Raw genomic sequence first — 144179 nt, 5'->3', positions numbered from 1 at the left:
AATATTGAGAGGGTTATCTGTAAGGGCAAGGTTTTTATGACTTTTGATTCTTTCTGTCACTACTCTTATTTCTTCTCCATTGAGTTTTGCCTAGAGGATCTCATTGATTAGTGCGTCTATCTCTTGCTTTTCCTTTTCCCAGAATCCTGTTTGGGTTTGTGCCCAAATTCCCTCAACTGAGGCAGTGCTTGGAGATAGGAGGCACTCTTCAGTCTGGCTGCTGAGTGTCTCAGATGAAGATATTGCTTATTTTAGGGAGGGTCTATTTTGCTTGTCTGTCCAGCAAACTTCCTGATTTCATACCCGAAGATAGAGCTGGACTCTGCAGCACTCTTGAAGGGAAGATCTGGGCTAGTCCTGTTGCTGCTTTCCTGGGGCTAGGGATTGTTTTACTCCGGCATCTCAGGGGCAGGAAAGGGGCCTGTGCTGAAAGGGGTCTGATCCTGGGCCTGCTGTTGTGAGCTCTGTGAATTTCTGACCTGGATATGAGTGTGTAGCTATGGCTTTGTTTTTGTTTTCCAGGTTGGGTTGGGTTTTCCTGTGGGCAAGTGAGAGATTCTTTCCATTGGATTTTCATTTTCTCTGTACAGAAATGAGCAGACTTCTCTTTGACCATTTCCTTTAGGATGGTGTCCATTTTTTTAAACCAGTGTTCATTCCATAAGACCTCCCATCATTAGCTGGTCTATGTTCAAGCTGTGATTGCCATCAATACACTTGCCTTCAGCAAGAGCAGATGTTTTTTGACTGTTAATTGTCGTTTACTTCATTTCCTCTGGGCTGTCCTTCACTTTTGTATATTTCTATTCCCTGTCTATTCTCTCTTTTGTTTCTTTGGGAAGAGTTACCATGGGCAGAATTCAGTATTCTATTCCTGCATCTTGGCAATGATTTAAAAAAATCCAGAGGTCGAAGAAATATGGAAAGAGCTCTGTAGTGGGAAGGAGCCTCTTGATTCAGGGATCTGTGGAGAGCCCAGTTAGAAAAGTCCCAAAGGAGGAGAGCCAGTGAATAATGAGGAGATAGCTGGGCTTTCCCCTCAAGAACAGGTTTGGAGTGCATTAGCCCCTTTCATCTTGGTAAAGGGGGGCTATGGGAGAGGAAAAGGAAGGAAAGATTTGCAATATCTTCTCTTGGGTGTGAATTGAGGAATCACTCAGAGATGAATTGTCCATCAGTAAAAGAACTGCCTGCTTTTACTGAGATCCTGTCTTATGGAGGAAGAAGGAACCAAGGGACCCAAGAGAAAAGGAAAGATTTAGTAATCCATGGGAATCTCAAAAAGTGTAAAAGAGCAAGAAATTCCTCAGTTGTTCAGAAGTGAAAAAAAAATAGAACAGAGAAAAGCAAAGTTGAAATGTGCATTACACAAAGACCTTGAGGAGGTCAGGGTGGCATGTGAATGTGGCATGTGAACATGTCACAAGTTCACAAAGGCCATTCTCTTTGCCAAAAGGTAGGTTTATTTAGGAGAAGAGATTATAGAGAAAATGAAGAGATAAAATGAGAACCAGCAGGGGGAAGTAGGAAATAGAGTTGAAAGAGCAATAGGATTAATCTGGAGAAGAATTTGGAAGGCTCCATTAAAGGAACATAAAAGATTGTTACATTGATTGGCAGCCTAGAAGCATAAAGTAGTTTAGCAAACTAACCCAAGTTAGTTATAGTTGGCTATACTATATATTTATACTATTTATAACTATATAGGGTTAACTGTCTTAAGGACAAAGTCACCAGTAAATTGAAGACACTATGAGGAGGGAGGGAGAGACTACTCCATAGTGGGTTTTGTCCAGGGAAGGACTTAGCAAAGCTCTTGATCTTGGGTACATTTTTGATGGGTGAGATATAGGATTGGAATTTTCTTAGGGCAGGAGGGGGTAGTACCAGGCAAGCATTTGGGAGCTCACAGGGAGGGATCAAAGAGGAACCAGATGGTATCCACCTGGCAGATCAGGTCCCAGACCCAAAACATCATAATCAGAATCTCAAATGTTATTTATAAATGCCCAGAATTTTGAGAGATAGGTAGTAGAGGATGAAAAAGATTTCCATTCTCCCAGTCACCCTATGCAGACAGGCTAGTTTGGGAATTGGTTATGCCTGATAATGGCAGGTTGGGTTCTTGCTGACAAAGGGAGTGAATAAGCTGAAAGTCCACATTAGAACAAAAACCAGATGTTTCAAAGAAGAAATCCAAAATGATGTAGCAGATGAGAAATAGAGATGGCCCCTCCCAAGTATCAGGGTATTCCCAGTTCTGCCCACCTTCTCCTATATAGGGTCCATCTCTTGGCTTCTTAACTTATTTTTATGATTCCTGTTCTCCCCAGATTGTTCATTGCCAGGTATCTTTGTAAAACATTTATTTCTCAAAGTAAATGACAATATTTTCCCTATTTTTTTTAATTAATGAAGGAAGCCTCTTTTCCAGTTTCTCTTGTTTCCCTGTAATGAAATATAAAAATTGAGGAATATTTGCCTTAAACAAAGGAAAGCAATGACCAATAGAGGCATGTGCCCATATCAACATCATCCTCAGGGGGACCTCACAGAAGAAATAAGACTTTTTTCCCAAAGCATGCTATACAGACTTGCTAACTTCTCAAGACTCTTTACTGAATTTCCCTTAGAATACATTACTTATATCCCTTTTGCTGAGGAAGAAATTTCCCATCACCCTCTTGCTCTCCACAAATTCATCTACCTCACAGATAAAACACAAACTCTTCCTGATTCCACAAGGAAATGCATTCAATAATAAGACATTTCTCAGCTTTACTCCAACTGCTTCTATAAAATGCTTTTCCTCAAAATTCAATAAGACTCTTAATGACCATGATTGCAGGAGCTGACTGACACTCACAAATGGCACGAGTTTTGAGCAAATCCTTTCTCTGCTTGACTTTTGTCCTGTAAATTGGGGAGGGTTGGTTGGATTCTTGAATTTTGAAGTGACTTTGAGCTCTACATCTCATGACTTTGGTGCTTTAGGACTTGGTGACATTCAGGGATGTGGCTGTGAACTTCACCCAGGAGGAATGGGGCCTTTTGAACCCTCCTCAGAGGGAGTTGTACAAGGAGGTCATGCTGGAGAATGCCCAGAACCTGCTGTCCCTGGGTAAGGACATTTCCTGGTTAATTTTGAATCTGCAATCTAGGGACGTATCATCATTTCCTGGGGTGCAGGGTTTAGGGGGTATATCAGGGGGAAAGGAAAAAAGGCTGGTCTGCTATGTCCAAGCACCAGATTCCTCCTGTATAAATTTGCCTGATATCATAGAAAACTGAGGGTGTCCTTGGTTGTGCCGGAAGCTGTCTCTTACCAGTTCTAGGTAGCTTCAAGTCAAACATGAAACCAGTGTGAAAGCATCTTACCCAAGGATCTACTCTGAGCTTATTTTGGCTGACCTCTACCTGGACACAGACTGGTCGACCAAAGCTCTGAAAATTGCTCCAGCAGATCCATTGCTGAAAACCTGTCCCTCTTTGGCACAGGACTAGGATTTTGAATACTCTTCTTTTTAGCAAGCATCACTTTGTAGCCCAAGGCCCGTGGTTGTTTCTAATATAGGAAACTTGTCCTAAAGCTTCTTTCCTCTTGCCTTCAAATTTCAGCACCAGTGGTGGGAAAGGAAGGGAAGGGAATAAGCATTCATTTTCATTTATTGTTTTCCATGGGCTGTGCCTTATGCTTTCTTTACAATACATTGGCAACAACATTGTTGGGGAAAAACTTCTGGCAATTAAGTTACTTTGATTATTCTAAATGCCCAAATTAATGAAAAAGCTGAAATGAAGAAAGATTTGACTTGTATCAGATAAAGAACTAATAGAAATATGTACAGCATAATTTTATAATTACCCTTTTTATCCAGGAATGGGTTAGAAGTTTCTTCCAGAAATGAACCTAAAATGTGACAAACCCTATTATGGCTTTCTTGCATGACAGGCACTAGTGGGTGACCATAGATTCATTTGTTTCAATAGAATGGGGTGAATCTGAAAACGGGGCAGCTCTGGATCCTCACCCCATTCCCTAAAAACAAACTCAATTTGAAGCCTCTCCTTGATACCTATCTTATTTCCATGTTCAGGGTTTCCAGTTCCCAGAGAAGATATGATCTCTCATGTTAAGCAAATGCAAGCACCCTGGGTGCTGGAACAAGAAGGCCTGAGAAGCTGCTCTCCTGGTGAGTGAGGTGAAAGCAGGGATGTGAGAGTTGTGGTTTAAGGGGCTCCTGGGAGCTACATGAAGTAAATGCTGGGTTCTGGGGGAAAGATCAGCCTTGGAATTCTTTCTCAGATACTTTTTAGGCATATCTCTTTTTCAGTTATTCCTGATCTAGTCACCGAAACTCAGGTCTCAGCAACACAGCTGGGCCTGAAGTTTCTAACCTAGGAAGGTTCCCTTGGTCTTCCCAGACTCATATTCCTACTTCACAATTACTCCAGTAGGCAAAAATTTCTGGTTCCTTATGAGACTGCAACTATACCTAGCTTTCCCAAGGGATTCCCATAGGATGTTTTCACAGAGGTAGCACACTTTCCCCACGTTAATCCTCTGTCTGGAGTCTTTCTTCAGATCTCCTCAGATGGGATCATAGGACTCTTTTTCTGCCCCAGATCTTGATTTTTCACCACTCTCTCTTTGCCCTGTGACTACAAATTTGTTCTATTTGTGGGAAAAATAGTGAGAGCTTGAAATTTTGCAACATACTCCACTATCTTCCCAGAATCCTCTCTCAAGATAATATCTTGATCTGCAGATTACAGGTTTAATGAGATGTGATCATCTTATTAGGTAATTCAGGAAGGAGAGAACTGTTCTTGGACAGTGAAAGAGCCACTGAGGGTCTTTGCAGGCCTGTGGCCCTTTATTCATGAATGTCTAACCTTCCTGGAATTTTGGAATTAATTTTTTGTCAAGCTAAGAATCTGAAAGAATATGTTGCACTTAGAAGCCATCAGTTTGAGGGAAGGACCCCATGAATTCCAAAATCTGTGTATTCCTGATCATGATCATTTGAATTTACTGAGATACGGTAGATATATGCACATACTTGTTGTCCCAGTGGACAATTTATGACTTCATACAGTCTCTGTATTGACAAATTTTTGGGTCAAATATTTGGATCATTGTCTCCCCTCCTTCAAGGAGCTTGCGAATTTCAAAAGGGGAAAGAGTTGCAATAGCAAGCTCTGCCTTTCCATGCCACAGGGCAATTAACTCAGTTTTCTATATGTGACACATTTTCAGATGTGGGTGATTTCCAGCATTTTTTAAAAACTGTGTTTGTTAACAGGATATGCAGGGGGATATGATGATAAACAGTGGCTGTCAATAAAAAAGTATTGCATCAGAACAAAATCTCATATCTCAGGTTAAAAAAAAAAACCACACAAATACATTCTGAATGTGACCAGATAATGTAACAGATAAAAAAATAAAACTGAAAGTGATCACCAGAAAATGCACACAATGAAAGAAAAAGGGAAAAAATGAGAATTGAACTAATGTGTCAAATAGTGAAGGCAGAGCTTGTAAACAACAAAATGCTTAGCCCTGGGCAGTCACTTCATTTGAGAATGCCCTAGTCCTGCTCTTTACATTGCTAGTCTCTCCTAATTCCCAGAATTTCAGAGAATCCTCTGGCTACTGATCTTTGCAGTGTATAAACCAACTTTAACCGGGATGACCTCTTCTGAGTTCTTCAGATGTCTTTGGCTACGATTTGGTAAACCGTAGTTTAATAACTGATAGCGTGCTCAAGAACAGCCACATGCAAACTTTAAGTCTTTTATTATACTTGCTCACATATTGCCTTGACCGTTAACTCCCATGTGGACGCCAGGTCTGTGAAAAATCCACATGTTCACCATCTGGCTCCTTACCTCTCAGCTATCCATCATCTTGTCTACCTAGGAAAAAGAGGCTGACCCCTTCCAGGACCAGGCTTAAGTAGGGTCTGTGAGGTCACATGCACAGCCAATCAAAGAAGGAGACACTCCCATTAATGAGGCTGTCTCTTTATGAGCAGAGTCCCTCACACTAGGTAATCTCTGATCACAGAAATTACCTCTGGGAACCTCAAGCATTTCCGGCTTCTTTACTTCCTTTTTGCACTGGGCTGACCCATTTATCCTTTGACCCTAACAATTCCCTTCTCTCGTAAAGCGGGAATTGCTCATCTCCTCAAGCTAACTTTTAGCATCAGCAATAGTTCTCTTGATCCATGAGATCAGAGTATCATGCCCAAGGAGGTAAGAGGTAGCAGAACAATAAATAAAAGTATGACAATGAGAACTAGGCTCAACAGTGGCCAAGTGTTCAACCCATTCAATAAAATCGTACTCAAGGAGCTAATATGCCAAAGAGGTAGGATACCAACGAGGTAGGATGTCAGTAAGGTAAAATATCAATGAGGTAGGGTGTTACAATTCTAGTTACACTTGTCACAATTTTAGTTACATTTGTCACAATTCTAGTTATACTTGTCACAATTCTAGTTACATTTGTCACAATTCTAGTTACACTTGTCACAATTCTAGTTACATTTGTCACAATTTTAGTTACATTTGTCACAATTCTAGTTATACTTGTCACAATTCTAGTTACACTTGTCACAATTCTAGTTACACTTGTCACAATTCTAGTTACACTTGTCACAATTCTAGTTACATTTGTCACAGTTCTAGTTACACTTCTCACAATTCTAGTTACATTTGTCACAGTTCTAGTTACAATTGTATACATCTTTTGAAAGAAAACAGAGAAAGGTGTAGAGAAGCAAATTCATGTCCTCAGTTACATTGGCAGGTGGACATGTTGGTTTTTCACCCACTAATTTAGAGGCATAGTCCATAAATAGAAAACCCAGGGCAAAGCCTCTCCCCAGGCCACCATATGGCAAGTAGGCATGGGAGAAGCACACAAACCCATCGTGCATTCAACAGTCTGTTTATATTGCACATCACCCCAAAATAGTCCATTTCAGCTGCTACACGGAGCTGTGTTTGCTGTCTCTGGGGTCATGATCAGGAGGGACATGGCTGCCGTCAGCATCTGAAGGTCTGCTGACATCTGGCTTGTCCCTCTGGGCTGTTGTGTGACCCTTCTCTTCTTGGATCCCCAGGTCATGTATGTCTCTGGTTGGGATCAACTCCTCTGCTGTTGGATCTGCATCTAAAATGAAAAGAATATACCTGGGGCCCCAAACCTGACCCAACCTGGGCCTTTCCAGGTGCCATCTAGGTCTTTCCACATCAGAAGAAAGTTCTTGTCCTTGTTAGTCAGTCTGTTAGTTAGCTTCACTTTCTGTGTGTGTCAGAAGTGCCTTGCTGGAGTAAAATCCAAAGAATGTAAAAATTGCAGGCAATCACATGTATGTATTGCCACATCTTGTGCATATCCCAAAATTCCTTCTCTTGTATGAACTGGAACATCTTGGGGATATAAATAGTCTATCCAGTGATGACTTGGCTAGTAGGGTTGTAAGAAATGCTAATGGAATGGGCAAAGTCAAATTCAATGCAAAAAGATCTAAAGGTAGAAGATGTATAAGCTAATCCATTAACTATCTTAAGTGCATGTGAGAGTCCTACAGTGGAAAGATGGCTGATCACATGCCTCACTGCTTCTCCAGATTGGAATGAAGTCATAAGGAATTGAGAATGTATATCCATTGTTACATGGATGCTCTGTCTCTTAAAGTAATGTCCATTTGCCTTAAAGCATTAAATTTCAAACCGTAAGGGTTTTATCCTAGAGGGAGCATAGGAGAGTAAAAGGAAAGGCAAGCTGTATAGCCTTTTGCTATGCTCTGAGCTTCCTCTTTAGTTATCACAATTTGTAGATATAAGGCTCTAGCAGCCTGATTATAAAAATATGATTTGAAAGTCCACTATGAAAATGGACATGTAGGACATAATATTTACCTGAGTGCTTTCTCACTCGCTCTCGAAGTTCTGTAAAGAGCTGATAATATATATTAAAGACTATAAATTTTATTTGATCTGTGACATTCTTTGTACCATATCTACTGAACAGACCGAATCAAAAATTATTTTTAAATACCTATGTGCAAGGCTTGGAGCTGTAGCCAATAAATTTTTCCACTCTGGGATGGCTTCACAACACACATCAATTTGTGTATTAGTATAATTGGTGTATATTTCGCCAGATCTTGTCCCAGATAATTTTACTACTTTCTCAATGGCTTTTATTGAAATTCTAACCACAAGCACTAGATAAAAATTAAATTTTTTATTTGATTGTGCTGGGAGATTCACCCACTTCATCATACTGTCTCCTTGATAAAGGATTGCTGTGGATGCCTTTTTGTAACAAAATTTGATATTTCCAATATTTCTTTAGTCATTTTTTCAGCCATATTAGATAAAGCCAATTCAATCTCTTTTAAAGTCCCTAGAGCTTCTTCTATAAGCTGGCATCGTGGGTCTAAAGCACTGTCTCCTCTTGAAGGTAATACCACCATAACTCTTTGAGAGACTTTTCTCACAGGAGCAAGGTCAGGAGCCATACATCCTTTACACAAAGTAGGGCTGTTCTTTATACCCTGTGGCAAATCTGTCCATTCAAATCCTTTATAAGGCCCAGCTGAATTAATGCTGGGCAGTGAAAAAATAAATTCCTTCATATCCTCCTTATCTAGAGGAATAGAATTTTTTATCCTAAAAGACCATTCCTTAGGCAATTTGAGAGATGGAAGCCCAAGCTGAAGAGCTTTCATTGTCTCCACGTGTCCATTTCCTTTTCTTGGATCAATAAACATTCTCCATTCCCCAAATTTCTTTTTTATAACAAATTCAGGGGAATTTCAAAGACTTAGAAAAGCTTGTAAATGTCCTTGGTTAAGTTGTTCCTGTCTTATGCCTAATGAAGTATGTGAGACAATTTTATACAAAATTAAACTCTCAGGGGCATCTCAAGGTATAGAACAAAAGCTTTATTAGAACCTCGCGAGGGCCGGGCGTTCATCCAGACTCCAAGCAAAAGGGATGTGTCCGGAGCCAGGAGAGAGCTGTCCCCCAGTGCCCACTTGCAACTTGTATACAGAGTACTCCAAGAAAAAACCCAGACCTAGCCCCAGTACCCCTCATATACATTCTGATTGGCTATATAGGTTGTGTTCCCTGATTAGGAACTGCAATGTTGACAGGTTATAAATCTTTCTTTCCCTCCCCTACCACATGATTTTCAAGAAACCGAAACTTAGGCCTATAGGCTTGATCTACTCCAGTCCACGGTAATGAGAAACCAAAATTTAGGCCTATAGGCTTGATCTACTTTAGGGTTATGAGAGATCTTCACTTCAGCTACTTGCACTCATGAAGTCTGAAGTTTTTCACTTTTTAAGAAGTCTCTTCCCCACTGATTAATGGGGGACCTTTCAACTATAAAATAAAGATTTCTGTCATATTTAAATTCCCATTTTCAAGAGGTAGCACTAATTTTAGCTACTATAGATCCCTTTATGCCAGACATATAGGAGTAACCTTTAACCAATTACTAGACCAGCTGGCACCACTATACATCTGTGTCTACCAACCTTTTCAACAGTCTGTCATTCATATGGATAATGAGCAAAGGATGCTCATCTGTGGAAACTTCGGTCCATAATATCCCTAAATTCTTTTGCCTATAGTTAAAGTTTGAATTACTAACACTAAATTGTATTTCAGGAGTGTGAATCAATAATTCTGATGTTACTTCTGGGTCACAGATTTTATGCTGTATACTCTCAATCACCTATTAGCTCTAGATTTTTCCCTTCCTAAGTTATACTTAGTGGGCAATAGGGGTAGCCATCTTGGAGCTTGATTACAAGTTTCCTGCTTTTCTTCAGAGGTCATCTTTGTTAAAAGATCATCCACCTGTGGAAGTGGATCTCTTCGATAAAGAGAGCCTTAATTGATCAAAGATGGACAGAAGCAGCTACATCCAGAGAAAGAACACTGGGAAATGAATATAAACTGCTTGCATTTTTATTTTTCTTCCCGGGTTATTTATACCTTCTGAATTCAATCCTCCTTGTACAACAAGAAAGCTGTCCGGTTCTGCACACATATATTGTATCCAGGATATACTGTAACCTATTCAACATGTAAAGGACTGCTTGCCATCTGGGGGAAGGGGTGGATGGAGGGAGGGGAAAAATCAGAACAGAAGTGAGTGCAAGGGATAATGCTGTAAAAAATTACCCTGGCATGTGTTCTATCAATAAAAAGATATTAAAATTAAAAATATATATATATAAATGTTTTACAACTTTAAAAAAAAAAAAGATCATCCACCTGGCTCTTTATCCTATTAATATGAGCCAAATGCACAGCTGTGTCCTTGAGCTTGATCATATGGGTACCTAGATCCATATTGCCTCTCTGCCTTCTCTCCGAGGTGGAGTGTCGACTGATTCTCCCTGAATATTAATTCCAAATATTAATATTAACTTTTGAATATTAATTTTCAAGGCACTGTGCTTAAGTTGGTGCCATCTGTAAAGAACAAAATGTTTAACCCTGGGCAGTCACATCATTTGTGACTGCCCTAGTCCTGCTCTTTACAAGAGCCAGCCCATTCACAGGGTGTAATTTCCTGTCTCATCTGCAAGGGTTTCGCTCAAGTCTCTCTATCCTCTATCCTCTGAGCTGGTGGCCTGAGCTGGACAAATAGTAACAATGAAAATATTCTGTATTGTCACAGGTTTATTGTGAAGATTCAATATATTTGTACTTGAAGCCCATTAGAAATTAAATCATCCTTGAGATGTGATCTAATGGGATCTTTAAGGGACTGATTCTACCCATGTAAGAGTTTTCTCTTTGCCTGGGGAAATAGATTTTAACTGAGCTTCCATTTTGTTGATGGAGGGAAGGGTGTGTGTGTGTGTGTGTGTGTGTGTGTGTGTGTGTGTGGTCTTTTCCTGTTTGTTGTTCCCCCCATTTTGAAATGTTCTTTTATTATTACAGAAAGTGAGATCACACTTGAAATGAAGGAAAGTACTCAGAAGCAAAACTTCACTTGGAGAGAAATCTATGCTGCACATGAGAAAATACACATTGGAGAAAAACCTTATGAATGTAACCAGTGTGGAAAGAGTTTTGAGAACAGGCAATCTCTTTCTCTACATCAGAGTATCCACAGTGAAGAAAAACCTTATGAATGTATCCAGTGTGGAAGGGCTTTCAGGAATAAGGAGTATCTTACCATACATCAGAGAATCCACAGTGGAGCTATTAGACAAAAAGGAGATCTTACTGTACATCAAAGAATCCACACTGGTAAGAAACCTTATGAATGTAACCATTGTGCAAAGGGTTTTAGAAAAAGGAGGTATCTTACTGCACATCAAAGGATCCACACCAGAGAGAAACCTTATGAATGTAACCAGTGTGGAAAGACTTTCAGGAATAAGATGCATCTTACCGAACATCAAAGAATCCACACGGAGGAGAAACCTTACGAATGTAACCAATGTGGAAAAACTTTTAGAAGTAAGAAAAGTCTCATTGGTCATCAGAGAATCCACACTGGAGAGAAACCTTATGAATGTAACCAATGCGGAAAGACTTTTAGAGATAAGTCACATCTTACTGTACATCAGAGAACCCACACTGGAGAGAAACCTTATGAATGTAACCAATGCAGAAAAACTTTTAGAGATAAGGGACATCTTAAAGGACATCAGAGAATCCACACTGGAGAGAAACCTTATGAATGTAACCAATGTGGAAAGACTTTTAGATATAAGAGAGATCTTAGTCTACATCAGAGAATCCACTCTACAGAGAAACCTTATGAATGTAATCAGTGTGGAAAGGATTTTAGACATAAGCGAAGTCTTATTAGACATCAGAGAATCCACACTGGAGAGAAACCTTATGAATGTAACCAATGTGGAAAGGGTTTTAGGCAAAAGGGAGTTCTTACTAGACATCAGAGAATCCACACTGGAGAGAAACCTTATGAATGTAACCAATGTGGAAAGGGTTTTACAGACAATAGCTCACTTATTCTACATGAGAGAATCCACGCTGAAGAGAAACCTTATAAATGTAACCAATGTGGAAAGGCTTTCACCTATAAGGAATCATTGATTGTACATCAGAGAAGCCACACTGGAGAGAAACCTTATGAATGTAACCAGTGTGAAAAGGGTTTTACATGCAAAAAATCTCTCACTTTTCATCAGAGAATCCACACTGGGGAGAAACCTTATGAATGTAACCAGTGTGAAAAGGGTTTTAGGCAAAAGGGAGTTCTTATTAGACATCAGAGAAGCCACACTGGAGAGAAACCTTATGAATGTAATCAGTGTGGAAAGGCTTTCAGGTATAAGGAATCATTTACTGCACATCAGAGAATCCACACTGGAGAGAAACCTTACAAATGTAACCAGTGTGGAAAAGGTTTTACACGCAAAAAATCTCTCACTCTACATCAAAGAATCCACACTGGCGAGAAACCTTATGAATGTAACCAGTGTGGAAAGGCTTTTAGAAATAAAGGACATCTTCATAAACATCAGAGATTCCACAGTGGAGAGAAACCTTATGAATGTAATCAATGTGGAAAGGCTTTTACACAAAACGGAGCTCTTACTGTACATCAGAGAATCCACACTGGGGAGAAACCTTATGAATGTAACCAGTGTGGAAAGGCTTTTACACAAAAGGGAGCTCTTACTGTACATCAGAGAATCCACACTGGAAAGAAACCTTATGAATGTACCTAATATGGAAAGTTTCATAAAAACTTGATTGGTTCTCACCAGATCTGTGAGGAGATGCATTAAATAAGGAAGAAATTGGATTTGGTACAGATCATTGGGAGAAGATGGTAGTGCTACTGCCTTCCATAATTAGCCTTCTCTACCTTTAATCCTATGGGGAGGATGAGGAAGGGAAAGTAAAAGATGACTAGGGATAGGAGACAGCTTCAGAAGTATATGGGATCCTTCTTTCCCACCTGGTGACCTATTAGAAAGGCAGTACAGTGGGATTGAAATATCACTAGATCAGGACTCAGGACAAGAGTTGAAATTCTGGGTTCTGTGGCTTTGTAAATGTAATTTAACTCCACAGGTCTTCATTTTAGATTAGGATTAGGATCTCTTCCAGCTCTGTTTTGAGAACCCTTCTGGGTATGTTTGGAGAGGTAGAAAAACATGAGAAATTCTAAAACTACATCCTGTTGAGTCAGGAAACTTACACATTCCTAAATAATTCCTGTGCAGTTAGTGCAATATGCATATGCTTTGTAAATAAAAAGCTTTAAAAAAAAAAAAAAAGCATGTCTGTGTGTCCATCCCATGTGCTTCTTGCCTATATCTCACATAAGTTCAACAAAGAAGATCCATCCCACTTGCTAGTCAAGATTATCACTCTCTGATGGACTCAGTCCACTTCAAGAGCCAAGGGCCAACAATAATAATCTCACAGAAACAGCTCATGACTTCACATGTTCAGTTCTTCCATCAGGCACTTTTAAAGAAAAACTTCAGTTCTGATTCTTTCACAATGTGATTAATGTGGAATAATGTGGACCATGATTGCATATGTAAAATCTATATCACATGGCTTGTCATTTTGGGGAGGGGAGATGGAGAGGGAGAAAGTCAAATAATTTGGAACCTAAAACCATACCAAGATGAAAGTTTAAAAGTAGCTTTGCAAGTAAGTGCTATAAAAAAACCCACTAAAATAAAAATAATTAGAAGCCAATTAGGTAAAAGCATATCACCAGAAAAATAATTTCATTCTAATGATACAGCAATGAGGTAACATACCAAAACTTTGTGGGATACAGCCTAATATCCTAGTGCACACATCCAAATACCTTCCAGACATTTTGAAGTAGATAGCCAATGGGCATCTCACACTCACCATATTACCAACAAAACCTATTACCTCTCCCCAGATTATTCCCCTCTTCCATATTTCCTTACTTGAGAGAACCATCACTCCTCCAGTCACCAAAATTCATAACCTTAATTTTATTCTTAATTCTGCATTAGCTCTCAACTCTCATGTCAAATCAACTGTCAAAGTGGGTAATTCTATGTCCACTATATCTTTTCTAGAACCCTTTCATTCATACAATAATCTGAATTACAATCCAAGTTCTTATCACATCTTCCCCAGGCTATCATTTGAATGAAGTCCCTAATCTTTCCAGAAAGCTGCCACTCTGATAATCCCTTTCATGTAAAAACAAATGTTACTCCCCTCCCAGTCACTCCAATAACTCTCTGTTGCCTCTGAGGTCAGATTCAAAGTCCTCTTGTTTGCCATTTAAAACTGTTGATGGAGGTAACAGCAGAATCAGGTGAGGGTCTGTGTAAAGAAGGGAGAGTAAGAAAAAACAGCAAAATAATTGGATATTTTCAGGAGAGATTTTTACATATATTTAGACAATCCCAAGTAATTGTGTTTATAGAAAAATCTCTGTACTTGGATTGGTTTCAGACCAGGAATACATGGGAAAAAGTCAAGGGTCCTTTTGGACATCTCAAATTCATCATATTCAAAACAAAACCTATTAATTACCTTTCCCTAAAATCATACCTGAATTTTAAATTTTCTTACTCTTGTTCAGAGTATCTCCACTCCTGTCACCCAAATTCATAACACATTTTATTCTTAAGTCCTCACTATTTCTCAACTCCCATATCTAATGAACTGCCAGGTCTGGTCATTTCTATAACCACTGTGTCTATTATACTACCCCTTCATTCACACAACTATTCTAATTGAAATTCTTATCACATTTTACTTGAAGTCTAATTTGACTCTCCTCTCCAATCATTCTATTAACTTGCCACAGTGATATTCCTGACATACAGGAACAATTGTCACCCCCATCAATGCTTTCATTAACTCCAATACCTCTCCACTGTCTCTAAAATCAGATATAAAGTCTTCTGTTTGGCGATTAAAACTCTTCACCATCTTTCCAGCTTTATCATATGTATTACTCCCTTTAATGTAATTTATGAGCTAGCCAAACTGTCCTTATTCTTCCTTATTTGTGGCAGTCCTCCACTCTCCACATCTTTGCCCTGCCTATATTTGTCTTGGTAAATTACTTTTCTATTTGGGGAATCATTTGTGAAGCATGGACATTAACAGTTCTTTCCAAACTTGATAAAATTTTCCTATGAATCTATCTAAAATTGGAGTTTGGACAGGGAGGAGGGGGTGTGTTTTCCCTTTATTTGTTTTGCTTCTAAGTCTATTTACTTTTTGGAGATCAGGCTCTCTTTCTAATATTCTGATTGCTGGAGTATTTTCTGGTTTGGGAGGTATTCCTCAATTTTTTTTTTATGCTCTAGTATATTTCTTTAGTATAAAATTATCCATAACATGCTATGATTAATCTTTTTTTATTTCATCTAGTTTAATTGTGATTATACCTTTCTCATTGGTAATTTTCTGATTGGATTTTCTGCTCTTTTAAAAATTAGATTAGCTAAGGTTTTGGTCAACTTTATTAGTCATTTCAAAGAACACATTTTAATTTTTTAATTTTAAATTTTTAAATTTTTGTTGTACATGTACATTTATTTTTATGTATATTTTCATATGAATCATGTTGGGACAGAAAAATCAGAATAAAAGGGAAAAACCATGAGGAAAAAAAAGAAGAAAAAATGGTGAACAAAGTGTGCATTGACCTACATTCAATATTGATAATTCTACTTCTGAATTCAGATTCTGAATTCTGAATTCATGGCATTTTCCATTCAAAGTTTTTTGGAATTGCCTTGGATTGCTGAATTGCTGAATAAAACCAAGTTCATCATAGTTAATCATTACACAATTCTGTTGTTGCAGTATAGGGTTTTTTTGGCGGGGAGGGGGAATGTGGGAGTTCTGCTTCCTTCACTTAGCATCAGTTCATGTAAATCTTTCCAGGCTTTTAAAAAATCAGGCAGAGCCTAGTCCAGCCTTAAAATCAGCCAGGATTAGATAAGCTTGTCCTCTTTTGGCAAACTGAGGATGAGCATCTCTAGTCTTCATAAAATTTCCTTTGATCTCATCAAGGTTCGACACAGTGGGAGGATAGTCCCTGATGATGGCGCCATGGCATTTTCCTACAGGTGCCAAAGGCATTGTCAGGAGTCTGCCATTCAGTCTTTTTGGCAGACATACAAGGTTGCTGACTTGATTCGGTTTGATTGCTAACCTATACCAACTTCACTATGCTCCCTCCACTGCGCTCCCTGCAGAAATCCTTGTATGTAGCTCCGACTTCAGTAAGGTGGCCTTCGTTTGCCAGCCTTGTTTCCCTCAGGGCTGCCATTTGGGTGTGACACCTGCTGAATTCTCTGGCCACTAGAGCTGTCCATCTTTCAGGTTTGCTGCATTATCCACAAGGTGCACACATTCCAAGGACTGATGGTGAGTGAAATCTTTGCAGAAGTTTTTATATGTGTGTGTGTATCTGTGTGTGTGAGTGTGTGTCTGTATTTCTATCACAGGGTGGGTCCACCAGCCACAGTAGACAGGCCAGGGCTGATTAAGCAGATCTTTAGTGCACCTTTTCTAGTCCCTTCCTCATACCAGGGGGGATTATTTCCAGCAGCTCATACCTCTAGGGGGCTGCTACATCCCACTGCTGTGTCCAGTGAGGAGATGGCTGCATGGCTCCGGTACTGTGTAGGTGTATGACTGTAGCTCCCAGTGTATTCCCTCCTGTTGCTCCATCACTTACCTGTCACTACAGGACTTTGAAATAGGAAGAATGGTAAAATATTGACTCGGGCCCAAACTGGATTTCAGCAAGGCAGAGTTGCACAAAGTCCCTTCTCCTCCACAATGTTCCCAGTCCAGTGGCAGCCCAGAGGGAGGAGTGGGGCTGGTTGCAGTGGATGATGTTTTGATGTCTAAGGAAGCTCTGAGCCCTCCACAGAGGTACTTCAGCTGCCTTTATTCTCACCCATCCATTCCACTAGGGGCTGTCTTCCCATGTTTGGGGTAGACTCAGGCAGGTTTGGGCCACCCTCACCCTGGGATAGCGCGTCTGCCACAAGGGCTTTCTGGGCTGTGGCCACGGAACATGCTAGAACTTCTTGGAGTCCCCGACGAGTCCCGGGTACTAGTCTCTGAACACACCCCATAGCCCAGTAAGAGGGAGCAAGTCTGACTCACTTCCCTTTCATTCTTGCTGCTACAGCTCCTGATCACATGACCCAAAAGCCCAATTTGAAGCGTTTTTTGCCTTCGAGTCTGGTCTGCTTGTCAAGGGAGACCCCAAAGGGGCAAAGATCCCAATCCTAGCGGGAGAGCTCCGTGCAATCCCATCTCCATTTACAGCTGCAAATAGTAATTGTGTGGAGCGCCCCGATTTCCCCACGAGCCATTTGGGGCAAGTTCCTCAAAGAATAAGCTCCATCACTTTGGCTTTATCTGGGGCTGCGGGTGTAGCTGGGCAGTCTCTCTGCTGGGGGGGAAGAGGGGGAGAATGGGAGGAGGGGAGGTAGCGGAGGCTTTGGGAAGGAGGAGTTCTCAGGGGGGCCCAGCCTGGCAGGCGGTGGCCCAGGTGAGCCCGGGGGCGGAGTTTGGGAGCCTGGGAGGAGTCTCGGGCAGGAGAGGGCGTCATTGTGTGATGGGGGAGGGGATTGGGGAGCAAAGGCGGTAGGGGTCCTAAGTGTGGACACGGCGTGATGAGAAGAAAGGGTTAAATCAGCCCAGGGGCTTCAGCTGCTGGACAGAGCCTCGGTCTTGGGACTAGGAGGACCGCCCCCCTACTCTCCCCCCAGTAATCCGGAAGCAGGAAGTCTTTGAGCTGCGATCTTTCTGACTTCCCTGCATCTGAGACCCTTCCCCCTTCCCTGAGAGCTGGTTTTCCCTCCCTATCCTTGGAACTGAGATCCCCCCGCCTTCCTTCCAGCTACGATCCCCCTGCTCTCCCCTGAAGCTGAGCTCACTCTGCTTTCCCTCCATTCTCTGGGGGCTGGGATCCCCCTCTCCTCCCCGCAGCTGAGATTTCTGTGCCTTCCCTTGAATCTGAGACCTCACCCCCCCCACCCCCCCCCCCCCGCCTTCCTTGCAGCTATGGTCCCCCTGCCCGCCACTGAAGCTGAGGTCACTTTGCCCTCCCTTGAAGCTGAGATCCCTCCGCCTTCCCTGCGTCAGAGATCCCTGTCCCTTCCCCGGGTGCTGAGATCATCCTCCCTTGCCTGCAGCTGAGCTCTCTCTGCCTTCTGGAAGCCCTCTCTGTGCACGCAGGTCCCAGGTAGGTCTGAGCCCGAGACACTCAGCTCTCTCCCTCCCCCCGCCCTCGCCCCTCAATTTCCTGGCTTCAGCTGGCTCTCTTTGCCACGGGGGCGGGGGGAGGGTAGGGGGTAGGGGAGGGGGTCTCATTCTTCTCACGTGACCTCTTGGAGAGTGTCCTCCAGGTCTGCCAGAAGCAGCGGCATTTCCGGTTCCTATCCGCCTCCTGAAGGCCCTTCCCAGCCCTGCATCTTTTCCAGGCGCCCAACCACTTCCCAAACTTCCCGACTTATGCTCCCCAGATTTACATCCCAGACTTCCAACTTTGCCCAGAGGAGTCAGGGAGTTCTACTTTCAGCCTTGTGATCAGGACCCAGGGGCCTTGCCTCCCTGTCCCCATCTCTTGGTTACAGGTCCAGTTGTCCTGCCTTCAGATCCAATCCCCTTTAAGGCTCCAGGAGTCTCACCTTCCTACCCCCATTACCCCGCACTGGACACAGTTACCCTCTCTCCCTTACCTGAACCTGTGTCTCTTGAGCTGGTTCCCAGATTTGGGGCTGTCTGTCTCCAGTTTCTCTCTAAGGATTCCAAGGCTCTATCAGAAGGTCCCAACAATCCTGAGTCAGACCTCAGGACAGAAACTTCTGCTCTCCCAGGCTCAGCTGTCCTCATGGAGCACTTCTGTCACTCCTGTGTCCCTAAGGCATCTGTTAGGAGCTGTGTTAAGTCTTGCCTCTCAGACCCCACTCCTCTTCCCCATCCCCAAGCCTCCTGTTTCCCTGTCCCCCCTGAATCCCAGACTGAACACTGTCTTCCAATGCCAGGCTTCCCCTGTTCGTTCCCTGGTGGTTCCCTTCCAGTCTTGCCCATCCTCAGTCCTCCTAGATCAAGCAGTGAGTCGGTTCTGTAGATAGGCTGGGGAGAGGGGATGCAGGGAGAGCAGAGAACCATTTGGAAGAAGAGTTCTGATTGGTCTCATCCCATCTGGAATCCCAAACCCTTATACCTCTGGGGTCTCTGTAGGAGGAGAGGGCAGAAGAGAAGGAGTAAAAGAGGAAGGAAAATAGTTTTCCTGAGACCATCTTCAGTTCCAAGTCTGACCCTTCCTGCTTCCTCTCTCTTTCTCTGCAGGTTGAATCTCTCCCCTGAGATCAGGACCAGGGCCTTTATTACTGCTTTGGGGCCTCGCCCTCTGGACATCCTGGTAGGTCAGCCTCCTGCACAGAAAGAGACTAGAGATCCCTCTCTGGGATCCTTCTTCCCCAGTTCAGTCTGCAGAAGACCAAAGCCTGGCCCAATCAGGGAGTCTGGAGCCAGACGGAATGGCCCCTGGGAGCCCCAGCCCCCCAGCCCAGGTGAGTACGGTCTGTCCAGAGCCTGACCCACAGCAGCCAATGAGATCGTTTCCATAGGAGGACAGTCTGTGAAGCTGACTAACCCTTACTCACAGACTGTTTCTTCACAAAAGTAGGCTCCAAATGGAATAAGGTAGTCACAGCACTGCCCTGCTTTCTTCCACGTTTTAAATGGATTCACTGGAACTTGGATACCTGCAGCACTAACTCCCCTGCTGGTTTTTAATTTTCCCTCATCAGAAGAAGTCCCATCTGTCTTCCCCCATCTTCCCTAATCCTCCCATTTATCATTTATTGGGTCCACTCAGTGCTTGTTGGGTGGTTTTTTCGTTGTGTTCAATTCTTGAATCTTTGTGATCCCATTTGGGTTTTTCTTGGCAGAGAGGCTTTGTTGTTTCCTTCTCCAGCTCATTTTCCAGATGAGGACACTGGGGACAAAAGGGCTGGCGTGGCCTGCTCAGGGTCACACAGCTGGGACCCAATGAAGGAAAAAACAATATGGTGGCTTGCTCAGTTAGTTGAGTGACATCTGAGTCTCTATGATTCCTTATGGAGTTTCTTGATAGACTCTGGAGGGATGTGCCATTTTCTTCTCCAGCTCATTTTACAAATGAGGAAACTGAGGCAGGCAGGGTGAAGTGACTTGCCCAGGGTCGCACAGCTAGTGTCTGAGACAAGATTCACAGTCAGATCCTCTTGAGTCCAAGGCCAGCCCTCCATCCACAGGGCCACTCCGTAGCCCCAACTTGTCAGCAGCTGTTTCCACACAAATTCTGGACTGCATAAAGGGCAGTTGATTCTGAGAGGGAATGTCCTAATACTTTGGGGAACCAGGAAAATAACTTTCCCAGAAAATAAATTTTTAGCTGGGACTTGAAGGAAGTCCAGAGCCGAGTTCAGGATTGAGAACTTTCCCATCATGGGAGATGATTATTGTAAAGTCACAGAGTCCAGGAGATGGAGAGGAAGAATGTGATGTTCTTTTTCTTTAAAATATAATGGTTCTCTCTGGGATAGGTTTCTTGAGATTTTCTAGCGGCATCCTTAGTTTCAGTTAAAAGTAATAATCACCCAAATGCAGCCAGGTGCTAAAAGTTCTGATCTTTTATTGTCTCTAATATAGCCCGGTTAGTTTTCTTAGAGGCCTCCCTCTCTCTCCTTGCAGCTTTGTCCTTTGCTTCTGCCTCTGCTTTCTTCAGCCTCCAGCCAGCACAAAGGTGAATGAATCTCTCTTGCCTCCGAGAGAGAGCTTGTGGCTCTCAATCTCCCAGAGTGCTCCTCTGCGACCCCTGGGAATGTTCCAAAGTAACTCACTAACCCGAAGCTAAGAGCCTCTTTATATATGATCTCCCAAAGGTTGACTCCTCCTTCTGGAGGCAGAGATTAAGGGAGGTGTGAATTCGGATATCTCATAGTAAACCCTGAAATCTCCCAAAGGGGTGAACTCCAGTGAGTACTTCAATACGTTGGTGAGCTAGATGATTTGCTAAGTACCTTGCTAAATTAGCACTTTGTAAGGATTCCAGCAGAAGAAGAAGGGAATGAGGGGCAGGAAGACTGGGAAGGAGGTCGGGGTTCTTTATATCTGCCTATTATGTGCCTCCTTATTCAGCTTATACGCTTTCTCTCATTTGATCCAGTTGCCAAAATTGTCAGGGTTGTTGACGGTGACAACCTGGATGAGGCAGCACAAGATAAGCCACGCACGTTTGCTGTAGCTGTTTGTGTCCACCTCAAAGGCAATGGGCACCATGAGTCGGGGAGGGGGATCCATCTATTCCATAGATGTCATAGCTATATTGTCATTTTGATAGGATTTGGTTTAAAATTTTTGAGGCAATATTCACTAATATTTATTGGCTTGCAGCTTCTTTTCTGTGTTTTGACTTTGTCTCCTTCATGAATGGATTCTGGCAGGATTCTTTGTTCTTCATTTAATATTTTATATTTTCCCCAACTACATGTAACAGTATTTTAAACATTAATTATTTCAAAATGCGTGTTCCAAATTCTCTCCCTCCCTCCCTTTCACCTTCATTAAGAAGACAAGCAGTTTAATATAGGTTAAAAATCTTCAGTCATGCAAAACATTTCCGTGTCAGTCATGATGTGATAGAAAATGAAAAAAAAAAAATGAAGTAAACAAAAGTATCCTTCAGTATGCATCCAGACTCCATCAGTTCTCAGAAGATAGCATTTTTTTCACAATAATTCTTTCAGAATTTTTTTGGATTACTTTATTGCTGAAAATAGCTAAGGATTCACAGTTATCATACAATATTGCTGCTCCTGTGTACAGTGTTCTCTTGGTTCTGTTCACCCCACTTTGCATCAGTTCATAAAAGTCTTCCCAGATTTTTCTGAGAGCATCTTGCCCATCATTTCGCTTAGCACAATAATATTCCATCACAAACATATACAGCAGCTTGTACAGCCATTACCCAATTGATGAGCATCCCCTCAGTCTGTACTTCTTTGTCACCACTAAAAAAGTTGCTATAAATATTTTTGTACATATAGGTCATTTTCCTTAGGTTTTTTATCTCTTTGGAATACAGATTTGCTAGTGGAATTGCTGGGTCAAAGGGTATAGGTGGTTTTACAAGTCTTGTGGGCCTAGTTCCAAATTGCTTTACAAAATTGTTGAATCAGTATACAGTTTCACCAACAGTATTAGTGTCTCAGTTTTCCCACATCCTCTCCAATATTTGTCATTTTGATTTTCTTTTCTGATAGCCAATCTAACAGAAGTAAGGCAGTACCTCAGAATTGTTTTAATTAGCATTTGTCCAATTGATAGTGATTTTTCATATGGCTACAGATAATTTCATCTGAAAACTGACTTCTTATTTTTATCATTTACAATGGACAAATGGCTCTTTTTATAAATTTGACTCATTTATTGGTATATTTGAGAGGGAAGATCTTTATTAGAGAAACTTCCATCAGTTTGTTTTTACAGTTATTTGCTACCTGTATTTCCCTCCATCCTATTCTTCCCTCACATTGTCCTTCCTCAAACTGTTTTACTTTAGACTACCATCTCTACCATTTGCCCTCCCCTCTGTGAGCATTACCTCACTTCTCTCTCCCTCTCTCTCTCCTTTTTTTGGCTGAAGCAATTGGGATTAAGTGACTTGCCCATGGTCACACTGCTAGGATGATCATGCTTGCAGGAGCTGACTGACACTCACAAATGGCATGAGCTTTGAGCAGATCCCTTCTCTGCTTGAATTTCCTCCTATAAATTGGGGAGGGTTGGTTGGATTCTTGAATTTTGAAGTGACTTTCAATTCTACATCTCATGACTTTGGTGCTTTAGGACTTGGTGACATTCAGGGATGTGGCTGTGAACTTCAACCAGGAAGAGTGGGGCCTCTTGGACCCTCCCCAGAAGAAGTTGTACAAGGAGGTCATGCTGGAGAATGCCCGGAACCTGCTGTCCCTGGGTAAGGACATTTCCTGGTTAATCCTGAATCTGCAATCTAGGGACGTATCATCATTTCCTGGGGTGCAGGGTTTGAGGGGTATATCAGTGGGAAAGAAGAAAGGGTTGGTCTGCTATGTCCAAGCACTGGATTCCTCCTGTATAAATTTGCCTGGTATCAAAGAAAACCGAGGGTGTCCTTTGTTGTTCCTGAAGCTGTCACTTATCAGTTCTAGGTAGCTTCAAGTCAGAGATCAAACCAGTGTGGAAGCATCTTCCACAAGGATCTAATCAGCTGATTTTGGCTGACCTCTACCTGGACACAGACTGGTCTACCAGAGTTCTGGAAATTGCTCCAGCAGATCCATTGCTGAAAACCTGTTCCTCCTCTTTGGCTCGGGGCTAGGATTGGGAATGCTCTTTTTAGCAAGCATCACTTTGTAGCCCAAAGCCGGTGGTTGTTTCTAGTATGGGAAACTTGTCCTGAAGCTTCTTTCCTCTTGCCTTCAAATTTCAGCACCAGTGGTGGGAAAGGAAGGGAAGGGAATGAGCATTCATTTTCTTCGACTCTTTCCCATGGGCTGTGCCTTATGCTTTCTTTACAATACATTAGCAACAACATTGTTGAGGAAAACTTCTGGCAATTAAGTTACTTTGATTATTCTAAATACCCAAATTAATGAAAAAGCTGAAATGAAGAAAGATGTGACTTGCATCCAGATAAAAAACTAATAGAAATATGTACAGCATAATTTTACAATTACCTTTTTTATCCAAGAATGGGGTTTGAAGTTTCTTCCAGAAAGGAACCTAATAGTCTAACAGATGGGGGAGGGGGAAATTATTTGACTCTTCCTACAAATAAAAGTTGTACAACTGGATGATGTGACAAACCCTATTATGGCTCTCTTGCATTACAAGCACTAGTGGGTGACCAGACTCATATGTTTCGATAGAATGAGGTAAATCTCAAAATGGGGCATCTCTGGATCCTCACCCCATTCCCTACAGAGAATTAAATTTCAAGCTTCTCTCCTTGATACCTACCTTATTTCCATGCTCAGGGCTTCCAGTTCCCAGAGACGATGTGATCTTATACTTTAAGCAAAAGCAAGCACCCTGGGTGCTGGACCAAGAATGCCTGAGGAGCTGCTCTCCAGGTGAGTGAGGTGAATGCAGGGATGTGAGAGTTGTGGTTTGAGGGGCTCCTGGGAGCTACCCTGAAGTAAATGCTGGGTTCTGGGGGAAAGACCAGCCTTGGAATTCTTTCTCAGATACTTTTTAGGCAGATCTCTTTTTCAGTTATTCCTGATCTAGTCACTGAATCTCAGGTCTCAGCAATGCCACTGGGCCTGGAGTTTTTATTCTAGGAAGATTCCCTTGGTCTTCCCAGATTCATATCCCTAATTCACAATTACTTCAGTAGGCAAAAGTCTCTGGTTCCTGCTGAGGTGCAACCACACCCAGCTTTCCCAAGGGGTCTCCATGGGATGTTTTTACAAAGGTAGCGCACTTCCCACAAGTTAATCCTCTGTCTGGGGTCTTTCTTCAGATTCCTCAGGTGGGATCAGGAGGATTCCTTTTCTTCCCCAGATCTTGATTTTTCACCACTCTTTGCCCTGAAATACAAATTGGTTCTATTTGTGGGGAAAATAGTGAGATCTTAAAATTTTGCAACATACTTCATCCTCTTCCCAGAATTTTCTCCCAAAATAATGCCTTAATCTGGAGATTACAGGTTTAATGAGATGTAATCATCTCATTAGGTAACTCAGGAAGGAGAGAATTGTTCTGAGGCAGTGAAAGAGCCACTAAGGGTCTTTGCAGGCTTGTGGCCCTTTATTCGTGAATGTCCAACCTTCCTGGAATTTTGGAAACTATTTGTCGTCAAGTTGAGAATCTGAAAGAATCTGTTGCACTTAGAAGCTGCCAGAGTTTGAGGGAAGGACCCCAAAAGCTGTGTATTCCTGATCATAATCATATTGAAGTTATTTAAAGATAATTGTTAAGATAGATACATGCACATACTTCTTGTCCCAGTGGACAATTTGCAACTTCATAAGAGTTTCTGTATTGACAAATTTTGGGGTCAAATCCTTGGATCATTGTCTCCCTCCTTCAAGGAGCTTATGAACTTCAAAAGGGGAAAGAGGTGCAATTGCAAGCTCTGCCCTTCCATGCCACAGGATGATTAACTCAGTTTCCTATGTGAGACACATTTTCAGATGTGGGTGATTTCCAGCATTGTTAAAAAATTGTATTTGTTAAAAGTATATGTAGGGGGATATGATGATAAGCAGTGGCTATCAATAAAAAAATATTGCATCAGAACAAAATCTCATGCCGCAGGTTAAAAAAAACCAAACACATTCTGAATGTGACTTGAGATAATATAACAGACAAAAAATAAAACAGAGTGATACCAGAAAATGCCACAATGAAAGGAAAAGGGAAAAAATGAGAATTGAACTAATTTGTCAAATAATGAAGGCAGAACCTACCCATTCACTGGGTGTGAATTCCTGTCTCAGCTACAGGGCTTTGTCTCAAGTTCCTCTGCCTTCTGAGCTGGTGGCCTGAATTGTGAAAGTAGTGACAATGAAAGTATTCTGTGTTGTCACAGGTTTATTGTGAGGATTCAATATATTTGTGCTTGAAGCCTATTAAAAATTAAATCTTGTTTGGGATGTGAACTAATGGAATCTTTAAAATTCTGATTCTGCCCATGTAAGAGTTTTTCTTTGCCTAGGGAAAGAGATTTTAACTGAGCTTGTGTGTGTGTGTGGTCTTTTCCTGTTGTTCCCCCTTTTAAAAATGTTCTTTTATTGTTACAGAAAGTGAGATGAGACTTGAAATGAAGGAAAGTACTCAGAAGCAAACCATCACTTGGAGAGAAATCTGTGCTACACCTGAGAAAATACACATTGGAGAAAAACCTTATGAATGTAACCAGTGTGGAAAAGCTTTTAGAGATAAGGCAAATCTTACTGTACATCAGAGAACCCACACTGGGGAGAAGCCTTATGAATGTAAGCAATGTGGAAAGGCCTTTCCAACAAAACAATCTCTCACTTTTCATCAGAGAATCCACACTGGGGAGAAACCTTATGAATGTAACCAGTGTGGAAAGACTTGTAGATATAAGCAAAATCTTATTAAACATCAGAGAATCCACACTGGAGAAAAAACTTATGAATGTAACCAGTGTGGAAAGGCTTTTAGACAGAAGGGACATCTTACTGTACATCAGAGAATCCACACTGATGAAAAACCTTATGAATGTAACCAATGTGGAAAGGCTTTTATAAAAAGAGAGTCTCTTACTGTACATCAGAGAATCCACACTGGAGAGAAACCTTATGAGTGTAACCATTGTGGAAAGACTTGTAGATATAAGCAAAATCTTATAAAACATCAGATGATCCACACTGGAGAGAAAACTTATGAATGTAACTACTGTGGGAAAGCTTTTAGACAGAAGGGACATCTTACTATACATCAAAGAATCCACACTGACCAGAAACCTTATGAATGTAGCCAGTGTGGAAAGGCTTTTAGACAAAAGGGAGATCTTACTGTACATCAAAGAATCCACTGTGGAGAAAAGCCTTATGAATGTAACCAATGTGGAAAAGCTTTTAGAAAAAGGAGATATCTTACAGCACATCAGAGAATCCACACTGGAGAGAAACCTTATGAATGTAACCAATGTGGGAAGGGTTTTAGACAAAAGGGACATCTTACTGTGCATCAGAGAACCCACAATGGAAAGAAACCTTATGAATGTAATTAATATGGAAAAAGTTTCATAAAAACCTGATTGTTTCTCACAGATCCGTGAGGAGATGTCCAGGCATCAGAATAAGGAAGAAATTGGATTTGGGAGAGATCATTCGGAGAAGATGGTTGTGCGATTGCCTTCCATAGTTAGCCTTCTCTACCTTTAACCCTATGGGAGGATGAGGAAGGGAAAGTAAACAGTGACTAGAGATAGGAGACAGCTTCAGAAGCATAGTGGATCCTTCTTTCCCCCCTGGTCCCCTACTTGAATGGCTGTACAGTGGGATTGAAAGATCAATAGATTAGGAATCAGGACAAGGGTTGAAATTCTGGGTTCTGAACATCTGTGTTCTTGTGAACTTACTTTAACTCCACAGGTTTTCATTCTTTTAGATTAGGGTTAGGATCTCTTCTAGCTCTTATTGCTTTGAGAACCCAAAGTGCAGCTTAAAGATGAACTCCACTTATTGCCGCTTCTTGCTGTATCCTCAGCTTCAGATTCAACTCAATAACTCAGAACTTTCACCAAACTTTCTGGCTATGATTGGCAGTTTGGAGAGGTAGAAAGACATGAGAAATTCTAAAACTACATCCTGAGAAGTCTGTCTTCCTAGCAAGTTGGCTTCTTAGTGCAATAAACCCATCCTTTGCCACGAACCTTGAGCCTGTATTTACTAAGGTTTGTGAATTCTTTCACAAAGCCTGCCACTGGCCAAGGGAATCGATCCCCTTGCTATTAGGGGATCTCTTACCCTCCATTCTTGCATCTCATCGTTTGCTCCTCATCAATCCGCTGCCTGTTTCTGCCTCATTTACTGCTTTCCAATATGACACTAAACTGTTTGACTACTACATCCCAGGTCTTACTCACGCTGACCTTGTGGCAGGTCTATTCAAAGCCTCGATTCCTTTTTTTTCAGAACAATTTGGGTATCTTTCCCTGCCCTGGAATAAATTTACAAAAGTAAATGCGTCTTTTTTTTCTTTCTTTCTTAGTTTTATTTTGATTATTTTTTCAATTGACAGGCATTCATTGTCTGTCCCTAACAGTCTTCATCCAGTGGGGAAAAACAGAAAGGAAAAGGGGACTCTTGTAACACATATGCAGAGTAAATTCTCACATCAGCCATGTTTTAAAATGGATGTTTCATTCTGCATCATCCTTGGTCCACTAGAATCCTTCACTGTTCATTGCAGTGATCGGACCTCTTGCCTCTTCCAAAGTTCTTTGCCTTTCAGATGTTTTTGTTATGGTATAAATGGTCTTTCAAGGTTTATTCCCTTCTTTTACATCAGCTCATACAAGTCTCTGTAATACACATTGACCTTCATTTTCTGATATTAGGCCCAGGTCTCTTCCCTGGAGGATTCTTTATAATCCTGATTGTTATCCAGTTATTCATTCTCTCCCAGCTTTGCCTTGACAGAAATATAGTTGAGTACTCTTTGCCTTCATGATCAAATCATTGGAAAAATGTTAAACAGCCCAGCCCACATCTCGCCCAGAGACCTCTTAGTATGTTCATTGAACCACGAAAAACTGCTCCTTGCAGCTGCCACATAACCTGACTCCATCACCGAGGGCTGCCTCCAGCACTAGAACCAAGCAGCTACTCTATGACTACTTGCAGCCCCCAAGCTGCCAGCCTCTCTCTTTGGTCCTTCTCTGGCAGCTTCTCACTCTAGACTTGGGTCTTTCCCACTTGGTGTGGCTCCCAATGGCTGAAATCTCTGTCAGGTAGGTGAGGGTGAGCGCTCATTCAAGGACTGGGTCCAAAAAATCACCTTGTGTGTGTCTAGGAACTTATTCCACTGACCATGACACAGCCTTGTGGGGTCCCCACCAGTGAAAGCCCCAGCAAGAAGGTAACAGTCCTAGCAGGCACATAGTGACCAGTTCGTGGCCTTGCCTGTTCAGGCCTGTATCTTAGAACATAAGCCTTGCATTCAAGATCGAAAAGGAGCTTCAGTCCTGAGCCTAAATCAAAACTTCAGCCAAAACGGCATTAATGTATGCAAAGAGGCTCTCTAACTCCTCCTCCTGTCGGATTTCTATAATTTCCATAGAACTTATTTGGGGGTCTTCTGGCCATTCACTTAATTATCTGGGAGCTACCCCATACTGTGTCCCAGTGAAAGTAACCCATTTGATTATTAAAAGACTTGTATTGTCCTGTCCGGCAGGACATCAACAGTGGGTCATCGAGTGGAGCCGAGGCCGAGGAGGAGCAAAGGCTCTGTAAGACAACAGTCTGTAAAGCACACGGCTTGGGGACAGGATCGGAGAGACAGAGAGGCAACTCAAGATTTAAGATGGTGAATGTCTCTGTTTAATGAATGAAGAGGGTTTAATTAAATATGATTTCTGAGTGGGGGGTTACAATGAGAAGAATGTCGGACCATAGGTGTGGCAGAAATCCTAGAGTATACTGTTATCTAGATCTTGGGCGGAGATGACCGATTTCTTGGGACACACATTATCTAATCTCAGGAATTTAGGGTGTTTGCTACTCTTCTTAGCTCTTTGTCTCCTGCCTCCAAGGACATGGTCTCTGGCATATCCTCAAGAGCATGGTCTCTGGCATATCCTCAAGAGCATGGTCTCTGGCATATCCCCCTTTCTTTATTTATTTATGGGTGGGAGGCCTGTCTTAGGCTACGTGGCCGGCATCCATATTCAGTACCCAAGTAATCCGACCTTAAAAGGCCAGAAAAGGGCAGGACCCCTGTCTTAGGCTATGTGGGCGGCATCCGTCCCAGCACCCCAGCATCAAACTTCCGGGGTGTGCTTCTGGAAAACGGGCCCACAATAATCCCGTCATTGGGTGTTCCTGCAGCCAGAGGGTATGATGATCCTGAAATATGGGGCCACAATAATCCCGTCATTGGCTCACCCACAGCTTATCTACTGAATGCGGGGGCAATACCTGAGACCAGACCTTGTATGGATATGAGGAGGAGGTGGGGCAAAAGTGCTTAAGGCAAAGTGAATAGGAGCTAAGAGTTCCCATTCTTTCAGGTATTTTGAAAAAATATAAATCCCAAGAGCAAATCAAAATCCCTATACATAACAGACTAATACAGTAGCATTTCCTTCAAAGCCCTCAAACATAACAGCAATTACAGTTTTAACAAATCCCATCCCAAGTCTTAAACACACAGTAATAGATGATCCAGGTAAGATTTAACAGTCAGTCATCAACCATTCCCAAAGTCCCTCATATTAGTCCAAAGTACACTCGATGCAGGATCAAGTCCATGGTCTCATTCTAAAACTGCTGCTTCAGGCTGTGAAGTGATAGGAGGCTCTCATTCCTTGCAGAGTGGGTGTGTCATGCTGGCAATCAAAGCTGATCAAAGCTGATCCAGGTTCCAGAAGCGAGCCAATATCTGTAATTTGACCAAAATCTAGAACAAAACCACAAATCTAACACATAAAGATTGGATCAGTCTCAGAAAGACTCAGTTCACCAAACTGTTGCAAAATACGAGGAAGCCAAAATGGATTGGCCAGCAGTTTCCTATGTGACGAGACGAGTTTGCTTTACAGGCCAAGCAAACGACTGCAGTCTTACAGACCCTTGTTAATTGTCCACTTATCATGTAGAAACCTTAACGGAACAAAACACAAATATCCAGTAACAGACAGATGACCAGGCGAAATAGTTGCCCAAGCATTTAGGATACAATGATTACATATAACCAGGCTGAAAATAGCAAGGCATGACATAATTGAATTGCATTAACAATTCTATTGACCATTGCTCTGATCAGAGAGATCAGTTACAGAAGGAAAAATGCAAGAACAAACATAAGCAGTTGAGTTTTAACAGCTTATCAATCAATTGTCCCAGTAACTGTCACAGGGTGGAGCTTTAAAACTCCCAAATAGCATTAGCTAATTAATTCTAAGCCCCAAAACTCCAATAACAGATGTCATTAATCAAATTTCGGATAAATCTTAAACAATTATTTATCATATCCTTATAAGTCATAACAGAAAGCAATTTTGTCTCAGTAAGTTCACAACTTAGAACAATTATCATATCTAGGTAGATGTTACATGAGTGATCATTATACATACAAATCATTTTGCTTTTAAAATACCCAATAAATAGAAAAATATCCCAAATTGCATATTGTCCATAACAGAAACATTTTCAAAAGGACAAAGAAAAAACCATTATGTTCAGAGGTCCTTTAAATAACCTCAGGATGACCCAATACAATCAATTTAAACTTTATACAAAAAACCCAATTTCACATAAAAGAATTCAAGAACATAGCAATTAAACTTTTAGAAATATTCAGACCAAAGTATGGATCACATTTATGACCATTTTCTTTTAACCAAAAAAACATTTATGAAGAAACAAATATTCAATCAATTAACCTAAAGATAAGCATGTCCTTAAAAATCACACTTTGCTGCACTGCCGCAATCAGATAAGAAAAAAAACGGCAGGAACATACTTAGAGAGGAGAGGGGAGGAGAGGATTCCATGTGGCCACCCTTCCCCCACTCCTGACCCCTAGGAAAAACTTCCCTCAGGTTCCCCACTCAATTTCCTAATGGGGATCCTTTTCAAGATTTAACCCATCAGTTTCCCAATATCAGGTTTCTTCCCAAATCCACCCATTTCCAACTTTCTCTTTCCCTCTGACTACATACTTAAACAATCTCCTTAAAGAACTTTCCTTCCCAGATGCTCCTTTGGTAAAGTAGCAGAAGGCAGTGGAGGTGGGTGACTCCTTCCCCCACCTCTTCACCTACTCCCAAAAGTCTTTCTTTCACCTTCCTAAAACCATGCAAACCTTTAATTTCCCTTACGAATCAGTCCTTCCTAAATCACCTGCATTCCTCTTTCCTTTTCCCTTCAAAAACCTGTAAGATTCACCCTATGGTGAATAATAAACCTCCAAAAACCCACACATGTCCAGCAGAGCTGGTTTTAAAGTATTAACTTATGTTAACAAATTTCAGAAGGTAACAAACTGAATCAAACTAATACAGCTGTTTTTAAAAGTTTTTTCTTCTACCACATTTCTTCTAACAGCGATTAGCATCTTATCTTTAGAGCTTTTTATTGCCCAGGCCAGGCTAAGCTTGAATTTTATTGCTCTTTACTCTAGTAGGCTTTTCCTAATGCAAATTTTCCTTAATCAATGTTCTTAAAACTTAACAAAGCTTTTAAATCAGCAAAAACAGATTAGGGGCTTATTCCAGGATTCCCCACCCTCAGAGAGAAGTTTTGTTTCCTTTTTCCCTTATCTCCCTTCTCACAGGCTGCTGCAGTCAGCCAGAGACAAAGAGAGAGAGAGAAAGATTTTTCAAACTTCTTGATATTTTCTAAGCCTGCAACACAGAGGCTGAATTCTTATCTCTTACAAGCTTATTTTAACTTTTAACACAGACACACACAGACAAACATGGAGCTCCAATTTACTATGTACAGTTGCAACGTTGTTTTCCAACCAACAACATAACAGACAAACCACACAGAACATAGAACATATATCACACAGACTACACAGTTATACAGATTCCATGACATTCAAGATTTTTTAAAGCATGAGAACAACAATTTTCTCAATCGTTGACACCCTGTCTGTTTCAGGAGCTGTTCAGTGAATTTGAGTGTTTCGATCTTCTCTTCAGGTTTCAAGGTGTCTTGGTCTCATAACTGATGATAAAAGATGTGTCTTTTTGTGATCGCAGAATCTACTTGAGATTTAACGAAAGTGGTTAGTTTATTAAAGGCCCAAAGGCCAAAAGAAAGGAGGAGAAGGAGTCCCACGAGAGGGCCGAGAATACTAGGGAGAAGAGTGGATAGCAGGGGGGAAGTGGAGAACCAGTTCTTATGCCAGGATTCATTTTTTTCTCTTTCCTGTTTTCTTTTTTCCAGACTGTCCCTAACTTTTTGTAGGCTGTTTTCAACAAGGCCAAGTTTATCTGAATAAAAGCAGCATTCCTCCTTGAGGGCTGCACAAAGACCTCCTTGTTGTAAGAAGAGAAGGTCTAAGCCTCTTCTGTTTTGCAGGACGACTTCAGCTAAGGATGCTACTGAGTCTTTAAGGTGTTTAAGTCCTGCTTGCAATTCCTGTAAATCCTTATCTATAGCAGCGCTCAATTGGGAATATTGTTTGTCATTTTGTATGAGGGAGGCTATACCCGTCCCCATTCCTACCGCTCCTAGGCCAAGGAGGACGGTCAGGGTTAATGCAGTAAGGGGTTCCCTCCTGGTCCTGAAATTGCCAGTACTTTTTCTTTCCCAGATATCAAGGAAATCATCGGCCTGGTATATATTAATATGAGGGAAGAGAAAGACAGAGACGCAGTAATCGCGTTTTTTGATAAAAGATCGGGCATCCAGAAATGTAGTAAGGCCAGCAGAGCAGGCAAAATAAGAGCCGTCAGGAGCGGCCACATATTGCCACGTCAGGTTGACAGGTATGGTGTGGTTGCAAACGCCTTCAAGCTGTTTGGGAGGAAGCATGTTAGGTCCTAGGAGACAAATTCCAATGAATTGATCAAACTGTTCTGTTAGCCCAGTGGGGTCTTCTATCAAGGACCTCATTTCCTTCTTAAAGGCCCTGACTTCTGTGGTGCTCAGAGGAGCATTCACAAATCCTATACCTCCCTGGGCCGAAGGAACCTTTCTTAAGGGATATAATTTAGGACTTGGGGTTTTAGTTCCCGGCAAAGGATAATTTCGGATATCTCTTTGAATTTGATCTAATTCCTTCCTTAAAGAGGAGAATGACTCTTTTTGGAGTCCAGGTGGGGTCAATCGAATTAAATCCTCCCTTGCCCTGAGGGGCCCCGGAGGAGCTGATGGGATTAAGTCCTCACCTTCCCTTTCCTTAAACCATGGCTTCTTCTGGGGGTGGGGATAAGTATGGAGGAGGGAGAGATAACAATGGGTCCCATTGCTGGGTCTTTAAAGTTTCCTCCTTCGCGTCCTTTACACTTGGACTCTTAACATTATAGAAGCCCCGGAAAGCTATAGTCCTGCATATAGAACCTCCTCTGGATTAACAGGTTCTTTGTTATTAACACACAAATTCAGTATTTGGCACACCCAATCTTCAAGGGAGCCAAATTTGGGCCAAATAGTGCCTCCACCAATGTCTTTGTCACCCCAGACAAAGCAGCAATACCTTATCATTTTTTTCTTGCTTTTTCCTTTATATTTTGGCAGTTTGTTCCAATTACTTAATTTGTTTCCCAAGGGACTATCTACCGGTATTCTCTGATCATTTTTCTCATTTCTCTCCGCGAGGGCTGACTGGGACTGGGCCACACCCATTGAATTTGGACGGAATCTAAATTCCAAAAACACCCAAACACGCCCATTGTCGCCAATTGACTCCAGTCACCCTAGAAGGCCTAGCCAAGCCTACCTGTCCAGAGACCTAGAGTTTAAGACTCAGGGCCTCACAGTGTCCTATGAGCGACAAATCCCCCCAAGACTGCCAAGAGTCTCCTAGCGAGCTCAAATTAGCCCGGGCATTTGAGCCGCAAGTCAGGGGCCTGGCCCTGCCTTCCATCAACATACAGTGTAAAAGGCCGGTCATCTTTCTCAAAAGGCAAGGTGGGAGTGGCCCAAGTACTTGGGCGAAGTAAACCTTTTGATAAAGAAACTCTAGCCCCAGGAAATAAAAAGCTTAGCAGCAACCATAGTGTGGCCACAAATTAAAATAGCTACTTAAGGCAGTTTTACTTCTGGTCTATGCAGTCACACCTGAACTCAAAACTCCCAGCAAATATTAGCTGCAGTCCCAAAGGATTTTATCTTCTACATCAGTTATCATTAATCAAGGACTTCAGATAAAATCTAGTTCAAGAATCACAGTAAAGGGTTTACAGCTTATACAGCTATCTTTCTTATCTAAGTAGACAGTTTTAAATTTAACATTACACAGATCTTGAAGTTCACAAGTAATTGAACCAAACTTCATATAACTTACAATTGCCCATCAGAGATGACAAATTTTAAGGCATAACTCAGTTACAAATTACCCAATACCTCTATAAAACACACCATCTAAGTAGGAAGGTAAACTATCCCATCTTAGTCCCTCAGCATCTCAAAGAATGGGGAGGGAAAACAGGGAACAAGTCTAGAGAACATGAGAAAAGCACACGGGAAAGACAGACTTCTTTCCTAAGGGTATTCACCGAATTCTTAAATGGCTTCAGTCTCTCTCATTAACTCATTTCTTGCTGCAGTCAAGGAATGAGGAGAGAAAGGAAATAAAAAGCCATCTTCTAAAGAATTTAATTTGCCTTGACCTAAAATTTTATTCCCCAGCCATCATTCCAAAGGTCTTTCTTGAAGCTGCAACCTGGCCAGGGTTGGAGCCCAGGAAAAAAACCCTTTGTTGGCAGGGACATAGAATGCCAATCCAGAAAAGAATAGAACCAGAACCGAGGGTACTAAGAGCAAAAGGTTTTAGGACTAAGAAAATTAGGAGCAAAAGAGTTCCCACCTGTAGGGTTAGGTAGGAAAGTGTGAGACAGACAGACCTAGCCTGGCTTACCTAGATTATCTCTCCATAAGCAGCTAAGAAAGTTTTAAGTAGTGCCCTGAAGCTAAGAAAAAAAACCGAGAGCAGTTTAAAATCCCATCTTTGTAGACAGCCTTGTGAGCATGCGAAAGCGTAATTCTGAGGCTTCTACAGACGCAGGATGACCAAATCAGGAAAACTGAGTCCCGTTTAAATGTATAGGACGAGCACACGTCCCGAGGGCTAGAAGCTGCGGCTTTAAGAGCCAGGTAAAGGTCTGGAAGGGGCGCGGCTCACTTGTCCAAATTGCTAGCAAATTTCTATTTTAAAAGTTGGTAACAACTTTTCCGGAGATTTGAGAAGATTTAGATTGAGTGCCCAATCTCCCCACTGTACAGTAACCCCAAGAAGGGGGCAGGATAGGAGCATTTAAACGGCAGGTTGCCAAGCCACATGGGAGAGGTCCGAACCAGGCCTCGAGTTCTACACTCCCCACTCCATGGAAGAAGGGGGAGGAGAGGCCAGAACGAGGGTTGGGGAGGAAGAGATGCCATCTTACCCAGCACAGTGCGTCTTGAATGGCGAGGGCTCCTCTGGCGATTCCACGCTGGAACTTGAAGGCAGGGCAGCTCATCTAAGTCCCCAAATCTTACTGGGAGAGCAAAACCTGAAGGGAAGACCGCTTACTTCTGTCCAGGGAGTAGCTGCCGTGGTCAGAGACATTCTCTAAACTCACCCCAATTTAGTGACCTTTCTCCTCGTGGCTACAGCCTGACCATTAGAGACTCCATTGCATTTAACAGTGGAGTGGGAGAAGGGCTCAAACACAGGTCCTTTTACGTTTCTCCGGCTATCTCCCCAGAACAGAGCAAAGAGTGCGCTGGCCTGGGACCCCCGAGAAGGGTAAGGTCCCCAGAACGGCCACATGACCACTCTTTGGTCTGGGGTGGTGTTAAAGAGACACTTCCTCTCGTGTCTCAACAGTTCCTGCTGGAGAGCAGGACTATCTGGTGACAGGAAAAAAAAAGATTAGAAATGCATTGAGATGCAAAGGAAGTGCCTTTCTCTCTCCAAAGGATTTGGACAGAGGGAGTTTCTTCAAGCAAAGCATCTGCTCCAGGAAAGACTTTAGAGGCAGGGGAGTGTCTAGATCAAAATAGCAGCCTTTTCACCTGAAATGGAAGTAGGGTGAGACGGAACACAGATATTCTCCCCACTACCTTTAGAGATAGAGTGAGACCAAAGAAAGAACGCAGATTCTTCCCGGAAGAATACTGCTTGAACAGCTCAAACCCAGATTGGTTCTGACCCCGAAAAGGTCGGGGTCCAGTTTGATCGCCAAATTATCTAGCTTCCGGTGTTTGTTTCGTCAGGGAACCAAATGTTGAGGTCTAGCTTTGGGGTACCTAAATGAAATTAGGGTTAAGGTCTAGTGGCAGGTTTGGGGTATTTCAAGCGAAAAGGATCTATGGACGGCGCAACATATTTTCTTTGGAAAGGGGCCACTGGTCAAACCAGACTGGAGTGTTTTGATCTTGTCCACCTGCAGGCTGGGCGGACCAGTGGCCCTTATAAAAAATGGTTCTGAAAACCAAGGCCAGCACGGCCAGGGTACGGCTGTACTTGTAAAGGCTGATTGATACCTTGGTTATTTTTCCCTAATCCTTGTTGAGGGAGAAAACCCTGGCTTGGCATTTGTCTTGTGACTACAGAATAGGGGCTGCACATAATAATACCCATTTGTGAGAGAATATCTCTTCCCCATAGGTTAATAGGTAGATTAGGAACTATGTAAGGGTGGACAGTGCCTGTATTTCCCTCAGCGTCTTCCCAAGTTATCTGAGGACCCGGGGGTAATTGCCGAACCCTGCCGTTGTTAGAGGCTCTTTCAATGACTTCATTAATTAATGCCCAGAGGGGGAAAACATTTACAACGGTTCGGCCCTTCTTGTTTTAGCAAATTGTTTAGGTCTCGGCCAACCTTCTGCCATTTCCCGGGGTGTATTTCAGGGCCATTTATAATAAACCAAGGACAGACCTTATCTATGTATATAAAGAATTTTATAAGGTCCTTCTTTTTTATTTTTATGCCTCTTTCCTTAAGATTTCCTTTAAGATCTTTAAGGAATATTTGTTCTTTAGATAAATGCGATCCCATATTACCGACAGTCGCGAAAACTTACCTCTACCCTTATGGGGTTCCGTAGAGACCGTGAATTCTCTCGCGGAATGCTCGGGATGCGATGTCGGGCCGAGGTCCACTTCGAGCCCCACGGTTGGGCGCCAGGACATCAACAGTGGGTCATCGAGTGGAGCGGGGGCCGAGGAGGAGCAAAGGCTCTGTAAGACAACAGTCTGTAAAGCACACGGCTTGGGAACGGAATCGGAGAGACAGAGAGGCAACTCAAGATTTAAGATGGTGAATGTCTCTGTTTAATGAATGAAGAGGGTTTAATTAAATATGATTTCTGAGTGGGGGGTTACAATGAGAAGAATGTCGGACCATAGGTGTGGCAGAAATCCTAGAGTATACTGTTATCTAGATCTTGGGCGGAGATGACCGATTTCTTGGGACACACATTATCTAATCTCAGGAATTTAGGGTGTTTGCTACTCTTCTTAGCTCTTTGTCTCCTGCCTCCAAGGACATGGTCTCTGGCATATCCTCAAGAGCATGGTCTCTGGCATTGTACAATCATAATAGAGCTTCTGACCTCCTTTTTCAGGATCAGTGAACTCCTCTTGAGTTCACTGTCCCTTGGTGTGGGGGAGGCTCCAGATTTCCTTGGAAGGGTTATACTAGATTGTTAAGGACCAAGCGAAGTGCTAGAGCCTTTAAAAGGTTCAAGGGTACTATACCAATAAGGACAGATGGGTTCTCCTAAAACCCCTATAGTTGTAAGTCAGTAACACTTGAAGGAATTACAAATTAGCCTATACTGAGACAGATGTTGCTTGTGAATTGGGAATGAAATAAATGGGAGGAATAAGGGAAGAGGACCGAGGTCAAAAAGTGCTACAGCCTCTCAGTCTCCTTGTATCATTATCATTATCTCACATGAAGGGATCTAGTCTGTCAGTCTGAATTAGATCCCCAGAAGCCACTAGCAGGTGGGTCCTGTAACACTAGACTGTACAGTCCACAGACTATCACCCTAACTGCTATGTAGCACAACCCCTGATACTTCCTACCACCTGCTGCCAGGTTGGACTTGGATGGAGGGCACTGAGCAGTAAAGATCTGCCTCCCTCAATGATCATTTTCTCCCACCAATACTTCTGGGAGCTGATTCCCACCCCCTCATATTCTATTCTCACCTGTTATCCTGAAACTGATCACTAATGGTTAAACTTTCACTCCTTCTCTACTGACTTCCTCACTTCCTTTTGACTCCCTCACTTCCTTTATTCTGACCAAACCTCTCCAATACCCTCTTCTTCCTCTGTCCTCCCTCCCCAATGTGTGCTCCAAAACGCTTGCTTGCTCCCTTCTCAGCAGAAAATCCAGCATAGTGGAGCCAACATGGCAGAGCATGGCAGGATCTGTACCTGACTCACCTCCAAGTATAAGATAATGCTCAAAATGAATCCCGGGGCAGAAGAACCAAGGAAAGGACAAGGTGAAACAATTTTCCCCGTTTTTTAAGCAGGAAAGATCTGTCTCACTAAGGTCAAGGGCGAATACAGTCTAGCACAGGTGGCCCCCAGGCCAGGAAGGCTCAGGCTACATCCCAGCAAAGCAGACTGAGAGCCCCCTCCCCCTTCCTTCTCCCCACCTTACCCCGCTACCTCTCGGGCCAGCAGTCAGATCCCAACTCCAATACAAGATGCTTGGGAAAGTGTCCTCCTAGCCCAGGATCACAGTCCAACTTTAACATGAACTTTAGAAGTCAAGAAATCAAATGGAAAAATACATTCAAATACACACACAAACTCACCAAAAAGTAAATCAGAAATAGATATGATTGTTGAGGTTGGGAAAGGGGGTACTCTAAAAATGTGAGTTCCCTGACCGGGGTTGTGAGGTGTCTCAAAAGAATTTGCAGGCTTGAACCCATCTCCTAGTCAAGGAGCAAAGTTGCATGGCAATAGTAATTATGATGTCATTACAAAAAGCAGCATGGAATTCTAAGGGATTTTCAGCAGGGAAAAAGAAGCAAGGAGATACTTTTATCCAGCTTTCAATCATAGATATGTTAATTCTATGGCCCATAGGTAGGAAGGAATGGTCTTTGGAAGGATTGGTCCTGCCTTTACCACATTATTACTGACAAGATTACCAGTGGGCAATGAAATGAGGAGTGGCCTTATTATTGTCTCAGGAGTTTGTTCTGTGGGAGTTTCCTGAGACAATGAGCTATCTATGGAATGGTCATGCAGATTGGGGGAAGGGAAGGGGGGTTCCTGAGGCAGATTCCAAACCTAGAAGATTTAGGGCTACAGACTTATTGTTAGAACAGACGCCCCCTCCCCATAAAATCAGGGGACCACAAAATCTTTTACATCACGATGATAAAGATTAACAGGTAAAGTGGGAAAATAGGATGTCAAAGTTTGGCTGCATGTAAAACGCGAAGAGCTATGGAGGGAGCTCCAAGGAGGATTTGAAGAAGCAAACCAAAGAAGAGGAAGAAGATCCAGAAAAGATGGTGGTAGGGTTTGGGGGGGAGGGGGTTGGGAAGAGTTTGAGGTGGAAGAATGCATTGGGCCGGGGGAAGGGCCTGCAGTCTTCGCCCTGCCCGGGAGGGGAGAAAGCTTCTTCTATCTGGGAGATGGACTGGGCGGGACTCTGAGGACTAAGAAGACCCTCCCTGAGGTGTTGGCGGGAAGCCGGAAGTCTTGGAGCTGCCATCTGACTCTCTGGTTGCTCCCTTCCCAAGGAACTCTGGGCTCTCTCCTTTTCCTTGGGTGCTCAGATCGCTGTGACTTCTGGAAGCCAGAACTGTGCTTGCATCTCCCAGGTAGGTCAGAGCCAGCGTCCCTCACACTTGCTGGCTTCCGCGGACTGCCCTAACCACTGGGTCTCCTCCTCCTCCAACCTTGGGGAGAGTGTCTTCCAGGTTTGCCGGGAGCACCACCTAAGCCTCTCTGCTGGATGACTTCCTCAACTTCCTGGCTTCTCTGCCCAGATTTACCTCCGAGATTTCAGATTTTGTCCCTAGAAATCCGAGAGTCCTGATTTCAGCCTTCTGATCAAGACCCAGAGGTCCTATCTTCCTTCACATCCTCCAGACCCAATCTCTTTAAGTATCCCATCTTCCTATAGCCCACCTTGGACCCAGTGACCAACGCTCTTTATGGCCCACCTTGGACACAATGACCAACTCTTTCCTGCTTTCTTTTATCTGAACTTGTGGCTCTTGGGCTGGTCGGGTCCCTGTTTGTACTTTCCCTTTCCCAACTCCCAGCCCAGGCTCTACCAGAGCAGCTTCGCAGTCTTCCTCAGCTCCCAGTTAGACCTCAGGACAACAGGCTTCCTGCTTTCCCTGATTCAGCTGTTCCAATCTAGTGGCCCTGACCTCCCTCCATGACCTGTATTGGGCTGTCTTGCTTCCCAGACCCTCCCACTGCTGCCCAGATCTCCTTCCCTGGACCTTCTTCCTTCACAATGCTCAGAGCTCAATCCCAGCATGGGCTTTGTCTGGACTTTGCAGGAAGCTCCTGGTAGTCTCATAAGGTTCTGAAAAGTAAAGAATTAAATCCCTGCCTTGGTTGGCTATGACCTCCATTACTCAGACCTTTGGTAGCTGGTCCCTTTGTGGAGCCATAAAGGCTGAGGGCAGCAGGACTGTGAGGTAGAGAGACATTAGGCCCACTTGGAGGAACTTTACAACATGGAGTCACCTTGGTTACTTTTCTGTGTACATAGGGAGCCTGGAGCCAGAGGGAATGAGCCCTGGGAGCCTGGGACCTGCTCAGGTAAGTGTCCTCCATTCAGACCTGACCCACATCAGCAATCACAGTCACCAGCCCTGAAGTCAGGAGGACCTGAATTCAAATCTGGCCTCAGACACTTAACATTTCTTACCTATGTAACTTTGGGCAAGTCACTTAACTCCAATTGCCTCAGCAAAAAAGAAAAAAAAAGGAATGTATGGAGGGACTTTGTTTTTCTTTTTTAAAGCGTTTTATTTTGAAAACAAAGATAATTTTCCCCCATTACCATTGCAAAACCTTGTGTTCCAAATTTTCACCCTTTTCTTCTCACCCCCTCCCCTAGATAGCAAGTAATCCAATATATGTTAAATCTAAAATAGCCATACACATTTACACAATTTTCTTTCTGCACAAGAAAAGTCAGATCAGATTTGGAAAATGAAAAAGAAAATGAAATTCAAACCAACAACAAAAAAAAAAAGAGTGAAAATGTTATGGCATGATCTGCACTCAGTCCCCATGATCCTCTCTCTGGTTATAAACCTATTTCTCCATTACAAGATCATTGGAACTGGCCTGAATCACCTCATTGTTGAAAAGAGCCACATCACCCCAAAGAGATACTAAAGAAGGGAAAGGGACCTGTATGTGCCAAAATGTTTGTGGCAGCCCTGTTTGTAGTGGCTAGAAACTGGAAAATGAAAGGATGCCCATCAATTGGAGAATGGCTGGGTAAATTGTGGTATATGAATGTTATGGAATATTATTGTTCTGTAAGAAATGACCAGCAGGATGAATACAGAGAGGACTGGCAAGACTTACATGAACTGATGCTAAGTGAAATGAGCAGAACCAGGAGATCATTATATACCTCAATAACAATACTGTTTGAAGATGTATTCTGATGGAAGTGGATCTCTTCGATAAAGAGAGCTTTAATTGATCAAAGATGGACAGAAGCAGCTACACCCAGAGAAAGAACACTGGGAAATGAATATAAAATGCTTGCATTTTTGTTTTTCTTCCCGGGTTATTTATACCTTCTGAATCCAATTCTCCCTGTGCAACAAGAAAACTGGTTCTGCACACATATATTGTACCTAGGATATACTGTAACCTATTCAACATGTAAAGGACTGCTTGCCATCTGGGGGGGAGGGAGTGGTGGGGGGAAGGGAGGGAAGGGAAAAATCGGAACAGAAGTGAATGCAAGGGATAATGCTGTAAAAAATTGCCCTGGCATGGGTTCTATCAATAAAATGTTATTTTAAAAAAGTTATATTTAAACATATTGAGTTTGAAGCTGTATGGACATCCTGAAGGAGAGGTTTTGCAGGGAATTGGAAATTAAATGATGGAGTTGGCAAGAGATTTGAACTAGAAACAGAGAATTGGGAATTGTCTTTGTAGTGGCAATAGTTTGATTGGTGAGGCTATTGGGACCTCTTAGACAGCATATAGTAAGCAAATAAAATGACCCTATGAGACCTTAGACTTTGGGGGACAATCCAGGTTGAGCTATATCAACTTGATATAATTGGTAAGAGCTGATTATTAAGTTTTTACCACATGTGCTTTGGAAATCGGAAAACACTACCAATCAGGGTTTGATTTGTTGTTTTAATGATTGACTAGACTTCTGAAATGATGAAGAAAATATTAATAAAGATTAAACTCTCAAAAAAGAAAAGAAAAGAAAAGAAAAGAGCCACATCCATAAGAATTCATCATCTTATAATCTTTCTGTTACCATGTACAATGACTTCCTGGTTCCGCTCATTTCACTCAGCATCAGTTCCTGTAGATCTCTCCAGGCCTCTCTGAAATCATCCTGCTGATCATTTCTTATAGAACAATAATATTACATCACATTCTATAACTTATTCAATCATTCTCCAATTCATGGGGTTTCACTAAGTTCCCAGTTTCTTGCTCCTACAAAAAGGGTTCCAACACATATTATTGTAGAAGTGAGTCATTTTCCCTCCTTTATTATAAGATAGTTGCTTTTATCTGGAAAGGGAAGTTCTTTTCACTGTGTAAGATTGTGATGGGAACTGGGGAAAGCATATTTGTGGGTCACAACTCAGAGCCCATCTCATCAGAGTGACCTGTGGTTTCTTTATTTCTCAAACATTTCTTGAAGTCTTATGTCTAGGCTGCTGTTTATTGGTATTCTGATAGTCTGGTGATAACTGTAATACAACTTTTGCCTTGCTCTCTTTTCTGTGTGACTTGTTGATGTCTTACATTCACTTCCCTTTTTAAAAGTCTCTTGCTTTTGCTTTAGTTTTTGTCATTACCTTATGGCTTCCATTTGGTCTGTACAAATGCTTAGGGTTGTGTGGGCAATGTTTTATGACTCTTGATTCTTTCTGTCACTGCTCTTATTTCTTCTCCATTGAGTTTCCCCTTGCAGATCTCATCCATTAGCTTATCTAACTTTTGTTCTTCCTTTTCCCGGAATCCTGCTTGGGTTTGTGCAGAAAGTCCCCGAGCCGAGGCAGTGCTTGGAGACAGGAGGCACTCTTGGGCCTGGCTCTCTTGAATGTCTCATATGAGGATATTGCCTATTTTTAGGGAGAGTCTGTTTTGTTTGTCCAGCAGACTTCCTATGCTCAAACCTAAAGACACAGCTGGGTTTTGCAGCACTCCTGGAGGGAAGATCTGGGCCGGTCCTGTTGTTGCTTTGTTGGGGGTATGGATTATTTTATTACAGGATCTCAGGGGCAGGAAAAGGGCCTGTGCTGAAATTGGTCTGATCCTGATCCTCCTGCTGTGAGCTCTGGGAGTTTCTGACTTGGATGTGAGTGTGTAGCCATGATTTTGTTTTCCAGGTTGGGTTGGGTTTTTCTGTGGGCCAGCGAGAGATTCTTTCCATTGGATTTTCATTTTCTCTGTACAGAAATGAGCAGACTTCTCTTTGACCATTTCCTTTAGGTTGGTGTCCATTTTTTAAAACCAGTTTTCATTCCATGAGACCTCCTATCATTAGCTGGTCTATGTTCAAGCTGCGATTCCTATCAATAAACTTGATTCGCTTCAGCAAGGGTAGATGTTTTTTGACTGTTAATTGTCCTTCACTTTTGTATATTTCTATTCCCTGTCTATTCTCTCTTTTGTTTCTTTGGGAAGAGTTACCATGGCAGAATTCAGCATTCTATTCCTGCATCTTGGCAGTGCTTTAAAAAAATCCAGAGATGGAAGAAATATGGAAAGAGCTCTGTAGTGGGAAGGAGCCTCTTGATTCAGGGATCTGTGGAGAGCCCAGTTAGAAAAGTCCCAAAGGAGGAGAGCCAGTGAATAATGAGGAGATAGCTGGGCTTTCTCCTCAAGAACAGGTTTGGAGTGAATTAGCCCCCTTCATCTTGGTAAAGGGGGGCTATGGGAGGCTTGGGAAGGAAAGATTTCCAATATCTTCTCTTGGATATGAATTAAGGAATCACTCAGTGTTGGAATCTTTACAAACTGCTAACTCATTAGAGTTGTTAGATTATTGATCTGATCTTACAAGAAGATGTTTTGGCCCAGAACCTGAAACGAGGTAGTGTAGAACTAATTGATACAATACTTGTGTTTGCACCTTTACTCATTGGAGTTCACACATTTGGGAAATTTCAGGGTTTAATATGAGATATCTGAATTCACACCTCCCTTGAAGCTCTTAGGGCCAGAGAGAGCACTATGGGAGAAAACCCATAATCCCTCTCTCTCGTATCCCACAATTCCTCTCTCTTCTATAAAAGAAACAGACAGAGGCTCTTGGAGAGATTTCACCACAATTATATGAAGAGTGGAGCTGGATTGAAGGCTGAAGAAAGCAGAGGCAGAAGCAAAGGACAAAACTGCAAGAGCTCTTGGAACCAAACAGAGAGATAGGCCTCAACTAACCGGGCTATTTTGGAAGGAGAAAATAAACGTTTGTATTTTTACCAGCTGGCTGCATTTGGGTGATTATTACTTTCAACTGCAACTAAGACTGCCTCCAGAAAAGCTCCTCGAGAAATCTTCTCCCCCAGAGAGAACCTTCATCTTTTATATTTTAAAAGAAGAAGATCACCGCAACTCAGAGATGAATTGTCCATCAGTAAAAGGACTGCCTGCTTTTACTGAGATCCTGTCTTATGGAGGAAGAAGGAACCAAGGGACCCAAGAGAAAAGGAAAGATTTAGTTATCCATGGGAATCTCAAAAAGTGTAAAAGAGCAATAAATTCCTCAGTTGTTCAGAAGTGAAAAAATAGAACAGAGAAAAGGAAAGTTGAAATGTGCATTACACAAAGACCTTGAAGAGGTCAGGGTGGCCCTTCCTAGTTAGAAAGAAACATGTCACAAGTTCACAAAGGCCATCCTCTTTGCCAAAAGATAGGTTTATTTAGGAGAAGAGATTATAGAGAAAATGAAGAGATAAAATGAGAACCAGCAGGGGGAAGTAGGAAATAGAGTTAAAAGAGCAATAGGGTTACCCAGGAAAAGAATTTGGAAGGCTCCTTTAAAGCAACATACCAGGTTGTTGCATTGAATGGCCTCCTAGAAGCAAAAAGGAGTTTAGCAAACTGACCAGAGTTAACTGTATTTAGCTATACTATACACACACACACACACACACACACACACACACACACACTGTATAGGGTTATCTATCATAAGGACAAAGTCACCAGTATGAGGAGGGAGGGAGAAAAAGTACTCCATAGCGGGTTTTGTCCAAAGAAGGACTTAGCAAAGATCTTGATCTTGAGTACATGTTTGATGAGTGATATATAGGGTTGGAAATTTCTTAGGGCAGGAGGGGGAAGTACCATGCAAGAATTTGGGAGCTCACAGGGAGAGATCAAAGAGGACCCAGATGGGATCCACCGGGCAGACCGAGTCCCAGACCCAAAACATGATACTCAGAATCTCAAATGTTGTTTACAGATGCCCAGAGGTTTGAGGGATAGATAATGGAGGATGAGAAAGATTTCCATTCTCCCAGTTACTCTATGCAAACAGTCTATTTGGGGACTTGTTATGCCTAATAATATCAGGTTGGATTTTTGCTGACAAAGGGAGTGAATAATCTCAAAGTTCACATCAGAACAAAAACCAGATATTTCTTTCTTTTTTTTTTTTTTAAGTATTTTATTTTATAATAACTTTATATTGACAGAATCCATGACAGGGTAATTTTTTTTACAACATTATCCCTTGCACTAGCTTCTGTTCCAATTTTTCCCCTCCTTCCCTCCACCCCCTCCCCTAGATGGCAAACAGTCCTATATGTGTTAGATATGTTGCAGTATATCCTAGGTACAATATATGTGTGCAGAACCGAACAGTTATCTTGTTGCACAGGGAGAATTGGATTCAGAAGGTAAAAATAACCCAGGAAGAAAAACAAAAATGCAGATAGTTCACATTCGTTTCCCAGTGTTCTTTCTTTGGATGTAGCTGCTTCTGTCCATCATTTATCAATTGAAACTGAGTTAGCTCTCTTTGTCAAAGAAATCCACTTCCATGAGAATACATCCTCCTACAATATCGTTGTTGAAGTATATAATAATCTCCTGGTTCTGCTCATTTCACTTAGCATCAGTTCATGTAAGTCTCGCCAAGCCTCTCTGTATTCATCCTGCTGGTCATTCCTTACAGAACAATAATATTCCATAATATTCATATACCACAATTTACCCAGCCATTCAATTTCCAGTTTCTAGCCACTACAAACAAGGCTGCCACAAACATTTTGGCACCTACAGGTCCCTTTCCCTTCTTTAGTATTTCTTTGGGGTATAAGCCCAGAAGTAACACTGCTGGATCAAAGGGTATGCACAGTTTGATAATTTTTTGGGCATAATTCCAGATTGCTCTCCAGAATGGTTGGATTCATTCACAACTCCACCAACAATGCATCAGTGTCCCAGTTTTCCCGCATTCCCTCCAACATTCATCATTATTTTTTCCTGTCATCTTAGCCAATCTGACAGGTGTGTAGTGGTATCTCAGAGTTGTCTTAATTTGCATTTCTCTGATCAATAGTGATTTGGAACACTCATTCATATGAGTGGTAATAGTTTCAATTTCATCATCTGAAAATTGTCTGTTCATATCCTTTGACCATTTATCAATTGGAGAATGGCTTGATTTCTTATAAATTTGAGTCATTTCTCTATATATTTTGGAAATGAGGCCTTTATCAGAACCTTTAACTGTGAAGATCTTTTCCCACTTTGTTGCTTCCCTTCTAATCTTGTTTGCATTAGTTTTGTTTGTACAAAGGCTTTTTAGTTTGATATAATCAAAATTTTCTATTTTGTGATCAGTAATGGTCTCTAGTTCATCTTTGGTCACAAATTTCTTTCTCCTCCACAAGTCTGAGAGATAAACTATCCTATGTTTCTAGTTTATTTAAAATCTTGTTCTTTATGCCTAGGTCATGGACCCATTTTGATCTTGTCTTGGTATATGATGTTAAGTGTGGGTCCATGCCTAATTTCTCCCATACTAATTTCCAGTTATCCCAGCAGTTTTTACCAAATAATGAATTCTTATTCCAAAAGTTAGGATCTTTGGGTTTGTCCAACACTAGATTGCTATAGTTGACTATTCTGTCTTGTGAACCTAACCTTTTCCACTGATCAACTAATCAATTTCTTAGCCAATACCAAATGGTTTTGGTGACTGCTGCTTTATAATATAATTTTAGATCAGGTACAGCTAGGCCACCTTCATTTGATTTTTTAAAATTAATTCTCTTGAGATTCTCGATTTTTTATTGTTCCATATGAATTTTGTTATTTTTTCTAGGTCATTAAAATATTTTCTTGGAAGCCTGATTGGTATAGCACTAAATAAATAGATTAGTTTAGGGAGTATTGTCATCTTTATTATATTCACTCGGCCTATCCAAGAGCACTTAACATTTTTCCAATTATTTCTGACTTTATTTGTGTGGAAAGTTTTTTGTAATTTTGCTCATATAATTCTTGACTTTCCTTTGGTAGATAGATTCCCAAATATTTTATGCTATCAACAGTTATTTTGAATGGAATTTCTCTTTGTATCTCTTGCTGTTGGATTTTGTTGATGTATAAAAATGCTGAGGATTTATGGGGATTTATTTTGTATCCTACTACTTTGCTAAAATTATGAATTATTTCTAATAGCTTTTTAGTAGAATCTCTGGGGTTCTCTAGGTATACCATCATATCATCTGCAAAGAGTGATAGTTTGGTTTCCTCGTTGCCTACTCTAATTCCTTTAATCTCTTTCTCAACTCTTATTGTAGAGGCTAGTGTTTCTAATACGATATTGAATAATAATGGTGATAGTGGGCAACCTTGCTTCACTCCAGATCTTAATGGGAAAGGTTCTGGTTTTTCCCCATTGCATATGATGCTTACTGACGGAAAAACCAGGTGTTTCAAAGAAGAAATCCAAAATGATGTATTGTAGCAGGTGGGAAATAGAGATGGCCCTCCCGAGTATCAGGGTATTCCCAGTTCTGCCCACCTTCTCCTACGTAGGGTCCATCTCTTGGCTTCTTAACTTATTCTCATGATTCCTGTTCTCCCTAGATTGTTCATTGCTAGGCATCTTTTTAAAACATTTATTTCTTATAAAGTAAATGGCAATTTTTTCCCCGTGTAATGAGATATAAAAATTGAGGACTATTTGCCTTAAACCAAGGAAATCAATGACCAATAAAGGCATGAGCTCTTTCCCCCATACCGATATCATCTCCAGAGGGACCTCACAGAAGAAATAAACATTTTCCCCAGAGCATGCTGTACTTGCCAGCTTCTCACACTTTTTACAGAATAGTCTTTAGAATGCATTACTTAAATCCCTTCTGCTGAGGAAGAAATTTCCCATCATCCTCTTGCTCTCCACAAATCCCTCTACCTCACAAATAAAACACAAACTTTTCCTGATTCCACAAGTAAATGCATTCAATAATAAGACATTTCTCAGCTTTATTCCAACTGTTTCTATAAAATACTTTTCTCAAAATTCAATAAGACTTACTGACTGTGGTTTCAGGAGCTAACACTCAGAAATGGCATGAGCTTTGAGCCAATCCCTTCTCTGCTTGAGTTTCCTTTTGTAAATTGGGGAAGGTTGTTGGATTCTCGAATTTTGAAGTGACTCTCAACTCTATTTCTCATGGTTTTTGATGTCTTAGGACTTGGTGACATTCAGGGATGTGGCTGTGGACTTCACCCAGGAGGAGTGGGGCCTCTTGGACCCTCCTCAGAAGGAGTTGTACAAGGAGGTCATGCTGGAGAATGCCCGGAACCTGCTGTCCCTGGGTAAGGACATTTCCTGGGTAATTCTGAATCTGCAATCAAAGAGCATCTCATCATTTCCTTGGGTACAAGATTAGGAGAAGTTTATCAGTTAGAAAGGAGAAAGGGCTGGTCTGCTATGTTCCAAGCATCAGAGTTCTCCTGTATAAATTTGCCCGGTATCATAAAAACTGAGGGTGTTCTTTGTTGTACCTGAAGCTGTTGTACCTGAAGCTGTCTCTTACCACTTCTGGGTAGCTTCAAGTCAGAGATCAAACCAGTGTGGAAGCATCTCACAAGGATCTAATCTGAGCTGATTTTGGCTGACCTCTACCAGGACACAGGTCTACCAAAGCTCTGAAAATTGCTTCCGCAGCTATTGCTGAAAATCTGTCCCTCTTTGCTTGGGGCCGGGATTGGGAATGCCCTTCTTTTTTGCAAGCTTCACTTTCTAGCCCAAAGCCCGTGATTGTTTCTAGTAAAGGAAACTTGTCCTGAAGCTTCTTTCCTCTTGCCTTCAAATTTCAGCACCAGTGGTGGGAAAGGAAGGGAAGGGAATGAGCATTCATTTTCATCTACTGTTTCCTATGAGCTGTGCCTTATGCTTTCTTTACAATACATTAGCAACAATATTGTTGGGGAAAAACTTCTGGCAATTTAAGTTACTCTGATTATTCTAAATACCCAAATTAATGAAAAAGCTGAAATGAAGAAAGATGTGACTTGCATCCAGATAAAGAACTAATAGAAATAGGTACAGAATAATTTTACAATTACCCTTTTTATTCAGGAATGAGAGTAGAAGTTTCTTCCAGAAATGAACCTAATAGGATAACAGGTGGGGAAGGGGGAGAAGATTATTTGGCTCTTTCTCCAAATAAAAATTGTACAACAGGATGATGGTACAGGCACTAGTGGGTGACCATAGACTCATATGTTTCAATAGAATGGGGTGAATCTCTGTAATGTTCTTCTCTAAAATATATTGTTCTGTGGGAGCAGGTTTCTTGGGGGATTTCTGGAGACAGTCAGTAATCACCACAAGTGCAGCCAGGAATTAAAGTTCAAATCCTTTATTTTCTCCTTCCAAGTATTGTCTCCTTCCTTGGGCCCGGTTAGCTTTCTTAGAGGCCTATCTCTCTCCTTGGTTCCAAGAGCTCCTACCGCTCATCCTTTGCCTCTGCCAGCTTCAGTTTCCAGCTCCCTCTGAATGAGCTTTCTAGTAGGCTTCTCCAAATCCAAAGGTTTGTGCTTGAGCCTCCTTGAGCCTCCAGCCACAACAAAGGTGGATGATGGAATAAATCTGTCTCAGCCTCTCAAAGAGCCTCTAGTGTGCTTCTGTGTCTGGCCCTGAGAGTTTCTTGCTTATGTGCTGTACACTGAGTATATCCCAATCATTATATCACTAGGAAACCATTATTTGTTGTAGGATTAAATCATTGTCTCCTCAATTCCACTTAGCACCTTGTTTCAAGTTCTGGCCCATAACATCTCCTTGTAGGATCAGATCAATCATATTGGACCACGCTAAATTAGATAATTATTGTCTCTGTCAAATCCACTCTTTTAGTACCTTATAAGAATCCTAACAAATCTCAAAATGGGGCCATTATGGATCCTTACCCCATTCCCTAAAGAGAATTCAATTTCAAGCTTCTCTCCTTGATATACTACCTTATTTCCATGCTCAGGGCTTCTAGTTCCCAGAGAAGATGTGATCTCTTATTTTAAGCAAAAGCAAGCACCCTGGGTGCTGGACCAAGAAAGCCTGAGGAGCAGCTCTACAGGTGAGTGAGTGAAAGCAGGGGTGTAAGAGTTGTGGTTTAAGAGGCTTCTAGGAGCTACCATGAAGTAAATGCTAGGTTTTGGAAAGACTAGTCTTAGAATTTTTTTTCAGTTATTCCTGCTCCAGTCACTGAATCTCAAGTCTCAGCAACACAGCTGGGCCTGGAGTTTCTAATCTGTGAAGGTTCCCTTGGTCTTCCCAGATCCATATCCCTACTTCCCAATTACTCCAATAGGCAGAAGTCTCTGAGGATCTTGCTGAGGCTGTAGCCACACCCAACATTCTGAAGAGGTCCCCATGGGATGTTTCCACAGAGGTGGCACACTTCCCCCATGTTAATCCTCAGTCTGGGGTCTTTCTTCAGATCTCCTCAGATTGGATCAGGAGGGCCCTTTTTCTGCCCCAGATCTTGATTTTTCACCACTCTCTTTTCCCTGAGACACAAATTGGTTCTATTTGCGAGGGAAATAGGGAGAGCTTGAAATTTTCCAACATACTCCACCATCTTCCCAGAATCCTCTCCCAAGTTAATATCTTGATCTGGAGATTACAGGTTTAATGAGATATGATCATCTCATTAGGTAACTCAGGAAGGAGAGACCTGTTCTGGGGCAGTGAAAGAGCCATGGAGGCTCTTTCCAGGCCTGTGAACCTTTATTCGTGAATGTCCAGCCTTCCTGGAATTTTGGAAACAATTTGTTGTCAAGTTGAGAATCTGAAAGAATCTGTTGCACTTAGAAGCTGCCAGAGTTTGAGGAAAGGACCCCATGAACCCCAAAAGCTGTGTATTCCTGATATGATCATTTGAAGTTACTGAGAAATATAATAGTTAAGGCACATATAAATATATACTTCTTGTCCCAGTAAACAATTTGCAACTTCTACAGTCTCTGTACTGACAAATTTTGTGTCAAATTCTTGGATTATTGTCTCCCTCCTTCAAAGAGTTTGTGAACTTGAAAAGGGGAAAGAGGTACAATATCGAGCTCTGCCCTTTTATGCCACAAGGTGGCAGATTAACTCAGTTTGCTATATGAGACACATTTTCAGATGTGGATGATTTCCAGCGTTTTTAAAACATTATGTTTATTAAAAGGATATGCAGGGGAAAATGATGATAAGCAGAGGCTTTCAATAAAAAGTATTACATCAAAACAAAATCTTATGCCTTAGGTTAAAACAAAGAAACAAATGCTTTCTGAATGTGACTAGATAATGTAACAGACAAAAATTAAAACTGAAAGTTGTAATGTTCTCTTTGGTTTGTTTTTCTTGGGGTCTCTGGAAGTAGCCTTGGTTTCAGTTCAGTAATCACCACACGAGTAGCCAGGAGTTGAAGTCCAAATCCTTTATTGTCTTCTTGCCTGAAGCACGGGTCAGCTTCTTGAGGTCCTCCTGAATGTATCTTGGTTTCTGTGGGGAAGCAGGAAAACCACCACCACTGTCTCTGTCTACCCTAGTTCTGATTCTGACTGAGTTTGTCCTAGCTTATATGCCCTTTTATCATAGATGTGAATCTTGTGGAACTTTATTAAATACTAAGTACATGTACTGGACTAGAGAACTGTTAAGCACCAGGCTAAACAACCATTATATCTATCAATTCCACTGACTTAGCACCATGTAAGAATCCTTTCTTTCAAGTTCAGAGTTCTGGCCCATAATAGAAAGTGATCACCAGAAAATGCACACAATGAAAGGAAAAGGGAAAAAATGAGAGTTGAACTAATTTGTCAAATACTGAAGGCAGAGTCTGCCCATTCACTGGGTGTGAATTCCAGTCTCAGCTGCTGGTTTTGGGGTCAAGTTCCTCAACCCCTGTGGGATAATGTCCTGAAAATAAGGAACTGATTCTGCCCATGTAAGAGTTTTCTCTTTGCCTCAGGAAACAGATTTTAACTGAGCTTCTATTCTGTTGATAGAGGGAATGGTGTGTGTGTGTGTGTGTGTGTTGTGTCTTTTCCTATTTATTGTTCTCCTTTTTTACATGTTCTTTTATTGTTACAGAAAGTGAGATCAGACTTGAAATGAAGGAAAGTACTCACAAGCAAAACTTCACTTGGAGAGAAATCTGTGCTACACCTGAGAAAAAACACATTGGAGAAAAACCTTATGAATGTAACCAGTGTGGAAAAACTTTTAGATATAATCGATATCTTACTGTACATCAGAGAATTCACACTGAAGAGAAACCTTATGAATGTAACCAATGTGGAAAGACTTTCAGGAATAAGGGGTATCTTACTGTACATCAAAGAATCCACACTGATGAGAAACTTTATGAATGTAACCACTGTGGAAAAGCTTTTAGAAAAAAAGATCATCTTACTGTACATCAGAGAATCCACACTGGGGAGAAGCCTTATGAATGTAACCAATGTGGTAAAGGTTTTAGACACCAACAGTCTCTCACTTCACATCAGAGATTCCACCGTGGAGAGAGACCTTACAAATGTAACCAGTGTGAAAAGGGTTTTACACGCAAAAAATCTCTTACTTACCATCAGAGACTCCACACTGGAGAGAAACCTTATGAATGTAACCAGTGTGGAAAGGCTTTTAGAGAAAAGGAAACTCTTACTGTACATCAGAGAATTCACACTGGAGAGAAACCTTATGAATGTAACCAGTGTGGAAAGGCTTTTAGAGAAAAGGAAGCTCTTACTGTACATCAGAGAATTCACACTGGAGAGAAACCTTATGAATGTAACCAGTGTGGGAAGTGTTTTACAATAATGGGAACTCTTACTAGACATCAGAGAATCCACACAGGAGAGAAACCTTATGAATGTAACCAGTGTGGAAAGGCTTTTAGAGAAAAGGAAGCTCTTACTGTACATCAGAGAATTCACACTGGAGAGAAACCTTATGAGTGTAACCAGTGTGGAAAGGCTTTTAGAAACAAAGGTCATCTTACTGCACATCAAATAATCCACACTGGAGAGAAACCTTATGAATGTAACCAGTGTGGAAAGTGTTTTACAGTAATGGGAACTCTTATTAGACATCAGCGAATCCACACAGGAGAGAAACCTTATGAATGTAACCAGTGTGGAAAGGCTTTTAGAGAAAAGGAAACTCTTACTGTACATCAGAGAATTCACACTGGAGAGAAACCTTATGAATGTAACCAGTGTGGAAAGGGTTTTATATGCAAAAAATCTCTCACTCTACATCAGAGAATCCACACTGGTGAGAGACCTTATGAATGTAACCAGTGTGGAAAGGGTTTTATACGCAAAAAATCTCTCACTCTACATCAGAGAATCCACACTGGAGAGAAACCTTATGAATGTAATCAGTGAGGAAAGGCTTGTAGATATAAGCAAAACCTTATTAGACATCAGAGAATCCATACTGGGGAGAAACCTTATCAGTGTAACCAGTGTGGAAAGGCTTTTAGTCAAAAGGGAAATCTTAACATCTGAACATTAGAGAATCCACTGGAAAGAAATCTCATCAATGAAATTAATATAGAAAAGGTTTCATAAAAAAAACCTGATTGGTTCTCACCAGATCTGTGAGGAAATGTCAAGGCATTAAAATAAGGGGAAAATTGGATTTGGTAGAGATCACTGGGAGAAGATGGTTGTGCCTTCCATAATTAGCCTTCTCTACCTTTAACCCTATGGAGGATGAAGAAGGGAAAGTAAACTGTGACTAGGGATAGGAGAAAGCTTCAGAAGCACAGTGGATCCTTCTTTCCCCCCTGGTTCCCTCCCTGAAAGACAGTACAGTGGGATTGAGAGATCAATAGATCAGGACTTGAGACAAGGATTGAAATTCTGGGTTCTGAACCTCTGTGGCCTTGTGAACTTACTTTAACTCCACAGGTCTTCGTGCTTTTAGATTAGGGTTAGGATCTCTTCCAGCTCTGACTGCTTTGAGAACCCAAAGTGGAGCTTGAAGGTGAACCCTACTAATTGCCATTTCTTTCTGGATCCTCAGCTTGAGATTCAACCCAATAACTCATAGACTTCACCAAACTTTCTGGCTATGATTGACAGTTTGGAGAGATAGAAAGATATGAGAAATTCTAAAACTACATCCTGTTGAGTCAGGAAACTTACACATCCCTAAATATATAAGTCCTGTGCAGTTAGTCCAATAGGTCTCTTGTCGTAGTTGTTCAGGAAGAAAATGTTTCCTTAAGATAATTCACAGAAAGATTTCCACTCTGAGATTTTCAGCTTTCATCCATCAAATTGGCGGAGATGACCCCCAAGGCCGGACATAAAAAGAGGCACAGCAGTGCAATGTGTATGTGGCTATGGATGGGTCCAACTTTTCTCCAAAGCCATTTGTTATTAGGATTTATGAAAAGGTGATCAAATGTCCATGCTTTGTGACACAGAGAGCCCAAGGCAAGGGATCTACTGTAAGAACATGAGGGGAGCAAGGTTCTGGCTACGCTAAAATATTAATTGCAATAATTTGGTTTGTATACTTTGTGGGGGTAGCAAAAAATAGTATAGATGCAAAGTAGAAAATAGGCTCTTTAACTGAAGAAAATCTGAACACATTTTGGTTCGTGAACATATTGGAATGTTGTGCCATAAGAAGCAGTGGCTAAGAAGAATCTGGAGAAGAGGATTTGCAAATGAAAGGTGATAGATGAAAGTGAGCCAAAGCTAGAAAATCTCCATATACTGTGATTTTGAAAAAGGAATTTGAAATTCCTTCCAGCAATGTAGAAGCATGTCTGTATTTAACATGTATTGGACTACCTGCCAGATGGGGGAGGCAGTGGGGAAAAGGAAGGAAAATTTTGGAACAAAAAGTTATACAAGAGTCAATGTTGGAAAAATTACCCATGCATATGTGCTTTGAGTAAAAAGCTGTTTAAAAAGAAGCTTGTCTGCCTGTCCATCCCATGTGACTCTTGCTTCTGTCTCACATAAGGTCAACAAAGAGAATCCATCCCACATGGAATCCTTCCTTTCTTTCTCCTGACATCTCAAGGGCACTTGTACAATTCTCTTCTACAATTCTCTCATGAGAAGTATGAACAATGCAAATTATCCCAGCAGAGGAGCTTCAGAAAATGCTTTATCAGCAACCCTTGACTCCCTGGGCAAATGGAGCCAGCTACCAGAGGTCAATTAGCTTGTAAAATCCTTTCATTTTGAAAACTGCTTGTGGTGACAATAGGAAAATCACTACTCTGGGACCCTACAGTTTGTCAGTTGTTGATGGACTTATCCCTTATGCAGAAATGAGGGCAACCATGGCTGTATCAGCTCTCCTCCCATTGGTAGATACCATGCATTCGTAAAGCTCAGGGCTCTTATCCCTGGAGCTCTCAATCAGGAGGGCCACAACAAGAATGAAAGCCACACTAAGGGGGTGAGTCCTCATTCAAAGACACGTCCAGAAAGTCCCCTTGTGTGTGTCTAGGAAATTATTCCACTGACCATGACACAGCCTTGTGGGGTCCCTACCAATGAAAGCCCTAGGAGGGGATAGTCCTAGCAGGGGCATAATGACCCGTATGTGGCCTTGCTTATTTAGGCCAGTATTCTAGAACACAAACCTTGCACACAGGTTCTACAATGAGGCTCGGTCCTGAGCAGTAAATCAAAATTTGAGCCATAATTGCATTAATGTATGCAAAGAGGCTCTTGAACTCCTTACTCTGATAGGTTTCTATAATTACTATCAGACTATCTGGTCATTCAGTAGATTATCCTGCAGCCACGTTACACTGTGTCCCTATGAAAGTAACAACCCATATGATTATTAAATGACTTTGTATAATCACAGCAGAGCTCTTCTCCTTTTTTTGATGATTAATAAACCCCCTTGGTAGAGGACTACATCTTGCATTGGAGAAGGCTCCAAATTCCCTTTGAAGTCGAATGCTTGACCGTACATGTTCCCCTCCTCCACAGACTATAACCTAGCCTGCTAGGTGCAGTCCCCCTGATACTTTCTACCACCTGCTACCAGGTTGCACTTGGATAAAGGGCATTGAACAGTAATCTGCCTCTCCAGTGACCATTCCCTCCCCAATACTACTTCTTGGAACTGATTCCCATCCCCTCATAGTCTATTCTCACCAGCTATCCTGAAACTCAGATCACTAATGGTCAAACTTTTATTCCTCCTCCTCTACTGACTTCCTCACTTCTTTTATGCTGACCAAACCTAACACCCTGTTCTTCCTCTGCCCTCCCAATGTGTGCTCCAGAATACTTTCTCCTCTTTCAGAAGAAAATCCAACATATGGGGGAGCATGGCAGGAACTCTACCAGATTCACCGCCAAGTATAAGATAATGCTCAAAATGAATCCCGAGGCAGAAGAATCAACAAAAGGACATGGTGAAATATTTTTCCAGTCCAAAAGTTCAGCAGGAAAGATCTGTCTCACTGAGGTCAAGGGAGAATACAGTCCAGCACAGGTGATCTCCAGGTGAGCAGGCTGCACCCCAGCAAAGCAGGACTGAGAGCCCATGGACCAGACAGGCCAGCAGCCAAACCCCATGGAAAGAAGCTTGGGATGTGAACCCTTGGCCCAGGATCACAGCCCAACTTAATATGAATTTTAAAAGTGGAGAAATGGAGTGGAAAAATATGCACACACAAACACACACACACACACACACACACACACACACACACAAAACAAGTAGACCATAAAAAAATAAAATGGGGGAAAAAAGGATGTCAAAGTTAGCTATGTTTAAAATCCAAATGTAGATGAATCTATGACCCACAAAGAGCTACTGGAAGAGTGCCAAAGAGGATTTAAAGAAACAAACCACAAAGGAGGAAGAAGATAGGAAAAAGGGGGTAGTGGCTAGATTGGGGGGCCTGGGAAGAGTTTGGGGTGGAAGAGACCATTGGTAATCTCAGCAGAGGTTAGCAGGAAGCAAGAACAAGTGTATGTATGTCTCTGTGTCTCTCTGCATCTCTGAATCTCTCTTAATCTCCTGTTAATCCCTGCTGAGATTACCAGTAAAGAAAGGCTGTTTGGCACCTTAACATGGGCTTGTCTTCATGTCTATTCAGGAAAGATTGGTATGTATGGCTCTGGCAATCAGTTGGTGGGAGGTTACAATGCATCACTGAGAGCACAAATAACACCAAATCCATTATGCACAATATACTACTCTGGAAAATAAATAAAACAAAACAAAAAAACAAAAAACAACTATGTCCTAATGTTTCTCAACCTGTATCAGTCTTCCACCTGTAAGTTGTAGAAAGTATGTTTCATTATTATTGTTCCGTTGGAATCTTGGTTGGTCTTTATGCTAATCTGACTTCAATGTAGGAGTCTTCCATTACATTTATGGAACTGATTTATACACTCAATTCCCCATGAACAGGTAATCCCTCTGATTCTCCACACATACACACACAATTCTATTTTCTTGTACATCCTTTGAATTTGTTTTGCTTGGGTTCACTCTGACCTCTAATTTTCCCCTTTTAATCTTCCTCTTTTCCACTGGTGAGTAAAATGTATTTCTCCTTTCATCTCTGTGTTGTGTGTATTCTTCCTTCCTTGTACTAGATCACTGAAGTTCAGACCTCAGATGTCTCCACCCATTCCTTCCTTCCTGTTGGTAGACATGTCTACTTGGGGACCCTCCTTACCTGAGATAACATTTCCCAGCCCTCCTTTCTCTCCACCCACCTTAGGATATTCCTCTTCCCCTCTTTCCACTCTCTCCTGGAGATCACCAAGACATAACAGAACCACTCACAGCTTTACTTTGATTCCCTCTGTGAGCCCCAAGCATCCAGAGGGGGGCACTTCTCATCTCATCATGATTGTATATAACTATTTTGTCCTTTTGAGTCCCTAAGACTAGTTCATCCATGATTACTTTTTTGTATTTTCTCTTCACTTGTGCTTGAACTTCTAAGATTTTCTCCATTTATGGTCTTTTAGTTCAGAATGTTTGAAAGGATTTTCAATAAAAGTCCTTTTTCCCTGTAGAGTTATATTCAGTTTCTTTTCCCCACGAATTACTCTTGGCTATAAGATGATATCCTTTGTCTTCTGCCCTGTAGAGTTATATTCAATTTTTTTTTCATGAATTACTCTTGATCAGTAGATGATGTCCTTTGTCTTCTGCCCTGTCTTATTTCACCTTCTGGGCTTCTTGATAGTTATTCAATTGTGTCTGGTGCTGAGGGTGGCTCCTTGTTACTTGAATTTTACTGAACTTTTCAGCTGCTTGAAGAATTTTTCTCATTGACTTGGAAGCTCTGCATTTTACCTATGATGTTTCTGGGAGTTTTCATTTAGAGTCTCTTTCCAGAAGTGATCTATGGTTCAAGGTAGATACAGAGAACTCTGAGATTTTCTCTTGGCCATCAGAAGCTCTACTTACATGAATGCATATAGATGTATCCTTTCATGTGTAAAGTACAGGCTAGCTCCTTGGAGGGCTTCAGGGACAGCTAGAGTCAGGATAAATTAAAATCTTTAGTCTTCAGGGGGAGAAGTGAAGGAGGCAGGCAAACTACCACAAGGCTTGTCAAAGATCTCTCCTGGATTCTGGAGTTAAGAATCTCCAGTCTCTCTGCTCCTCTTCCTCCTCTTACTGCCAAGTACCTTTGACCCTCTCCCTCCACCCTCCAATCTTTGCCTATGATTATCTCACTTTCAAATATTGAGTAAGCACCAATGGTGAGGAGAGCCATTATCCAAATATATGCTAATAGAGCCATTGTCTCACATCAAATAGATAGCCTTAAGTGCTTTCTTGTCTGATTCAGAATTTCAGCCCTCTACATTCATGTAAATGAAAGAGAGGTTAGCTGGGTGGGAGACCAAAGGGTGTTATGGGCCAGAACTTGAAACAAGGTGCTACATCAATGGAATTGATAAAGACAATGGTTGTTTAGCATGGTGCTTAACAGTTCTCTAGTTCAGTACATGTACTTAGTACTTACTATAGTTCCATAAGATTCACACCTATGATGAGAGAGGATATAAGCTGGGACAAACTCAGCCAGAAGGAGAACAAGGGAAGACCAGAGAAATGGTGGCAGGCTGTCCTCCTTCACTTCTCCAGGGAAACCAAGATCCGGAAGGCCTCCAGAAAAACTAGCCGAGCCCCAAGTGAAGGAGACAAGACTTTGAAGGAGACAATAACTCCGGAATGCCTTTAAGAAAGCTAGCTGAGCCCCAAGTGAAGGAGATAAGAGTTGGAAAGAGACAATAAAGGATTTGGACTTTTAACACCCTGCTGCATTTGGGGTGATTACTGAACTGAAAGAAAGGCTGCCTCCAGAGACCCCAAGGAAACCTCAACAGAGAATATTACATTTGAAAGAGAATATTACAAAAAGGGTTGCCATATTGGGAAACACTGATACTTTGCTATGGCTCCTGAAACTGGAAGAGAATCAAAGATTTGGTCCTCTGTAAAGGAATCAAGACTTGGCCCTGCTGTTGGCTGTCTTAGAGTCACAATTGTAGACTCCCCCTTTATTCTGAGATACCCTCCTTAGTTACTCCTTTACTGGCTGGGCTGGACATTGGAAGGCAAATCCTGATTTGTAACCCTAGTCAGAGATATGGCCCAGTTTCTGCAGGCTTCTGAACATCCTGGCTTCCTTCCCCAGGGTCTCCTTATCCAGGACTTACTCTGCTTCACACAGATTCCCTTGACTTTGGGGATTCTGTGACCTGAATTTGGATCGAGGGTGACAAACTGTTGCACTTTCCCAATATGAATCTAAGTCCTGTAGCCCTGTTACATGAGATCTTGTTGCAGGGAGGCTCCTTGCAAGGTATCATTCTTACAATACTTTTCCCCAGGGCCTATCGCCCTCCCTTCTCCACCCCTCCCCTCCCCTCCTTCACTTCTCCAGGGAGAGAGCCTCCCCGAGCCAAACTGGACAAAGGATTCTGATTTTTCTGAGTTTCTCCATCAAGATGCATTCAATCTATTCCATTGTTCAGATCTCTTAGGAGTCTGTAAATAGGACTTAGCTGCCTTGCCCCCTTCCCCACCCCCTCTCTCTCTACCTTCTTCGATCAGCCACCCCAAAGGCATTTTTCTCATTTTCTTCAGTTTACAAAAGTGGAAAAACCTGAGAGAGATGTTAAGGGTTTGCCCAGGGTCTCATGGTTATCAAATGTCTTGAGGCTACATGTAAACTTATTCCTTCCCCAAGATCACCCTTTTTGCAAAACTTCAATGACAACATTAGTGTAGCATTTAAGGGGCAGTATTGTCATTTTCTTATATTGATACAGCCTAGTCATGAGCACTGGATGTTCTTTTAGCTTTTAAGTTGTCATGCATTACTTTAAGGATGGCATTGCAATTGAATTTATACAACACTTTTAATTCCCAGTTATTATATCCACATTTTACTTATTGGGAATGGGATTTTTCTCTCAACTATTCCTTCTTATACTTTGTTCCTATTTTATATAACTGCTCTTAACTTAGGAAAATTCATTTTCTTTATTAGTCGGTAGCATCCACTTGAAACTGTCAGTAAGCATCATAAAAGTAATGGGGATAAACTGGAACCATTCCCAATAACATCAAGAGTGAAATAAGTTTGCCCACTATCGCCATAACTATTCAATATTGTATTAGAATTGCTAACTTCAGCAAAAAGAGTTGAGAAAGAGATCAAAGGAATTAGAACAGGCAATGAGGAAACCAAATTATCACTCTTTGCTGATGTGATAGTATACTTAAAGAACCCCAGAGATTCTACTAAAAAGCTATTAGAAATAATCCACACCTAATTGTGAACACATCTAGCCATTCTGGAGAGCAATTTGGAATTATGCTCAAAAAGTTATCAAGCTGTGCATACCCTTTGATCCAGCAGTGTTTCTACTAAAGAAAGGAAAGGGACCTGTATGTGCCAAAATGTTTGCGGCAGCCCTGTTTGTAGTGGCTAGAAGCTGGAAAATGAAAGGATGTCCATCAATTGGAGAATGGTTGAGTAAATTGTGGTATATGAACGTTATGGAATATTATTGTTCTGTAAGGAACGACCAGCAGGATGAATACAGAGAGGACTGGCGAGACTTACATGAACTGATGCTGAGTGAAATGAGCAGAACCAGGAGATCATTATATACCTCAACAACGATACTGTTTGAAGATGTATTCTGATGGAAGTGGACCTCTGTGATAAAGAGAGCCTTAATTGATCAAAGATGGACAGAAGCAGCTACACCCAGAGAAAGAACACTGGAAATGAATATAAACTGCTTGCATTTATGTTTTTCTTCCCGGGTTATTTATATCTTCTGAATTCAATTCTCCCTGTGCAACAAGAAAACTGTTTGGTTCTGCACACATATATTGTATCTAGGATATACTGCAACCCATTCAACATGTAAAGGACTCTTGCCATCTGGGGGAAGGGGTGGAGGGAGGGAGGGGAAGAATCAGAACAGAAGTGAATGCAAGGGATAATGCTGTAAAAAATTACCCTGGCATGCGTTCTATCAATAAAAAATTATTAAAAAATTAAAAAAAAATAATCCACACCTTTAGCAAAGTTGCAGGATACAAAATAAACCCATATAAACCATCAGCGTTCTTATATATCACTGACAAAATCCAACAGTTAGAGATACAAAGAGAAATTCCATTTAAAGTAACTGCTGGGATGAATACAGAGAGGCTTGGAGAGACTTACATAAACTGATGCTAAGGGAAATGAGCAGAACCAAGAGATCATTATATACTTCAACAACGATATTGTAGGAGGATGTATTCTGATGGAAGTGGATTTCTTTGACAAAGAGACCTAACTCAGTTTAAATTGATAAATGATGGACAGAAGCAGCTACATCCAAAGAAAGAACACTGGGAAATGAATGTGAACTATTTGCATTTTTGTTTTTCTTCCCGGGTTATTTTTGCCTTCTGAATCCAATTCTCCCTGTGCAACAAGAAAACTGTTCGGTTCTGCAAACATATATTATATCTAGGATATACTGCAACATATCTAACATATAGAGGACTGCTTGCCATCTAGGGGAGGAGGTGGAAGGAGGGAGGGGAAAAATCGGAACAGAAGTGAGTGCAGGGGATAATGTTGTAAAAAAAAATTACCCTGGCATGGATTCTGTCAATATAAAGTTATTATAAAATAAAATAAAATATATTAAAATAAAAATTAAAAATAAAGTAACTGCTGATAGTATAAAATATTTGGGAATCTATCTGCCAAAGGAAAGTCAGGAACTATATGAGCAAAACTACAAAACACTTTCCACAAAAATAAAGTTAGATCTAACCAATTGGAAAAAGATTAAGTGCTCTTGAATAGGTCGAGCAAATGTAATAAAGATGACAATTAGTTTCTACTGAAACTAATCTATTTATTTAGTGCTGTACTAATTAGGCTCCCAAAAAACTATTTTAATGATTTAGAAAAAATAACAACAAAATTAATCTGGAAGAACAAAAGGTCAAGACTTTCAAGGGCACAAATGAAAAAAAAAATCAAATGAAGGTGGCCTAGCTGTCCCAGATCTATAAAGCAGCAATCACCAAAACCATTTGGTATTGACTAAGAAATAGACTAGTTGATCAGTGGAATAGGTTAGATTCACACTACAAAATAATCAATAACTTTAATAAGATAGTATTTGACACACCCAAAGACCCCAGTTTTTGGGATAAGAACACATTATTTAACAAAAATTGTTGGGAAAATTGGAAATTAATATGGCAGAAACTAGGCATTGACTCACACTTAACACTGTACACAAAGATAAGGTCAAAATGGGTTCATGACCTAGGCATAAAGAATGAGATTATAAATAAATTGGAAGAGCATAGGATAGTTTATCTCTCAGACTTGTGGAGGAGGAAGAAATTTGTGACCAGAGGTGAACTAGAGACCATTACTGATCACAAAATAGAAAATTTTGATCATATCAAATTAAAAAGCCTTTGTACAAACAAAACTAATGCAAACAAGATTAGAAGGGAAGCAACAAACTGGGAAAACATTTTCACAGTTAAAGGTTCTTATAAAGGCCTCATTTCCAAAATATATAGAGAATTGACTCTAATTTATAAGAAATCAAGCCATTTTCCAATTGATAAAGTCAAAGGATATGAACAATTTTCATATGATGAAATTGAAACTATTACCACTCATATGAAAGAGTGTTCCAAATCACTATTGATCAGAGAAATGCAAATTAAGACAACTCTGAGATATCACTACACACCTGTCAGATTGGCAAACATGACAGGAAAAAATAATGATGAATGTTGGAGGATGCAGGAAAACTGGGACATTGATGCATTGTTGGTAGAGTTGCGAACGAATCCAACCATTCTGGAAAGCAATCTGGAATTATGCCCAAAAAGTTATCAAACTGTGCATAATTTGATCCAGCAGTGCTACTACTGGGCTTATACCCAAGAGATACTAAAGAAGGGAAAGGGACCTGTATGTGCCAAAATGTTTGTGGCAGCCCTGTTTGTAGTGGCCAGAAACTGGAAATTGAATGAATGCCCATCAATTGGAGAATGGCTGGGTAAATTGTGGTATATGAATGTTATGGAATATTATTGTTCTGTAAGAAATGACCAGCAGGATGAATACAGAGAGACTTACATGAACTGATGCTAAGTAAAATAAGCAGAACCAGGAGATCATTATACACTTCGACAACGATATTGTATGAGGATGTATTCTGATGGAAGTGGATTTCTTTGACAAAGAGACCTAACTCAGTTTCAATTGATAAATGATGGACAGAAGCAGCTACACCCAAAGAAAGAACACTGGGAAATGAACGTAAACTGCTTGCATTTTTGTTTTTCTTCCCCGGTTATTTTTACTTTCTGAATCCAATTCTTCCTGTGCAACAAGAGACCTGTTCAGTTCTGCACACATATATTGTATCTAGGATATACTGCGACATATTTAACATATATAGGACTGCTTGCCATCTGGGGGAGAGGGTGGAAGGAGAGAGGGAAAACAGAAGTGAGTGCAAGGGATGATGTTCTAAAAAATCACCCTGGCATGGGTTCTGTCAATAAAAAGTTATTTAAAAAAAAAAAAGATGCATTGGTTCTGACAGACAGGTTTTATAACCCATCAGAAGGACAGTTTCCAGGGTGAGCAGCTCCATTATCTTTAGATAATTGCCAAGTGATATGGAGAGATCCAGAAAGTGGTGAATTGAAGGGACAAGATAGGTTACCTGATTGGGGGAGAGGGTTTAATTGTATCTCTACAGATGGAGAAATCATATGGGTGCCAACAAACCATATTCACCTTGTCCATTAGAATGAGAAGAACCAAGAAACAAAGGAAAAGGGCCAAGAAACAGCAGATGGTTCCATGTTTGACTACATGTGCCATTAAAAAAGCATGGATATTAACCCAATATGTATGGCAATTGACTTATGAACATCAAAAATCGTCAATGAGACTGCTGCAGAACTTCAAAATCTTCAGGAATCATTGGATTCCCTGACACACGAAGTAATGGACAATAGATTGGTTTTGGACTATTTCTTGGATGCTGAAGGAGATATATCTTTGACTTATTTATATACCCTCTTTGTAGGACTTAGGGACATGTATAATTCCTCATGTTGATTCTTATTGTCACATCACTACTAGCCTGTGTTACATTACTATATGCTTGTGTAATAACTCCCATGCAGATGGATTTATGTATACCGGTTTCAAGTAAGACCCTTCAGCTCAGAGAAAATCTGCTAACAATATTTGGTTTGCCTCCCCATTTCCCTTTAGTGTTCTCATCTTCCTTACTGAGAAGTCAGGAAGGGCATGACCAACTGTGTTTTAAAACAAAAGAAAGCAGGAAATGTAGAGGATCACAAATATTGGAGAACACTGAGAAAAGTATACTTGAAGCAAAGACACTTACAACACAGTGTTTATTCAGTATGATTGATGAGATAATGGTTCTCTAGATCCCAGATACTTAGCACTTAGTGTGATGTAATAATTCTACAGATGGCACATGTTCAGTATGCTTCAGTGATGTAACTGAACTAAAGTATTTTTTTTTATTTTTTATTTTTTTTTAATGATTACTTTATAATGACAACATTATTCCTTGCACTCGTTTCTTTTCCGATTTTTTCCCCCCTCCCTCCCTCCACCCCCTCCCCTAGATGGCAAGCAGTCCTTTATATGTTGGATATGTTGCAGTATATCCTAGATACAATATATGTTTGCAGAACCGAACAGTTCTCTTGTTGCATAGGGAGAATTGGATTCAGAAGATATAAATAACCCGGGAAGAAAAATTAAAATGCAGATAGTTCACATTTGTTTCCCAGTGTTCGTTCTTTGGGTGTAGCTGCTTATGTCCGTCATTTATCAATTGAAACTTAGTTAGGTCTCTTTGTCAAAGAAATCCACTTCCATGAGAATACATCCTCCTACAATATCGTTGTCGAAGTGTATAATGATCTCCTGGTTCTGCTCATTTCACTCAGCATCAGTTCATGTAAGTCTCGCCAGTCCTCTCTGTATTCATCCTGCTGGTCATTTCTTACAGAACAATAATATTCCATAACATTCATATACCACAATTTACCCAGCCATTCTCCAATTGATGGGCATCCATTCATTTTCCAGTTTCTAGCCACTACAAATAGGGCTGCTACAAACATTTTGGCACATACAGGTCCCTTTCCCTTCTTTAGTATTTCTTTGGGATATAAGCCCAATAGAAACACTGCTGGATCAAAGGGTATGCACAATTTGATAATTTTTTGGGCATAATTCCAGATTGCTCTCCAGAATGGTTGGATTCGTTCACAACTCCACCAACAATGCATTAGTGTCCCAGTTTTCCCACATCCCCTCCAACATTCATCATTATTTTTTCCTGTCATCTTAGCCAATCTGACAGGTGTGTAGTGGTATCTCAGAGTTGTTTTAATTTGCATTTCTCTGATCAATAATGATTTGGAACACTCTTTCATATGAGTGGTAATAGTTTCAATTTCATCCTCTGAAAATTGTCTGTTCATATCCTTTGACCATTTATCAATTGGAGAATGGCTTGATTTCTTATAAATTTGAGTCAGTTCTCTGTATATTTGAACTAAAGTATTTAAGGGGTGAGAGGACTTGAAATAAGCAGACTCAAGTGTGTGCTGAAGCTTGGTCTCAGACACAGAGAAGATGCTAGACATTAGAAAAAATGGGTACAAGTCTCAAATAATTTACAGTCAATATGGACATATAGACCAATTCAAAAAATTAAATTAAATTGTCTAATAATTTAATTTGTAAAACTCCTTGACCTTTTGGTTCTTTCCAAATTCAAACCACCCTTTTCTTGTTTCTCTTCTTTCCCCCCACAGGATTGTGTAACTGCTATTACAGAAGAGCTTCATTTAAGTAATGGCCATCCTATATTAGTAATCAGCCCTTTTCCCTTCTTGCTCAACTTGATGGAGGTCTTTTGGCATTTTCTGGGAATCTCCATACTCCTACAGTGCTCCACATGTGTCCAACACAAGGATCATCCCACTTCACAATGAGGTCATAGACCATCCTGAAATTCCCTCCAGCTTTGCCCTTACTCCATATATTTCTTTGGTAATCTGCTGATTATGCCAAAGTGATCCAATATTTCTCTCCCAAGGGAATCTGGAACCTCTCCCATAACCAAGAGGTACCCCTCCACCAAAGGAGCTTATTGATACTGAAGAAAGAGGCCAGGAGCTTTATGATGGTTATAAAAGTCCTTTAATAATCAAATAGTTTACTTCCATAAGGGCACAGCCTAAAGTGCCTACCAGATAATTCAATGGATTTCCACAAAAACCCAAAATTGTACCATGGTAATTACAGAAACAAACCAAGGGAGCAGTTATAGAGCACCATTGCATATATTAATGCAATTTTAACTAAGCTTTGATTTACTGCTCAATACTGAGCCTACTTCTAGAATCTGTGTGCAACACCTGTGCTTCTGGATACTGGCCTAAACAAGCAAAACCATGTACTGGCCACTGTGTCCTTATTTAGGACCTCCTTGTTATGACTTTGATTGATAGGGACTCCACAAGTCTCTGAACTGGTCAGTTTGAATAAGTTCCTAGATCACACACACACAGAGTTATTTGCTGGACAGTGTCCTTGTAACACTTTCACTAATCAGGACCCACAGATCCACAACAAGTAGGACTGGTTGGAGATATTCCCCCAAGAGGGGAAGACCAAAGGCGAGCAGTCAGAAGCTGCTAGAGAAGGACCAAAGAGAGAGGCTGGCAGGTTGGTGGCTGGATGTAATCTTGGTTTTAGTGCTGGAGGGAGCCGGAGGTGATGGAGTCCATATTATGTAGATGGGTAGATTTATAAGGAAGAATTCAATTGTTTTGAACAAAAATACTTAAGAAACACTATTTCCAGGAATGTTTGGCAGAAATAACACCAGATGTTGTAGAGCTGAATCGGGATAATTAAAGGTATAGAAGATAATAAATTTCTTTGCCATGAACTGATTTGCAGCAGGTGATAAAATAACAATTCCTTTGGAATTAAAGTGTTTTATGAAGGTATTGCACTTTTAAACTTAGCTCAGTTTTCCTTGAACTAAAAGTGACTGATGGGAAAACTGAATTTTTACATTTAATTGAGAGCAACACTGAACTTTTGAACTCATGAGTTTCTTCACCCAAATTGTTGCTGGTCCTTTGTTTTTGAAGAGTACAGATGCTATGGGGATGGGGTGAGGCAGTCAGTGGGTGATGTCTTACTTTGCAATTAAGTTGGATTTCAGGGAGGCAGAACTGTGCCAAGTCAGTCTCACTCTGTCTTTTAGTCATTTGAGTCCAGTGGTAAGACATAGGTCAAGACAACTGTTAATGACCTCTCATTTCTACCTAATGAACAGACTAATTTATATTCCAATTTGGTGTCACTTTTGGCAGCTGCTGCTCTTCATCTGTCTAGCAAGTCAAAGGTTTATTGATCAAAGCACTTTCTGAACTCTTTTGGGATAGTCTCCATCTTTGATACTTCTCATTAAGAATTACAGGACATGAAGAAAAGATGAGCTAGTGACATGGTAAGGAAGAGGAAGAAATGCATCACATTGGATGTGTCTTCTGGGTTTTGCTTATGTGATGGAGAGGCAGACGTGGATGTTTTGATATCTACCTTATTGTAAACAATTTCCACATTCACAGATCTGGCCATCTGACACTGTTCAGTCATATTGCTTTTCTTCTTTTGCTTACCTCAGTCTGCCTTCTTTCACTCATTTACATATCCCATGCTTCTCTGAATTCTTTATATCCACTGTTTCCTATGGCACAGCATTCCAGTAATGTTCATGCACCACAATGTGTTCAGACAGGTTCCAATTGATGAGCATCTATTTTCTCTTTTGCATCTGCTTCATTTTTTTCCTACCAAACCAACAAAGACTGCAATAAATATTTGAGTGTAGCAAGAACTTTTCTTTCTATGACTTGCTTAGAGTTGTCTCTGAATCACATAGTATGGATATCTGATCACTTTTTAATATTTAATGTTAAATATTAAATTCCCAATGACTTCCCAGAATACTTGGACCAATTCACAAATACAATGTATGTACTACTGTGACTAATTATACACACCCTTAACATTGTCTCTATCTTTTCTTAACTCTGCTAACTTGATGGATGTAAGATGTAACCTCAGAGCAAATTTTTCCTTTTTAAAAGCATCTTGAAACCTATTTTCTGCATGAACAAATATGGTAAGAAACTTATTTCATTAGTTGCATAGAGAGAACTGTCCGCTTACAAATGACACACAAGTCTTCTAACTCAACAAAGACTTTAAAACCAACAAAAAGTTTAAAACTGCCTACATCTTGCTGCCTCTCCAGATTACCAATCATACTCAGGTTTAGTGAAGTCTTCTGGGTCATCAGCCCAAGTTGAAGCTGATTACCTAACAATATGCGGCAACGAGGGGTAGGATTCATCTTTAAGCTGCCCTTTCTTTGTCTTCTCAGGTCTGTAATATAAAAGGATTTAGAGCTGGAAGAGATCTTGAGGATCACTGGGCCTAATATCCTGTTTTTCCGATGAGGGAACTTAGACCCAGTTAAGTTAAATTTCTTTATTGAGGCCATAGAGGTAAAGAGCTAGAATTTCAACTCGTGTCCTCTGACTACAAATCAAATAAATGCTCTTTCCTTCCCATCATGCTACCTTTTAAGTAGGTGACCAGGTGGAAAACAAGGATCCAATATGGCCAAGAAGCTATCTGCAATCCCTCGTCATTTTTTATTTCCCCTTCCTCATCCCCCTCCAATACTTATAGCTAGAACACCTGGAGTTTGGAAGGCATCAGCACCACACCTTCTCCCAATGTTCTCTGATTAGAATTCCACTTTTCTCTTTGTCCTAATACCGTTACTTTTAAATGAGAGCAAGGTCCAAAAAGATATTATTCTGCAAAAACTGACAATACTAAGTAAAAATGGGCCTAATTTAGGCCATCCTACTTTCCTTTTCTCCAAAGATAATGAAGTATTTACTCTGCTCTCATACACCACAGCCATTGTGCGACAAGTCAAATTGGGAAAGGAAAGGAGTGACAAATGTGTGACCGTCACCGTTTGTAAACAGAGCTGATAATCCTGTAGTTCTTTGCCTGCCCTGACCAGACAACAGTTTAAGAGTCATTACAAGCATGTATTAAACATGTTCCAGGTGCTGAGCTAAGCACTAGTGATAGAAAGAATGGTAAAAGACAATCCCTGATGAGAGGGAGAGAAAACACACAATATGGACAAATAAGGCATCTATTTCTACAGAGCTACCATGGGAAATAATCCACAAGAGACACTGACAAGTTGGAAGATATCCCAAGAAGAACTGTGAATATCAAATGAGGGACAGTTGAAAAAACTCACAATGATTATCCCAAAGAGAAAACTTGGTGGGCAACATGAAATAGTCTAAATATCTGAAAGGTTGTTGTGTTAAAGATGAATCCCACTTTTCCACTTGACCCCAGATGGAACCCTGAGGAGCGATGAGGGAAAAAGAGGCAGATTTCAGCCTGATGTGATGAACAATGTCCCATTCATGAGCTGCCTTCCTAATAAGAAATGTCTGTGCAGATATGAGTTTGGATTTCACTAAATCTGAAACCCCTTCAAGTGACAAGAAGACAAGAGGTTGGCTTTGGTCTTCATTAGCACCCAAATGAATTTCATTAGAAACCTTTCTTCCTATCTATTCTATCAGGATTTTTCTGAAAGAATAGAGATTTCCCATAGTGCTTCTTGAATTGCTCCCTCATATCTAACATATTGATCTATAAATTGGAAACCATTACTCTGATGAGTGGGATATTATGAGTACCTAGGACATTCATGGATTTGTAGAGTACATGTGACAAACAAAACAGATATCCATCAATCGAAATTTAGTTCACTTGGATTTCCTTTTCATGCTGGCAGAATAGGAGCAACCATGGGAAGTTTTAAAAATAGAAAGTGCAGAGCCTCTTGCTGGGTCCAACAGGAGCCAGAAACTATCTCAAGTCCAAAAGAAGTTCTTTTATTGCCTCAGACACTGACCTGAATGTTGGTTTAATTCATGTAGAACACAAAATTCTCCAAATAGGCCCCATTTTTATAGCCTTGATGAAACAACTCTGATTTCTTCCCTTCAGCAAATAATGTTCACATAATGCTGACACAAGGTCTTTTTCTCATTCTGAAGACACGGTATTTCTACAATCATAATATGCATTTTCTCATTCAGTTCTGCAATCGAGCAAATTCCTTCTCATTCTTTTTTGTTTTGCAACCTGACAGGTTGACAGGAATTATTTTATTTATCTCACCATTCTGTGAGTTGTAGTCTCACCCAAATTTAACCCCATGTTCCAGACAAAGGTATGTCCTCACTGCGCACATTCTAAGATTTCACTACAAATCCTCTGATGAGAGGGTACTAGATGATCCCTTGCAAAAAGCCTGCACACAATGAATTCCCAGGAAATCGTTCCCAGAGTGAATTTTCTGCTAAGAAGCTCCATTTCAATGCACTTCCTCATTCAGGCCAGTTATAAGAATCCTCTATTTCACATAAACTCTCTAATGATAAAGGATTGACTTTGGCCTGACAGAAATGATTCCAGTTTTAAGGTTTCTTTCGAGTGTGAATTTTCTGATGTGCAATAAAACTTTCTCTCCATGTAAAAGCCTTTCCACACTGGTTACATTCATAAGGTTTCTCTCCAGTGTGTTTTTTCAGATGTACAACAAGACTTTCCTTTTTTCTAAATGCCTTGTCACACTGATTACATTCATAAGGGATCTCTCCAGTGTGGATTCTCTGATGTCGAGTAACACCTCCCTTTTTCCTAAAGGCCTTTCCACACTGGTTACATTCATAAGGTTTCTCTCCAGTGTGGATTCTCTGATGTACCGTTAGGGATCCCCTTTCTGTAAAAGCCTTTCCACACTGATTACATTCATAAGGTTTTTCTCCAGTGTGGATTCTCTGATGTCGAGTAAGACTTCCCCTCTCTGTAAAAGCCTTTCCACACAGCTTACATTCATGAGGTTTCTCTCCAGTATGAATTCTCTTATGTAGATTAAGTGAGCCCTTTTCTCTAAAGGCCTTTCCACACTGGTTACATGCATAAGGTTTCTTTCCAGTGTGGATACTCTGATGTCGACGAAGATTATTCTTATGTGTAAAAGTCATTCCACACTGATTACATTCATAAGCGTTCCCTCCATTATGAATTCTCTGATGTTCAGTAAAACTAACTTTCCCGGTGAAAGCCTTTCCACACTGGTTACATTCATAAGGTTTCTTTCCAGTGTGAATTATCTTATGTGAGTTAAGTGGGCCCTTTGCTCTAAAGGCCTTTCCACATTGATTACATTCATAAGGTTTCTTTCCAGTGTGAATTCTCTGATGTCGACGAAGATTACTCTTGTGTGTAAAAGCCTTTCCACAGTGATTACACTCATACGATTTCTCTCCACTGTGAATTCGCTGATGTTCAATAAAACTAAACTTCCCGGTAAAAGCCTTTTCACACTGGTTGCATTTATAAGGTTTCTCTTGAGTGTGAATTCCCTTATGTTCCATAAATTCTGTCCTGGATGTGAAGATCTTTTGACACTCATTACATTTATAAGATTTTCCTTCAGTGTGGACTTTCTGATGTGCAAGAAGATGAGCCCTCCGTGTAAAAGTTTTTCTACAATGCTCACAGGCATAATGCTTCTCTAAAGGATAGATTGTCTCATGTGAGACACAGATTTTTCTCGATGTGAAGTCACAAGGACCATCACTCATCAATATTGGCTTACGAGTTTCTACCAACCAAAGGCTTGGCTCTGTAGAAGTTTCCTTCAATTCAAGTCTGATATCTCCTGGGAAAAAAATGCAAACAAACAAACAAAAACTAAAAATAAAACAAATGCATAGACTGAAGAAACATATATATATATGTATGTATATATGTATATTTCTCTCCTTCCATCAGCAGAACATAAACTCAGTTACTTTTATTTTTTTAGGCAAAGAGAAAAATCTTAGATGGGCAGAACCAATCATTTCAAAATCTTATTAGCTTACACATCCCAGGGATGACTTAATTTACCATGAGCTTCAAGTACAATTACATTGGATATTTCACAATAAACCTAGTACACCACAGGAAGTACCTCCATTCTGTTATGTGCACAACTCAGGGCAGCAGCCCAGAATAACTAAATGATTTTACCCAAATACCAGCAGCTAAGACAAAAATTCTAACCCTTTGAATGAGCATGCTCCATCTATAATACTTGACAAATTATTTCCATTTTCAATCTTTCATTGTTTGTACTTTCAATCCTGTATTCATAGCTAAAATGTCATTTGGTGCCTATACACTAGTCAAGATTTCATTTTCTAATCTACCTGTAGGTACAAGAAATTTCCCTGGGGATCACTTTCAATTTTTTCCCTATTAAGTTATTTGACACCATATTCAGAATACCAACACTTTTTAAAAAACTTGATCACTGAAGAAAAATGAAAATCCTAACATAATTAAAAAAAGAAATTCATGAAATTACCCATGTCTGAAAATATGTCTTATATAAGAATTTGAGTTCTCCATCCTATGATATGGAAGTGAAAAGAATGATCCAAAGAATTTGACCCCAAAATTTATCTGTACCACCTTAAGTGGTACATAATTATCTGATTTGGTTAGAAAGATATTTCTCCTCTGGGGCAACACATTTCCACCTGAATAGGTTTTTCTGTGATTCCAAAGGATCATGATTAGGAACATCCACCAGGTGGTGGGGACTGAGCAGTATTTCCATCAAACTCTGATGGCTTCTAAGTGCAACAGGTTCTTTCAGATTCTCAACTTGACATCAAATAGTTTCCAGGAAGGTTAGACATTCAGGTACAAAAGGGCCCCCGGCCTGCAAAGTCCCTTAGTGGCTCTCTCTCTGCACCAGAGCAGTTCTCTCATTCCTGGGTTACCTCTTTGTCACGTCTCATCAAACCCATGATCACCAAATCAAGATGTTACCTGGGTCTGCCCTCTTGCAGCAGTGCTGGCAGACTATTGAAAAGCATAGTCATTGGGTACAACAAAGACCACCATGAAATCATCGTGGATGATCACAACCCTTCTGCAAAAACACACCTTAAAGTGCCATTCGCTGAAATGTTAAGGCGTGTTCTAATTTCAACTTAGCCTATGTGTCATTTCTCTACTATCTGGCAGTTTCTCAAAGGAACGAGTTTGCAACTTGGATGGGTCATTCAATAGAGTTTCAGTGAAAGTATACTTTATTAGGTGTAAAAAAAAAACCAAAGTTACATCTGAAGAAATTCGATACTTTGGAAAATGCCATCAGCATTCAGAGAGAGAGAACCATGGATACTGAATATGGATCAAAAAGAAATGCTATCCTTTCAAAAAAATTTCAATTTAATATATACATTATCTAAAAGAAAACAGCAACACGATGCAATATTACTAACTGACCTTTGGGGCATCTGCCATTTAATATAATGCATACCATAAGGCAATGCAAATATAACTCTTTTTTCATGGTAATTAGCAATTGATTTTGACTGCTTAGGATTTAAAAGAATCAATTTCCACCACACATGTGTGTGAGCATTTTCATTACATGCTATTTCTAAATCAAAACACAGCTAGTGGTGCAGTGGATAGAAAGGCCTTAAGATATGAAGACCTGGGTTTTAACCCCACCTTAGTCTTGGGACCTCTTCTTGTTGTTTATGAGATCTTGCTTCAGGTTGTTTATCTGTAAAATGGGTTCTCATAAAGATAAAATGAAACAATACTGATAGAGTGAAGGGCACACAGTAGGTGTTGGATAAATGCTAGTTCTTCCTTTTTTAAAATTTTGACTACTTCCTCCCAATTTTGCTCTCCTGCTTAAACCATCATTATCCTCACCCACTAGTGACTAAGTGCGGCACTGAACGTGGTTTGAATGTATCTGGAGCACAGTAGGTTTCTACCCAGGTGTGCTGCTTGCCCCACAAGGTCACAGCTCGGTTCCTTGGAGGAGGGAGCATCCTTGGTTCCTAGGCTTAGTCCAGGGCCTGGCATGTAGCAAGCATGTAAATGCTTGCTAACTGGAAATTTTAAGAAAGATAATTTCTTGATAGTTGAGTAATTCCTTTAGTCATTTTGGGGAAAATTCCATGCCCCCAAATTCCAAACAATGGCTTCTTAAAGAATCATAGATGATCACTGGAAGCGACCTAAAAGGCTCATTTCAACCTAGTCCATTTTACAGTTGGGGAAACTGAGATTCAGTAACTGGCCCAAGAAGCCACTACTGAGAAATATCTGAAAAAGAATTCCAAGGCTGCTCTTTCTCCCTCAAACCCAGCATTCACTTCCTGGTAACTCCTAGAAGCCTCTGGTAACTCTCATATTCCTGCTTTCACCTCACTCACCTGGAGAGCAGCTCCTCAGGCCTTCTTGCTCCAGCATCCAGGGGAATTCCCTTTGCTTAAAATAAGAGATCAGGTCTTCTCTGGGAACTGGAAGCCCTGGGCATGGAAATCAGGGAGGGATGAAGAGAGAAGTTTGAAATTTAGGTCTCTTTAGGGAATGGGGTGAGGATCCAGAGCTGCTCCATTCTCAGATTCACCCCATTATGTTCACACATACGAGTCTATACTCACTCATTAGTGCTTATTTAACCAAAATTATCCTGTTGTAAAACTTGTCCTGAGAAGGAGCCATACCCTCTGAGCCCACTGTCCCCGATCCCAGCAGGTGACATTCTGGCAGAAACTTCTAGCCCCACGATTGGCAAAGGGGATTCTTGAGCCAGAGCAGCCTGGAACCTGAGCAACAGACCCTTGGTCGTGACACAAAGAAGGATGGATTCCTCCCAGAGTACCTGTTATCTACAAGTTAGAGGAGATCTACAAGGAGAAAGAGTTGGGCATAGAGCCAAGAATGCCTGGGGTTAAAGCAAGCCCCAATTAAGAGCTGTGCATCCCTTGGTAAGTATTTAAATTCTGTTTACCTCAGTTTCCTCATTCAGAGAAAGAACCGAGGAATAGCAATCATGCAGCATATATACATACATACTTCTACAAACACACACCTCACTTTATATAATGGTAGCCATCTCTAGGGTTGGTACAGGCAAAGGGAAGCAAAGAAATTTCCTTAATTACTTTGTTCTCTATTTGAAAGGCAAACCGTTTGTTGGAGATTTACACTTTTGTGTGCACTTATCATTTTTGATTGTACCATGTTATGGAAATGCTTCTTTTATTCAGTAAATTAAAAATAAAACTAAATATTACATCACTCTATCCTCACAATAACCTTCCAAGTTAAGTGAAGTTATTGTGTAATGCTATCATGGGAAATGTTACTTATGTGTGGCTACCATTACACAGAAATAGGCGCGAGTTGGTATAAGTATGTATGTAATCTATATGATTTCTATTTATCGGTTCTCTCTCTGAATGTTGACAGCATCTTCATTTGTCCTTTATGGTTAATTTGGGAACCTGGAATAGTCCAAATATCAAATTTCCTCCCGTTTTTAAAAGAACATTGTTCCTGTACCGAAAAGAACGCACACCTGGCAAACAGGAGGTAAAAATGGTGCTCATCCCTTCCATTTCTTTCCCACTATGGTGCTGGAATTTGAGGGCAGTAAGAAGGAAGATTAGGGACAAACAGCAGGACAGGGGATGCTTTGGGCTACAACCTGACGCTTGCTACAGAGAATATTCTAAATACCAGACACAGGCCAAAGAGTTATGGGTCGTGAGGAAAAGCTGCTCGAACTGGTTACAGAGCTTTGGCAGATAAAATTCATGTCCAGGGAGAGGATCAATGAGATAAACTTCTCAGATTAGTCCCATGTCTGAGACGCTTCCCTACTGCTTAAATATTTCACCTCAAGTTACCTCAAACTTCTAAGAAACACCTTCAGGAGCAACAAAGGGAGCCCTCAGGTTCCGATCATACAGTGCAAAGACCTCTGCAGGAACATCGGCCTGCAGGACAATCTAGTTTCTTGGACATGGGAGCCCAGCACTCTTCCCTTTTTGGTCACTGATAACCCCCCCAAACCCTGCACCCCAGGAAATGAAGATATGCTCCTTGATTGAGGATTCAGTTACCCAAGGAAATGTCCTTACCCAGGAAGAGCAGGTTACGGGCATTTTCCAACATGACGTCCTTGTACAGCTCCTTCTGAGGAGGGTCCAAGAGGCCCCACTCCTCCTGCGTGAAGTCCACGGCCACATCCCTGAATGTCACCAAGACCTAAAGCACCAAAAGTTGTAAAATGCAGAACTGAAAAACCCTTCCGAGTTAACGTGCTCACCTCGCACCAGCTGAAGCACAGAGGTTGGTCGGACCCTTTATGAATGTCACTCAGTTCCTGGAATCATGGTCATTAAGACTGAATTTTGAGAGAAATTTTAAGATCAGGTGGAAGAAAGCCGAGAATCGTCCTATTACAAAAGGTGTCTCCTGCAGAATCAGGAAGAAAGTTTGTTTTGCTTTTTCTGTGAGGTGGATAGATCTGTGGAGGAGGACAAGAAGGTGATGGGGAATTGCCTCCTCAGCAGAACTGATATGTCATATATTCTCAAGAAGATTCTGCAAAGAAAAGCTGGCAAGTAGCGTATTCTGGGGCACAAAAGGTTTATGTGCTCACTTAACCAAGAACAAAAGTAAAGAAATGATGTCTTCTGTTTCCTGGGAAGCTGGGACTTCTGATGAGAATGTGGAGGGGATTCCAAAGTGGGAGGCCCCAGAACCTGGAGCGCACTGAGCGGTCGGAGACGCTGTGCAGCCAAGCGAAGCAGAGCTGTCTGTCCTTCTCCCAGGGTCCCTCTGGCAACGCTGAGGTCACGTACAAAAATTGATCGCACCCCAAGTGGCCAGGCCTGGGTGGCGCTTTCACCCCTTCCTGGCCTGCCCCAAAGCCCAAACTGCTCCCTCAAAGCTTTGCCTTTGGAGAGGTGGTGGAGGGGGCCACTGCTCCCCTTCTTGCCGCACCATTGGTTGTCAATGGCGACCTCAGCCGAAGTCAAACGGAGCTGAGGATGCTTTATCCCGTCACATGGGCCTTTAGCCTCCAGCCTGCAGGACCACCTGGAGACTATCTTATCAGGTCCCTGCTTTTTCCTTTTAGCAAATTTCCTTAATCTGAAAATGTCGTCATTACATTCCCAACAGTCAGACAGAGGAGCATTTGCCCTCGATGTGGCGTCTATGTGTGTGTGGGCTGTAGGAAAGAAGGTCCTTGAATGTTCCAAAATGGTGCAAGAAGGATTGGGTGTTGATCCAACTGGGCAGGGGACCTAGCTGCTGTTCTACTGATGACTGAAACTGGAACAGAACCACCTTCAGGGTGGGTCGGGGGAAGAGAATTGTAGCACGATCAGCTCTTGGGGGGGGATTTGAGGGGGACGCTTCCCAAAGGGGCGACTGTCCCAACTCTAGCTTTGGGGCCTGCTCCCCAAGAACACCCACTGCTGATAACAAGTGTTCTACATCACACTACGTCTGATGCTACTGTGAAAACTGAGCATATTGCTCGTAGTACAAACGGATGGACTTTTTGTATTGATCTCAATGATATTTTCGCAATCAAGATAATACGATTGAGATTAACACCAAAAAACCTCAGAAGCTGAGCTGCAACACAGAAGGAATCAGCTCTCCGGCTCTCGTGCTAATCTTGGTCCAACAATCAGCACCAAGAGAACTCGGGTGCTCCATCAGCCAGCGCCACCCGTCCATGGGGGGATCCGCCCATTGTGGCCTGGGGAGGAGTCCCAAATGCCACAGAGGCTTCTCCTGCCTTGGTGGTGCGCTCTCTGGGGACATCCACGTGCACTGCCAGAGTCAGCTCAGCATGGGGGGCTCCGAGGGAACGGGTGGGAGAGGAGACGCGTGAGAGCCACGAAAGGTGCAGTATGTCCGACCTCACTGGTGTACACCTGGGAAACCTGGCTCCCGGTGCTATGCCAGGAAAATAGATCACTGCCATTTCCAGTGTCTCAGGAAGGTTCTGAAGATCCCCTGGCAAGATGAGGTACCGGACCCCGAGGTCCCTTCTCAAACTAAGCTGCCCAGCATCCAAGTCCACTGCAGAGGGCACAGCTCTGTCAGGCTGGCCACAGGGTTCAGATGCCGAATGTACGCTTGCCAAAGAGCTTATTTTATAGAGAACTCGCATGGGGCAAGTGCTCACACGGAGGTCAGAAAAAGCAACAAAGTCACTCTCAGGGTCGCGCTTAAGAACTATAGCACTGATTGGGTGCCCCTGGCCCAGGATCGCCCAGCATGGCATGCCCCTCCTCAGAGAAGGTGCTGGCTCTGGGAGCAAAGCAGAATTGAAGCAGCTCGGGAGAAACGCGAGATGTGCAAATTAGAGATGCCCCAAAGGTTCACAGGGACTCACTGTGTCCGACCTGTGGGCAAGCCTTCCGAGCTCGGACCCAAGATGGACAGTGAGGAGAGGGAGAGAAACCCTTGTGGGAAAGGACAAGAAAAATGGGTGAAATTTTCAAAAACACATGTATTGAACAGGACTCACTGAAGGGGAAAAGAAGAAGGAAATTTACAACAGTAACAGAAAGGAAAAATGAGGAAGACATGTAGAATGAGATGAGAGAGAAGGAGAGATGAGTAAATGTCTAGTGCAACTGGAACTAAAAGATTTAAGGCACCTTCTAATGGGACAACATTTCTTTGCAATACATAGTATTTCTACAAAAGTCAACCATTAAGGTACAGAGAAACTGCACATAAGTGGAAAAAGGCAGAAATGACCAATGCACCCTTTCATTCCATAATGAAATAAGAATAGAAACTGGGTCAGGAGCCATCAACAAAAGATGCAAACCCAAATGAAGATGCAACAGTGACATATTAAATAATGACTGGATTAAAGAACAAAAATATCAGAGAATTGGTAACTTTCGAAAAGAAAACACTGATGATGAAATCATTTCAGTATGTCAGGGATTCAGGGGGAAAAGATAGACTTTCAGTCATTTATTAAGAATATAGAAACATATGAACTTTATTGTTATTTTTTCTAGGTCATTAAAATAGTGTTTTGGGAATCTGATTGGTATAGAGCTAAACAGATTAGTTTAGATAGTATTGTCATCTTTATTATATTTGCCCACCCTATCTAAGAACATTTAATATTTTTCCAATTGGTTAGATCTGACTATTTTTGTGGAAAGTGTTTTGTAGTTTTGCTCATATAGTTCCTGATTTTCCCTTGGCAGATAGATTCTCAAATATTTTATGCTATCGACAGTTACTTTAAATAGAATTTCTCTTTGTAAATCTTAACTGTTGGATTTTGTTAGTGATATATAAGAATGCTGATGACTTATGTGGGTTTATTTTGTATACTGCAACTTTGCTAAAGGTGTGGATTTCTAATAGCTTTTTAGTAGACTCTCTGGTGTTCTCTAAGCATACCATCATATCATCTGCAAAGAGTAATAATATGGTTTCCTCATTACCTACTCTAATTCCTTTAATTTCTTTCTCAACTCTTATTGCCAAAGGTACCATTTCTAGTACAATATTGAATAGTAATGATGATAGTGGGCAACCTTGTTTCACTCCTGATCTTATTGGGAATGGTTCCAATTTATCCCCATTAATATGATGCTTACTGATGGTTATAATTAGATGCTACTGGTTATTTTAAGGAAAAATCCATTCATTTCTATACTCTCAAATATTTTTAATAGGAATGTATGTTGGGTTTTATCAAATGCTTTTTCTGCTTTTATTTAGATGATCATATGATTTTTGTTAATTTGCTTATTGATATGGTCAATTATACTAATAGTTTTCCTAATATTGAACCAGCCCTGCATTCCTGGTATAAATCTTACTTGGTCATGGTGTATTATCCTGGGGATGGTTTTCTGTAGTCTTTTTGCTAATATTTTATTTAAGATTTTAGCATCAATATTCATCAGGGAGATTGGTCTATAATTTTCATCTCCAGATGAAAAAAATTCATCTGGAAGAACAAAAGGTCAAGACTTTCAAGGGGACTTAAAAAAAAAAAAAACTCAAATGAAGGTGGCCTAGCTGTACCAGATCTAAAATTATATTATAAATCAGCAGTTACCAAGACCATTTAGTATTGGTTAAGAAACAGACTAGTTGATCAGTGGAATAGGTTAGGCTCATACTACAAAATGGTCAATAACTTTAATAATCTAATGTTTGACAAACCCAAAGACCTCAGTTTTTGGGATAGGAATTCACTGTTTGACAAAAACTGCTGGGAAAATTGGAAATTGGGATGGCAGAAACTAGGCATTGACCTACACTTAACACCATACACCAAGATAAGGTCAAAATGGGTTCATGACCTAGGCGTAAAAAATGAGATTATAAATAAATTAGAAGAACCTGTAGAGGAGGAAGGAATTTGTGATCAAAGAAGAACTAGAGATGATTACTGATCACAAAATAGGAAATTTTGATTATATCAAATTGAAAAGTTTTTGTACAAACAAAACTAATGCAGACAAGATTAGAAGGGAAGCAATAAACTGGGAAAACATTTTTACAGTCAAAGGTTCTGATAAAGGCCTCATTTCCAAAAATATATAGAGAATTGACTCTAATTTATAAGAAATCAAGCCAATCTCCAATTGATAAATAGTCAAAGGATATGAAGAGACAATTTTCAGATGAAGAAATAGAAACTATTTCTACCTATTAATAATCACAGAAATTCAAATTAAGAAAACTCTGAGATACCACTACACCTCTGTCAGCTGGCTAGAATGATAGGGAAAGATAATGTGGAATGTTGGAGGGGATGTGGGAAAACAGGGACACTAACACATTGTTGGTGGAATTGTAAATACATTCAACCATTCTGGAGAGCAATTTAGAACTATCCTCAAAAAGTTATAAAACTGTGCATACTCTTTGATCCAGCAGTGTTACTACTGGGCTTATATTTCAAAGAGATCTTAAAGAAGGGAAAGGGACCTGTATGTGCAAGAATATTTGTGGCTAGAAACTGAAAACTGAGTGGATGCCTATCAATTGGAGAATGGTTGAATAAATTGTGGTATAAAAATATTATGGAATATTATTGTTCTGTAAGAAATGACCAACAGGATGATTGCAGAAAGGCCTGGAGAGACTTACATGAACTGATGCTGAGTGAAATGAGCAAGATCAGGGGATCATTATATACTCCAACAACAATATTATATGATCATTAATTCTGATAGACCGGGCCATCTTCAGCAATGAGATGAACCAAATTAGTTCCAATAGAGCAGTAATGAACTGAACCAATTACACCAAGCTAAAGAACCCTGGGAGATGACTAAGAACCATTACATTGAATTCCCAATCCCTATATTTTTGCCTGCCTGCATTTTTGATTTCTTTCACAGACTAAATGTACAATATTTCAGAGTCTGATTCTTTTGTACAGCAAAATAATGGTTGGACATGTATACTTATTTTGTATTTAATTTATATTTCAACATATTTAACATGTATTGGTCATCCTGCCATCTAGGGGAGGGGGTGTGGGGAAAGGAGGGGAAAAACTGGAACAAAAAGTTTGGCAATTGTCAATATAAAATTACCCATGCATATAACTTGTAAATAAAAAACTATTATTATAAAAAAATAATAATAATAAAAAATAAAAATTAAAAAAAAAACAATTAAAGAGATTAATGACCGGGGGAGGGGGGGAGGAGATTAAATCACCTTTCCATAAAAAAAAAAAAAAATGATGTAAATCACTATTTTTGAGAGAAATGCAAATTTAAAAAACTCTGAGGAACCACTTTGCACTTCTCAGATTGGGTAAAATGATAGGAAAAAATAATGATAAATGTTGGAGGGGATATGGGAAAACTGGGACACTAATGCATAGTTGATGAAGTTGTGAACTGATCCAACCATTTTGGAGAACAATTTGGAGCTATGCTCAAAAGGGCTATCAAACTCTGCATACTTTTTGATTCAGCAGTATTTCCACTGGGTCTGTAACCTAAAGATATAAGAGGGAAAACTACTGTACTGGCAGAAGAGGAAAGGGGATGTATAATGGGATTAAATAGATCACATGAAGAGGCATAAAAGACTAACACAGAAGAGGGAAAGAAGGGAGGGGGATGAGTATTATCTGACACTGGATCTACTCAGTTTTGGCTCTAAGAGAACAATTTAATCATTCAGTTGGGTATAGAAATTTATTTTACCCTATAAAGAAGTAGGAGGAGAAAGAAAGAAAAGAGAGGGACTGGATAAAAGGGAGAACAGAAACTCCAGAAGAAGAGGGTAAAAATGAAGGGGCAGAAAGGGTGATACAAGATAGGGCTGGTAGGGAGTGGGATAAAAAGCAAAACACTATTAAAAAGGGGCAGAAGAGAAAGAGAGAACAAAAGCATATACAGGGGAGAAAAGAGGATTGATGGGTAAAAGGCTGGAACGGAATCTATTATACTTCAGCAGAAGTTAAAAAAAAAAAATCTTGGGTAATCATGATTTCAAACAAAGCAAAAGTAAAAGTAGATCTAATTAAAAGAGATAAGGAAGGAAATTACATCTTGTTAAAGGGTATAATGAAGTAATCAAAGGGTCAAAATGTATATGTACCAAGTGGTAGAGCACCCAAATTTCTAGAGAAGATATTAGGCCAGTTACAGGAAGAAATAAACAGTAAAAATATATTTGTGGGGAACCTCAACATTCCCCTCTCATAATCACACAAATCTAACTGCAAAATAAACAAGAAACTAGGGAGGTAAATAGGATCCTAGAAAACCTAACTCTGACAGGCCTCTGGAGAAAACAGAATAGGAACAGAAAGGAATTCACCTTTTTTGTCAGCAGTACATAGCATTTAATTAGGGCATGAAATGTAATATTTTTTAGCTATGACGAATAAGAAATTTTATTTAGCTTGACTACTCCCTTTCTTTTTCTTGCTTTCTCAATGGCAGAAAGGGGAGAGATTAATTTTTGTTTCAAAATACCAAAATTTGAATTTAAAAAATTGAAGTAAACCAATACTTTTTACCCATATCTGACTACATAAGTAAAAATAAGATGGGGATAACGACACCTACATGCCAAAGTCTGTTGTAAGGATCAGGGGAGATATTAGTAAGGTGCTTAGCTCAGTATCTGGCCCTTAGTAGGTGCTTCATAAATAGGCAGTCTTGAAATTAGGTTACCAACTCACCTAACTGGCTGTCAAAGGTAGCACACTCCCCATTGATCTCATCACACTTGATGAAAGGGCCACCATCTCCTGGAGTTCTGTCCTTCCCCGATACATGGTTAGGTCAGTTCTGCTTATTTATAACATGACAAAGTTGCCCCAGGAGCAGACTCACAGAGTGGGCAAAGGCTCCACGTGCCTCCCTTCAAGCAGCGTTCTGCAGGGCTCTGGACAAAGCAGTGAGGCTGCCCGGAGGCCTCAGGATCCACCCCTGGGAAAGCAGGGTCCTGCAGATATGACAGATTTCCCAAGATGGCCCATTGCCGCCCCCTGCTCTGCTGACCAGTGAGCTCCCCCAGGAAAGCAAGGGGAGCCTTGGGCGCTCAGGCTAAAGAACTGCAGCGTCCTGACTGAACGCCCTCTCTCTGCTGTGCTCAGGTAAGCCTCCTGTTACAGGTGGGAGGGCCCTGCAGGTCTGCCTGTTCTGAACATGCAAACTAAGCCTTGCCAGGGGTCATCCCATCCATGAAGCTCTTCCAGGTCAAACCAGGACCTGCTGAAGGCGACAGCAGGGTCACAGCTTCCAAGAAATTGCCCCAGTCCCATGACTCACTGACGGGCTCTTTTCCTCCTTCCTTTCTCGCTGCTGTTCTCAGGGTCTCTGCCAGTGCCTGGGCTCGGCTTGGCCCCCATAACACCACCAGGAAACCGGGTTCAACAGTAACAGGGCCTGTAGGGCTGGTGTCCAGAACTGCACTCACCTGAGGTTGTCTGAGGCTCCCAGGGCCCATTCCCTCTGGCTCCAGGCTCCCTCTGTACATAGAAAAGTAACCAAAGTGACTCCATTGGTAAAGTTCTTCTGCCTGTCCCCTAGTCTTTCTCTCAGGTCCTGCTGCCCTTTCCCGGACCTTTATGGCCCCACAGACGTAGCAACCAGAGGTCCCAGGTAACCCAGGAAGATTTTTAATTTTATGTTTTTCTGCTATTAGACAACCCGGAGTCCCCTGGAAAATCCCTAAACAGAGGGCCCGGAAAAGCCCGTCTTCCCCACTTTCGTCCCAGACTGCCTGTCTGGGTGACTGCTCTTTGGGGTGCTCACAGTGTTCCACTGTCCCTCCGGTTTTGGGGCCTGCATTTGACTCCAAATCTGCGTGGGGCAGGGCTCGGGCCTCCACAGACTGGGCTGGAGAGGGAGAAGGGCCGGAGGGCTTTCTGGGGGTAAGGGCAAGCCCAAGGGGATTTCCAGAGGGTTAGGGTTAGCTACACAGGCCCTGCCCCTGCCCTCAGGGAAGAGACTCCACCCCACAGAAGGAAGGAAGCAGCAGGGACGCTCAAAAGTGGAAATGAGACTGCTCCCCTCCCTGTCTTCCTCTTCTCTCTCCTCTCCCCATCCTTCTACAGGGGTTCAAAGGGCTTGGGGTCCCAGGTAGGAGGAGAGCAGTCCCGGCCGCGATGGTTCCTGCTCAGCGCTCTCCTCCCCCCGGCTTCTCTGCCCTCCCACTAACCCGCATGGCCTTCTAGACAGTAGAATGACTACTTGATGGAGGAGGGCGGGCAGGGAAGGCTCTGGCCCTGGAACCACCAGGGAATGACTGCGCTAGCCAGTTTAAGGGCTCAGAGAGAAGAGGGGCCAGGGAAGCAGGAGGTCTGGGGAGCAGGGGGAGGCTCTGGAAGGCCAGAGAGACCGCTCTAGGTCCTGGCAGGGAGGTCAGGGCTACCAGAGCGGGAGCTGAGCCCGGGAAAGCAGGAAGCCTGTTGTCTGCCTGGGAGCTGGGAAGGACTTCGGGGCGCGCGCTGGAGCCTGGGCTGGAAGTCCCGGAAAGTGCAGACAAGGAGCCGAAAGCCTGAAGCAGACGGGAACCTGCCCAAGAGGTTCCGATAAGGGGAAGCAGGAAAGCGCGTAGGTCACTGGGCTCGAGGGGCGCTCCGAGGGCTACGAAGGCGGGACACTTAGATCGGGTCTGAAGGAGGTAAATCTGGGCGCTCACCCAGCAGCGAGGGGCTGCTCCCGGCGGAGCTGGAGGAGACTCAGCGGCCGCGGCAGCGGCAAGGGAGGGGGACGCGGCTCCGACCTACCTGGTGATGCAAGCACGGCTCTGGCCTCCAAGAGACAAAGCGACCGGAGCTCCCCGGGCCAAGAAGGAGAGCCCGGAGCTCCCGGGAAGGGAGGAAGACTCCCGCACTTCCAAGACTTCCGGCTTCCCGCCAACCCCTCGGGGAGGAGCTTCCTGGTCCTCAGAGCCCCGCCCTGTCCATCCCCCAAGGGGGTGGAGCCTTCTCTCCCGCGCAGGCCAGAACTGCAGGCCCCGCCCCCGCCCAACTGTCGGTCCCGCCCCCAGCTCCTCCCCATCAGCCACAGCCCCCGTTTCCTATTCTGGCCCCTCTCGCGGTTGCTTCTACAAACCCTCCTTGGAGCTCCTCCCTCCGTGGCTCCCAGACTCACCCACCTTCGGGCTGTTCCACGCAGCCACCTTCGACAGCCCGTTTTTTCCACTTCATCTTTTAACCTTCCTTGTCTTCATACTGTCCGTGTGGGACAACGACTCCTGTTACTGTAACCCAGCAGAAGAACTGAAGCGGAATAAGTTGTTAACCCCGCAAACGTGAACTGTTCCTTTAAACAACAGATGCAATTAAAGTTAAAGTAATTTCATTTAACTGAGGGGGGGGCAGAAGTTGGAGGGGGGAGACAAGCTCCAGCAAATGGGTTTTTTCTCTTTTCTAAGGAACAGCCACACCCAGAGAGAGAAGGGTGAGTTTGAGCCTTCACCTTCCCAAGCCAACAGATCACGCCAATAATTAGTAGGCAGTTTACAATCCTAAATTTCAGATGAACTACCCCAAATTCCAGTCAAAAACCTTCAGAAAGCTAAAGAGGAAGAGATTGGAAATCTAGATCCAGAACCAAACCCGGCAAGTTCACAAAGTACCCCCAGAGCAGGGGCAGGGTCCACCTCTCCTGCCTGTCCGACTCCACCTTAGAGCCCCAGAGGCATAGGTAGAAATCAGCTCAAATCCATGATCCCAACCTCTGAGGAGATGGTCCAGTCCGGAATCCAAGCCATGTCAAACTCCCGAGACCCCACCTCCAGAGAGGTCCCCAACAGTCTCACCCTGCCGTGCCCTGTCGGGAATCCCACCCATGTCCCTGAGGTCAAATCCTCTCCATCAAATCTGCCAATGGGGCACCCCAGGGCCACTACCTTCCTTTGGGTCAGGGTACTCCGTCTCCTGGTGTCTCTCCTAACTCCCCATGCTTCCCGACTCCACTTTTCCTTAAAGCTAAACCTAAATGTTCGAAGTCTTTTCAGGCTTTAGCCTGCTGGCTAAGGGCATGCACCAAGATGTTGGGCTGTTTCCTCTCTGACAAATGGCAAGTTCCTTAGGGCAATTTCACATCATTATTAAAACCCTTTTCTCCGCTCTCCCATTCTATTACATGGCTTCTCCCTCTCTCCAACAATCTGGCACATCAATAATCCTTAACAATTTTAGGATTCAATATTATAACAATAAGCCCAAATAACTTCATTAGCAATTTCACAGTTTTCACAAGGAATAGCCAAGTAGACATAACCAGCCCATCGGCAAAATGGATGGAACCTCATGTAATTTATAGGCAACTTTCTACACCAAATGAAAAAAAAAAAAAAAAACCTTATTTTAAAAATCGTTACTTTAGCTTAGGATATTCTAACTGTCAATTGCTTTTGCAAATCATTCTTTTTGTCCCTTGTTTTTCAAACCACCTTTCTTTAAAACACAAAAACAATATAGGGGATACAAGGCAAAAATTAAACAACCCCTGCTAGTTAACTCAATTTCAGGTGACTCCCCAGCATTTGAGAAGAGAAGAGAAAGAAGCTCTGTGGCGTCGAGAGAAGAATAAAACCAGATTCAAGGAGAAGACTTTTCCATTCTAAACCCTGTGATCCTACACATTGGCAGGGTAGGACCCAAACTGGCTTGCCCTTCTCTGTGTCCAGCATGTGGTAGGGAGGGCGCCTCTTGCTTTCCCTCTGTGAGTTTCCTTTCTTCCAAAACCCCTTTGGTTGGGCTGCTGTGCTGTCTCTCCGTTTCCTTGTTCCTGCTCGTCTCTTTGTCTCCTTACTGCGCGTTTTAGTCTGGGTAACATCACTTTCTGCCAGTGGATCTTTTTTCCGTGGGTCTTTCCTGGATTCTTTCCACTAGGGAAATCACTAGGGGGTGGGACTTTGCAGCTGCAGGCAGAAGCAGAGCCTGGGTTACTTCATGTGGTGGGGCCCTTTCCTGGGGAGGGTGGGAACAGAGAGCCCTTAACTGTCCCCTCGACTTGACCTGTTTGAGATGTTGCTTGTCCCTCATTCTGGAAGAAGACCATGACACCAGGGAGGTGCCATGACATTCAGGTAAATTGGGTTTAAGCCAGGGAGGGCCATGCAGAATCACCAGCTGCTCCTTTTCCTCCAGAGCTATCTTGTCCAATGGCAAGATTTAGATAAGATCCACTGGAGATGGCCCACATGGGGAAATTGATCTTGTTAAACTTAGATCTTTCGCAGATCTCTGTCTGAGGCACCACCCATTCAGTGATTAAGGATAAGTAGAATAGGTAAGAATGGAGGCAAAGAATGATCAGTCTGAGAAGAGACCCTCCCGGTTTCTGGCCCAAACAGAAACAAGTGCTATTGACATTCCCTCTGTCAGTCAGGGCTCAAACTAGGACCAACTGGGACTTGGCCTGGGACCCAAGACTGTAGGAGGGAAGGTCTGCAGCATATTTCTTCAGGTGACTACTGTAATCTATGGGCCTAGTTCAGTGGGGTTTTTCAGCATGGGCTCCCAAGCTAATACAGCTCTGAACTAGGAAAAATCCTTGCTTGGGTTCTCTCCAGGAAAATGTAGAGTCCCTCGTGGCCAGATTTTGCTATCTTAGCTCTGGCCAGAATATCTTACCTCTGAACTCCTCAAGAGGACAACTAATTGAAAATAAGAAGTGTTTGCAATGGACAAGGGCTCTGAGAACCTTGGGCAAAGCTTGGAATAGAAGATCTTTTGGGAAAGGAGACAGGATGGAAGTTACTAGAATGATGGGATAAGTCAGTAGGTAAGGAGAAAGTTCTGAGGAGAGCATGCTGGGAGAGAATGAGAAGATGGGTATTTGGGTGACCTACTACAGAAGAGAGATCTTTGGGAACAAGACCATTTGACAAGAGAGATAAGGAAGCTGGGAGGAAGGGGGGGAGAGAAAGACTGCTGTTGAGGGGAGATGGGAGGGACTGTGAAGGGCTCCTACCTAAGTCTGCCTTCAGCCCCATCTCTGCCTAAGGTCAGAGAGGGAGGGGCCACCTGGGGCCCTGATAAGAATAGTTCTCTCAGTCCCTGCTCAGTACTGCCCAAAGTGGCTGGACAGGAGTAGGAGAGTGAGAGCTGAATCTTGGAGAAGAGGGTTCCTGGAGGGGAGGGGCACAACAGCAATAGGGAGAAGCAGAAGAGATCCTCTCTGAAGGTCCAGCCCTTATGGTTAGGGCAATGTAGAAGGGACTCTGTGGAACTATGTCTACTAATAAAATTCTCAAATGTCTGAAGAAAAAAAAAAGATTCACAATATAACTAATATCTAAATAACTTTAGACCAAGTTCCTAAAACTTATCTGTATGTCCAGCAGAGCATCAGCAGCCACAGCACCTTGGCACCAAAATGCTGCACAGCAGCTTTCTTCGCCATTGGATTTACATATGAATCTAACTTTTGACGTATTCAATTCTTGGAAGGTCCTACTTGGGCCAAATAGTAGCTCGTCCAAGATTGTGTCCCCCATACGCAGAATTAATATTTTATCATTTTCTCTTTACACCTGGGGACTCACCCTAATCCTGCAATTTCTTTCTTAGCTTCACACTCAGATTTATCAGGCTTAGACTGTTCCTTGTCCATTTTGGAATTTGGTGAGGAACCTTTCTCTCTTTAAACTGCCAATCATACTCACAGTGGGGGATGGAGGGAAGGAACTTACTAGCCTGCACCTCTTTCAATGGATCCTGAGTCCTTAAAGTCAGAAGCTATTATCAGCCTTGATCAGAAAATCCCCACAATCATGATCCCACGCCGTGTATAATTGGTAGGTTATACATGCATATCTTATGGGACTGATCCTCTTACCACCTCTTTCTCACTCTCCTGGAGCTTTTCTCCATATCTGCTCTGATAAGTCCATCTCTTAGGGATCCTATCCCCGTCCCCCAGTGGGATCTCCCCTTTCGGGTCCAAAGACTATTGGGGCTGCTCCCCAACAGGTGATAGGAGGAAGTCAGTGAGAGGACACTCACTGTCCCAGACGAGCCCCCAAAAAGCTGTGTGGGACAGTGACTACTGACCCAAAATAATTCAAAGAGACGTTTCTCAGAGCCAGAGCAGAAAGCACTTTATTCAATTCCTGCAGGAATAGGGCATCACCTCCACCCGTGTAGGCTAGTGGAAGGAGACAAAGCACAGGCCACAGAGCAAGGTTTTTATACCTTGAAACAACTTCACCCCTTCTTGGGCCCCAGTTGTTCCTGCCTTAGTATCAAGGCTCAAACTCTGTCACAGGAATCCCCTCAGGGTACAAGAACAGGGAATTTATAGATTACAAAGTGGTTTGTACAAAATTAAGCAAGGATACAAGTGGGGGGACTCAACAATAACAAATGCTCTCCAAGCTTACAGCTTCCTTTAAGGTGAGATCAAGGATTGCTGGGGCACAATATTATACAGAGTGATGGGGTTGGGAATCAGGAAGACTCAACTTCATGAGTTTAAATCCTGTCTCAGACTCTGATCAAGTGTGTCACGTCACTCAAACCTTGCTTCAGTTTCCGAATATGAGTGCAAACCTCTCTAATGTCTTTGCCACCATGGAAATTGAGAGCAGCTCAAGGCCTTCTTCGAGCAGAAGGCATGATGCTGGACAGGTAGAGACTTTGATTATTGAATTCTGAACTTCGTTTATTGGTCTCAGAGCCAGGGTTTATATATTCTTTATGTAGTGTTGTAATAACACCAGGGGTTTCTAAGTATCCATTGTTACATTGTAGCTGGACAGTAATATTAAACAATAACCAGCTATAGCAATCTATGCGCCACAACATAATCATAAATTGTCTAGTTCGGGTTGCCTTGCTCCTGTTCCATGCATTCGTCACCAAAGTTGTGTTGAACTTACATCAGACACGGTTTCCTGGTGCTTACATGTTCACATAGGTAACTTCCAAGTTTATTCCCTCTTTGTGCTGGAGCACTTGTTTGATCTAATTGGTCAACATGTCCTGGTTGGGGAAGGTGGCGAGCCTGCTACACATCAATTCACAGCTACACAGACATTCTGCATTCACTTTTAGGAGCTCTGCTTGTTGCTAGCCATCAATAATGACTCAACAAGGAAGACACAAATGGTGAGATGGCTTGAAGACAAGCAAGTTTAATTGGATGACAGTGGCTTCCATGCACAGATTATATAAGCTTCAGTTTTCCTCTAGGACAGATTGCACAAGGAGCCTAAAGACCTCCAGGCTTGACTGTCAGGAGTATCACCACATCAAGTGAGGCCCAAAGCTCTGAGCATTAGCAGCTTATTAGATTCCCTCAAATTTAAGAGTAAAGAGGACCAATGGCTTCCACATGGAGCTGAAGACCCGGAGGATGAAAGATAGCCCTGTTCCCCGTTTTAAGGACAGATCACCAAACAGGAGTTGGTAGGTGGAGAAAACAATTTAATTGGTTAAAGGATGGACAGCATCATGGAGGCAGGGGCAACATGATTGGTTCAAAGTCTGAAATGTGAGCTGCTAACAGCCCCTATTTTCATCCTGAAAATGTTGATTCTTTCCACCTGGATCTTGCAGAAATAACTGACAGAAAACAAATTTCCTCTAATTGCTCCCAAAATACTTAGAGATGATATTTCCAAGGATGGCATCATCTTGGCTGATTTGGACAAAAACAGATGTTCTCCAATTGAATCAGAACAGATAAACATAGAGAAGATAATAAATTTCCTTGTCATGAAGTGATTCCCAGGTGGTGCTGAGAGGACAGTTCCTTTTGAAGATGAGTGTTTTACGAAAGCACTACTCTTAAATTCTTCATTTAAAAGTGGGTGATAGGAAAACTGAACTTTTGAACTCAAGAGCTGCTTCACCTGGAGATTATTGTTACTGGTCCTTAGTTCTTGAAGAGGACTGAGGCCATCAATGAGTAATAATCTTGAGCTGCAAGTGAACTGGATGTAAGGGAGGACTGTTCAAAGTCATCACCCTTTCCTCTGGAGTGTCTGAGTCATGTGACAAGACATACTTGAAGACAACAGCTGCTGATGGTCCCCCATTTCTGCCTAAGGCATAAACCCGTCAACAACTGACAGATTATAGGGTCCCAGAGAAATGGTTTTCCTATTGTTAACACAAAATTAAAACATTTTCAAGCTAATTTATAGTTCAATTTAGTGCCACATCTGGCAACTATCCTCCCCCCCCTCCCCTTTCCATTTGCTGAGTCAGAGGTTTGCTGATCAAAACATTTTCTGAAGTTCCTCTGCTGGCATAATTTGCATAGCTCATACTTCTCATGATAGAATTGTAGGATAGAAGAAATGAGCTATGTTCAAACTGATGGAGAGAGCTGATAGGTGGACAGCCAGAACAGTCTACAAGTGCCTTTGAGGTGGCAGGAGAAAGTAGGGAAGGACTCCTTCATGTGGGATGGATCTTCTGTGTTGATCTTCTGTGATACACAGGTAAGAGTCACACAGGTTGGATGTATAGACATGGACTACATTGCTGGAAGGAATTTCAAATGGAAGAGATCACTGATCAGGCTGAGTATTTGGGGGATTTTTATTTATGGGAATCATAGTGTATATATAACTTTTCTTGGGTTTCTCACTTCAATCTTTCTCCATTTATTTACATATCTCATGCTACTCCGATTTCTTCCTATCCAATGGTTCTTAGAATGGCACGATATTCCAATATGTTGATGTATAACTATTGATTAGACATTCTCTAACTGAAGAGCATCTATTTTCTCTTTTGCATCTATACTGTTTTTCACCAATACTTCCTTCCCTTCCCCTCACTTCCTAGAATTGATGCCTTGCTGTGGGTTCTTGGTGCCACAAAGTATGGATATTTACTCATCTTTTAATGAATCCTAAAACCAAATGGCTTTTCAGAAGAGATGAACTAATTCAGAGCCACATACACATTGCATTATTGTGTATCTAATTCTATAGCCTCCTACACTATGTCCAGCCTTTGGGGTCATCTCTGCTAATTTGATGGAGGAAAGCTGAAATTTCAAGAGTGGAAATCTTGAATAAAAGCATCTTGATAAAAACATTTTCTGCCTGAACAAATATGGCAAGTAACCTATTTCGCCTGTTGCACACGGGTTGTGTATTTAGGAATGATGTGCAAGTTTCCTGACTCACAAGATGTAGTTTTAGAATTTCTCATGTTTTTCTACCTCTCCAAACTGCCAATCATATCCAGGAGGTTTGGTGAAGTCTCTGAGTTATTAGGCTGAATCTGAAGCTGAGGATCCAGCAAGAAGCAGCAATGAGTAGGGTTCATCTTCAGGTTTATCTTTGGCTTCTCAAAGGATTCAGAGCTGGAAGAGATCCTCACCCTAATTTAAATGCACTGAGACCCATGAAGTTAAATTACTTTCCTGAGGCCACAGAAGTACAGAACCCAGAATTTTAGCCCTTCTCATCTGAGTCCCAATCTAGTGATGTTTCCATTCCACCATACTGCCTTTCAAATAACCAAATGGAAAAGAAGGCTGCAGTACACCTCTGAACTTATCTTCTATCCCTAGTTATCTTTTATTTTCCCTTCTTCATACTCCTGTGAGAGACAGCTAATTATGGAAGGCATAAGCACCACCCCATCTTTTACCAATGATCTCTTCCAAATCTAATTTCCTCCTTATTTTAATGCCTTTTCATTTCCTCACAGATTTGGCAAAAACCAATGAGTTTTAAATAAAACCCTCTCCACATTGATAACATTCATAAAGTTTCTCTCCAGTATGGACACTCTGATATAAAGGAATATCTCCTTTTTGTCTAAAACTCTTTTCAAACTGGTTACATACATAAGGTTTCCACCATGTGAATTCTCTGATGTCCAGTAAGAGATTCCCTTTCTGTAAAAGCCTTTCCACATTGGTTGAATACATAAGATTTCTCTCCAGTATGGATTCTCTGATGTGCAGCAAGGACTCCCCTTTATGTAAAAGCCTTTCCTCATTGGTTAGATTTATAAGGTTTTTCACCAGCATGGATTCTCCAATGTACAGTAAGAGATTCTCTTTTTGTAAAAGCCTTTCTACATGTTGCATTCATAAGGTTTTTCCTCAGTGTGGATTCTCTCATGTATTAAGAACTCCCTTTGATCTAAAAGCCTACATTGGTTACATTCATGAGGTTTCTATCCAGTGTGGGTTCTCTGATGTACAGTAAGAGCACCCTTATGTCTAAAAGCCTTTCCACAATAGTTACATTCATAAGGTGTCTCTCCAGTGTGGATTCTTTGATGTACAGTGAGAGATTCCCTTTTTGCAAAAGCCTTTCCACACTGTTTACACTCATAAGGTTTCTCTCCAGTGTGGATTCTCTGATGTACAGTAAGAGATTCTCTTTTTGTAAAAGCCTTTCCACAGTCTTTACATTCGTAAGGTTTTTCTCCAGTGTGAATTCTCTGATGTACAGTAAGAGATTCTCTTTTTGTAAAAGCCTTTCCACATTGGTTACATTCATAAGGTTTCTCTCCAGTGTGGATTCTCTGATGTACTGTAAGGGCTCCCCTTTCTGTAAAAGCCTTTCCACACTGGTTACATTCATAAGGTTTCTCACCAGTATGAATTCTCTGATGTCCAGTAAGAGATTCCCTTTTTGTAAAAGCCTTTCCACATTGGATGCATTCATAAGGTTTCTCACCAGTATGGATTCTCTGATGTACAGTAAGATCCCCTTTATATCTAAAAGTCTTTTTACAATGGTTACACTCATAAGGTTTCTCTCCAGTGTGGATTCTATGATGTACAGTAAGAGCTTCCTTATGTCTAAAAGTCTTTCCACATTGGCTACATTCATAAGGTTTCTCTCCACTGTGGATTCGCTTATGTAAAGTAAGAGATTCCCTTTTTTTAAAACTCTTTCCACATTGGTTACATTCATAAGGTTTCTCACCAGTGTGGATTCTCTGATGTCCAGTAAGAGATTCCCTTTTTGTAAAAGCTTTTCCACATTGGTTACATTTATAAGGTTTCTCTCCAGTGTGAATTCTCTGATGTACAGTAAGAGCTCCCCTTTCTGCAAAAGCTTTTCCACATTGGTTACATTGATAAGGTTTCTCTCCAGTGTGGATTCTCTGATGTACTGTAAGAGATCCCCTTTGTCTAAAACCCTTTCCACAATGGTTACATTCATAAGGTTTCTCTCCAGTGTGGATTCTCTGATGTACAGTAAGAACTCCCTTATGGCTAAAAGTCTTTCCACATTGGTCACATTCATAAGGTTTCTCTCCAGTGTGGATTCTCTGATGTAGAGTAAGAGATTCCTTTTTTTTAAAACTCTTTTCACATTGGTTACATTCATAAGGTTTCTCCCCTGTGTGGATTTTCTGATGTACAGTAAGAGCTCCCTTATGTCTAAAAGTCTTTCCACATTGTTTACATTTATAAGGTTTCTCCCTAATACGGATTTTCTGTAGAGTAAGTGATTCCCTTTTTGTAAAACCCTTTCCACACTGATTACATTCAGACGTTTTCTCTTCAGTGTGGGTTCTCTGATGTACAGTAATATCTCCCTTTTGTCCAAAAGTCTTTCCACACTGGTGACATTCATAAGTTTTCTTTCTAGTATGTATTCTCTGATGTAGAATAAGAGATTTCTTTTTAGTAAAAGCCTTTCCACATTGGTTACATTTACAAACTTTCTTTCCAGCATGGATTTTCTGATATTCAGTAAGAGTTTCCTTTTTTATAAAAGCCTTTCCACACTGGTTACATTCATAAGGTTTCTCTCCAGTGTGGATTCTCTGATGTACATTAAGAGCTTTCCTTTCTGTAAAAGCCTTTGCACATTGGTTACATTCATAACTTTTCTCTCCAGTGTGGATTCTCTGATGTACATTAAGAGCTTTCCTTTCTGTAAAAGCCTTTGCACATTGGTTACATTCATAACTTTTCTCTCCAGTATGGATTCTCTGATGTATAACTCCTTCATTAAAAACATTTCCACATTGGTGATGTTCACAATGCTTCTTCCCAGAGTGGATTCTCTCATGTATAACACAGATTTCTTTCCAAGTGAAGTCACAGGGACCATTACTTATGAATCTTTGCTTGTGAGTTTCTACCATAGAAAGGCTTAGATCTATAGTAGTGTCCTTCATTTCACTTCTGATCTCTATTTCTAAAAAAACAATAACAATAAGCAATAAAACAAATATAGATACTAAACACATACACACATATATTGATATCTTCTCCCCTCCATCAGCTGAACAGAATTTTCTATTTCCTTAGGCAAAGAGAAAAATTTCAAATGGGTAGAATCAATCATTTAAAAAATCCCATTAGCTCACATCCCAAGGCTGGTTGAATTTCTTTTTTGTTTATTTATTTTATCTCTCTACTCATTTATTTTTTTCAGGAAGAGGGGGAAGCAGTTGGGATTAAGTAACCTGCCAGGGTCCTACAGCTAGCAAATGTTAAGTTTAGAGAATAGAGTGAATCAGGTCATCCTGGCTCCAGCACTGGTGCTCTACCCACTGTACCATTTACTCACCCTGGTGATTTCATTTCTAATGAACTTCATGCACAATTTCATTGGATCCTGACAGTAAACCTATGACATTCATTCTCACTACATGCACAATTCAGGCCACCAGCTCAGAGTGGCTGTGTGACTTCACTCAAACCGCAGTAGCTGGGACTGGAATTCACACCATGTGAATAGACATGCTCTGCCTAGAATATTTGACAAATTATTTCTGCTCTCAGTTTTTCCATTCCCTTTCATTATCCTTTCTTCATAGATACCTATGATATTAATCAGAATAGAGTTGGTGGTACAGTGTAAAAAATGTGGATCGGGCCTTGAATCAGAAAGACTGGAGTTTTAATCTCACTTCAGAAACTTGCTATCAGGTTATAAGACCTCTGTAAGTTGAGTTTCTTTAGCTGTAAAATGAGCACAATAATAGCACCCAAGTCTTAGGATTCTCGTGAGGATAAAATGAGATATCTATACAGTGAATGATACAGTAGGTACTGTATAAATGAAATAAATTTTATTTCATTTTGACTATTTCCTCCCCAATTGTACTCTCCTTTTAAAAGCCATAATTATCCTCATTAAGTAGTGAATTATTGAGGCACTAAATATATCCAATTTATTTGGTCCATAGTGGGTTTCTACATAGTTGTTGATATACTGTCTGTCCCACCAGACTGTGACCTCCAGGAGAGCAGAGGTTGTCCCTTGCCTCTCTTTATGTTTTTGTGTTTACCTCAGGGCCTGGCTTAGAGCAGGCACTGAAATGTTTGTTGACTTGAAGAAATTCTAAGAAATGCCTCATCTGGGATAATCCTTTTAAGCATTTTTCAGAATTCCTTTCTCCTAGATCCTAAACAACTATTATTGGATTATAGATGATCACTAGAAGGGACCTACAAGGTAATGTAGTCCCTCATGTTGTAGATGGAAAATCAAGATTCAGTACCTAGCTCAGGAAACTATGCTGAGAAATAGCAGAAAAAGAATTTCTAGATTGATCTTTCTCCCCATATGGAGCATTTATTTTACAGTAATTCCTAGAAGCCTTTTGTAATCATAATACCCATACGCCTGCTGCCACTGCACTCACCCGGAAAGCAACTCCTCAGACTTTCTTGATCCAGAAGCCAGGGTGCTTCTCTTTGCTCAAAATAAAAGATCACATCTTCTCTGGGAACTGGAAGCCCTGACCAGGGAAATGGATTAGGGATGAAGAATAGTAGGTGAAAATTAATGCTTATTCCCTTCCGTTCCTTTCCCAAATCAAGTTGGAATTTGAGGGCAGTAGGAAGGAAGAAAAAAGACAAACTTCCTATACTAGGAATAATTATGTGCTTTGGGCTACAAATTGTGGTGTTTTTTAAAAAGAAGAATATTTCAAAACTATACCTATTCCAAAGAGAAACAGGTTGTAAGGAAAAGCTACCTGAGTAATTTTCAAAACTTTGAAAGATAAAATTCATATACAGGTAAGAATTAAAAGAAATAACCTCTAGTTCCATGTTTGAGATGCTTCCACACTGACAGGTCTTTGACCTGAAACTACCTAGAATTGGTAAGAGACAGCTTCAGGAGCACACAAGGATACCCTTAGTTTTTTATCATACAATGAGAAGACATTTTACAGGAACATCAGCCTGCCATAGGACCCTGTTTGTTGGACACAGGAGGCCAGAACTTTTCCCTTTCTGGTCACTGAAAAATTCTCTTAACTCAGCACACTAGAGAATAAAAATATTTCCTTTGGCTTCAGATTCGGACTTACCAGAGGAAATGTCCTTACCTAGGGAGAGCAGGTTTCGGGCATTTTCCAGCATGACCTCCTTGTATAACACCTTCTGAGGATGGTCCAAGAGGCCCCACTCCTCCTGGGTAAAGTCCACAGCCACATCTTTGAATGTTACCAATTCCTAAACCACCAGAAATCATAAGACATAAAGCTGAAAAACACTTTAGAATTAAAGAGTCCAACTCTCTTTAATTTTCAGGAGAAAACTGAAGCATAGACAAGAGATTGCTAGAAAGTCACGCCATTTTTGAGTCAACTCTTAATGTCATTGAAAGTCTTACTGAATTTTCAAAAAAGCATTTTAGAGGATCAGTTGGAATACATTTGAGAAATGTCTTATGATGTAATGCAATCTGTGGCTATACAGAACCAGGAGATCACTATATACAGCAACAAGATTATATGATAATCAACACTGATGGACGTGGCTCTCTTCAACAATGAGATGATTCAAACCAGTTCTAATTGTTCAGTAATGAAAAGAATCAGCTACACCCAGAGAGAAAACTATGAGAAATAAGTGTGGACCACAACATAGCATTTCTACTCTTTCTGTTATTGTGTGCTTGCATTTTTGTTTTCCTTCTCAGGTTTTTTTTTTCTTTCTTTCTTTCTAGATCCAATTTTTCTTGTATAGCAAGATAATTGTATAAATATATATACATATATTGGATTTAACATATTTAACATGTATTGGATTACCTGCCATCTAGGAGAGGGGGTGGAGAGAAGGAGGGGAAAAGTTGGAACAGAAGGTTTTTCAAGAGTCAATGTTGAAAAATTACCTGTTCATATGTTTTGTCAATAAAAAGCTATAATTAAGAAAAAAAACTGTGACTATAAAATCTTAATGGAGGGAAAATGACCCACATGTGCAAAAATGCTTGCAGCCATTCTTTTTGTGGTAAGAATTGGAAAAGGAGTGGATACCCTTCATTTGGGGATTGGCTGAACAGGTTGTGGTACATGAAAGTAATAGAATATTATTATTCTATAAAAACTATGAACAGGACTTGAAAAGATTTACATGAACTGATGCTGAGTGAAACAAGCAGAACCAGGAATATATTGTATTTTGTAAAGCAAGAATGTGCGATGATCAACCATAAAAGGATTGGTTCTTCTCAATAGTTCAGTGATCCCAAGCAATCCTAATAGACTTTGGACAGAAAATGCCATCTACGTCCACAAAAAGATCTAAGGATACTGAATGTAAATCAACATATGCTATGTTCACTTTTTTCTGTTTTTTTTTTTTTAAACTCTCCTTTTCCCTTTTGCTTTTTCTCTCCCAACATGATTCATCATAAAGCAATGTGTTTTTAAAATAAACTCACTACAATTAAAAAAAGAGAATTAAATGTTTTAAAGAGATGTATAGAAATATGTATAGAATATATAGAAATATATAATTTTGGTAGAAAAAGTCAAGAAAATGAGTTAATAAGGCAATAGATGGATCATATATAGATCCATTCATCATCCATTCATTATATATAGATGAAGGTAGCCAGATCTGCGAATAGCCTGATACTTGATATATTTCTAATATATCAATATGTACAATATTTGTTTGGCCAATGCACTTGGATTCTGATGGCTTTCCATTTCATTTTCATCCATTTCCATTATAAGCCTACAATTCACTTTTATAAGCATTCTGATATTTATTCTCTATCCAATTATTTTTCCTTCTGTACGTAAAACTGCTGTTCCATTTTTCATCATTTTGATTTCTTCTTAAAAACATCTGATTAAGGTTTGATATGAACTTTGTCTTCCCTTGTCAAAAAGAACACAACCTGCTATTATGAGGTATAACCAAGTCCCAGACTATCCCCATAGAGTGAATGGGGGAATCAAACGCTTTCTCAGTCTCCATTGTCTATCCCTCAAACCTCTGGGCATCTGTAAACAGCTTTTGAGATTCTGATGACCATGTCTTAGGTTTGGGACCTGGTCAGCCAAGTGCATTCCATCTGGCTTTTCTCTGATCCCTTCCTATAAGCTACCGACTTCTTCCTTGATACTTCCATCTCCTCCCCTAAAAAACTCCCAAAATTATATTTCCCATATAAAAGATATGTCCTACATAAGGATCTTTGCTAAGTTCTTTTTAAGACTAAGCCTACTATGAGGTATTCTCTCTGTCATCATAATAATGTCTTTCTCCTTATTATACCTAATTCTGGTTAATCTGTTAAACTCCTCCCTGTATCTAAGCTGCAAGGCAATGGCATACTCAGGCATATTACTTGAATGAATTCTTTGATTCTCTTTTCCTTGGAAACCTTATTGGTCTCCCAACTTTATTTTTTATTTACCACTCCCGGTGCCTATTTTATCTATTCACTTTGTCCATAACCTCTTTTCACAAAGAGAATGGCCATTGTGAATTTGTCACATCTTTATTTTGAACCAGGAATTGCTACCTTGACCTCAAGATAGCAATTTTCTTTATTTTATTTTTTCAACAATTGCAGAATTTTGAATAATAGAAGAATTTATTGCTTTTTAACACTTTTTAAGATTCCCAAGGATTGCTAAATCTTTCCTTTTCCCTAGAAAAGGAAGGCAATTCTTTTACTAATCTCTGATTGATTCTTTAACTCCCACCCAAGAGAAGATATTCCTAATATCGTTCTTTCACAAGCTTCTCACAGTCCCTCTTTACCAACATGAGGTGGAGCTAATGTATTCCAAACCTTCTCTTAAGGAGAAAGCTCAGATATCTTCTCATTCACCTGACTCTACTTTGGGATTTTTCTGACTGAGCTCTCCACAAATCCTGAACTGAGTGCCTCCTTCCCACCCAGACCATATTGTATCCTTTGATCTGTGTTCTTTAAAAAAAATAATTTTATCTTTTGTTAATAATAGCTTTTTACTTTCAAAATACATGTAAAAATAGTTTTCAAAATTCACCCTTGAAAAACATTACATTACAAATTTTTCTTCCTCCCTACCTCCCAATTCCACCAAACAGCAAGTAATTCAATACAGGTTAAACATGTGTTAATTCTTCTAATATATTTTTACATTTATCATGCTTCAGAAGAAAAATAAAATCAAAAAGAAAAAAATGAGAAAGAACAAAAAAACAAGCAAACAACAAAAAAAGGTGAAAATAGTATGTTGTGATCCACATTCAGTCCCTACAGTCCTCTCCCTGGATGTAGATGGCTCTCTTTATCACAAGTCTATTGGAACTGCCAATTCCTATTGCTGAATACAGCCAAGTCCAATTTGATCATCACAAAATCTTGTTGCTGTGTACGATGTTTTCTTGTTTCTCCTCATTTCACTTAGCATCAATTCAAGTAAGTTGCTCCAGGCTTTTTTTTTTAATAGAATAATAATATTCCATTACATTCATATACCATAACATTCAATCATTACCCAACTGATGAGTATCAACTCAGTTTCCAGTTTCTTGACAACACAAAAAGGGCTGCTACGAGCATTTGATCTGTGGTCTTCTTTAGTTAATTACCAAGATGGGGGTATAGAAAATTGAGATTCTGCCATGGCAATTCTTTCCAAAGAAAACAAAAAGGATAATAGACAGGGAATAAAAATATATGAAAGTGAAGGACAGCCTGGAGGAAATGAAGTTAGCAACAATTAACATTCAAAAAACAAATCTGCCATTGTGGAGGGTAAGTGCACTGAAGGGAAAGACAGCATGAACATAGACAAGCTAAGGATGAGAGGTCTCATGGAAGGACAAAAGTGGTTGAAAAAATGGACACCATCATGAAGGAAATGGTCAAAGAGAACTAAGCACTTCTGGAGCTAGAAAATGAAATTCCAATGGAAAGAATCCCTAGCTCACCCACAGAAAAAACAAAACCAACTTAGAATCCAAAAACCAAACCCAGGGCTACAAATTGCCAGGCTGTTAGTAGTCACCTTTAATAATTCAATTCAGAAGCGCAAAATCCTATGAGCTATGAGGAGAAAGTTCCATATACTGGAACTGGACTGACTGTGGAATAATTTCAGACCAATGCAAACCAAGGAGATAAGGGGAAGGGACGGAACAATGGATTTCAGAGATCATTGTGGTTGAGGATGGAGCCTGCAGATGGAAGCTTAACAATAAGGAACAAAATGTGGGCATCCTATTGTAAAGGGAAGAGTGAGTTCCAGAAAGAAGACAGAGAAGTAGATAGGGAGGGGGAAAGCCAGAAGAGATTCATTTCCTAAAACCTTAGAGAAGAGAGAATCTTGGAGCACAGAGTTATCAGGAGTACCAAAAACTGGAGAATAATCAAGAAAATGGGGAGTGGGGAGATGAGCTCCATGGACTTGGAAAGAGAAAACCATCTGAGGGGACAGGGAGGAAGCTGGAAAGATTAAGAAGCTGGATACAGGAAGGGGGCCAGATTTTGGAGGATGGGGAGAGAGAAGGCTAATTTTTGTTATAAAAAAAAAGTTAGAATTAAAAAAATAAAATGTCATTATCTTCCCAAACCCCCCTCCATTTAACCCCCAAATCTTCCTGACTACATAAATAAAAATAAAATGGTGATAATGAAATCTAACTTGCAGGCTTTGTTGTGAGGATCCCCCGTAATATTGGCAAGGTGCTTAACTCAAGTGTCTGCGCTTAGTAGGTACTTTATAACAAATGCTGGTTTTCTTCCTTTGCCCAGGCTAGAAGTTGAAGACTCCCCTGATGGTTGTCAAAGGTGGTACCTCCCTGCTGAGCTTATCAGCCACCATCTCCTGGAGTTCTGTCCTTCCCTGCTACATGGTTAGGTCAGTTCTGCTTATTTATAACATGACAAAGTTGCCCCAGGAGCAGACTCACAGAGTGGGCAAAGGCTCCACGTGCCTCCCTTCAAGCAGCGTTCTGCAGGGCTCTGGACAAAGCAGTGAGGCTGCCCGGAGGCCTCAGGATCCACCCCTGGGAAAGCAGGGTCCTGCAGATATGACAGATTTCCCAAGATGGCCCATTGCCGCCCCCTGCTCTGCTGACCAGTGAGCTCCCCCAGGAAAGCAAGGGGAGCCTTGGGCGCTCAGGCTAAAGAACTGCAGCGTCCTGACTGAACGCCCTCTCTGCTGTGCTCAGGTAAGCCTCCTGTTACAGGTGGGAGGGCTCTGCAGGTCTGACTGTTCTGAACATGCAAACTAAGCATTGCCAGGGGTCAGTCCCATCCATGAAGCTCTTCCAGGTCAAACCAGGACCTGCTGAAGGCGACAGCAGGATCACAGCTTCCAAGAAATTGCCCCATCCCATGACTCACTGACGGGCTCTTTTCCTCCTTCCTTTCTCGCTGCTGTTCTCAGGGTCTCTGCCAGTGCCTGGGCTCGGCTTGGCCCCCATAACACCACCAGGAAACCGGGTTCAACAGTAACAGGGCCTGTAGGGCTGGAGCCGGGAACCCCGGGGCAAGGAGGAGAATCCCAGGAGCTGCTTTGCCTGGGCCAGGAGAGGTCTTAGAGACATCAGGGCCTAGATCAGCCCCGGGAGTTTGTGCCCTGGGGACAACATTGCAAAGGACACAACTGGGGAAGCCAGAAGAGCTCGGCTGCTGGTCTGGGCTAACAAGGGTGAAAGGTGAAGGGTGAAGGGTGAAGGGCTTTCCTGGATCTCCAGTTGTTATGAAGGGAGAGCCTGGCTACCAGAAAGAGAAGGGAAGGGAGGGTGTGTGTGAGTGTGTGTGTGTGTGTGTGAGTGTGTGTGTGTGTGAGTGTGTGTGAGTGTGTGAGTGTGTGTGAGTGTGTGTGAGTGTGTGTGAGTGTGTGTGTGTGTGTGAGTGTGTGAGTGTGTGAGTGTGTGAGTGTGAGTGTGTGTGTGAATGAGTGTGTGTGTGTGTGTGTGTGTGTGTCTGTGTGTGTGCTCACCATGCTAGGCAGGCATTCAGAGAGCACAGCCACGACCCCTGGGGAACAAAGGGCAATGAGGGAGGGGGTCGTCCTTGTCAGTGACTTGGAAGGAGAAGGAGCTTAAAACACAGGGAGGACACGCTTGTGGCTGGGTGGGCCTCACAGGGCTCAGTGAATCAGGGAAACACAGAGCAGGAGGAGGAGCAGGGGGAGGAGGGGGGCAGCGTTGTTCCTACTGTGCTCAAGCTGACACCGACTTCGGGAAAGGCGCAGCCCACAAGTAAGGCAGGGCCAGCTTCACACCCCCCTCCATGGCTCCCCACACTTGTGATGGCTGATGGGGGTCAGGTCTGGATGGAGGGCACTCACCTGAGCAGGTGCCAGGCTCCCAGGGCCCATTCCCTCCGGCTCCAGCCTCCCTGGGTACATAGAAAAGTAACAAGGTGACTCCGTGTTGTAAAGTTCCTCTGACTGGGCCCCAGTCTCTACCTCCCAGTCCTGCCGCCTCCAGCCTTTATGGCCCCACAAAGGGAGCAGCTACCAAAGGCCTGAGTAGTGGAGGTCACAGCCCACCCAGGACAGTTGGAATTCTTTGCTTTTCAGAGCCCCGTGAGACCACCAGGAGCCTCCGGGAAAGTCCAGACAAAATGCGGGCTGGGAGTGAGCTCCGAGGGCTCTGAGAGGAGAGGGGCCGGGGAAGGAGAGGTCTGGGGAGCAGGGGGAGGGGCTCGGAGGCGAGACAGCCCAATACGGGTGCCGGCAGGGAGGGCAGGGCCAGCAGAGGGAACAGCTGAGCCTGGGGAGGCAGGAAGCCTGTGTCCCCCGAGCTTCCCCTGGGAGCTGGGAAGGACTGCGGGGCCGCTCGGGGGGAGCCGGGGCTGGGAGTCCCTAAAGGGAAAGTGCAGCCAGGGAGCCGCAAGCCCGAGACCAAGAGCTACGGATTCAGTTAAGGAGGAGCAGAAAAGAGCGCTGGTCACTGGGTCCAAGGTGGGCTCCTGGGGGTGGCAAGGCGGGTTACTCAAAGGGACTGGGTCTGAAGGAGGATCTGAATCTCTAAGCAAAAGGTGGGGTTAGGGAGACGGGACCCCTGGCTCCCCATCAGTCTTCTGATTTCAATCAGACTCCCGGATTCCTAGGGATAAAGTCTGAAGTCTGGGAGGAAAATCTGGGGAGGGGGAGTCAGGGAGTAGAGGAGCTTATCCAGCAGCGAGGCTTAAGGGGGTGCTCCCGCTACACCTGAGGATACTCTCCACCAGGTCAAAGAAGGAGGAGGAGACCCAGTGGCCGGGGCAGCCCGGGGAAGCCAGCAAGTGTGGGGGACGCTGGCTCCGACCTACCTGGGAGCGGCAAGCACGGTTCTGGTTTCCAGAAGACAAAGCGATCGGAGCTCCCCGGGAAAAGGAGAGAAAGCCCAGAGCTCCTCGGGAAGGGAGGACGACCCGAGGGCCTGGTTGCCAGATCGCAGTTCCAAGACTTCCGGCTTCCAGTTAACCCCCCTTTGGGAGGGTTTTCCTGGTCCTCAGAGCCCCGCCCTGTCCATCCTCCAGAGTATGGAGCCTTTTCCTCGGTTCTCCGGTACTGCCTGGACTGCAGGCTCCACCCCCGGCCCAATGGTCTCTTCTGCCCCCAACTCCTCCTAAGCTCCCCCACTCCCTCCACCGCCCCCTTTCCCCATCTTCTTCCCCATCTCTGATTTGCTTCTTCAAATCCTCCTTGGAGCTAGCTCTCAGTGGGTCACAGATTCATCCACATTTGGGCTGTTAACACATAACCAACTTTGACATCCCACTTTTTTCCCACTTTTTCTTTTTTCCCACTTTATCTTTTAATCTTCCTGTCACCATGCTATCTTTTTATGATCTTTTGGTTTTTGGGTTGTGTGTCTGTGTGTCTTTGGTGAGTGTGTATTTTTGCATTCTATTTCTTGACTACTAACTCGTATTAAGTTGGGCTGTGATCCTGAGCTAGGAGGACACTTTCCCAAGCTTCTTGCCATGGGGTTTGGGGTCTGGCTGCTGGCCTGTCTGGGCATGGGCTCTCAGTCCTGCTTTGCTGGGGTGCACCCTGCTCCTTCCTGGCCTGGGGGTCACCTGTCCTGGATTGTACTCTCCCTTCACCTCGGTGAGGCTGATCTTTCCTGCTAAAAGATGAGAAAATGTTTCACTTTATCCTTTTGTTGGTTCTCCCTCCCCGGAATTCATTGAGGGGGTGGGAATCAGCTCCAAGAAGCAGCATGGGGGTGGGGGGGAATGATCACTGAGGGAAGCAGATCATTACTGTACAGTGTCCTCCATCCAAGTCCAGACAGGTAGCAAGTGTAGGAAGTATCAGGGGGTCTGCTCCCCAGCAGGCAGAGTTATAGTCTGTGAAGGTGGGGAACATGTAATGTCCAGTATTCCCCTCCCAAGGAAATTTGGAGCTTCCCCCAAACCAAGGGGCAGCTCTTCACCAAGGGTGCTTATTGATCCTGAAAAAAAGAGGTCAGGAGTTCTATTATGATTATAAAATGTAGCTTGAAACAAATAATCTTACAACGAGGTCTTAACTTAGTAGAATTGAGATAATGATTCTCTAGTTTACATGTACTTAGTAGTTAGTATAGTTCTACAAGATTGACACCTATGATGATGTACTTAGAGTATATAAGAGTTAAGAGATCTGGGAGGGAAAACAGACTCAGAGAAGACAGAGGACTGGAGGCTGGAGGACAGACTCGAAGATGCAGATCCTTGAGGTGCCTGTCTTGTCTCCTTCACTTCTCCACTAAGACCAAGGCCCATCTGAAGGTCCCCCAGAAAGCTAGCCCAGCCCCAGATGAAGGAGACAGACTGTGAAAGACTGCAAGTAGGGGCAGGGCGGCTGCTTGGTTCTAGTGCCGGAGGCAGCCCTCGGCGATGGAGTCAGGTTACCTGGCTGGGCAGGTGCAAAGAGCAAGTATTTAGTTGTTCGATGCCAACATACCAAGAGGTCTCTGGGAGAGATGTGGGCTGGGGGCTCGCTCCTGGGCTGTTCAATATTGTGCCAATTACTTCAGCATGAAGGCAAAGAGAGCCCACTCTACAATATTTCTGACAAAACAAAGCTGGGAGAGAATGAGTAACTGGATGACAGAGTCAGGATTACAAAGAATCCTCCAGGGAAGAGACCTGGGCCGAATATCAGAAGATGAAGGTCAATGTGTATTGGAGAGACTTGTATGAGCTGATATAAGAGAAGGGAATAAACCCTGAAAGACCATTTATACCACAACAAAAACATCTGAAAGGCAAAGAACTTTGGAAGATACAAGAGGTCCGATCCCTCCAATGGACAGGGGAGCAAGGATGATACAGAATGAAATCTCGATCTTAAAGCATGGCTGATGTGAGAATTTCTTTTGGTTGACTCTGCATGTGTGTTTCAAGAGTTTGCTTTTCCTTTCCTTTTCCCACTGGGTGAGGGATGTAAGGAAGAAAAAAGAAATACCTGTCAAGTGAAAAAAGAATCAAAATAAAACTAAGAAAAAAGATGAATTTACTTTAGTAAAGGTTCACACAAATGCATTCCCGGGCAGGAGAAAGACACCAGACCCAAGTTGTTGGAAAAAAGGATTTGGGCTTCGAGTGGGCCGGCCACAACCTCAACATGAGTCAGCCCTGGGGGCAGCAGTCAAAGAGTTTAGTGTCCTCTTGGGAGGCCTGAAGGGAGGCGGGAACAGGCAGGGGATGATCCCTCTGAGCTCCTGTCCAACTCTGTCTGCATTATTGTCCCCCATTCTGGGCACCAGAGTTGAACAAGGTCTCCAGATATTGTAGCATGTACTGAGAAGTATTGCCAGGAGTGGGACAAGGATCGAGTTCCAGGTATGTGAACATCCTTGTCCTGCTGAGCCTCAGAGGGCAGAGCTGGGAGTCTCAAGTGGAAGGGACAAAAGGGCTGATCTAGGCCTGATCTCAGGAAAGACCACCCAACAATGAAAGCTGGCCCAAAGGAGAATGGATCACCTTCACAGGTGGTGGGTCCCCACCTTTGAGGCCTCCATGTATTGTCAATGAGAAGTAAAGGAAAAGCTCCAGGAGGGCCCAGAGAATGGTCAAACCATTGCCAGCATTGGGGATAGCAAAATGGGGGCTGGGGGACTGGATAATTATCATGTGATTGCCATTCACTAATGAGAAAGGTTAAGTGACTTACCCAGACACACATCTAGTAAATGCTTGAGGCTGAATTTGAACTCGGTTCTTTGTGACTCCAGGTCCAGAACTGTATCTATTCAGCCTCCTCAGTGAAATTTAAAGAGATCATTTGCTGATACAAATTCCAGGCATTCAATCAGTCCAGGCTATAAATGTCAGAATAAGAAATAAATGGGGAAGCCGACCTACATCTTACTATATTAGTCTCTGAATTCAATCAGTCTAGTCTATGAAATTGAGACATGGAGTGATTTTCTATGTAATATAATTTGGAACTATTTAATGGAATTGATTTTATTTGTCAATGATTTGACCATTTAAAAAGTCTATGATATAATTTATTATTTTCTAATTTTGGATTTGATTGTTTAATGTTTGAGGAAAATCCTCATGTATGAGGATTTTCCCCACTTTTATCAATCTTCCTTTTTCCCTTTCCCTTCCTACCTCCCTATAGGGTAAAATACATTTCTCTACAAACCTAAATATGTATATTATTCTCTTTTCAAACCAAATCCAATGAGATTTTAACAATGCTCATTCCCTTCTCTTTTATCCTACTGTAACAAGTCTTTTGTGCCTCTTCATATGTTATAATTTATTCCATTTAACATCTTCTTTTCTATTCTCCCCCTTATCTGTCCCTCAATTCTTTTTTATCTCATCACAACAAACTCAACTTAGACCCACCGTTTCTGTATATGAATTCTCCTCAGGAAGTACATATTACAAGTATTATTTTCTTATGTAGGAATGCAAACAACTTAACCTTTAAATAACATTTTTTCCTTTCCCATTTATCTTTTTATACTTCTCTTGAGTCTTATATTTGAAGGTCTAATTTTTTGTTCAGCTGTGTTCTTTTCATCAGAAATGATTGAAAATGCCTTATTTCATTGAAAATCCTTATTTTCCACTGAAATTTACCGCTCAGTTTTTCTGGGTTGCAGTCCAAGCTCCTTTGCCTTCTAGAATATCATAATCCAGGCCCTCCAAATTTTTAATGTGGAAGCTATTAATCCTGGGTAATCCTGACTGTAGCTCTTCAATATCTGATTTGTTTCTTCCTGCCTGCTTTCAGTATTTTTTGCTTGATCTAATAATTCTGGGATTTAACTACAATATTCCTTGGAATTTTCATTTTGGGGTCTCTTTCAGGAGATGATCAGTGGATTCTTTCAATGACTATTTTACCCTCTAGTTCTACAATAGCAGGGCAGTTTTCCTTGATGTTTTCTTGAAAGTTGTCCATGCTCTTTTTTGATCATGGCTTTCAGATAGTACAATAATTCTTAAATTGTTTCTTCTGGATCTATATTCCAAGTTGATTGTTTTTTTTTCCAATGAGGTACTTTATATTTGGGGAAAAACAAAAACAAAAACAAAACAAAATCTGTTTGCTTCTTGTTATCTCATTGAGTCATTTGTTTCCACTTGTCCAATTAAAATTCTTAATGAATTTTTTTTATTAGGTTTTTTTAAAATCTCCTTTTCCGTTTGGCCAGTTCTACTTTTAAAGAAGTTATTTTGTTCAGTGGATTTCCTCCCTCCTATTTTGCCAATTCTATTTTTTAAGCAGTTGTTTCTTCAATATTTTTTTTCTTTTTTGCCAATTTAATTTTTTTTTGAAGAGTTGCTGTTTTCAGTATTATAGAGGGCCAATATTAAATAAGTCTATGTATAGAAAAGAGTCTGTCACAGGTATTACTTGAGACCTATTTTCTGTAAGGGCTAATCAATTAAAAGCATTGGCTCACCGTCTCTTTCACAATGAATGAAAGACATATTCGAGACAAATTTAAGACAGTCTTAATGGAGAATGCATGTGATAGGAGCAAGGCATTGAAATTATGTGATTTATGACTCTGTCTTGGTAAATACATTAGTATGATAAGTTATGCTATTTACAATTCTGTTTTGATAAATACTTTGGTATTGATAAACATCACAGCTATGCTATTTACACTTTTATTTTGATAAGAACCTTGGTATTGATTGTTAAGGTGGATATAAAATGTTAAAGTATGGTTTATGCATCAACCCTGGAATGTATATAGCATCACCTGGGCATAGCTAATGTTAATGTAGCACTAGCTTAAAGAGTATATAAACCCTGGCTCTCAGATTAATACGAGGAGATTGCAAAACATAACTTTTACCTGGCCTTGGATACTCATTTCAGATTCACACTCTAGGTTTTTCCCTGGAGGTGAACTCTGACAAGTGGTGACAGGACAAGGACTTGAATGAGGGCCGGAGAGTATCCTCTTGGTGAGCTCAAAGATTGAGGTAAGCAAGAGGTGAAAATAATTTATCACCAGGTTGACATGAGGATTAAGATATAAGATATCACATACAAAATATAAAATAAAATATGGTATAAGATATTAGATAAAATAAGAGGTATACAATATAAGATATCATAAAATATAAGAAGATAAAAGATAGAAGAATATAAAATATAAGATAAAATTTATAAGATTGATCCTTGCCCCACTGATATCAATGTAGTAGTCATATTGAATTGGAATAGGACAAAATCAATCAGGCAACAGGTTCAGAGAATATTATTTGAAAGTATTCTCCCAAATTGCTTTGATACCTTTAGATTGGTGCTCAGTTGGGGGGGGGGAACTCACTTTAGAAGGAGGAGACCATTTGATATGGAAGGCAGCATTTTTTGAGAAATGTCTAGAGTGTCAAGGGTAAAAGTACCAGGAAAAATTAATAAAGGAACATTTTACCAAAAAAAAAAAAAAAAAAAAAAGCACCTAATGAAACTTTTGCTGACTTTGTCAATCACGTAATGTTGGCAATCCAGTCTTCAATCAGCATGGGGAGGCAGCTTAAATTTTATTGAAACAACTTGCCTTTGAACATGTTGATGCAGATTGTAAGAAAGCATTAACTGGGGGAAAACCAAAATTGTCTTTAGTTGAAATGATTTGAATGTATCAGAATATTGGGACTTCTATTTTTTAAGCCGCAGTAATGATTGCTGTGCTAAATCAGGACAAATCTCAATCTTAGAATTTTTCAAATTTTTGTAGATATTATAATTGTAGACTGTGATGTTCTTCTTCTTTTGTAAAATATAAGATGGTTCTCTGTGAGCAGGTTTCTTGGGGAGGTTTTCTGGAGGCAGCCTTAGTTTCAGTTCAAAGTAATAATCACTTCAAGTACAGTCAGCTGATAAAATTCAAACGTTTATTTTCTCCTTCCAAGTCTTGTCTCTTTCCTCGGCCCTGGTTAGCTTCCCCCCATTCCCAGCAATCTTCCAAACTGACTGACTGACTGACTGAAGCTCTTTATGCTCTTTTAGACGTGTTAACTCAGAGGTTGACTCCTCCTCCGAGAGTGGGATTATGGGAGGTGTGAATTCATGAATCTCATACTGAATACTGACTTGTGAATCTCCCAAAAGTGTGAACTAATGTGTGTGAGCTAATGTGTGAACTCTCAAAGGTGCAAACCCAAGCACACAAGCATTGCTTCCATCAACTCTAGTGAGTTATCACCTTGTATCAAATTCTGGCTCATAACAGTAAGGAAAATTTGTATTACTCAATAGGTTGCACAAAAGACCTGACTTTTTGTGGACCCCAGTTCTGGCCAAACTGGTGGCTGCAAAAAATGTTAGCTAATTAAAATTATAGAGCTGTGAAAATGACAGCAGGTTCTCAAGGTTTTGAGAGAAATGATTAAGAAATTTGGCAACTCATCAAACAATTACAAAAATAGCAACTTTGTTTTAACCACTCTTTAACTTCAATCTTGTCTGGAGTCTCCTTCTACTCCACTGGGAAAGCACCCCAGATGGGTGCTTTAAGAATAGACCCCCTCTACAGCCCTCATTGCTCAGCTGTTCCACTCCCCAGAGTCCTGAATGTATATCAGTTGTAAGGATTGTTAAAAAGATCAATATAGCCCAGATCTCTCCATTTACCAACTTCTGTCTCTTCAGATCAGATTAAGAAAAGAGAATGCTAAAGTTCTGTATGAAAAGCAGCAATAGCTGTGGAGACCCCATACAACCTTGCCCAAACACCTTCCCAACTCAGCTTGGGGGAGTGGGGATAGAGTGGGGGTCAGGCTCCACGGTCAGCATTCCCTGAGCCCTGATACCTGAAACAGCCATCAAAGGGAGATCCTGGCACCAATTACTCCAGGCTTCATCAGGTTCTGTCCAGCAACTGCCTGGAAAGAATCTGCGTGCCCCTGGCAGCACCCTGCATGGCAGTTTGAAGTGAGAATGCCATTCGGCCTCTGTTTTCAGTAAACCTACCATTCTCTGTTTCAGTTACAGAACTGTATTAGCTATGTGACCAATATACAATGCCAAATGTTGAGATATAAGTGCTTTGTGTGTGTGTAAATTAAATTAAGCAGATTCAACTAAATTAAGGCTTCACCAGGACTAGGAGGAAAATGTAGAAAAACTCTTTCTCTTTCTTCATCCTTCCCTGACTAGAAAAAGGGGTAAGAGAGAGAGAGAGAAAGAAAATATATATAATTTACTGAAATTTGTTACTTGAGATATGATAAAAACAGTTTTAAAGGAGCTTTAATCAAAGTCCAATAAAAAGATATGAAAATTGTAATTATTTGCACTAAATTTAGGAAAACAGAAAAGCAGTTCACCATTACTTAAAAAACTCTGCCAACAAAGTGCCTGCTTTTGAGTTATCCAGAGTCAAGCTTCTGAGGGCCCAGTCACAAAAAAAAATTGACATCTTAACCATTTTCTGGCTCACAAAAGAGAAATGATTTGTGTGAATTGGAAACTATCCAAATGGTGATTCACTTTGTCCAAAACATTTAATTGAAATCTCGTGAATTATGTTTATGGACATGAATTATGTCCAGCTCCTGTAGTGAGATGAAGGATGTGATATACCTGGGCCAGGCAGGGAAGTCCTGTTTATGGACTCTTCAGAGTTTATTGATCAGAGACACAAATATATATACCTCAAATGCTCATAGGTTTGATATAAAGTACACTCTTTTAAAATTCCTATAGCCTAACAAAATTCTGCTATGATAAATGATTAAACCCTTTAAGCCCTGGATCTTGGGTACTTAGACAGAGATGTAAATAGTTGAGATACCCATCAGAGTAAAGTTTATTATACCACTGTCTCAGTATCTTTTCCCCAAATACCTTTAGTCTCCTTGCGGACATTCTTTTCTGTCCTAAATCTAAAGGTTTAGCTTTTAATCCAAAGAGTAGTGTTTGCATTTTGCTTCAGTCACTAAATTATTAATTTATTATATCGACAAGCAGTCTCTGTTATTTCAATAAAGGAGTTTTGGTGAGCCAAATTACTTTAAGACTCAAAACCTGGAAGGGAGTCTTATGTTCTGGCCCTCTACAAATTTAATCTCATGAATTTAAAGGAAATCTCATGAACTAAAGTTAAGTAAAATTTAAAATCTGTTCTATCACAAAAAAAAATCAAATCAACTTGTTTTCTTCCTAAAATAAAAAGAAAATTATTTAAGGGAATGGAAATTCTTCCTGAGAATTTCCCAGCTCAACATTTTGCAGACAGAATAGACCTGACAACTGAAAGAAAGGAGAAAGTTTAGTTGGCCTTGGTAATCCTGTTTTATGAAATTTTGTAAATGTAATTTAGGGAATTAGGTATTTTCACCCATCGCTAGAAAATTAAGAGGAAATTACAACTAAAGCCATTCGGCTATTAGGAAATAATCTAAAATTGTTAACTAAGTTATTTGGAGTTATTGTCATCATGTTAAACCTAAAACTGATAATTACTGTGTATGAAACAAGAGGGAAGGGTGGTGAAAGCTTTATCAGTTCACCTTCATGTATGAAGTATCATTGTTGGTGGAATTGTGAATACATCCAGCCATTCTGGAGAGCAATTTGGAACTGTCCTCAAAAAGTTATCAAAGTGTGCATACCCTTTGATCCAGCAGTGTTACTACTGGGCTTATATCCCAAAGAGAACTTAAAGGAGGGAAAGGGAGCCTTGTGTGCAAAAATGTTAATGGCAGCCCTTTTGGTGGTGGCTATAAACTAGAAATTGAAAGGATGCCTATCAATTGGAGAATGGTTGGGTAAATCGTGGTATATGAATGTTATGGAATATTATTGTTTTGTAAGAAATGACCAGCAGGATGAATACAGAGAGGACTGGCGAGACTTACATGAACTGATGCTGAGTGAAATGAGCAGTACCAGGAGATCATTATATACCTCAACAACAATACTATATGATGATCAGTTCTGATGGACATGGCCCTCTTAAACAATGAGATGAACCAAATCAGTTCCATTTGTTCAATAATGAAGAGAACCAGCTACACCCAGCAAAAGAACTCTGGGAAATGGTGTGAACAACATAGCATTTCCACTCCCTCTGGTTTTGTCCACTTGTATTTTTTATTTCCTTCTCAGGTTAATTTTACCTTATTTCTAAGCCCAATTTTTCTTGTGCAACAAAATAACTATGGATATGTATACATATATTGTATTTAACATATGCTTTAATATATTTAACATGTATTGGTCTATCTGCCATCTATAGGAGAGGGGGTGAAGGAAGGGAAAAGTTGGAACAGAAGGTTTTGCAAGGATCAATGCTGGAAAATTACCCATGCATATATCTTGTAAAGAAAAAGCTATAATAAAAGATTTTTAAAAGTATGGAAGTATCAAACAGCATAGCCCTAAAAACACTAAGAATGGTTGGGGTGGGAAACAATAAGCTCAGCCCCTTCTCTGGGTTCTCTGTCAACTTCCCTTAATTTGTAAGCTTGCCTATTTTCTTGAAACCTTTAGGGTAAGCAAGGTCATCAACCGCAAGAAATGAGCCTGTTTAGGAGGTGTAGTTTCTAAAAGTGTTTACTAAGAATCTATAAGCTTGTTTAATGATTAATCCTTTGTTATCAGGATGAGTTCAAACATATAAAACAAATTAAACAAAATCTATGTGTCTAAGTTCTGGTAAGCTTTTAAAAAATAATTTATCTAACCACTACACACGTCTCAGATTTGCTAAGATGACAGGAAAAGATAACAATGTTGGAGGGTATGTGGGTAAAGTAAGACACTAATACATTGTTGGTGGAATTGTGAACCATCCAACCATTCTGGAAAGCAATTTGGAACTATGTTCAAAGAACTATCAAAGTTTGCATAATTTTTGATTCAGCAGTGGTACTTCTGGGTCTGTATCCCAAAGAGATCATAAATAAGGGGAAAGGCTCCTCATATGCAAAAATGCTTGTAGCAGCTCTTTTCATAGTGGCAAGGAACTGGAAATTGAGTGGATGCCCATCAGCTAGGGAATGGCTGAATAAACAATGGTATATGAATGTTATAGAATGTAATGGGCTGGAGCTGAGCAGATGCACTGAATTTGAGCACTTATGGCTAATTAGCAATTGGACAATATTAATATATGCTTGGAGGGGAGAAAGAATGGCCCCACCCACTCTCTGTGCAAGTTTGATGTGTTATATAGGAGATTGCCTAGTGGGTGGGGTGAGAGCCAGAGGCACTGCTGGCCGGATTTGTGTCACGATTGCTCTCTCACTTCGCATTGCCATTCCCCTTCACCTCTGCAAAGAATAAAGATCAAGGATTTTCCCTTATCCTGACTTGGGCTGATTTAAAAATACCTTGGGTGCTAAACACAGTCATCATTTGTCCTAATTATCTGTCCGTTAATAGATGTTTATGCCTGTATGAAATAAGGTCTTTAAAAGTTTGCAAAATAATGTAAGGACAATTAACATGATTGTCTGTAATAACTTATTTTGTTATTTATTGAAATTAAAGTTGAAACATCTTTAACATTTGCATGTATTTTGTGTCCTGTGAGATAACTCTTTCCATGAAAAGACATTGACCAATTTTGGTTATATTGGTCTCTCTACATTGTATAGCTGTGTGGGCTTGTCTTTCTGTCCCACATTATTCCAAACTCTGTTTGATTTGATTTTTATTCTAGGTTTTGTTCAGTTACATTGACCAGCTTCAAGGAGCTGAATCAACCATTGGATGCTTCAATCAGTTTGAGCTTATCACCCCCTCCATAAAAGAATGGGACCCTTAGGTGACTCAACGCTATGCCCACCTCAACAGGAAAAAGTTTCAGAAGGTAAGATCCTCACCCCTGCACCAGAGAACTTTGGGCCCCATTGGTTTGGAAAGTAACAAAGTGGTTGCTGAATGGACCCCAAATTATCCAGTCTTCAGATGGTCTTCTGTTACAATGTAATTGGGTCTTAGGATGGCATACATTTTCACATCTCAGAGGATTCCACAATGTTTCAGGCCCCTCAGTAATAAATTGTAGAAGCTCCCATTTCCAGCACAAGTTCATTCATTTCTGGTGGTTGCCTCCCTCCATTTACCAAGGGTGTCAGAGGCCTGCTGATCAATGCATTTTCTGAAGATCCTCTTGGGATAATTTACACTGCTCATACTTCTCATTAAAGAACTGTGGGTCAGGAAGAGAGACAGCATCAATATAAGGGAAAGCGCTGATACAAGAAAGTAGAGAAGGACTCCTTTATATGGGATGGATCCTCTGTGGTGAAATTATGTGAGACTCAGGCAAGAGCCCCATGGGATGGACAGACAGACATGTTTCTACATTGCTGGAAGGAATTTCAAATTGAAGAGATCACTGATCAGGCTGAGTGAGAGTCACAATGTATATAGATTTTCTTACTGCCATCTATCTCCTTTCATTTACAATCCCTATGCTTCTCCAAATTCTCTCTAACCACTGTTTCTTATGGCACAATATGCCAGTATGTCCGTGAGTCAAAATTTCTTAATATTTTCTTTAACTGAAGAGCTACTATTTTCTATTTCGCATCTATATTGTTTTTTGCTACCAATCTCCCTCCCCCCACCCCCAAAAAAATACACAAACCAAAACACTGCAATGAATATTTTAGTGTAGCTAGAACTTTTACCTCACTTCCTTACAGTTGATGCAAGTTTCCTGACTCAACAGGACGTAGATTTAGAATTTCTCATACCTTGCTGCCTCACCAAACTGCACTAAACTGAAGGTTTAGTGAAGTCCGAGTTATCAGCCCTATTCTGAAGCTGAGGATCCAGCAACAAGCAGCAATGGGTAGGGCTCACCTTCAAGATGCTCTTTGGCTTCTCAAATGGTTCAGAGCTGGAAGAGACTCTAACCCTAATCTAAACGCAGTGAGACTCGGGAAGCTAAATTACTTTCCTGAGGCCACAGAGGGGCAACAGAACTTGGAATTTCAACTTTTGTCCTCCGAGTTCCAGTCTAGGGATGTTTCCACCCACCCCTATTGCCTTTCAAGTGGATGACCAGGTAGGAAAGGAGGATCTAAGATGCCTCTGAAGCGTTCTCCTGTCGCTCATCATCCTTTATTTTCCCTTCATCACCACCATGGGATTATAACTAGAGAAGGCTAATTATGGAAGGCAGTAGCACTACCCCATGTTCTTCCAATGTTCTCTACCAAATCCAGTTCCCTCCTTGTTTTAATGCTTTTACAATTCCTCATAGAACTGGCAAGAACCCATTCGATTTTTATATAAAATCCTTTCCATATTTGTTATATTCATAAGGTTTCTCTCTCAGTGTGAATTCTCTGATGCCCAATAAGACTTCTCTTATTGCTAAAACCCTTTTCACACTGGTTACATTCATAAGGTTTTTTATCGGTATGGATTCTCTGATGTACAGTAAGACTTCCCTTTCTTCTAAAAGCCTTTTCACAGTGGTTACATTCATAAGGCTTTTCACCAGTATGGGTTCTCTGATGTTCAGTAAGACTTCCCTTTCTTCTAAAAGCCTTTCCACATTGGTTACATTCATAAGGTTTCTCTCCAGTGTGGATTCTCTCATGTACAGTAAGAGCTCCCCTTTCTACAAAACCTTTTCCACAATGATTACATTCATAAGGATTCTTGCCAGTGTGAACTGTCTGATGTCCAGTAAGACTTCTCTTATACCTAAAAGCCTTTCTACACTGGTTACATTCATAAGGTTTCTCTCCAGTGTGGATTCTCTGATGCACAGTAAGTTGTTCCTTTTTTCTAAAACTCTTTCCACACTGGTTACATTCATAATTTTTGTCTTTAGTGTGGATTCCCTGAGGTACTGTTAGAACTTCCTTATCACTAAAAGTCTTTCCACACTGATACTGTTCATAAGATTTTTCTTTAGTGTGGATTTTCTGATGTTCAGTAAGATGTCCTTTATTGCGAAAAGTTTTTCCACACTGGTTACATTCATAAGGTTTTTCTCCAGTGTGGATTCTCTGATGTCGAGTTAGATATTGTCTTTTTTTAAAACCCTTTCCACATTGGTTACATTTATAAGGTTTCTCTCCAGTATGAATTCTCTGATGTTCAGTCAGAGTTCCTCTTTCCCTAAAACACTTTCCACATTGGTTACATTCATAAGGTTTCTCACCAGTGTGGATTCTCTGATGTCCAGTAAGACTTGTCTTATTGCTAAAACCCTTTCCACACTGATTACATTCATAAGGTTTCTCACCAGTGTGGATTCTATGATGTATGGTAAGACTTGTCTTATTGCTAAAACCCTTTCCACACTGGTTACATTCATAAGGTTTCTCTCCAGTGTGGATTCTCTTATGTACAGTGAGTTGTCCCTTTTTTCTAAAAGTTTTTCCACAATGGTTACATTCATAAGGTTTTTCTTTAGTATGGATTCTCTGATGTCGAGTTAGATGTTGCCTTTTTTTAAAACTCTTTCTACACTGGTTACATTCATAAGGTTTCTCTCCAGTGTGGATTCTCTGATGCACAGTAAGTTGTTCCTTTTTTCTAAAACTCTTTCCACACTGGTTACATTCATAATTTTTGTCTTTAGTGTGGATTCCCTGAGGTACTGTTAGAACTTCCTTATCACTAAAAGTCTTTCCACACTGATACTGTTCATAAGATTTTTCTTTAGTGTGGATTTTCTGATGTTCAGTAAGATGTCCTTTATTGCGAAAAGTTTTTCCACACTGGTTACATTCATAAGGTTTTTCTCCAGTGTGGATTCTCTGATGTCGAGTTAGATATTGTCTTTTTTTAAAACCCTTTCCACATTGGTTACATTCATAAGGTTTCTCTCCAGTATGAATTCTCTGATGTTCAGTCAGAGTTCCTCTTTCCCTAAAACACTTTCCACATTGGTTACATTCATAAGGTTTCTCACCAGTGTGGATTCTCTGATGTCCAGTAAGACTTGTCTTATTGCTAAAACCCTTTCCACACTGATTACATTCATAAGGTTTCTCACCAGTGTGGATTCTATGATGTATGGTAAGACTTGTCTTATTGCTAAAACCCTTTCCACACTGGTTACATTCATAAGGTTTCTCTCCAGTGTGGATTCTCTTATGTACAGTGAGTTGTCCCTTTTTTCTAAAAGTTTTTCCACAATGGTTACATTCATAAGGTTTTTCTTTAGTATGGATTCTCTGATGTCGAGTTAGATGTTGCCTTTTTTTAAAACTCTTTCCACACTGGTTACATTCATAAGGTTTTTCTCCAGTGTATACTTTCTCATGTATAGCATAGATTTCTCTCCAAGTGAAGTCACAGGGACTCATGAATCTTTGCTTGTGAGTATTTTTCTTTATTTCAAGTCTGATCTCTTGCTCTGAAAGATAAAAAAAAAAAATCAAGAACAAACAATAAAACACACACATTTATATCCCCTTTCCTCCATTAACACAATAGAAAGTCAGTTATTTTCTATTTCCCAAGCAAAGAGAAAAATCTTAGAATTCACATGTAAATCTATCTGGTCCTGGGGATTTTTTCTTCAGGAGTTGATTAATAACTTTTTCTAAAGTGGGACTGTTTAAATAATTTATTTCCTCTTCTGTTAATCTGGGCAATCTATATTTTTGTAGGTCTTCCTCCATTTCACTGAGATCGTCAAATTTATTGGCATAAAGTTGGGCAAAGATTGGAGAATGACTGAATAAATTGTAGCACATGAATATTATGGAATATTATTGTTCTGTAAGAAATGACCAGCAGAATAATTTCAGAAAAGCCTGGAAAGACTTATATGAACTGATGCTGAGTGAAATGAGCAGGACCAGGAGATCATTATATACTTCAACAACAATACTATATGATGATCAATTCAACAATGAGATGAACCAAATCAGTTCCAATAGAGAGGTAATGAATTGAACCAGCTGCACCCAATGAAAGACCTCTGGGAGAGGAATATGAACCACTACAGAGAATTCCCAATCCCTCTATTTTTGTCCACCTGCATCTTTGATTTCCTTCACAGGCTAAGTGTACACTATTTCAGAGTCTGATTCTTTTTGTACAGCAAAATAACTGTTTGGACAAGTTGTCCTATTGTATTTAACTTATACTTTAACATATTTAACATGTATTGGTCAATCTGCCATCTGGGGGAAGGGGTGGGGGGGAAGGAGGGCAAAAGGTTTTGCGATTGTCAATGCTGAAAAATTACCATCATATATCTTGTAAATAAAAAGCTGTAATAAAAAAAATAAAGTTGGGCAAAGTAACTCTAATTTCCTCTTCATTGGTGGAAAGTTCTCCCTTTTCATTTTTGAGACTAACAATTTGATTTTCCTCTTTCCTTGAGAAAAATTTTAAATGGGCAGAATCAATCCCTTAAAAATCCCATTAGCTTGGAGCAGTTAGGTGATGCATTGGATTGAGCACCAGCCCTGAATTCAAGAGGATCTGAGTTCAAATCTGGTCTCAGATACTTAATACTTCCTAGCTGTGTGACCCTGGGCAAGTCACTTAACCCCAATTGCCTCAGCAAAAAACAAACAAACAAAAACCATTAGCTCAAATCCCAAGAATGATTTAATCCCTAATGTGCCTCAAGGACAAATATATTGGATCCTCACAGTAAACCTGTGACAACACAGAATACCTTCATTCTCACTACTTACACAATTCAGGCCATCAGCTCAGAGGGATTGAGGGACTTAACCTAAATCCCAGCAGCCGAGACTGGATTCATATTCTGAGAATGGGCACCTCTGCCTACAGAATTAAACAAATTAGTTCCATTCTCATTTTTTTCCCCCTTTCCTTTCACTGTCTGCACTTGCTTTGATCACTTTCATTTTTTTTCTGTTACATTATCTGGTTACATTCATAAGGTTTTTCTCCAGTGTATACTTTCTCATGTATAGCATAGATTTCTCTCCAAGTGAAGTCACAGGGACTCATGAATCTTTGCTTGTGAGTATTTTTCTTTATTTCAAGTCTGATCTCTTGCTCTGAAAGATAAAAAAAAAAAATCAAGAACAAACAATAAAACACACACATTTATATCCCCTTTCCTCCATTAACACAATAGAAAGTCAGTTATTTTCTATTTCCCAAGCAAAGAGAAAAATCTTAGAATTCACATGTAAATCTATCTGGTCCTGGGGATTTTTTCTTCAGGAGTTGATTAATAACTTTTTCTAAAGTGGGACTGTTTAAATAATTTATTTCCTCTTCTGTTAATCTGGGCAATCTATATTTTTGTAGGTCTTCCTCCATTTCACTGAGATCGTCAAATTTATTGGCATAAAGTTGGGCAAAGATTGGAGAATGACTGAATAAATTGTAGCACATGAATATTATGGAATATTATTGTTCTGTAAGAAATGACCAGCAGAATAATTTCAGAAAAGCCTGGAAAGACTTATATGAACTGATGCTGAGTGAAATGAGCAGGACCAGGAGATCATTATATACTTCAACAACAATACTATATGATGATCAATTCAACAATGAGATGAACCAAATCAGTTCCAATAGAGAGGTAATGAATTGAACCAGCTGCACCCAATGAAAGACCTCTGGGAGAGGACTATGAACCACTACAGAGAATTCCCAATCCCTCTATTTTTGTCCACCTGCATCTTTGATTTCCTTCACAGGCTAATTGTACACTATTTCAGAGTCTGATTCTTTTTGTACAGCAAAATAACTGTTTGGACAAGTTGTCCTATTGTATTTAACTTATACTTTAACATATTTAACATGTATTGGTCAATCTGCCATCTGGGGGAAGGGGTGGGGGGGAAGGAGGGCAAAAGGTTTTGCGATTGTCAATGCTGAAAAATTACCATGCATATATCTTGTAAATAAAAAGCTGTAATAAAAAAAATAAAGTTGGGCAAAGTAACTCTAATTTCCTCTTCATTGGTGGAAAGTTCTCCCTTTTCATTTTTGAGACTAACAATTTGATTTTCCTCTTTCCTTGAGAAAAATTTTAAATGGGCAGAATCAATCCCTTAAAAATCCCATTAGCTTGGAGCAGTTAGGTGGTGCATTGGATTGAGCACCAGCCCTGAATTCAAGAGGATCTGAGTTCAAATCTGGTCTCAGATACTTTAATACTTCCTAGCTGTGTGACCCTGGGCAAGTCACTTAACCCCAATTGCCTCAGCAAAAAACAAACAAACAAAAACCATTAGCTCAAATCCCAAGAATGATTTAATCCCTAATGTGCCTCAAGGACAAATATATTGGATCCTCACAGTAAACCTGTGACAACACAGAATACCTTCATTCTCACTACTTACACAATTCAGGCCATCAGCTCAGAGGGATTGAGGGACTTAACCTAAATCCCAGCAGCCGAGACTGGATTCATATTCTGAGAATGGGCACCTCTGCCTACAGAATTAAACAAATTAGTTCCATTCTCATTTTTTCCCCCTTTCCTTTCACTGTCTGCACTTGCTTTGATCACTTTCATTTTTTTTTCTGTTACATTATCTGGTCACATTCAGAATACTGACTCTATTGTTTTTGCATGTTTTTTAAAAATTTTACCTGAAGCATGTGATTTTGTTCTGATGCAATATATTTCTTTTAAATAGCCATTCCTTTTCATTACATCCTCTCGCAATCTTTTTAACAAACACAATTTTGAAAAAAATCCCTGAAATCACCCATATTTGATAATGTTCCTGGCATAGAAGGGCAGAACATGTTATTGCACCTCTTTTCCCTTTAGAAGTTCACAAGCTCCTTGAAGGATTGAGACAATGATCCCAGAGGTTTGACCCAAAAATGTGCTAGTGCTGTATTAAGTGGTAAATTGTCCTCTGGGACAAGAAGTATGTGTATAATCCACTTTAACAACTCTCTTTCTCAGTGACTTCAAACAATCATGATCAGGAACACGTAGCTTTTGGGGTTCATGGGGTGCTTCTTTCAAACTCTCATGGCTTCTAAGTGCAACAGATTCTTTCAGTTTCTCAACATGACCACAAACTGTTTCCAAAATTCCAGGAAGGTTGGATATTCAATGTACAAAAGGCCTCAGGGCTGCAAAGCTCCTCACTACTCTCCCACTGCACCAGAGCAGTTCTCCCGTTTCTGGGTTCCCTAGTAACCACATCTCATCAAACTTTCAATCTCCAGATCAAGATATTGTCTGTGGGGAGGATTCTGGAAAGATGGTGGAATAGGTTGGAAAATTTCAAGTTTTCCCAATTTCTCCCACAAATAGAACCAATTTGTGCCTCAGGACAAAAATAGACAGGTGAAAAATCAAGAAGATATAGGGCAGAACAGGGATATTCCTCATCCAATCTGAGGAGATCTGAAGAAAGACCTCAGAGTGTGAAGAGCGCTACCTTTGTAAAAATACCCAGTGGGGAACCCCTCAAGCCAGCTGGGGGTGTCTGCAGCCTCAGCAGGAACCGCAGAGATTTTTGCCTCTTGGACTGTTTGTGGAGCAGGGATCTGAGTCTGGGAAGACCAAGGGAAGCTCCACGGATTAGGAGCACCAGGCCCAGCTGTGCTGCTGAGACCCGGCGCAGGGCTAGAAGGGACCAGCACCAGCTTGATGTATTATAACTTCTAGGGATAGCAATGATTTTGAGGCCTCCTGATCTTAGAGGGCTTCTGTTCTAACAATAAGTCAGTGATTGTAAATCTTCTGGTTTTGGAGTCAGCCTCAGAGAATCCCCTCACACAATCTAAGAATAACAATCTGTCCAACTCTGAATAGCCCACTCCTCAGCTCCTTACTGACTGCTGGATAGATGATCTGTTGGTCAGTGAGAATCAAATTGCTAACATCACCCCTGGGTCCTCACTCTGGAGCATAAAATCAGCATATCTATACCATGAAGAACTAAATAAATGTGTCTCCTAGCTCCCATTTCTTTGCTAAATTCTCTTGGAAGTTAGTTTGTAATCAATAAAAATTACAAATTACAATTACAATAAACTTCACCAGAAGATGGGTTCAAGTTTGCAAATTTTTTGATATACCTCATGACACCAGTTTGTGACTTCTAACTTTGGGGACCCTTTTTCAATTTTAACAAGATGAGTGCAGAGGCAGTGGAGTAGAGACCTTGCTGGCTGCAGGCACTTGCAGGAGAGTGGTGCTCTTGGTTTGGGATTCCTGTTCAGAGGCAAGGGCTAAAGCTTGAGGCACCATCCTTCCACCCCATGATTAGAAATGCTTACACTAATGTTTCTTATTTCGTAAAAAACCCTGCAAAGAAGAAAGAACCCCACCCCTGAAACATATTTAAAATCAAGGAGAGACACTGAGGAAAATTTTTTTTTAAAAAATTAGAACCATCTAAGAAAAACAAGAAGATTATGAACAAAAACTTAATCTACTAGGAAAAGAGGTACAGTCTCAAAGATGAAAAGAATTCTTTGAAAATTTGAATTGGGCAAGGGGAAGCCAGTGAAAGTATGAGACCAAGAAATAACAAAACAAATTATAAAGAATGAGAAAACAGAATAGTATTTGAAACATCTTATAAGAAAAACAATCAAAATTGTTTTTTGAACTCAGCCTGTAGCCAAAATTAGCCTATCCAGTAAAAGTATGTGTAATTTTGAATGAGGAAAAAAAAAAAAGAACATTCAGCAAACTTGCAGATTTTCAGGACTTTCAACCAAACCTGAACTTAACAGCAAATTTAATCTCTAAGAGCCAGTATCAAAGATCAATATTAAGGAAATCAACATGGACAAATTGTTTAAATGTGGACAACTCGTTTTTTTTTTTTTTTTTTTTTTTTATGTTTAAGAGTCACATCAGCAATAGAATAGCTCAAAGAAGGATTGGCAGAGTTAAGGTAAAAATAGTAATCATATTATACAAATGAGGTACAGAGGAAGAATAGACACAGAATTATTAGAGGGGGGAAGGAGGGTTCATAGTTCTCAAAACCTACTTATATCAGGAATGGATTCAGTAGATAAGACTGCATTTGCACTATGAAGGCCAGAGCACTCTGAGGGAGGACAGATAGACTGATGGGGAAGCAGTAGGTTAGGGAAGAAAACAAGGAAGGCAAGTTATGGAGCAGAATTCAAAAAAGTCACCAAGGATAAGAAAGACATGTGTGTGTATGTGGGGCGTAGGTTTTTGTGACTGTAAGTATGGATATATCTACATAAGTATACATAAATATATTTCTTCTTAATTGTAGCTTGCTCAGGGATGAGAGAGGAAGAAAAGAGGAAAAAATAAATAAGGTGCACAGAAGAGAACCAGATAACAATTTATAGGAAGCAAAGAAAAAATAGACAGTCATGAATATAATTTCTTCTACTTAGATACTTTCTTAATCTAGTAATTTGTTGATATTTTTAATTCTCCCTGATGTTCTGCTAGACACATGATAATGTTCTATTATGTTTTATTTTACTTTGTTCTATATTCCTTTTCTATTTTTTTCTTATTCTTTTTTCAAATAGAAAAAATGTTTTAAAAAGATATTATCTGGGTCTGCATTCTTGCTGCAGTGCTAGCAGCCTATTGGAAAACAACGGTCACTAGGAAAGCGCAGTAGAGGCCATCATGAAATCATCATAGGAGACCACAAAACAGGCCTTAAAAGGTCATTCATTGAAATGATAAAGTTGTTCTTCAATTTGAATTTATCCTCTGTTTACATTTCTTTTCTTTCACCCGGTAGTTTCTCAAAGGAATTAACATGGTAACATGGTAACATGGCAATATGAGTGCAACCCACTCATTTTGTATATAGGAGACTGAGATTCAGTGACTGGCCCCAGAGTACCTGAAAAAGAGATTGGCCTAAAAAGTATCTGAAAAAGAATTCCAAGATTGGCCTTTCTCCCCCAAACCCAGCATTTATTTCATGGTAACTCCTAGAAGCCTCTTAAACCACAATTCTCATATTCCTGCTTTCACCTCACTCACCTGGAGAGCAGCTCCTCAGGCCGTCTTGGTCCAGCACCCAGGGTGCTTGTTTTTGCTTAAAATAAGAGATCACATCTTCTCTGGGAACTGGAAACCCTGGGCATGAAAATAAGGTAGGTATCAAGGAGAGAAGCTTGAAATTTAATTCTCTTTAGGGAATGGGGAGAGGATCCAGAGTTGCTTCATTTTGAGATTCACCTCATTCTATTAAAATATATGAGCCTATGGTCACGCACTAGTACTTGTATTGCAAGAAATCTATGGTAGGGTTTGTCATATCATCCTGCAGTATGACTTTTTTGTAGAAAAAGTCAAATGCGCTTCCGCCTTCCCATGCTTGTTATCCTATTAGGTTCCATTCTGGCAGAAACTTCTGGGTTTTACCTGGGTTAAAAGAGGGTTATTGGACCTGATGTAGAATTATGCTATACATATTTCTATTCATTCTTTATTGGGATGCAAATAACATTTATTCATTTGTAGTTTTTCATTAATTTAGGTATTTAGAATAGTCAAAAAAACTTGTTTGCTGGAAGTTTTTCCTCAACAATATTGTTGCTGATGTATTGTAAAGAAAGCATAAAGCACAGCACCTGGCAAACAATATCTGAAAAGAAATGCTGATTCCCTTCCATTCCTTTCCCACCACTGCTGTGTAATTTGAGGATAATAGGAAGAAAGATTCAGGACAAGTTTCCTGTACTAGAAACAACTATGGGCTTTGGGCTACAAAGTGATGCTTGCTAAAAAGAAGAACATTCCTAATCCTGGCCCTGTGCCAAAGAGGAACAGTTTATCAGCAATAACTGCAGGAGTATTTTCAGAGCTTTGGTAGACCAATTCTGTGTCAGGTAGAGGTCAGCCAAAATAAGCTCAGATTAGACCCTTGTGTGAGATGCTTTCACACTGGTTTGATGTTTAACTTGAAGCTACCTAGAACTGGTAAGAAACAGCTTCAGAATCAACCAAGGACACCCTCAGTTGTTTTTTTTTTTTTAAACCATTTAAGGCAAAGACATATAGGAGGACTCCATTGCTTGGATACAGCAGAGCAGCACTCTCTCCTTTTTAACTGATACACCCCCCCCCCCCCACTAAACCTGCACCATAGGAAATGAAGATATGCTCTTTGATTGCAGATTCAGAGTTACTCAGGGAAATGTCCTTACCCAGGGACAGCAGGTTCCGGGCATTCTCCAGCATGACCTCCTTGTACAACTCCCTCTGAGGAGGGTCTAAGAGGTCCCACTCCTCCTGAGTAAAGTCCACAGCCACATCCCTGAACGTCACCAAGTCCTAAGGCACCAAAAGTCATGAGATGTAGAGCTGAAAGTCACTTCAAAATTCAAGAATCCAACCAACTCTCCCCAATTTACAGAAGAAAACTCAAGCAAAGAAGGGATTTGCTCAAAGCTCATGCCAGTTCTGAGGGTCAGAGTTGGCTCCTGCAACCACAACCATTAATGAGTCTCATTGAATTTTGAGAAAAGCATTTTATAGAATCAGCTGGAGTAAAGCTGAGAAATGTCTTATTATTGAATGCATTTCCTTGTGGAATCAGGAAGAGTTTGTGTTTTATTTGTGTGGAAGATGGATCTGTGGAGAGCAAAAGGGTAATCGGACATTTCTTCCTCAGCAGAAGTGATTTAAGTAATGTATTCTAAAGACAATTCTGTAAAGAGTTTGTGAGAAGTTGGCAAATATAGCATACTTTTGGGAAAAAGTTTTGTTGCTTCCCTGAGGTCACTCTGGGGATGATGTTGGTATGGTCAAAACAGTTCATGCCTTGATTTGTAATTGCGTTCATCTGTTTAAAGCATATATTCCTTAATTTTAATATTTCATTACAAAGAAACAAGAAAAACTAGAAAAGAGGCTTCCTTCAATAATTTAAAAACAATTTATGGGGAAAATATTGACATTTTCATTATGAGAAATAAATGTTTTACAAGGTTGTCTAGAAATCTATAATCTTGGGAGAACAAGAATCATGAAAATAAGTTAAGAATCTAACAGATGGACCCCATATAGGAGAAGGCAGCCAGAATGGAGAATACCCTGAAACTTGGGAGGGGTCAACTATATTTCCTACCTGCTACATGTCAAACACACGTTTGACCAATGCAGTTGAATTTTCTAGTTCATTTTATTCCATTTTCATCATAAGCATAGGAGTCACTTTATCAGACATTCTGATCTTTATTCTTTATCTCATACACAAACTTATATTCCATTTCCCATAATTTTGATTTCTTCTTTGAAATTCATTATTTATGATCTAATGTGGACTTTAAGCTTACTCATTTCCCTTATCAGGAAAAACCCAACCTGCTATTATCAGGCATAACCAAATTCCAGGCTATCCCCATAGAGTGACTGGGGGAATGGAACTCTCTCCCAACCTCTATTTATAATGTCTGGGCTAGCTTTCTGGAGAGCCTCAGGATTAGTCAGAGTTAGGATCAATCAAAATCCTTGGTCTTTAAGGGGAGAAGTGAAGGAGGCAGGCAAGCTGCCATGTGGCTTGCCAAAGATGAATCCTGGACTCTAGAGTCCAGAGCCTGAAGTCTCTCTTCTCCTCTTCCTGTGGCAGAGGGACTCTGACCTCTCTCCCTCAGCCCTCCAATCCTTGCCTACGATTACCTCACCACCACACATTCAACAAACACCAATGGTGAGTAGAGCCATCACACCACCATCTTATCTAAATATGTATATAAATATAAAACCATTATCTCACATCAAATGGGTAATTAGCCTTAAGTGCTCCCCTGTCTCAGATTCAAGTACACCTTCTATCTATCTCTTAAATCTCTGGGCATCTGTAAACAACCTTAGAGAGTCTGATTACCATGTTTGAAGTCCTGGCCCTGGTCTGCCAGTGGATCCCATCTGGTTCCTCTTTGATCCCTCCGCTCTCAAATTCTTGCCTGTATTTCCCCCTTCTGCCCTAAGAAACCTCCAACCTTGTATTTCAACTATCAAAGATGTACCCATGGTCAAGATTTCTGCTAAGTATTTTTTAGAACAAAACCCACCATGGAGCATTCTCTCTCTCCCTCCCTCCTCATAGTGCCTTCAATTTAATGTTGACTTTATCTTTACTAACTCTACAATTTTATATATATATATATATGTGTATGTGTGTGTATATATATATATATAGTATAGCTAACTATAACTAACTCTGGTCAGTTTGCTAAACTCCTTTATGTTTTTAGGCTATCAGTTAATGGAATAATCCACTATATTCCTTTAATAGTCTTCCAAATTCTTTTCCTGGGTCACCCTACTGCCCTTTCAGCACTATTTCATACTTCTCCCTGTTGGTTCTCATTTGATCTCTTCATTTTCTCTATAACCTCTTCTCCTAAATAAACCTACCTTTTGCCAAAGAGAATGGCCTTTGTGAGCTTGTGACATGTTTGTTCCTAATTAGGAAGTGCTACCCTGACCTCCTCATGGTCTTTGTGTAATCCATATTTCAGCTTTACTTTTCTGTATTTGTTCACTTCTGAACAACTGAGGAAGTTATTGCTTTTTTCACATTTTGAGATTGCCATGGATTGTTAAATCTTTCCTTGTCTCTAGGGCCCTTTAATCCTTTCTTCATCCATAAAATAGACTCTCAGCAAAGGCAGGCAGTCCTTTTCCTGATGGATAACTCATCTCTGATTGAAGATCTCACCCAAGAGAAGATATTGCAAATCTTTCTTTCACAAGCCTCCCACAGCCCCCATTTGCCAATATGAGGAGGGGGTTAATGCACTCCAAACCTCCTGTTAAGGAGAAAGCCCAGGTATCTCCTCATTATTCACTGGCTCTCTTCCTTTTGGACTTTTCTGACTGGGATCTCTACAAATCCTTGAATCCAGTGCCTCCTTCCCACCCAGATCTGTTTCCTTTGTTTTTGGACCTCTGATCTTCTTTTGTTAATTGCCAAGATGAGGGAATAGAAAACTGAGATTCTGCCATGGTAACTCTTCCCAAAGAAAACAAAAAAGAGAACAGACAGGGAATAAAAACATACAAAAGTGAAGGACAGCCCAGAGGAAATGAAGTAAACAACAATTAACATTCAAAAAAAAAAAAATCTGAAGGCAAGTATATTGAAGGGAAAGACAGCATGAACATAAAGAAGCTAAGGATGGGAAATCTCATGGAAAGACACAACTGGTTAAAATGTGGACACCATCTTGAAGGAAATGGCCAAAGAGAACTAAGTCACTTCTGAAAAGAGAAAATGAAATTTCAGTGGAAAAAAATCTCCAGGTCACAAGCAGAAAAACCAAACCCAATCCAGAAACCCAAAACCAAACCCATGGCTACAAACTGCCAGGCTGGTAGTAGTCACCTTTAACAATTCAAGTCAAAAGCCCAAAGTCCTGCAAGCTCCGAGGAGAAAGACCTTCTCATGACCTTGGATTGATTTTGACTTTGGAATAATGTCAGACTAATGAAAACCAAGGAGAGAAGGGGAAGAGATGGAAGAGTGGGTTTCAGAGAGTACTGGAGCTGAGATGGAGCCCAGGGTAACCTAGCCAGCAGGTGGGAGCTTAATAATGAGGGACAAAATGTAGGCATGCTATGGTAAAGAGGGGCTGACTTCCAGTAAGAAGACAGAGAAGTAGTCAGATAGGGAGGGGGAAAGCCAGGGGAAAGCCAGGAGAGAGTCCTGTCCTAAAAACTAAGACAAGAGAGAATCTTGGAGCATATCAAAGGCTGCAGAACAATCAAGAAAAGTGGGGATTGGGCAGATGAGATCCATAAACTTGGAAAGAGAAGATCACCTGACTAGTTAGGGAGGAAGCTGGAAAGATTGAGGAAGGCGTGAGACTTGGGGAATTGATAGAGTCCTTTCAATAGATAAAGGGAGTGCTTTGGACTAAGTCCACCATCTTTTGAAGTAAAAATGTAATTAGAAGTACAGGTCTAGTGGGACCATTTTCAAGATCATAAAAACATTTATCAAAAACTGAAAGTGTTACATGAATTGTGGTTATAATAGAAACTTTTTCAATAAATGGAGGAATAAAGTAAGAATGGTTACTCTCCCCATTCTTTTGGCAACGCTAGCAATAGCAACAAAAAAGAGAAAAGAAAGGAATAAAAAAGAGCTCAAACTATCCCCATTTGTTGATGACAGGATGCTTTATTTGGAAAAACCTAAGGAATCAGCAGAGACATCAAGTGAGATAGCTAATAGTTTATGCAAAGTTGCAGGTTACACACAGAATCCTCCTAAGTTAAGATTATTTCTAAGAAATAGAAACAAAGTACAGGAAGGAATAATTGAGAGAAAAATCCCATTCCCAATAAGTAAAATGTGGATTCAATATCTGGGAATTAAAAGAGTTGTATAAATTCAATTGCAATGCCATCCTTAAAGTTATGTATGACAACTTAAAAACTAGAGGACTATCTTTGCTCATGACTAGGCTGTGTCAATATAAGAAAATGACAATACTGCCCCTTAAATGCTACACTAATGTTGTCATTGAAGTTTTGCAAAAAGGGTGATCTTGGGGAAGAAATGAGTTCACAGGCAGCTTCAAGACATTTAATAGCTGTGAGACCCTGGGCAAAGCCCTTAACATCTGTCTTAGGTTTTTCCACCTTTGTAAACTGAAGAAAATGAGAAAAATGCCTCTGGGGTGGCTGATCCAAGAAGGTAGAGAGAGAGGGGGTGGTGGGGAAGGGGGCAGCAATGTAGCTAAGTCCTATCCACAGACTCCTAAGAGATATGAACAATGGAAATGATGGAATGCATCTTGGAGAAACTCAGAAAAATCAGAATCCTTTGTCCAGTTTGGCTCTGGGGGGAAAAGGGAGGGCAAAGGCCCTGGGGGAAAGTCTACTAGGAAGATACCTTACAAGGAGCATCCCTGCAACCAGATCTCGTTTAACAGGGTTCCAGGAGTCACATTGGCAAAGTGCAACAGGACGGTTTGTCACCAGGTCACATAATCAGGACCAAGGGAATCTGTGTGAAGCAGAGGAAGTCCTGGATGGGGAGATCCCAGGGAAGGAAGCCAGGAAGTTCAGAAGCCTGAAGAAACTAGGCTATGTCACCAGCTGGGGGAGGTACAAACCCAGTCTGGCTTCCAATGTCCAGCCCAGACAGTAATGGAGTAACTAGGGAGGGTATCTCAGAATAAAGGGGGAGTCTTTAATTGGGACTCTGAGCCAGTCAGCAGAGCTTATTAGGTGACCAGCAGGGCCAGAGTCCAGCAGTAATCTACTTTTGCAGAGACTCACACCCAGGTCAGAAACTCACAGAGCTCCCAGCAGCCGGTCCAGGATCAGACCACTTTCAGCACAGGCCCCTTTCCTGCCCTGAGATGCTGGAGTAAAACAATCAGTGCCTCCAGGAAAGCAGCAACAGGACCAGCCCAGACCTTCCCTCCAGGAGTGCTGCAGAGCCCAGCTCTGTCTTCGGGTCTGAACTCAGGAAGTCTGCTGGACAGACAAGCAAAACCGACCCTCCCTAAAATAAGCAACATCCTCATCTGAGACACTCAGGACAGCCAGGCCCAAGAGTGTCTCCTGTCTCCAAGCGCTGCCTCAGCTGGGGGACTTTGGGCACAAACCCAAGCAGGATTCTGGGAAAACGAAGAGCAAGAGTTAGACAAGCTAACGAATGAGATCCTCGAAGGGAACCTCGATGGAGAAGAAATAAGGGCAGTGACAGAAGAAAACAAGCGTCACAAAACCTTCCCACACAACCAACTCTCTCAACATTTGTACAGACCAAATTGAAGCCACAAGGCAATGGCAAATACTAAAGCCTTTGCAGGAGACTTTAAAAAAGGGGAGCGAATGTAAGACATCAGAAACAAGTCAGACAGAAAAGAGAGCAAGGCAAAAGTTGTAATACAGGTATCACCAGACTATCAGAATACCAACCAACAGCAGCCTAGATGCAGGACTTCAAAAAACCTAAAAGTAGGAATAAAGAAACGACAGGCCACTCTGATGAGACAGGCCCTAAGTTGTTCCCCACAAATGTGCTTTCCCCAGTTCCCATAACAACCTTGCACAGTCAAAAGAACATCCCTTTCCCAGATAAAAGCAGCCAGCTGAGAGATCACAGAGGACCAAGTCCTTGATCCCTTTCCATGTCCAGGAGCTATGGCAAAGTGCCAACGTTCACCAATATGGCAACCCGCCTTGCCTCTCCCATGACTAGTCTGTAAGCTTTCACGAGAATAGAGCTTCTGATGGCCAGGAGAAAATCTCTGAATTCTCTGTATCTACCTTGAACCATAGATCACTTTCAAAAAGAGATCTCTGAATGAAATCTCCCAGAAACACCATAGCCAAAATGCTGAGCTTCCAAGTCAATGAGAAAAATCCTGCAAGCAGCCAGAAACTCCAGGACAATTCAAGCACCCTCGGGACCAGATAAATTGAACAACGATTAAGGAACAGAAAACTTGGAATAGGACAGACCAGAAGACAAAGGACATGATCTTATGGCCAAGAGTAATTCATGAAATAAAACTGAATATGATGCTACTGGGGGAAAAAGAACTTTTATGAAAAGTCCTTCTAAACACTCCTAATAGCCCATAAATGGAGAAAACCTTATACGTTCCAGCACAAGAGAAGAGAAATACAAAAAAGTAATCCAGGATGAATCAGTCTCAGGGACTCAAAATAAAAAGACAAACTCAATTTTATTCAATTGTGAGGTGGCCAGTGTCCCTCTGATTCCCTATTGGGTATCACAGAGGGAATTAAAAGTAAAGCTGGGAGGGGTTCTGTTATGTCTTGATGATCTTCAGGAGATACTGGAAGAGGGACACCCTAAAGTGGATGGAGAGAAAGGAAGGCTGGGAAATGTTATTTCAGGTAAGGAAAGATTGCCTACCACTTAAAGGCCAAAGACTGGTACAGATTGAGGAACATTGGTTATTTTTTTTCCCGTCAGATTAATGGTACATTGTGTGTAATGGATTTTCTTTTACTTGTGTTCTCCATGCTGGGAAGGTATCAGAATGAAAGACATGTTTGAGTATATATATATCCATATCAGAGAGAAGTTGTGTGTGTGTGTGTGTGTGTGTGTGTGTGTGTGTGTGAACATTCAGAGAACAAAGACATGATCCCTAGGTAATAAAGAGTAATGAGGTTAGGGGTCATTTCTATCTGTCAGTTGTAATGAGATGTCACTTAAAAACATTTTAGTTTTTAGGCTGGGGGGAGGAGGGGGTTTTACTGATGAAGATACCAAGGGTCCAGTGAATCCATTTAAGACAGAGAGCAATGTGATTAATACCATGTGACACCTAATGTCCACTTTTGCAAAGAAACGATCCATACACGAGACAGTGCCAGCTTCACACACATCTTCTATGTTCCTGGAAATGGTTATGATCGCCGATCTTGGTCAGGGCTGTGGATGAACTGCACTCACCGGAGGAGGTCTGAGGCTCCCAGGGCCCATTCCTTCTGGCTCCAAGCTCCCTGTGGAGGTAGGAAGGTAACCAAAATGTCTCCATTTTGTCAAGTTCTTCCTTCTGGTCCCGGTCTATCTCAGGATTCTGCTTTCTCCACCCTTTCTGGTCCATACATGAAGCAACAGCCAAAGCTCTTACTAAAGTGGTCACAGCTAAGCAAAGGTTTCAATTCTGTGTCTTTCTGATAACTGAGAGAAAGGCCTGGAGCCTCCTAGAGAGTCCCTCTCTCCTTTATCTCTGCATAGAAAAGCCTGTCTTCCCCTCTGCACAGCCTTAGTCAAGCTGACTGCCTTTGTGCTCATCACACTCTGGCTGACTACTGTTTGGGACCCTCATAATAAAAACATTCTACTTTCCCTCTAAATTTGGTGTCTACCTTTGACCCAATACATGCTTGGGCCAGGCCTTGGTCCAATGAAGACTGTGCGGGAGAGAATCATCCCAGAAGGGGAGGGTGATTTCCATGGGCAAAAGGCAATTATACAGAGACACAGTGGGGCTGAGGCCCCTGTTTGGGAGTTTGGGAAGTGGTAGAGCCTGGAAAAGGTTTAGAGATGGGAGCTCAATCACCAACAAGGCTTGGAAGAAAGGGGTGCTCCTTGTAGACCTACAGGTCACTCACCACGAGGTCAGAAGAGCAGAATGAGACCCACTGGCCTGGGGAGCCAACAGAAGCCAGGAAATATGGGGGATGTTGGCTTAGACCTACATCTTGCAGGGACCTGCAAGCACAATTGTGGCTTACAGAAGGCCAAGTCATAGTAGCTCCAAGGGAAAATATGAAGAGAGATCTGAGCTAGAGGAAAGAGATTGGTCTCAGCTCAGAGAGTGATCTGAGCCGAAAAACTTCCTCCTTCTTGTCAATCCATCTGGCAGGGTCTTCCCAGTCCCAAGAGCTCCATCCTATCCATCCCCCAGAAAGGTTGAGCTCTTCCTCTGATTACAACCAGGGCCAGGACTTAAGGACTCATTGCCTTTCCTACATCAGTAATAACCCCCTCACTCCCCACATCAGACAAAGATTCCCTGAATCCCTCCCAAGCTTCTAAATTCCACAGCAGCACTCACAATGCCTCTGGGCCACCATCCACCAGGCTGGTCCCCTCTGAGAGCTCCTACTCCACAATGCTTCCAGCATCTCCTTCCCTCCCAGATTTATCCTTTCCTCCTGAGCAGAAAGACTGCTCTGCTAAAACTACAGCATCAAACTTATCCAAAGTAAAAGGCTCTTGGGAAAATTGGGATGCTGTACACTATTTGTAACTGTAAATCCAGATTAGATTGTACTGAATTCTCCCATTGTGTTTGTGATCTTGGACCTTCTACAAGCAGATTAGACCTTAAGGTAAAATATCTCTAAAATTTAGCATTAAAGGGATGATGAGCAATGTAAGAATAAAAGGGAAGTGATCAGAATTACTCTCTCCTAATCTGTGAGCAATCAATCTAGAGTGTCAAATTGAGTGAAGGATGATTAGCTCTTTCAATGTAAGATAATTCAGAAATGCACTGAATGGAATTGATGTAATTTGGCAATTTTCTTTTATGTTTTAAATCTACAACATTATATACACTATTAAATCACCTTTTATTTTGAATGTTTGGAAAACCATTATGTAAAAAATGCAAGAATTTAAGAAATGGTTTCTAGATGTTGATGTAATTGTTTCCTTAGGAAATTTATTTTCTGACCTGGATGTGATGAAATTATGAATTAAACTATAAGAGAGTGCCATTACAAAGTTTAGAAACTTTTACATACTTAATTGGGTATATTTGGAACTCCCCCAACAACAATATTGCAATTTTTAAAAAAGCATTCAATGACAGAGAGATTCTGAATTATTATAAGCAATCTGTAAGCCAAGTTATTCCCTGAGGCAAGAAGGGAAGAGCACTGATAGGATTATAAGTGGATCTTTTGATTTTGAGCAGACTTTTTGTTACTTTTAAGTGGACTTTTAGGACAGTCCCACTCCTGCTTGAATTCTTAGTCAAATTCTTTGCATTACCCAAACCATCATAACTCCTCAGTTACTGCATGTTAAGGGAGGAACCCACTAGTGGCTGCTGGGTGTTACAGGAGCCACCTGGTAATGGCTGCTGGGGATGTACTTCTGACCAGCAGAATAGATCCCTTTGTGTGAGACCATGATAATGATGCAAGGAGACTGAGAGGCATATGCAGTCTCTAAGTTTTCTTCCCTCCCATTTATTTCATTCCCAATTCACAAGCAACATCTGAGTAAAGGCTGCTTTGCAATTCTTTCAGGGGTGTTATGATTCACAGCTTTCAGGGCTCTTGGAGAATTGACCTGTCCCTTCACACTTAGGTGTGGTTCTTTTTTTTTTTTTTTAATTTTTATTTAATAATTACTTTATATTGACAGAATCCATGCCAGGGTAATTTTTTTTTATAACATTATCCCTTGCACTCATTTCTGTTCCGATTTTTCCCCTCCCTCCCTCCACCCCCTCCCCTAGATGGCAAGCAGTCCTATATATGTTGGATATGTTGCAGTATGTCCTAGATTAGGTGTGGTTCTTAATAATTCCATGTTTTTGTTTTATGGGAACACAATTATTTTTCCCCCAACAGCATGGCCAGTAAGTTTGTACAATGGCTGTCATCTGAGTCTACATGCTCAGGATTGCAAATAACATCATCAAAGTCTTTTCCATCCTCTTCCTCTGGATGGAACTGTATAGTCAGAGCAGGCATCTTTCATAAGTCCCGCATCAGTCTCCTGGCTCGGCCCTTTGATGTATTGGCCCATTTTAATTACCCTGACTGAAAAAGTCTTACTGGGTCTCTTCTCCCTTTTCTTCTCCACAGATTACTGAAGGAACTCTCCTGGAAGGATCCTACTCACAAACAGCTCTTGAGAGTTGCTTTTTTATTTCTTGTGTTTCCTGTGCCCCATGTTGGGCGCCCTTCATTACAGGAGCAATCTGTTAATGGGTGCTGGGGATCTTGCAGAATAGATCCCTTCATCTGAGAGGATGATAATGATAAAAGGAGACTGAGGGGCAGGTGCAGTCTCTGACTTCTCTCCTGTTCCCTCTTGCTTCCCATTGATTTCATTCCAAATTCACAAATAACATCTGAGTAAGTAAAGGCTGATTTGCAATTCCTTTAAGTGTATTATGATTCACAGCTGTAGAGGCTTTCAGAAAATCGACCTGCCCTTTCACACTAAGGCATGCTCCTTAACAATTGTATCCAATTAGAAAGCCAAATTATGATGTCAACCCCCCCCCCATGTTATATTTCCCACATAAAAGAAACTACTGTACCTCACTATCTTGCCAACTACTTTTCAGGGGTGGTTTTCTTTCTAAGCATAATTTAGCTGACCTTGTAAGTGGAGGGTTCATTAGGAACTTGTCGGGCTTAAGGGCAGTTTCTTGATTAATGGCATCTTCTCCCTGGTTAACCGTGAATTCCATTAGGGAACTTGTCTTTCCCCTTGGAATATGATTGCAGTGAACTCGGATTAGTACAAAGAGCAACCAAGATCCCTGAGGAACAATGATGAAGCACATTGCTCTCTACACTTAAAGATGCAAGGCTTTGGTACTGGAGGAGAAATATTTGTTAGGACATAGGAAGATGAATTTTTTTATCTGTCACTGTGAAGGGGTTCAATTTTATGTGTGTTCTCAATGGAGGAGCAGATGAAAAAATGAGAAGGTGGATCTTGGTTAGTCCAAATGTGTGTATCCATTTGAGAGAAAGGTGATACTCAGAATACAGCTTGAAATTTAATATTCTTTGGATATTTGTTTAGCTTGACTATACACATTCTTGTTAATGGGGGTTGGTTTTTCTTGCTTTTTCAATGGGAGGGCACAGCAGAAAGGGAAGAAGATGGCTAATTTTTGTTGTAAAGTTAGAATTTTTAAAAAGAAAGTAAATCAATATCTCCTTCTTTCCTCCATCCCCCACCCCCAAGCTTCCTGACTATGGAACTAAATATAAAAAGAGGATAATGAAATCTATATTCCAGGGTTTGTTGTGAGAATCAGGGGAGATATTGGTAAGACACTTAGTAGTTTCTTCATAATAAATGCTGATTTTCTTCTTTTAGTTTGTTTACTTGATGGCTATTAAAGGTAGCACTCTTCTCATGAGCTTATCAGCCATGATAACAGGGCCACCATCTCCTGGAGTTCTGTCCTTCCTCTGCTACATGGTTAGGTCACACTTGCTTTTTATCCCTGAAAGGAGACAAAGCTATTCTAGGGCCAGACTTGCATAGTGGGCAAAAGCTGCATGTGCCTCCATTCAAGCAGGATTCTGAGGGCCTCTGGACAAATTAGTGAGGCTGCCTGGAAACCTAAGGCCTTGTAATCTACCCCTGTGAAATCAGGGTCCTGCAAATAGAATAGATTTCCCAAGATGGCCAATTGCCACCTCCTGCTCTGCTGACCAGATGACCTCCCACATGGAAACAAGAGGAGCCTTGTCCACTCAAGATAAAGAACTCTAGTGTCCTGACAGAATGACTGTGCTATACTTAAGTAAGCTGCCTTTTACTGCTAGAATGACTTAGCAGGTCTGATTGTTCCTGAACATCTAAATTAAGCATTGCCTTGAGTCAGTGCCATACATTATATCCTTCCAGGTTAAACCAGGACCTGCTGAAGGCAATACCAGAGTCACAATTGTTGAGAAATTGTCCAAAATATCATGACACTTTAACATGTCTCTTTTCATTCTTCCTTTTCTCCCTGCTGTTCTCACAGTCTCTGCCAGTGCAAAAAAGTGACAAAACTCATGTCCAGGTAGAAGTTAAAGGAAATAATCTCTGAGATTAGTTCCATGTTTGAAATACTTCCACATTAATTTGGTATTGGTAAAATGGTATAAATTAATTTTAACCTGAAGCTACCTAGAATTGATAAGAGAACCTCAAGAGCAAAAGAGGAAGTTCTCACACAATGCAAAGACATTTGACAGGAAAACTAGCCTGTAGGAGGATTCTGTGTCTTGAACACAGGAGAACAACACTTCCCCCTTTCTGGTCACTGATAAACCCTCCTAACTCAGCACACAGGGGAATAAGGATATTCAGCTTCAGACTTACCAGAGGAAATGTTCTTCCTCAGGGAGAGCAGGTTCCAGACATTCTCCAACATGACCTCGTTGTACAACTCCATCTGAGCAGGGTCCAAGAGGCCCCACTCCTCCTGGCTGAAGTCCACAGCCACATCCCTGAATGTCACCAACACCTAAAGCACCAAAGTCAAGAGATGTAGAGCTGAAAGATACTTCAGAAATGAAATGTCCACTTTTGAACAATGAGACAATTCAGGGCAGCTCCAATGGACTTGTGATGGGGAGAGCCATCTACATCCAGAGACAGGATTGTGTGAGTATGCATCAAATATAGCATTTTCATCTTTCTTTGTTGTTTGCTTCCTTTTTGTTTTATTTCTCATTTGTTTCTCTGAGCATGAAAATTGTAGAAATTGCACATGTTTAACATATATTGGATTACTTCCTATCTAAGGGAAGGAGTGGGGGAAAGGGAGAGAGAAAAAAATTAGAAACACAAAGTTTTGCTAGGGTGAATGCTGAAAACTATCTAGACATACATTTTGAAAATAAAAAACTTAAAAAAAAGAAGTAGAGTCCAACTCTCTTCAATTTACAAGAAGAAACTGAAGCACAGAGAAGGGATTTCCTCAAAGCTCATGCCATTTTTGATTGTCAGAGTCAATTTTTTGTCATTACGACATTTAATTTTCAGAAAAGTATTTTGTAGGATCAGTTGGAATAAAGTTGAGAAATGTCTTATTAATGAATGGTCCTCTCCATGGAATCAGGAAGAAAGTTTTTGTTTTATCTGCGAGATAAATGGATTTGTGTAGGAGAGCAAGAAGGCAATGGGAAATTTATTCCTTAGCAGAACTTATAAAAGTGATACATTTTAAAGAAAATTCTGCAAAGGATATGCAGGTATGGCATACTATGGGAGAAAAAGTTTTCTGTCTTCTTTTGTTAACTCCCAGGCCAAGGCAACAGAAATCCTAGAATCTGCCATAGCAACCATCCTACCCTCCCCCCCCAAAAAAAAAAAAAAAACAGGAATGCAAATACTCAAAAAGGGAAGAACAGTCTAGAAAAAGTGAAATTAAAAGAACATTCCAAAAAAAAAAAAAAAAAACCAAACAGTTCCTTGCTGAAATCTAATTCTACACTGAATCTAAGAAAGCAAGCGCACAGACATTCTAATGATCATGGACCTCCCAGAAAGACACAACTAGGAGGAAAATGGACACAAGAATAAAGAAAACAATCCAAGATAACTGGCCAGAACTTCTAAAAAGAGAAACACTGAAATTACAAAGGAAAAGATTCAGAGATCACCTAGAGAAAAACAAAACAAGCAAAAACAAAACAAAACAAAACAAAACAAAACCCATGGCTCTCTACTTCAAGATGAAAAATTACATTTAACAATTCAATTTAGAAGCACAAAGTCCTACAAGTCATGAGGAAAAAGACCTCATTCAAGAAAACTGACTGACTTCTGTAAACTGATCTCTCCCAATATTCTCTACCAAATTCATTTTCCTCATTTTAATGCCTTTACATTTTCTCACAAATCTGGCAAGAACTATTCAGATTTTCCACAAAACCTTTTCCTTATTCTTTACTTACATAAGATTTCTCTTCAGTGTGGATTCTCTGATGTCCAGTAAGACTTTGCTTATATCTAAACGTCTTTCCACAATGATTACATTCATAAGGTTTCTCCCCAGCATGGATTCTCTGATGTACAGTAAAAGATTCTCTTCTCATAAAATCCTTTCCACATTGATTACATTCATAAGGTTTCTCCCCAGTGTGGATTCTCTGATGTATAGTAAGAGATTCTTTTTTTATAAAAGTCTTTCCACACAGGTTACATTCATAAGGTTTCTCTCCAGTGTGGATTCTTTGATGTACAGTAAGAGATTCTTTTTTTATAAAAGTCTTTCCACACTGGTTACATTCATAAGGTTTCTCCCCAGTGTGGATTCTCTGATGTACAATAAGAGATTCTTTTTTTGTAAAATCCTTTCCACACTGGTTACATTCATAAGGTTTCTCTCCAGTATGAATTCTCTGATGTACAGTAAGAGATTCTTTTTTTATAAAAGCATTTCCACAATGGTTACATTCATAAGGTTTCTCCCCTGTGTGAATTCTCTGATGTATAATAAGAGATTCTTTTTTTGTAAAATCCTTTCCACACTGATTACATTCATAAGGTTTCTCCCCAGTGTGGATTCTCTGATGTACAATAAGAGATTCTTTTTTTGTAAAACCCTTTCCACACTGGTTACATTCATAAGGTTTCTCCCCAGTGTGGATTCTCTGATGTGCAGTAAGATATTCCTTTTTTATAAAAGTCTTTCCACACTGGTTACACTCATAAGGTTTTTCTCCAGTGTGAATTCTCTGATGTACTGTAAGGGTTCCTCTTTTTCTAAAACCCTTTCCACATTGATTACATTCATAAGGTTTCTTGCCAGTGTGGATTTTCTCATGTGTAGCACAGATTTCTCTCCAAGTGAAGTCACAGCAACTTATGGATCTTGGCTTGTGAGTTTCTACCACAGAAAGGCTTATCTCCTCAGTAGTGTCCATCATTTCACTTTTGATCACTAGATCTGAAAAAACAACCAACAACAAACAATAAAATAGACACTATACACATAACTACATTAATATCCTCTTCCCTCCATCACCAGAACAGAATTTCAGTTATTTTCTATTTCCCCAGGCAAAGAGAAAAATCTTTTTTTTTCCTTTTTTATTAAAACTTTTTATTTTCAAAATATATGTATATATAATTTTCAATATTGACCCTTTTAACCATCTAGACAAGACAAAGAAATAGAATAGATAGGAAACATCAAAAATTTGTAACAGTGGTAGGATGTTG

General features: G+C 41.0%; 5 protein-coding genes, 1 long non-coding RNA gene and 2 pseudogenes across 7 annotated transcripts in view; 5 read left to right on the top strand and 3 right to left on the bottom strand.

Moving 5' to 3' along the window:
- Positions 1-3291, top strand: part of LOC127547045 (zinc finger protein 561-like) — a 24349-nt gene extending 21058 nt beyond the window's left edge. The window contains exon 4 of the mRNA XM_051973899.1: positions 2995-3291. Coding sequence (XP_051829859.1) covers positions 2995-3291 — 297 coding nt within the window. The remainder of the gene's footprint in view (positions 1-2994) is intronic.
- Positions 3292-11067: 7776 nt separating this feature from the next.
- On the top strand, positions 11068-12203 carry ZNF844 (zinc finger protein 844). The gene has a single exon (XM_051973898.1). The coding sequence runs from the start codon at positions 11068-11070 to the stop codon at positions 12118-12120; it is 1053 nt and encodes a 350-aa protein (XP_051829858.1). The 3' UTR covers positions 12121-12203.
- Positions 12204-17534: 5331 nt separating this feature from the next.
- Positions 17535-27771, top strand: LOC127552258 (zinc finger protein 420-like). The gene is made up of 5 exons (XM_051982864.1): positions 17535-18262; positions 19372-19595; positions 22918-23044; positions 24087-24182; positions 25857-27771. Exons 2-5 carry the CDS (start codon positions 19563-19565, stop codon positions 26813-26815), a joined length of 1215 nt encoding a protein of 404 aa, XP_051838824.1. The 5' UTR covers positions 17535-18262; positions 19372-19562; the 3' UTR covers positions 26816-27771.
- A 3460-nt stretch (positions 27772-31231) lies between these two features.
- On the bottom strand, positions 31232-39361 carry LOC127552267 (uncharacterized). Its single transcript, XR_007951321.1, has 3 exons — positions 39252-39361; positions 37497-37653; positions 31232-35980 (listed from the first exon to the last, which is right to left on the bottom strand). It is a non-coding gene; the product is annotated as an uncharacterized LOC127552267 (long non-coding RNA).
- Positions 39362-53103: 13742 nt separating this feature from the next.
- Positions 53104-54803, top strand: LOC127552255 (zinc finger protein 665-like; annotated as a pseudogene).
- Positions 54804-67932: 13129 nt separating this feature from the next.
- On the bottom strand, positions 67933-89840 carry LOC127552254 (zinc finger protein OZF-like). Of its 2 annotated transcripts, XR_007951314.1 has the most exons (6): positions 87043-89840; positions 85728-85779; positions 77903-78029; positions 76187-76282; positions 71797-73614; positions 67933-69622 (listed from the first exon to the last, which is right to left on the bottom strand). XR_007951314.1 is itself a non-coding variant. In XM_051982860.1 (5 exons), exons 2-5 carry the CDS (start codon positions 85755-85757, stop codon positions 72365-72367), a joined length of 1503 nt encoding a protein of 500 aa, XP_051838820.1. In that variant the 5' UTR covers positions 85758-85779; positions 87043-89840; the 3' UTR covers positions 67933-72364. The 2 variants fall into 2 exon arrangements, 1 of the variants encoding a protein (XP_051838820.1); XM_051982860.1 differs by having other exon boundaries at positions 67933-73614.
- A 5476-nt stretch (positions 89841-95316) lies between these two features.
- On the bottom strand, positions 95317-98719 carry LOC127547043 (zinc finger protein 260-like; annotated as a pseudogene).
- A 5628-nt stretch (positions 98720-104347) lies between these two features.
- On the top strand, positions 104348-117645 carry LOC127547042 (collagen alpha-1(III) chain-like). The gene is made up of 6 exons (XM_051973897.1): positions 104348-104547; positions 104857-104932; positions 105562-105676; positions 105950-106383; positions 106653-106971; positions 117554-117645. Exons 1-6 carry the CDS (start codon positions 104348-104350, stop codon positions 117571-117573), a joined length of 1164 nt encoding a protein of 387 aa, XP_051829857.1. The 3' UTR covers positions 117574-117645.
- The last annotated feature ends 26534 nt before the right edge of the window (positions 117646-144179 follow it).

Source organism: Antechinus flavipes, chromosome 2 (assembly GCF_016432865.1).
Source record: "Antechinus flavipes isolate AdamAnt ecotype Samford, QLD, Australia chromosome 2, AdamAnt_v2, whole genome shotgun sequence".
Taxonomy (NCBI): domain Eukaryota; kingdom Metazoa; phylum Chordata; class Mammalia; order Dasyuromorphia; family Dasyuridae; genus Antechinus; species Antechinus flavipes.
Note: the sequence above shows the minus strand (reverse complement) of the source record. Positions and strands in the feature narration are given on the sequence as shown.

Coding starts and splice junctions, on each gene's coding strand:
- ZNF844 (XM_051973898.1), top strand. CDS start 11,068: ATGAGAAAATACACATTGGAGAAAAACCTTATGAATGTAACCAGTGTG.
- LOC127552258 (XM_051982864.1), top strand. CDS start 19,563: ATGGCCCCTGGGAGCCCCAGCCCCCCAGCCCAG. Junction 19,596..22,917: donor GCCCCAGCCCCCCAGCCCAG/GTGAGTACGGTC, acceptor TTGGTGCTTTAG/GACTTGGTGACATTCAGGGA. Junction 24,183..25,856: donor CCTGAGGAGCTGCTCTCCAG/GTGAGTGAGGTG, acceptor TTATTGTTACAG/AAAGTGAGATGAGACTTGAA.
- LOC127552254 (XM_051982860.1), bottom strand. CDS start 85,757: ATGGGCCCTGGGAGCCTCAGACAACCTCAG. Junction 78,030..85,727: donor GGAGCCTCAGACAACCTCAG/GTGAGTGCAGTT, acceptor TTGGTGCTTTAG/GTCTTGGTGACATTCAGGGA. Junction 73,615..76,186: donor CCTGAGGAGCTGCTCTCCAG/GTGAGTGAGGTG, acceptor TTTTTTTCCCAG/GAGATATCAGACTTGAATTG.
- LOC127547042 (XM_051973897.1), top strand. CDS start 104,348: ATGACAAAGTTGCCCCAGGAGCAGACTCACAGAGTGGGCAAAGGCTCC. Junction 104,933..105,561: donor GTTCAACAGTAACAGGGCCT/GTAGGGCTGGAG, acceptor TGGGCCTCACAG/GGCTCAGTGAATCAGGGAAA. Junction 105,677..105,949: donor GGGAAAGGCGCAGCCCACAA/GTAAGGCAGGGC, acceptor CAAAGGCCTGAG/TAGTGGAGGTCACAGCCCAC.